At 48.5% G+C, this 118938-nt stretch overlaps 6 protein-coding genes, 1 non-coding gene and 1 pseudogene across 12 annotated transcripts; 4 read left to right on the forward strand and 4 right to left on the reverse strand.

The window, feature by feature from the left end:
* The first annotated feature begins 1769 nt into the window (after positions 1–1769).
* On the forward strand, positions 1770–1874 carry LOC118731466. Its single transcript, XR_004991879.1, has one exon. It is a non-coding gene; the product is annotated as a U6 spliceosomal RNA (small nuclear RNA).
* A 2-nt stretch (positions 1875–1876) lies between these two features.
* On the reverse strand, positions 1877–14221 carry SLC25A23 (solute carrier family 25 member 23). Its single transcript, XM_036460066.2, has 10 exons — positions 12469–14221; positions 11289–11415; positions 10647–10734; positions 10244–10355; positions 9111–9269; positions 8873–9025; positions 8568–8675; positions 7422–7589; positions 5315–5465; positions 1877–4115 (listed from the first exon to the last, which is right to left on the reverse strand). Exons 1-10 carry the CDS (start codon positions 12622–12624, stop codon positions 3931–3933), a joined length of 1407 nt encoding a protein of 468 aa, XP_036315959.1. The 5' UTR covers positions 12625–14221; the 3' UTR covers positions 1877–3930.
* A 970-nt stretch (positions 14222–15191) lies between these two features.
* On the forward strand, positions 15192–19687 carry CRB3 (crumbs cell polarity complex component 3). Of its 3 annotated transcripts, none has more exons than XM_045589166.1 (5): positions 15192–15213; positions 15598–15884; positions 16506–16570; positions 17153–17296; positions 17626–19687. In XM_045589166.1, the coding sequence occupies exons 2-5, from the start codon at positions 15692–15694 to the stop codon at positions 17695–17697; spliced, it is 474 nt and encodes a 157-aa protein (XP_045445122.1). In that variant the 5' UTR covers positions 15192–15213; positions 15598–15691; the 3' UTR covers positions 17698–19687. The 3 variants fall into 3 exon arrangements, with proteins under 3 accessions (XP_045445122.1, XP_036315963.1, XP_045445123.1); XM_036460070.2 differs by having other exon boundaries at positions 15209–15359; XM_045589167.1 differs by lacking the exon at positions 15192–15213 and adding an exon at positions 15222–15344 and having other exon boundaries at positions 15595–15773.
* On the reverse strand, positions 18119–27431 carry DENND1C (DENN domain containing 1C). 3 transcript variants are annotated; one of them, XM_036460065.2, is made up of 23 exons: positions 27192–27431; positions 25968–26032; positions 25844–25887; positions 25688–25737; positions 25389–25508; positions 25242–25311; positions 24379–24450; positions 24221–24286; positions 24069–24122; positions 23857–23967; positions 22923–23023; positions 22781–22826; positions 22552–22653; positions 22338–22463; positions 21472–21576; positions 20674–20764; positions 20545–20585; positions 20259–20330; positions 19629–19673; positions 19450–19557; positions 19186–19253; positions 18827–19034; positions 18119–18721 (listed from the first exon to the last, which is right to left on the reverse strand). In XM_036460065.2, the coding sequence occupies exons 1-23, from the start codon at positions 27206–27208 to the stop codon at positions 18173–18175; spliced, it is 2331 nt and encodes a 776-aa protein (XP_036315958.1). In that variant the 5' UTR covers positions 27209–27431; the 3' UTR covers positions 18119–18172. The 3 variants fall into 3 exon arrangements, with proteins under 3 accessions (XP_036315958.1, XP_045445120.1, XP_045445121.1); XM_045589164.1 differs by having other exon boundaries at positions 18827–19253; positions 19450–19673; positions 27192–27398; XM_045589165.1 differs by lacking the exon at positions 22338–22463 and having other exon boundaries at positions 18827–19253; positions 19450–19673; positions 27192–27395.
* Positions 27432–35359: 7928 nt separating this feature from the next.
* TUBB4A (tubulin beta 4A class IVa) lies at positions 35360–39210 on the reverse strand. Of its 2 annotated transcripts, none has more exons than XM_036460067.2 (4): positions 38987–39210; positions 38343–38451; positions 38107–38217; positions 35360–37091 (listed from the first exon to the last, which is right to left on the reverse strand). In XM_036460067.2, exons 1-4 carry the CDS (start codon positions 39041–39043, stop codon positions 35965–35967), a joined length of 1404 nt encoding a protein of 467 aa, XP_036315960.1. In that variant the 5' UTR covers positions 39044–39210; the 3' UTR covers positions 35360–35964. The 2 variants fall into 2 exon arrangements, with proteins under 2 accessions (XP_036315960.1, XP_036315961.1); XM_036460068.2 differs by having other exon boundaries at positions 35360–37022; positions 38987–39207.
* A 21838-nt stretch (positions 39211–61048) lies between these two features.
* Positions 61049–64472, forward strand: TNFSF9 (TNF superfamily member 9). The gene is made up of 3 exons (XM_036460089.2): positions 61049–61450; positions 62003–62039; positions 62783–64472. The coding sequence occupies exons 1-3, from the start codon at positions 61223–61225 to the stop codon at positions 63232–63234; spliced, it is 717 nt and encodes a 238-aa protein (XP_036315982.1). The 5' UTR covers positions 61049–61222; the 3' UTR covers positions 63235–64472.
* Positions 64473–79917: 15445 nt separating this feature from the next.
* LOC118731301 lies at positions 79918–81275 on the forward strand (annotated as a pseudogene).
* Positions 81276–85857: 4582 nt separating this feature from the next.
* CD70 (CD70 molecule) lies at positions 85858–89880 on the reverse strand. The gene is made up of 4 exons (XM_045589312.1): positions 89719–89880; positions 89559–89619; positions 89051–89140; positions 85858–86309 (listed from the first exon to the last, which is right to left on the reverse strand). Exons 1-4 carry the CDS (start codon positions 89878–89880, stop codon positions 85921–85923), a joined length of 702 nt encoding a protein of 233 aa, XP_045445268.1. The 3' UTR covers positions 85858–85920.
* Between the last annotated feature and the right edge of the window lie 29058 nt (positions 89881–118938).

The raw sequence follows: 118938 nt of genomic DNA on the forward strand, positions 1-118938 counted from the left end.
GTGCTGTTGTAAGCCACCAGTTTGGCGTCACTTGTTACAGCAGCCATAGGAAACGAATACAGCATTTCATTGTCATGGCAACAGGAGATAAAAGTGGGAGAGAATGGGACAGCTCTGGAGCTTGGGGGAGAGGGACACAGTTGATCTCCCAAAAAAGACAGGAATAGGCTTGGAGTCAGGAAGACCAGAGTTTGGATCTCACATCATACACTTCTTGCTGTGTGACTTTGGAGGACACCCACCTTATGTCTCTGAGCTTTAGTTTCTCCACCTGGAAATGGAAGTAATGAAAAACTCTACCAGATAGTGTTGTCGGTAGGATCCAACAAGAGTCTTCATAGAGGGCATCTCCATTCTCCTCCCTCCCAAGAAAAACCTTTTATTTTGTAGGCGGGGAAACTGAGACTTAGAAAGAGAAAAGAAGCCTGTCTGGTGCCACACTGCAAGTCAGTTGCATAGCCTCCTAAACCCCAGCCATAGCATCATGGGATATAAGAATGCAGACACAAAAATGGACGTTAACTGGTCCAATTAAGTAAACTTAAAATGCTGCCACTCTACGCAAGCATGGTGGTAGGAACACTGGTAGTGCTAATTCCTTGTTGAAATCGGTGTATATTACATAACGATTTTTCTGGTGGCATGACTCCGAGATAGCAATATCCTTTGACCCACTCCCGGGAATTGATGCTAAGGACATAGTTCAAAGGAAGTAAAAATACAGGAGTTAGCAAGACTTGATGCCTTATTTGGGTATGTGGAAAATCGTATCTGTGGATGTGCCTATGTATCAGTGAGCTACTGCTACATAATCAATTACCCGCTTACCCCCCAACACACACACCCCGCAGCAGCTTAAAATGCAAACAAGATAGATAGTAGCTGCAGTTCACTTACGATCTAATCCTGGAAGTGATATACTGTACCGTCAATTCTGCTGTATTCTCTGGCCCAAACAAACTCACCTTGGTACAGTGGGAGAGGGGATTACACAAGAATGTGAATACTAGGGGCAGAAATCATTGGGGGACATCTTGGAGGGTGACTATCACGGTCCACACAGGAGTTGGGACATGGGAAGATAGGGAGAAAGTGGAATGCTGGGCCTACAAGCCAGGGAACACCAAGGATTGCTGGCAGCCACCTGAAGCTGGAAGAGGCAAAGGAGGGTCTCCTCTGGAGTCTTCAGAGAGAGTATGAGCATGCCAACCCCTTGATTTCGGACATCTACCCTCCAGAACTGTGAGAGAATACATTTCTGTTTTTGTGTTTTTAAGAATTTCTTTATTGTTGAAAGTATTACAGATGTCCTCCTTTCCCCATCCCCCATTTACCCCCCCCCCCTCCATAAGTTTCTGTTGTTTTTATTCATGATAGCCAGAAGGTGGGAAACATCCAAGTGTCTACTAATGGATGAATGGAGCATCCAGACAATGGAATATTACGCAGCCGTCAAAAGGAAGTAAATTCTGACACATAGTGCAACATAGATAAATTCTGAGGACATTATGCTCAGTGAAATGACCCGGACAAAAAGGACACACTGAGTGATTCCTCTCACAGCAGGTTGCTAGAGTCAGATTCAGAGACAGAAAGTATTAGATGGTGGGAGACAGGGGCTTGGGGGAAGGGAGTGAATGTGTAATTCGGATAGAGTGTCAATTTGGGAAGGTAAGAAAGTTCTGGAGATGGATGGTGGGGACGGTTGCACAACAATGTGAATGCATTTAATACCACCGAACTGTACACTTAAACCTGATTAAAATGGTGTGCTCGCTTTAGCAGCACAGGTACTAAAACTGGAATGATACAGAGATTAGCATGGCCCCATGCACAAGGATGACACACAGACTCATGAAGCAGTCTATGTTTAAAAAAAAAAATGATTGAAGTGGTAAATTTTATGTTATGTGTATCTTACCACAATACAAAATATCAATCTAAAATGTGTTGTTTTAAACCCCATTGGTGGTAACTTGTTATGACAGCCCCAGGAAACACTTGTGTAAATAGGAACAATACAAAAACGATTAGAAGGGCTCCTGCATATGCACTTCTTGCCCCACTTTACAGATGTGGAAGCTGAGGCTCAAGGAGTCATTTCTTGGTCTCCTCCAGCTGTGAGTGATGGAAGATGGTCCATGTCTTTTTCCTGTGGGTAGTTTGAGGGTATCCCACCTCCACCCGCCCCTTTCAGTAAAAACCACAATGAAAAGAGCTTAGAAATGTATTCTTTTTGTTCTTTTGCTTTGAAATAACACATACAGGCAGGGATGTGGGGCACGGTATAGGTGGGGAGAGGTGGAAGCATTGGGGAGGTCCTTTACCCACCACAGTGGTTCCTCTTCTGTAGTCCTTTAATGGGTTCTCCAAGGACTTGGGAAGAGTGGCGGAAGGGGTCCCCCAATTAAGAATTCAACTATAAAGTGCAGAATGTATATGGGGTGTTGGGGCTTGGGTTAGTTGGGGGTTGGGGGGGGGGGAGGGAATGTCTGCTCTTCTCCATAGGAAAGTAGACCTGGAGTGAGTTCTGGGGGGTTGATTGGTTTTGCATGATTGGAAGGTTGCTCTGTGTAGACAAACTTGCTCTTGGCTTCCACCTCTGAAGCCTGAGAGGCTGGTAGTGCTGAGCTGGGGGGAGGTCCCCTTAATGTGTCCCCCACCTCACATTGCCTCACTGCCAGCCCCCAAGAGCGAGCAGCAGGACCCTCCAGAGCACCTAGGCTCTGGGAGTTATCAGCTCATAAGGTGGGGAATGGAAGACGCTGCAGAGGGTTGTGGGAGCAAGGTCCCCATAGGGCCCAGAGGCATGGCCATGCTGGGGAAGTAGGGGGATCCAGTGTCTGTGCAAGGCATGAGAGGGGCAGCTAGCCATATCAGGACATTGAACTAGTCCCATGGGTTTTCTGGAGCCAGAGGACGTGAAGTTCCTACAGGCTCCCAGGTCTGTGTTGTGGTGGGGAAGGTCTCTGGGCTCTCATGCGTGTCTGGGTTAGGGGACATATGGGGCCATTTTGCTGTGATTAGCCCACTGGGATCTAGATATGGGATCTGAGCCAGTGTCTGGGAGGATTCAGGTCAGAATCCAGGGGCTAAGGAGGTGGGAGCCAGTGCCTGGGAATGTCAGGGTCTGTTTCTTGAGGGTGGAGTTTCAATATCCAGGGCCTGTGTGAAGGGATTAGAGAGCCAACTGCTGCAGTTGCCAGGACCCAGTCGCTCTGCACTGGGCTCTCGTGATTGTGGTTTTAGGAGCCGGTGTCTCAGGGCTTGTGGATCTGGAATCCCGTGGGCTAGGGGCTGAGGGTACAGTGGTTTAAATATAGGGATCTGGCAGTCAAAGCAGAGGGATCTGGGACCCAGTGAGGTAAAGGGAGTCAGGAATCCACTGGCTGGAATGAGGGGATATAGGATCCAGTAGTGGGGGCCCCAGGATCTGGGCATTACATGGCCAGGAACTGGTGGCTGAGGTTTCTTAATATTCAGGATCCAGTGGCCAAATTTGGGAATCCAGGGATTGGAGCATGGAGGTCTGGAATCTGCTAGTGGGGCTGGGGATCTGGGATCTAGTGCTGTAGGAGGAAACTGGATCTGGTGCCTGAGGGAGCTGGGGTCTGGGTGCTTAAAGGGATATGTGCTCCTGTGGTTAGGGTTTCAGGATTCATCAGATGAGTTGTGGGGGATCCAGTGGTTAAGACATGGAGGCCTAGGACCCAGTGTGTGTGTGTGGGTAGTGGGGAGAAAAGAGAGGAAGGGAGACAGGGAAACATGGATCCAGTAGGTGGGATGTGGGATGCAGAACCCAGAGGATGAAGTATAGGGATCCTGTGGTTTGAGTGGGATCCACTGGCTGGGCCATCAGTCTCCAGTGGTTGAGGTGTAGGGTCATCATGACTGAGGTGAGGAATCTTAGTGAGGGCGGCTCTGGATCCCTCACCTGGACGTGACCCCCAGAGCCTGCTTCATGTTCTCGTAGACCACATAGGAGATGCTCACAGCTGGGATAACCTTCATGAAGTTGGGGGCGATGCCCCTGTAGAGGCCTGGCATGCCCTCCTGGGACAGGATGTGACGGAGCAGACCCAGCATGGAGAACTGGGGGGCGCCCTCAATGGAGGCTGGGAGGGGTAGCGGTCAGTCAGGTCAGGTCAAAGGTCCCCCTGTCCCTATCCCTTCCCACCCCTCAGGGCTGGGCCAGGTGGCAGTTACAGTAGGATAAAGGAAGGTGAGACTAACAGCAGGACCTACCACTCAAGAGTCAGGACTTCTACTGGCCTGAAAATGGACTGTTCACCTTTTTACTTCAATCTGGAGTGCCCAAAACAGAGCAGGCATGAGTGCGTGTAGTGGGAGAGGGCACAGTAGTGTCCTCTTCCTGGAGTGATCCGCACCTGCTTCTCCCAGCTAACTCTTACTCATCCTTGCAACCTCCATTCTAAAGCTCTTCATGGAAGCCCTCTTGGGCCCCCAGTCTAAGCCAGGCTCCTTTCTGCCTTTATTCAACCCTAAATCCATACTCAATTGTGGAATGGCTTATTCGGTATCTTTCTTCCTCTCCAGCCTGTGAACTACATCTGCCTTATGCCTTGATAATCCTTCAGTGAAAATCATGGGCTGAAACCGGTTTGGCTCAGTGGATAGAGCGTCGGCCTGCGGACTGAAAGGTCCTAGGTTCAATTCCCGTCAAGGGCATGTACCTTGGTTGCGGGCACATCCCCAGTAGGGGGTGTGCAAGAGGCAGCTGGTCGATGATTCTCTCTCATCGATGTTTCTAACTCTCTATCCCTCTCTCTTCCTCTCTGTAAAAAATCAATAAAATATATTTTAAAAAAATCAAATCAAATCATGGAACACAAACGCTAAAATTTCCTGGGAAATTCTCAAAATAGAGTCAGGGATAATAGGGGAAATCAAAGAAAGAACTCGTGAAAGAAAAATACAGAGAAACATAAAAGGATAACCAGGCTGGCCCTGCCCCTCCTTAGCCCGTTCCTCACCTTTCCTCATTAACCCAGCCTTGCAAATTAGATCTCGAATTACCAGCCCAAATACGCTGAAGTCTACCAAGTGACCTCCCAACTAAGATTGCTAGGGCCCTTCCAGTACTCATTGCATCCGCTCTCCTAGTTCGGGCAAAGAACTCTCATTCCAATGTGGGTACACGGAGGCCCAGAGAAAGGTTGGGGATTGGTTGAGCCATCTGAATCCAGTAGTATTCCAGCCTGGAATTCTACCCACTCAGGAGGAAAAGCTGGGGAAGTGGAGATGGGACCCAAATTGTGAGACTTTTCCACCCATCCTCCCACCCAGGCCTCACCTTGGGCCTGCATACGGGTCCTGATCAGGGCCAGGGGGTAACTGGCTATCTGGCCACAAGTGCTGGAGATAGTGCCACAGGCCAGGAGCACGAGGATGCCCGGGTCAGCCGAGTCGTGGCTATATTGCTGGAGCCACCGGTTCTTCAGGGTCTGGGGTGAAGAGGGGAATAGGGTGGGTTGAAGGTGGGCCTTGGCTTCAGAGACCTCGCTATATCGCATGACAGCTAGTTCAGCACTTGGTACCCCTAAATGCGACACAATCATTTTACCTGCACCCCTTCACTCAGTCCCCACCTCTACCCTTTGGGATGATGCCCCTCTAGTCCCTGGATCCTGTGAATATGGAACCTTACATGGCAAAAGGGACTTTGCAATGGGATTAAGTTAAGGACTTTGAGATGGGAGATGATCCCCGAGTATTCAGGTTGGTTCAATGTCATCACAAGGGTCCTTATAAGAGTCAGAGAAGCCCTGGTCAGTGTGACTCAGTTGGTTGATGTTGACCTGTGCACTGAAAGTTTGCCAGTTTGACTCCCAGTCAGGGCAAATGCCCAGGCTGTGGACTTGATCCCCAGTAGGGGGCATGCAGGAGGCAGCCAATTGATGTTCTGCTCTCACATCAAAGTTTCTCTCCCTCTCCTTAGACCACATGTGTCAAACACAAGGCCCGCGGGCCAAATCCGTCCCGCCAGGCCTTGCAATGTGGCCCGCACCGCGCTGTCATCACTGCACTCCACTGCGTTTCCATCACAGTGACAGTTTATGACTGTTCAGTAAACCATTCGGCCCGCGATTTAGGCTGGAGTTTAGATTTTGGCCCCTTCTCTGATTGAGTTCGACACCCCTACCTTAGACATTCCCAGACGTGCCCTTCTGTCCACTGCTACTTTTGATTACAAAGCCAGCTTTATTGTCTTATGAGAGTCCATCAGGATCTAAAATTACTTGTTTACTGATTGGCTGGCTTCCTAGTTGAATTGCTTTCTATGAGGGCAAGGGCTGTGTTTTTATCCTTTGATAGAGCAGCCTGCCCAGTGCCCAGCAAATATGGCTGCTTAAGCAAATGCAAGCATGCATGAATGAATGAAAATATGAGTAAGTAATGGCCATGTCTTATTTAACTCCATAGATGCTAGGTGCTGGGAGGGCAGGTATGAATGGCAGATATAAGAGGATCTTAGATCAGGACCAGCTCCATAATTTGCAGGGCCCAGGGAAAAACAAAAATATGTGAGCCAAGTGAGGAGCGCTTCTGAGTCGGGGTGCATGGTTGTGTACCCATGAAGTTGACCCATTCCCTGGATACAAAGACTTTGTGGGATGTCTGGGAACATCTGGGGCGGTGCTAACCAGGGACAACCTGGTGATCCCACCAGGAGAAGGTAAAAGCAATGGGCGAGGCTTGTGGAAGAGAAACAGCAAACTCCCTATTCTTTCCCAGCCGGATGTGGCTCAGCGGTTGAGAGTTGATCCAGGAAACAAGAGGTCACTGGTTCAATTCCTGGTCAGGGCATATGCCCAGGTTGCGGGCTCCATCCCCAGTGGGGGGGTATGTGCAGGAAGCAGCTGATTGATGATTCTCTCTCATCACTGATGTTTCGATCTCTCTCTCCCTCCCCCTTTCTCTCTGAAATCAATAAAAATATATTTAAAAAAATAAACAAAGTCCGTTCTTGCCTTTCCTGATAAAGGTACTAAGATGCTGGTCACAGGGCGTGGATTTTATGGTGACACAGATGTTGAAATGGCAGGCTCTGGGGAAGACATTGGCCTGGAGATATAGGCTGGGTTTAAGATAAGCTTTGGGGCAAAACGGGCACCTTTGAAGCTCATCTTGCCTGCTCTCATAATTCTATGAGCCAGAATAAGTCCCGAATATCATGTGTCCTGAGACCCCGGAAGGCCGAACTGCCATGGTAAGTGAATGAGTGAGGATATCTAACGCCTGAACGGGTTCCCCAGGATCCCAGGTCCATGGTGCTTCTCTACCCCAGGATTGTCTCCCCTGGTTCTGGAGGTCAACTGAGTCAGCCCCTCAGGAATGGGTGGCCCATGGGCAGATCCCAGAGGGAAGAAGAAAGGAGAGGAGGGCAGGCTGCCACATACCTCGTAGACGGCCAGGTCGATGCCTGCGTAGGGAATGATGCCCAGCACGTTGGGCAGGTAGCCGTGGTAGAAGGCACGGGGCCCTTCTCGCTCCATGATCCGCCATGCACAGTCGAAGAGCCCCTTGTACTGGCCCGTCCGGCGAAGGGTCAGCCGTGTCTTTAGTACCTGGGGAGAACCCGGTTATCCCTGGAAAGCTGCCTCTGGAATCACTACATCCAGGAATGAAGGTATCTATAAATAGCTACTCCTAGAAGGAGATACCCTGAGAATAAGTGAATTTAAAAAACCGCTTTCTCTAGAATCTTCTGCTATCTCTAATCTCTATACTTAAAAATGATTACATGTGGCAGCCGCTGCTAACAATCTTTCAATATCATGGTCCCTTCTCCCTTAATAAAAGAAACCATCATTTTCAGGAAATTATGGTCCATAGCCTTTAGAAATAAAGACTACATTTCTCAGTTCCCCTAGACATAGGACCATGTGATTCAGCCCTGGCCAGTGAAACAGAAGCAGGAGAAGAGGTATGTGTAACTTTCGAAAAGCATCCTTAAAGGCAGGGAGATGTTCTGCTCTTTGTCTCTTCTCCTTTCTTGGCTGGAATGTGGATGTGATGAGCAAGAAGTCATTTCTGTCCACAAGGTGGATGCGACTGTGTGGAGGTGGTGGAACCACAAGATAGTGGGAAGGAGCCTGGGTCTCTAACACTTTGAAGCCACACGCCAGCACCTTTAGACTTCACTTATGTGATTTGAGTTTTCCTTCACTCAGAATCCTACCTGACGCACTCTACAACCTAAAACTTAAAATGATTTCTTTGAAAACAGGTTTACCTAGAAACCATACCCTTAGGAACAAGCATTTTGGAAATTAACATCCTTAGAAGAGGTATATGCATAAATGGCTTCTCCCGCAATGGCTGTCTAAACAGTTACAACCAACACCACCATCCCCAGAAGTCACATCTCAAATTGCAGTTCCCAGAGAGACTAGCCATGAAACAGCATTGCTGTAATGAGCTACAGTCTGAGTTGGGGAGGGGCAGAGTTATAATCCCAACACTTATCACACCAAAAAAGAGAAATGATCACTGCAGGCCTCCCCACCCGCAACGGGGCCTCCGTCAGGGTCCCCCCTTCTCACCTCCATGGGGTAAATGATGGTTTGAGCTGTGGCACCAGCCAAGGATCCAGCCACAAAGCGCTCCTGCACATGCAGTGTCTCCTGCTGTCCCCGAATGGCCCGCTTGAACTGAGGGTGGGAGACACAGCGGGGGGCAGGACCTCAGGGGGTGAGCTTTCCATGCGCGTGGACCGCCCCTTTACTGTCCTCCTGTTATGGGCATCATGCAGGGGAACAGATGCACATTCCTGGGGACCTGCAGACATCCCCCACCCCCAAGCCAATTCTGTGAATCCTAGCTCATGCCTCCCCACAATTGCCCCCACCTGCTCATAGGCCATGAACTTGATAGCTGACTCAGGTGCAATCTTGAGCACATTGATCCCGTTGCCACGCCAGAGAGAGAGCACGCCCCCCTCTTGGACCATGTTCCGTAGGCCCCCCAGGATGTTCAGCTGGTTGGTCTTGGAGGAATGGACCTATGCAGGGAGACAAGGTGACTTTGCAGTCCCTTCCAGGAGCCCAGGTCTCAGGAAGAGGGTGCGTCTCTCCGGGGCCCCTTACCTGCATGAAGACCTTGAGGCGGTCCAGAGGGGCTGTGCCTGTCCGTGACACGGCGCCCGCCACTGCACCGGCCACCAGCTGCTTCCACCACATGCCCGTCAGCTTCTCCTGCTCTGAAAACTCATCAGGGATAGTCAGGCACTCGCCGATGTCCAGGACCTGAGGATGTAGGGGTGGAGAGATGTAACTCAGCTCTAAATAGAGGTGTCTCCAAGAATCCTCAGATACCCAAACAGTCCACCAATGAATCTTGGAGAGCCCAGGTGAACCCTACCAGATCCCACCAAAACATCCAAGTCAGTCATCTGTTTCCCATGTAAGATCTTACTATCCCTCCTTGGGGACTTTGACTAAATCCCATTGAAGCTTTTGCCACATCAAGATCTCTCCAGAGCCAGTCGGGTCCCTCTGAAGGAACCCACCCAAGGTTCTCCCACATAAGGATTCCAGAAGATCCTTCCAGGGTCACACAAGATCCTTCAGGGGACCTCTCATATAAGGCGCCCAGTAGATCCCTCTCTAGCTCTCACCAAATCCCATAGCGATTTCTTCCGCAGAGATAACCCCTCCTCTGGAGTTCTCCTATAAACTTCCCAACCAAGCCCCTCCAGGAATCCCCTCGTGAGCTTCTGGACCTCCCAAGATCTCACCATATCCCATAAACAAATTCTTTCCAAATGCCATCAGTTCCTACCAAAAACATTGTTCAGGAATCCCCCCATTCCCAACCCCTAGGAAATGGCAAACTAGAGCACCCCTCCCCAATTCCTGTGGATCCCATTGGAACTTCTGGAGGCAGTTGCTTCTTGTCTTTTCAGCAGCAGAATCCTTAATTGAGTCATTTAAAAACCAGAAGGGGGAGCTGCGTGGGTTGAGGGTAGGAGGCCAGGTGCCCTATTTGGTGAGCTCTTTCCTCCCTGCACTCCTATACGCCTGCTCCCAGAGGCCTCTCAGGAAGTCTCAAGGGCTCCAGTCAGATTGCAGAGACCTCCCCAAACGGGTCCGCAGCCCCCCAGTTCTGAGTGGAGGGAAAGAGGAGCAGAGTCTCTTTCCTTGGCTAACCCAGACCCTCCGTGCCCTGGGGAGACCTGAGCTAGGCCCCCGGGGGAGGAGGAAAGCCACCCCCACCTCACCGTGGAATGTTTCCAGAAGTAGAGCACGTCTTCCATATTCTCCAATGAATGCAACAGGAAGTGGTCTCGCCATTCCTGCCAGTCGATAGTCATAGTGCCATCACGGTCCATGCTGGGGGGGGATGGGACAGAATCAGTGCCTGATGCTGGGGGCTGGGTTGGAGTGAGATTCTGGTTGGATTTGGGGATAAACCAAGTTCGACTGCACTGAGAGCCGGCCATTTTACAGTGGGGGAAACTGAGGTTCAGAGAGGCGAAGCAACGGGCTCAAGGTGGACTTGACTCCAAAGCTCAGCTTCTCAGCTCGACCACCCTGGTACTTGGTCTGGGGCCCAGAGGCTCGAGATAATCAAGGGATCCCAGGGGCCAGAGTTACCTGGGATTCTGGACCCCAAGTACTCACCTGTGCAGAATTTTCTGGGCCTGCTCCAGAGAGATAGAAATGCCCAGAGCTCGGAAACTCTGCTGGATCTCAGAGACATCGATGTGACCTGGGAACCAAGGTGGGGAAGGGTGTGTGTGTTTGTGTGTGTGTGTGGGGGGGGGGGGGAAGGCCCTGGGACCGAGGAGCAGGGTAGTTTGAAATGAGAGTGGTTTAGCAAGACCAGGGGATCCAGAAACCCATTGGGATCAGAGAAGTGGGACTGGGCAATGTTGGGGAGGTCTTCTGACTCACGAATAAATGAAGATGTGAATGTAGGGGTAATTAGGGGGCTCCCTACACCAAAAGGGATCACGAAGTGATACTGGAGACCTAGAAGATACTATGGGGAGGAGGGTCTCTGTTCCATAGGGAACCCAGGAGCAATAGGCAGGATCTTTGTCCCTTTAAAAATTTTAAGCGTAAATTATAGGGGTCGCACTCTAGGAAGAGAAGGTTTGATGGGCTGGCTGGGCCCCAAACCACCTAGGTGGGGGTGAGGAGGGTTCCCAAAATAGCCTGTGAGTCATCAGGGAGAAGCGGGCCTTACCCCTCCTCCTGGCATCACCAGTTCTATGCCCATTGTTGTCTCCCGGGCTCCCACAGCCGCATCCCTGGGCTTACCATCCTGATTCCGATCCAGACTGTGGAAAAGGAGCAGCAGGCGCTGTTCCCGCTCCTGCAGGTATTGGGTAAACTCTTCAAGGTCCAGCCCGCCATCTGGGTCAGCACCACCCTCTGGGGAGAGGCCCTGGCAGCGGGGAAGGGACAAAGGGAGCTCCAGGAGGCTGCTCCCCGTCTGGAGAGGGCATAGCCAGCGTATGTCCATCCCAGGAACCCAGGGCCCCTGGTGCCTGGAGGACAGGGACAGGGGCATTCACCCCTGCCTCTGTCAGCAAGCTGTAAGGCCACGGTAGGGCTCCGAGGTGGACAGCGGTTGTCCAGTTTTCCCGGATAGCAAACTGAGGTTTTCCAAGGTCAAGTAACTCCTTCAAGGTTACTGAGTTGGGAAGTGGGAGGTAGCACTGGGCTCCTGTCTCTGACTGCCTGTCCTCCCAGCTGTCTTACAAAAACCTGGCCCTAAGGCAGTTTCAGCAGCTCCCCTTAGAGACAGCTCTGGGCCATGTGGAGCAAAGACAGGTCCAAGCGGAGCGGCAAAGGGGCCTGTGCTTTCCCCCTGGAAAGTGGAAGGTTGGACTGGAGATGTCAGGAAGCTCCAGAGCCACCCCAGTAGCATCTGGGGCTACAGGTGTGGGGGACACCTGCCTTTGGCCCAGGGGCAAGTTCATGCTTTGATAGGTGCATCCACAGGGGAGGTGTCCTCGGACAGGATTGGGTCCCTGGCTGGGACAGCCTGGGGCCCTGAGCCAGGTCTGGGAAAGGGCAGGAATGTAAACAAAGAGGCTGGGGCAACCGGTGGGGAGGGCAGTGGTGGCCCAGAGGAGGGGGGAGGGGAGAGCGTGTCTCCGTGGGTGAGAGCAGGGTACATCTTGGGCTGGGCAGTTGACCCGAGAGTGTGTGTGTTCGGGGCAGTGGGCAGGGAAGCAGACCAGACTCTCCTTTCGGGAAGACATGCCCTGCCTCTGGGGGGAGAGGGTGGGGACCCCAGCCCCGCTTAGAGCGGACTTGTTAGGCCCAGACAGACACGGTGGGCAAGGGGAAAGGAACAGAGCCGCCAGGTTGGGCGCAGGTGCTGGCGTCCAGCCACCGGCAGCTCCCGGCGGCTCCCGGCAGGCGTTCCATTCAGGGTCTCGGGTTACCCAGCGCCCGCGGGGCGCCAGCGCGGCTCGCCTGGCAGGGGTACCTGTTGGGCGCCTCGGTCCGGGTCGCCCCCGCCCAGCCGGGCCAGCCCCTGGCGCAACTCCTGCACGTCCACGCGGCCGTCCTTGTTGCGGTCCAGCTCCTCGAAGAGGCGACCCCAGCGCTGCCGCCGCTCCGCTTCGCCCGGGCCCCCCCGCATGGCGCCCTCCGGGGGGGAGGGAGGCCCGGCGGCGGCGGCCTCAGCCGGGGCTTCGCTGCACCCCCTCCCCCCCGGGGCCCCACAGGGCCGGCACCGCGGCCACCGCTACCGCAGCCTCCCTCCGCGCTGCCGCCGGGCTCGGGCTCGAGGCGGTGAGTGCTGGCCGTCGCCGCCCGCGTCAGAACCCGCGTCGCCTGCCCGACCCTCCGGGGGAGGAGCTGGGGCGGAGCTGGGGGCGTGGGGAGGGCTGTCAGGGATGGATGTTCGGGGCTGGCACAGCCCAGGGAGCACGGGGGTTCGTGCTGGGGAGAGGGGAGAAGGGCTGGCTAGATCAGGGGTCTCCGTTCCCCGTTCAGCGTCTCGCCTCTGCGTGCCTCGGTTTACCTTCCGCCCACGGTGGCAAGGCAGGGGGAGCTACCAGGGATTGGGCTTCGCCCTGTCTTTCCCACTGACACCCCATTTCCCCCCACTCCTAAGAAGCTCTCGTTTTCGCCAGACACGGTCCAGAACCAGCCCGGCGCCACCTGGCCCTCCGCCTGCTCGCCGCTCCCCGCACATCCCCCCGCGGCCACGGAAACCCGGGGACCCGGCGCCTCGCTGCCTCCCGGCCCGGCACCCGTCCGCTCGCCTCCTTTCTCGGCCCCTTGCGGCCCGGGAAACGGAAGACCAACGCGCGGCGCAGCGGCAAAGCCGCTTCCCATTCGCCAGAACCCCGGGAGCCTTGCCCGCCGGGCCCGCCGGGCCCACCCACCCCGGGCAGCCGCGGGCTCCGCCTCCCCGGGCTCGCCCCGTAGGCAGGCAGTCTTCCGGGGCCGCCGCCCCACCCAGGCGCCGGGCGGAGTGCTCTCTCCTGCCCAGCCTTGGGTGGGGGCGCGGGGAGAGGGGGGGGAGTCTCAGTGTCCCGGGCGCGGCTGGGCACCTGCACCGGGTGGGTAGCGGAGCGCAGCAGGAGGGGCCCCAGCTGGTGGTGCGTGCCCACGGCAGCTGCCGAGTATCCCTCCCTCCCACTGGTTTCGGGCGCAGTTTCTCTATGTATCATTAGGGGGAGGGGCGCCCAGGTCACCAGACAGCGACTAAGAACAACAGCTAACACGGCCACAGAGCGTTGCTCATGCCAGGCCTTTTACTCACCTCTCGGGTCGCCCTCCCTCGCCAAGCCCTGTGAGGTAGGTGGGACTCCGGCTTGCCCACTTCCCGGAGGAGGAAACGGGAGCCGATGGTGCTCTCCCCAGTCCACGTGCCCAGTAAGGGCGCACAGCAAGAATCTATCCAGACCTGGGATGCTTACCCATCACTCTATACCCTAAAAGGGATTACTTTGCCTGCAACCATCCCTCTTCACCCTGCAGTCCCCAAGAGGAGGGTCGTCTTATTAACGTCGTTCTTTATCCAAAGATACAGCCATTAAGGACTGGTTTCCACTCAGCTTTTGCCCAAACAGGTGCGTCTCAGACACACAAGCCTCTTCTAGATGCTTTTATTTAAAGGTGGTCCTTGCAGGCGCCCCTTCATCCCGGACGTTTACCGATGTTTCCCCACGGAGATACCCCCAAACAGGTGTTTTCTCAGATACATCCCTGACAGGTGGGCCTCAGGACACATAAACTGAGGTGACTAGACGTCCCGATTTTTAACAATTTGGGACGCGGGACAAATTGTTAAAAATTGTTAAAAACCAGGACGGTCCAGCCAAAAGCGGGACATCTGGTCACCTTAACATAAACCTATGTCCTGCTGTTACCCCCCCCCCCCCCCGTGCTTCATTGTGGCTGTGCCTCCTACACAGATCTTCTCAGGTCTTTCTCTCATGGGAGCTCCATTCGAGGCAGATGTTCCTCATACAAGACTCTTTCCTTCACCTCACTGGTGTGCTTCTCAGCAGAAATCCGGCCAGGAATGCTTTATACAGCGACCCCACCCACACATGTATGAAATGTATACCCGTATGGAGCCCCATACAGGTGTACTTAGGTGCAGGCGTGTCTCACGCCGGTATTGCCTATGCATCTCCACACAGAAATTAATTATCCAAGTGCTGTTCATCCCGTAGTTGAGCCATGCAGCCGCGTCTTCAAACCGTACACCAGGACGCCGCAGGCAGGTGCTTGTTAGAAGGCAGCTGTTCTGTACAGCTGTTTCCCACACAGGTGTGCTTCTTTGCAGCTATCCTCCGAGTGGATGTGATTCAAGGCAGGTGTCTCCCACAGGTGTGCTTCTCTCTCACATGTCCTTGCCGATGTCTTTTCCACAGATTTGCTCACCTGCAGGTGTGTACCATGCAGGTCAGTACCGCGCAGGTGTTTGTGTTCCTTAGGGACTTCCCATCCGGGTCGGTCCCAAACGGGAGTGCCTCCTACCGCTGCGTCTCCACGCCTCGTGTGTCTCCACACCTGTGCGATCTTACAGACGTGCCCACAATACACGCGGGAGTTTCCTCTGGCACTTTTTTTTTTTTTTTTTTTGCTTTTCCGCGTTTATACGATTGGGCTCCCGTTACAGGTGCGCGCGAGGTGCGGCCCCGCCTCCCGCCTGGCCCCGCCCCCTCCTCTCTGCTCAGGTGCACCAGCCGGAAGTGCGCTCCCCTCCCAGGTGAGTGACTAAACTTTCCGGGTCACGTGAGCGGGAGGAGCCGGTGTAGTCCGGCCGAGCGACCGAGGGACGCCCGGAGGAGGGTTCGAGCGAGGGAATCGGACCGGGAACCTGCGCGAGATCCCAGACGCCACCGGCGGGGCCAGGTAGGGAGGCGGGTCGCGCTGGTGGACCCGCCGCCTCCTTTCGCCGCCCGCTCCTCTTCCCGGAGCCTAGGAATGCACTTCCCCGAGTTAATTTTTAATCTCTGACCTCTGGCGGCGGGGCGGGGCGGGGCTGGACTCCCGGGTGCCCGGGCGCGGGTCGCCCCTCCCCGGGGCCTGCGCCTGCCTGGGTCAAGCCTCCTCCCCCACGCCCCGGCCTTTCTCCGTCTCCCGCCCGCAGGTGCCAAGTCCTGAGCACCTCCGGCCCGAGATGCGGTAGGAGCGGCGCGCCAGAAACCCTGTCCCTGGTGCCACCAGCCTCTCTCCCCAGGCCCATGGCGAGCCCCAGCCTGGGGCTGCTCCTGGCGCTCGGCCTGCCGCTGCTGCCGGCCCGCTGGGGCCGGGTCTGGGGGCAAAGTAGGTACCGGCAGGGGCGTTGGGGGACGTGGGACACCGAGAGGTTAAGAACTGGGGTGTGGGTGGGGGTGGGTGGGCATGGAGTGCCTTGGGGGCAGCAGTCTCTACAAGGTCAGGGCTGGGGATTTTGAATTCCTAATCCTTCCTTGGACGGTCGCAGTTGGTGTGGAATTCCTGAGTTCCTGATTGGGGTGGAATTATGAGCCGGAGGGAGAGGACGCCTGCATATCTGAGTCTCTGTGGTTGAGGTGTTTTGGGTTGCCTGGGAGCCTGGAGGAGGCCTGCCTGCCTGCCTGGGGCTCTGAGTTCAGGATGACGACCAGGCTGGCCATATGGGTGGACCCAGCCATTCAGTTCTTCCAGTTTGAAGAGCCTGGGGTGGGGATGGGGGTGGGAGTGGAATTAAATAGATACTCCAGGGAAAAGCAGGATCTCTCCAGACCTTTCAGAGCCAAGAAAAGGCCAGGTAGGTGGGGGAGGGGAGAGGAGGGGAAAGTTGGGCTTCGACACCATCCACTGTCATAGCCCCCAAGTCAGCGCAAACTACAAACTACTGTGGGCCGATTCCTCACTGCTGGGCTCCACGGGGCTGGGGGTAGCCTGGGTATCAGTACAGCTGGGCAGTCAGAAGGGCAGAGTTCTAACGGGGGTGAGGGCAGGGGAAATCCCCAAGGAAGGGGGCAGATGTGCCAGGATGGAGCTTCATTTATTCTCTCTACCACTTCCCCACAGCATTGAACTACTCTGCACATGAGAATAACACCACCACCCCATACCCCAGCTACAATGGGGCCCTGGTGAGTTGGGGGGGGGGTATATATGGCATGAAGGGAGCAGGGATTCTATTCAGAATGCTATTCACAAGTAGCAGGTGGAGGGGCCTGGATCTTCAGAAGTGGCAGGCCAGGATGGGGGTTGGCACTGGAGAACCCCAAGTGTGAGAGACCAGAATATCAACATGACAATTAGGGAGAGGCAGGGGCCCAGACTGGGGAGACCCAGAACCTCAGGAAGGGAGTGGATGGTGGCCAGTGTAGTGGGTCAGGAGCCCTATAGGCCTCTCAGGAGGAGGTGGGGGGGACAGGGGAGGAATAGCTAGGAACTCAGATGTGGCAGGTGCTTGGATTCCAGACTTGGTAGGTGTGGGGGACTGGGAGCCCCAAATGTGATAGGTGGGGGTCAGGGTGGAGGAACCAGATCACCAAAAGGAGCAGGTGTGTGTTGGGGGAAGAGCAGGTATGTGTGTGGGGAAGAGCAGATGTGTGTGGGGGGAGGAGCAGGTGTGTGTGTGGGGGGATTAGGAACCCTGGATGCTTCTAAGGTGGGGGTAGACAGGATCCCCAGATTCAGGGAAGTCACACCTGTCCCCTGTCTCGTAGTCTACGGAGGCCACCACTGCCATCATCGTGGTCTTCTCCCTCTTGGCTGCCCTGCTTCTGGCTGTGGGGCTGGTGCTGCTGGTGCGGAAACTGCGGGAGAAGCGGCAGACGGAAGGCACCTACAGGCCCAGCAGTGAGGAGCAGGTGGGTGCCCGAGCGCCACCACCCCCCAACCTCAAGCTGCCTCCTGAGGAGCGGCTCATCTGAGCGCTGGGGCCCGCCACCACCGCCACCACCACTACCCAGGACTGCCTAGCACCTGCTCCCACACAGCACCCACCACCGAGACACGAGCCCACGATGGCTCAGTTGGACTTTGGGGCCACGGGGCACCTGCCGGGCGGGCTCTGCGAAGCATGTCGCCTCTGCATGACTCTGCCTGCCATTGGGGGTGCCGGTGCTAGGGACCCGCCTTTCTGCTTGCTGCACCAGCTCCACGCAGGCCCGACAACGCCCCTCTCCTTTCCTTTCAGTTCTCCCACGCAACCGAGGCCCAGGCTCCCCAGGACTCCAAGGAGAAAGTGCAGGGGTGCCTGCCCATCTAGGTCCCCTTCCTCTCTCCATCTCCCTCCCTTGCTGTGTGACCTTGGGGGAAGGCGGATCCCACTCTGAGCCTTCAAACCCTGGGCTTAACAGAAGGGAAAAAGGTGCTTCAAAACTCTGCCCCTGAGGGCAAGAGAGGCGGGGATGCTCATATTTTATATATATATATATAATGTGTAAAATTAGTAGTGAGATATAATAAATCCTTTTTTTAAACTGGTGGAGGCAGAAATTAGCCTAGATGGAGGAGGTAAATGCAGGGCTGGCTCATAGGCCGCGGAGGATGAATTGCAAGGTTTCGAGGGTCTTAGGGGCTGGGAGGGTTTCCTGGAAGGGAGGCTCTTCACGCCCCTGAGGAGCCAGTGGGGAAGGTGTTGGGTGGGATGGGTTTATGCGCAGAGAGAGGGCCGGAAAGAAACAGCGTTGGGCTCTTGAGACTTTATTGAGAGAATGGCTTCTCCTCCCGGTGCCTGGTCCTTAACCTTCAAAACACTTTTTAAGCTCAGCAACTCTGGGCCGGTTCCTGGCCTGGGGCTCCTGCCAGTTGCTGGCGGGCACAGCAGGGGCTCTGGGGCTCTCTGGGAAACCGGCATCTGAGGTAGCACCACGGGTTTGCCATGTCCAGGTGGTATCTGGGTGGGGCTTGGTGGGCAGCGGAGGTTGGGGGCTCTCTGCACGGCTGGGCTGGGTGGGCGCTGTGGAGAGCTGGGAGCAGGACCTCTCCTCCCCTCTGGGCTCTCCGGCGGCCTCGTGGAGAGGGGAGAGATGAGGAGTTTGTCGATGGGGCTCTGTGAGAGAGGATTGGAGGTCCCCTCGGCTGCTTGGCTCTGCAGAAGCTATTAAGGATTGGGTTAAAGAAGTGACTTCTTGGCTGGCCTCGGAGGGAGTGAGGTTCCTGGAGGACCCTGTGGTATCCGGAGGCTGGGGGCTTTGTAGAGATGGCAGGCCGGCAGGCAGGGACTGGGAATAGGGTTCTGGGAGGTCCTCCTCATCTGGCTGCCACCTTTGTCTTCCTGGTAAGTTAGGCTGGACAGGGGTGGGGGGATGGGAAGATTAGCAAGTTGCTGAACTTCAAAGGGGGAGGGGAGTGGCTAGTTGGGTGGGCAAGTGGGAGAGGACTGGAGGGCTCACCAGGCTGAGGCAGCTGTCCGAGTCCTCTCTGTGGCAGCAGTCTAAGCTCTGGCTGGACCGCAGGCTGCCTGTCCGTGTGGCTCCCGTGCTCAGACTGTCTAGTATCTCACTCAGCAAATCCAGTTCTTCCCCAGACCCCAGGAAGCTGCTGTCCAGAGCCTCCTCTGCCCAGGAGTCCTGGGTATCCTCAGGGCTCAGAGACGGTGTCCTGTGTGAGGTTAGGTAGCCTCCGATATCTGCCCCAAACCCCCAGCTCTGGTCTGGTGGCTCTGGCTGGTTTGAAATTTGGGGACCATCTTCCCCATTAGTTCTGGCCTCCCGCTTACAATATTGCCCCCTCTTCTGCCTTTGAGCCTTACCTCTCCCCCAGGGACTCAGAAGGTCTCTCTTCCTGCCGGTGTCTCCTGCTGGGGCGAAGGGGCCGGTTCTGCAAAGGACAGGTTTGGAGGGGTGGGGCCCCAGAAGCTAGAGTCAGGGGAGCTGTGTGAAGGAGGGTGAGTGGGAAGCGGGCAGCAGATACTGGGGTACAGGAGGAGGGAGGCAGGTTGTCTCGATGGAGATTGAGGATGGGCGGAGGACTTGGGGATAATTCCGGGCGTGTGCGTGGAGGCGGGGCATCTTACCTGTCCAAAGTGCTGGGTGATAGGCAGACGCTGCTGCAGGTGATCTGAGCGACTGGTGAGGGAGAAAGCCCTGAGGGAGCCCCCCCTCTGCAGGCCAGAATCCCTGTCCTAGGAAGAGGTTGGGTGAGCCAGGAGCCCACTTCCCCATCCCCCCCCCCCCCGCTGGCCACTAGCTTTACCTTGTACATCAGGAGACTCTGCACTCCCTTCAAGCCGCTCTTGGCCTGTGGAGGAGCCACAGGGATTAGATGTGAAGTGATTTGACACTGGACATTTGAGAACTCAGCCCCCTGTTCCCGTGTTTATGTCTCACAAATATATTCACAATTCCCCATGCATCACCTAAGGAGTCAGTGCAAACTCTCGCCCCCTTGGCTAATACAAAAAGGAATATTCCTGGGGGAAAGAACCCCAGATGAAATGGGGAGTAGCAGAAACAGGACATCATAAAAATGCATCTGTGTTCAAAAGCCGAGTGAAGAATAAAATTGAATGGACAATTTGGAGCCGCAGAAGTTGGCCCCAGGAAACGGGCTTGGAAGTAAAACCCCCCAGCAGGATAGAAGCGGGGTTTGCAGTGTCTGAGAAGGACAAAACACACAAACAAAAAACCCCAATGAATCTTGGTTGTCATTTTTAAATAGGAAAGAAATCCTGCCAAACATGAGAATAGTGAATGGAAAATAAAAGTGGGAAAGATTGTTAATGGTTTAACTGCTGATTCAGTTGATAAAAATATGTGCACTTTAAACGTGGGGTTAAAATGTCCTCTGTCACCCCGGTAAATGGCCTGTGTAGCCCAGCCTCACCGAGCGATACATGTTTCTGACGGTCGGTTGGGTCTTGGCCTTGACAGAATGCAGGAGGGCACCGCCACCTTTCTGGAGAGAGAATGCCAAGGGAGAGAGGCTTAGGCATCTGGTGTTACCCCAGGACCCTCTTCACTCCAGGATGGTGTGACCCCAGACAAGCCCTCCTCCCTTTCTGAGCCTCAATTTCTTCACCTCTATAAATGAGCAAAACAATGACGCTACTTGGGGACTGTTGTGTGATTAAATTAATTCAATAATAATAAACAAGACAGGTGTTCAATACCTTCAGGTTGTCTGCCCAGAGCTGGTAGGAGCGAAGTGTTCCTGGGGTGAGGAGAGAGTGTGGTCATGCCAGGCATGCTCAGGCAGGGGGCTGTTGGGGTAGGGACTCCGGGCTAGATTCAGGGCTCACCTGAGGAGGCCCCGCTGCAGGTGATCTCCTGCTCAAACAGATCTGAGAACCCCTCTCCTGTGTTAAGTTTCTCTAGCCGGCCATCAATGAACTGGGGATGGGAGAAAGGATCAGGGTCACATCTGAATGCAAGGACTAGGAGAAGAAGTCATTCCTGACCAGGCTAGAGGCCCACCCCCAGGACCCAGGAGGTCTGGAACCCACCTCTGGAAGCCAGAGGTCCAACCGGCTCCTCTGGCACCAGGTCAGGATCTGTTATCAGGGATCAGACCCCGCCCCTCACAAGGGCCCGGAAGTCAGATTCTGCCACTTCGGACCTACCCACCTCTCAGGGACCCTGGAAGAGGTTGACCCCACCTTCAGGGACCCTAAAACCCACCCCCGTGATGAAGGATCCTGGAGTCCAACCCACCTTCCTCCAGGAACCCAGGAGTCCGATCGCGCTCCAGCCCCCTCCCAGGTACCCCGAGTCCCCGCCCGCCTCCTCCTCCCTCCCAAGGGATGTACGCACTCTGGACACGCCCAGAACTCCCGAAGACTGGCACAGACTCCACCCTGATCCTGGGACTTGGTCCCGCCCTTATTTCCCCAGCGACCAAGAAGTAGATTTTTGTCCCTTAGGAAATCAGGACGGGAGCTCTCATCTTTAAGAAACCTAGTTCAGTTCTGCCTCCCCAATCTGAAGAGGGAGATCCCGCCAGACCGACTCCACTCTAGTAGCCCCGCCCACAGGACCCAGGCGTGGCGTCTCTAACCCCATCCCCCAGGTCCCAATCCCGCCCTTGGGCTCCGGCGCACCTGTTTGAACAGTTGCAGGTGCACAGCCCGCCGGTGGAAGGCCTGCAAGGGAGCCCCGGGCTTCTGGGCCAAGAAGGCTTCTTCGCTGAAGGTCACAGGCTGGCCCTGGAAGGAGGATTCTCGTCCTGAGCTCCCGGAGGCTCTCCAGGACACCAGCTGCCTCCCTTACTCTACCATCTATCTATGCAGCAAATGCTGATTGAGCGCCTGCCGTAGGACTGCTCTTGTGCAGGGCCTGGTGAGCCAAGGGGAGGATTTGGGCTTTTACCCAGAGGGAGGTGACTTTTACCCAGAGGAGGGAGGAGACCTGACTTGGGTGCTCACGGGTGACTTCTGGCCGCTTCAGGGAGGACAGACTATGAGGTGAGCAATAATGGGGACCAGGCCAGGGTGGAGACAGATGATGGGGAGAAATGGGCAGATTCCAGATGTGTTGCGAAGGCACAGCCAACGGGAACATCAGACACTTAAATAATAGAATTTCCCCCTCAAGTTTTTATAGAATAGTGGAAAACTGAGGGAGGGGGTTGAAAGTCAGCAAATCAGAGTCTTGGGTTTAACACTCACCTACCCTAAGGCTTCTCCAAGCCTCAATTTCTTTACATGTAAAATGGGGCCATAGTGGCACCCATCACATACTACTGTCATGACCATTAAATGAGGTAGTAATAGTAGGACCTAGCATTTGAATACTCATGAAGTGCCAGGCACTATCCAAGCATTTTACTCACGCCAGCCGTTTGGCTGGGTACTACCTGGATCCCATTTTACAGATGAGCAAATGGAGGCATAGAGTAAATACCCTAAATGATATCATCTTCCAGGGTCCACTAGGCCTCCTCCTCAGCATCCCCCGCCCTGCTCACCGGGCTGCAGACCAGCGCATCGCGGTACCCTCCAAAGAGCAGCGCCTGGGCTTTGAGGAAAAGACGGGACACCCCTTCTCCTGGGGCCAGCGCGACCTTCCTTAGCCTCAGCCTCAGCAGGGACACCTGGAGGACAAGGGAGCGGTGCTGAGCGGGTGGGCTTGGGGCCTCCCTCTCCCAGAGGCGCTGGGAGGGTGGGCGGGGTGACACTGACCACGTCGGGAGGCAGCGCCTGCACGTCGTCAAAAGGTGTCTCTAAGATATTGGAGTCCACGTTCATCATCACGACATCTTCCAGGCCTTTCTCCAGCACTCTCTGTGTTGGAGGGTGGTACGGGGACCACAGCTCAGAGTCTGGGGATCCCTGGCGAGGGAGGGGATCTGGGGATGCAGAGGGAGGAAAACTCCGCCCGTCCCTGCCGTCCATGGCCGCGCCCACTGACCTCTGCGAGACTGGCGTGGACTCCGATGAGGTAGGGCATGGGAGCGCTGAGGACGAGCGGAGGGAGCAGGGTCATGTAGGAGCTATGCCCTGGCCCCCAGGCCCCCAGGCCCTGCCCCTCCCCAGGCCCGCCCCTCCCTCACCAGCAGTAGTCCAGTAGGTGCGGCGGCAGGGTGGGGATCAGCACGTGCTCCCATTGCATGGGGTACAGGAGGGCACAGGACGCGTGGACACACGAGGTCAGCTGGGGACGGGTGGGTACTGTGGATGCAGGGCCTGGGCCCGCAGCTTCAAGAACTCCCTCTGGGACGGTTCGAGAGCCCTCTCCCAGCTCCGTTTCCCATCCACCTCACCTTACCCACCCGCTGCTGGGGAAGAGGTGAAGAAAATTCACACCCCTTTAGGAATCAGGTGGAGACCTAGAATTTGGCAAATCACAGGGCTTGGAGCAGGTGGAGCTAGGATAGACAGGTCGGGTAAGAGGCGCTCACTCAGGGGGAGGGGCTGCGAGTGGCCTGCGATTCAGGGCAAATCCTAGGGTTGGGGCTAATATGCAATCCTCCAGGATCCCTCTTCATAAGGGCAGAGCTAACACGGAGCCGCCCTAGCCCCGCCTCTATGGGTGGAGCCACGACTCAGCTCCACGGAGCTAAAATTTATCTTCCTTGGTCCTGCCCTAGGGGCGGAGCCAGCACTCAGCCTCCACGGCCACCCACCCACCCTCCCAGTCCTTCGACCACTTCGGGTCGAGCTGGAATTTAGCGCTCCCGACCTCGCCCTCCCGAGGGGCGGAGCGGGCTTGTTCCTGCCCCAGAGGGTGGGGTCTGGCTCTGCATTCCCCAAGAGGAGCTTCCAATGGCAGCTACGGCGCTGCCCACGCTGCTGCCCCCGCAAAGGTGGAGCCAGCGTTCAGCGCAACCCTGACCTTGCAAGGGTCTGCAGAGCCAGGACTCTGCCCTCGGGGGTCGCCGGGCAGGCGAGGTGAGAGGAGGAGTCCGCCCCCCCCCCCCGTCGCCCCGCCCCGGGGCACGAAGCCAGGTCGGGGCCCCGCCCGCCCGGCCCGGCGGCCCCCCTCACGGTGCTCAGCTTGCTGGCGGTGAGCAGCACCCTCCGCTCGGCCAGGAGCGCCGCGAACAGCCCCACGATGTTCTCGTCGGTCACGGCCACCACCAGCTCCGTGAGGTTCCTCTGGGGGACAGAGGGCAGCGCTGGGCGCTAGGGACCTCAGGGCCGGGCGGTCCCTGCGGGCCTCTTGACCTCCTCCCGCCCCCTCTGAGCAGTCCACTCACGTTCTCCGGAATGGATGGCAGGCGGCCGGCGTCGGGGGCCACGAAGCAGGAAAGCTGGTGGAGATGTGGGGGAGGGGTTGGCGAGGGACCGATCAGTCAGGGGCTGGCTTCACCTGGGAGCCCACCCTTCCAGGCTCCCCAGCCCTGCTCACCGGCCTGATGTTCCCGGGGGCTGGGGGCATCCTCCCGGGCCCACTGGAGACCATCACTCCGCTGCCCTGAGGGAGACGTGTGTCTGTGTGGTCCTTAGGGCTGCGCGGGGGGTGGGGGGAAATGCCTCCCCATCTAACTGGGGTTCGGAGCTACTCACCAGCTCCACAGAGGCCTGGGTCTCTGGCAGGGTCCGCTGCAGCAGGCTTAGAAGTTCCTCGACCTCTGAGACCTGGGTGGGGGTGAGGGGGACTGAGTCAAAGCGTAGGTTGGAGCCCTAGCCGGTTTGGCTCAGCGGATAGAGCGTCGGCCTGCGGACTAAAGGGGTCCCGGTTCCGGGGTTCGAGTCCGGTCAAGGGCACATGTCCCGGTTGCAGGCTCAATCCCTAGTTGGGGGGTGGGGAGGCCTGCAGGAGGCAGCCATCAATGATTCTCTCTCATCATTAATGTTTCTCTTTCCCTTCCTCTCTGAAATCAATAAAAATATGTTTTTAGCTAAAACCGGTTTGCCTCAATGGATAGAGCCTCAGCCTGTGGACTGAAAGGTTCCAGGTTCAATTCCTGTCAAGGGCAAGTATCTTGGTTGCGGGCGGGCACATCCCCAGTAGGGGGTGTGCAAGAGGCAGCTGATCACTGATTCTCTCTCATCGATATTTCTAACTATCCCTCTCTCTTCCTCTCTGTAAAAAAATCAATAAAATATATTTTAAAAATATGTTTTTAAAAAAGCAAAGAAGATCAACCGAAGGACTTGTATGCATGCATATAAGCATAACCAATGGACGAAAAACTCCGGGGAGGGAGGGCATGTATGGGAGTGGGGGTGGGTGGGGATTGGTAAGGTATGTACACATATAATACCTTAATAAAAAAAATGAGAAGAAAAAAAAAAAGCAAAGAAAAGTTAAGTTGGGGATTCTGAAGGTCTTGGCTCAAGCTGGGCGTTCTGAGAAGAGCCCAGGGCTGGGGGCTTTGGGGTGGGGGGCTAGGATTCCTGCGGGATGAGAGGGGGGCTGGTCTCACTTGGTCCTGAGCCAGGAGGTCTCCCACTGTGTTCAGCAGCTTGTAGAACACCTCAAACCAAGGGTGGTGGCTGTAGAGAGAGGACACAGGTTCCGTGAAGTGCGCCTAGGTCCAGGCTCCCCCCAGCCCCTGCCCCATATTCCACACCTGAGGATGCAGAGACAGCTGTGGGCACCGGCCCTTAGGCGGCAGAAACCAAATCTACGGGTGCCGGTCAGGTCTGTGAGGGCGAAGGTGAAATGCTGTACCGCAGGGCTGGGAGGCTCCCTGGAGGTGGAAGATGCTCAGAGACTGGGTTCCAGCTCCTTCACCCGCCCCTGTCCCTCCCCCCCAATTGCTCCTAGTACTGTGTCCATCAGTCTGGGGCCTAGTTGTTAGGGCCCTGATTCCCTGGGTGTCTGAGTCCTTGGGTCTCCAGGTCACTGGATGTCTGCTTTCGTCCTTACCTTTCCACGTCGAAAGGGAAGCAGAATTTAGGCACCATCTGCATAGCTTCCTGGGGGTGGAGAAGAGCACACACTGCGTGGCCACTCGTTTTGGGCCCCACAATCTCCCCAGGGGACTGACCCTAGTCCCACGGGAGCAAGGAAACAGCTGCATACCTGGTCCCTGAAGTCTGGGGGGAACTGCCGCAGAATGGGAGGATCTGCAGGGAGAACAGGCCTCTACATTCAGGGCCCCACCTTCCATCTCCCGTTCCCTCCCCCAGAGTCCTCCCCCACTCACCCTCCTGTAGGGAGGCAGGGCAGGCTGCTTCGAAGAACCAATCAAACACAGCAGGGGGACCCCCTCTGTGGGACAGGAAAGGGCTTGGTGGGTCCATGGACTTGCTTCTTTCTGTGTGTGTGGTTGAATCTGCACGTGTGTGACTCTCTGATTTGTGTGGCTGTGTGTGCATGACTCCCAAGGATTTTGGCAGTGATTGTGTAGATTGAAAGACTAGGTGTGCATGGAATGGTGTAGATTGTGTGTGTGTGTGTGTGTGTGTGTGTGTGTGTGTGTGTGACTGGGAGTATGAAGCAGAGTGAGGGAGCGTGACTGTGTGTGTATGTGCATAACTTGCTTGAGCAGGTGTGTGTGTATGTGTGTGTGTGTGTGTGTGCATGACTTGTGTGAGAAGGTGTGTGAGTGTGTATGTATGGCTTGTGTGAGCCTACAGATGTGTGTGTGTTTGTGATTCTATCTCCTGTTGTCTTGAAAGAATGAGGCTGTCCAGTGTATGTCCTAGGACTGTGACAGTGTGATCAAGCCAAGCCAGTGTGAGGGTGAATAAGTCCATGTTTTCTTGTGTGGCTGTGAGTGTGGGTAGATGTGTGAGCATCTCTCTGGTTTTGAGAGCAAGAGGCCTGGCCTGTGCATCTCTGTAGGTGAAACTTCATGAGGCCTCAGGGGCTGACCTCAAATTTCACACCAGAGAGAGGGCAGCATGTTGAGCCCTGCAGTCTACACCTAGCTCCCTTGTCCCCTGCTTCTGTCCACTACACAAAGGATGCAGTCTTTTGCTTAGGGAGAGAGAAAGCAAACCTGGAGGCAGCAGAAGAAGGTGATGGGACTGATTGCAGACATCCCATCCCTCACCCAGAGACCCCCAACACTTCACCCCATGTTGATACAAGTCCTGCACAAGCATTTGCACACAGGGGCACACACAGTCCTCCCTCACTCTGCTGACTGAGAAACTATGATATGCCAAGAGGTGAGGTACTCACTCAGCATTACAAACTTAGTCATATAGAGGCATAGGGGTGGGTGGGGAGGAGAAAGTACAGAAAGGGGGTGAGGGACTGCAAGTGGCCTGAGTATGGAGTCCGTATTCTAAGCCAGCCGAGTCCAGCCTTGATTTGGGCCACCTGCCCCCGTGGCTCTGGCCTCCTCCCCTGCCTGCCCCAGACCCCCTCCCCTTGGCCTCACCCCATTGATGAGAGAGAAACATGAGAGGGATGTTCTTACTCAGCTCTGGATTCCATGGTCCCTGTTGGGCAGGCCCGGTGGGGCCCTTTCCCCCAAGGGTTCTGGGGGCCCGTGCTTGCTCGGGCCTGGGCCCTGAGCCGGCTCAGCTTCCTGTGTGGCTGAGAGAGGAAGTTTAATGGGTGACGTCCCCGGAGGTAGGCTCCTGCCCCCACCCACTTTGAGAAAACCAGGCCTCCTGTCTCCTAGCCCTTCCTCGGAATGGGTGGGCAATGGGTGACTCAGAGGCCGGACCCCCAGCCCCATCCTGCAGGCCAGGCCAGGCCAGGCCAAGTGTGGTCCCTGCTATCTCACCCAAGCCTTCCCCTCTCTGTGCAGCCCCTGATTCAATTTGCCTGAAGTACTTCCTCTTCCCTCAACTCTTTCATTTGGTCCATCTGCTCCAGCTATTCTTTATCGGACCACCAGAGGGAGCTGGGCCGCAGAATGGACACAGGACACCCCGGAATCAGACAACCAACTGTAATCAGAACACAGGCACAAACACTTGACAGATAACACACATGCAGCCAGGAAGTGACCGACACAGACAAACAGACCAGAACAGTCACAGACAGTAGACAAACACAAAGTTACCAAGGCATGCAGGCAGGCCACAGGCATAGACACAAACAGACAAACTCAGAGGGGCAACACACACAAGGTGCAGTCCTCACCCAGAGAGGTGATAAATGCAGAGAGATAGAACAAAGCCAAAACCGGTTTGGCTCAGTGGATAGAGCGTTGGCCTGTGTACTGAAAGGTCCCAGGTTCGATTCCAGTTAAGGGCATGTACCTTGGTGGAGGGCACGTCCCCAGTAGGGGGTGTGCAAGAGGCAGCTGATCGATGTTTCTCTCTCATCGATGTTTCTAACTCTCTATCCCTCTCTGTAAAAAATCAATAAAATATATTTAAAAAAAGAGAGAGAGAGATATAGCACAAGTTTGCAGCCATAAACAGTCCCAGACAGGGCAACAGGCAGATGGGCACACATGCAGAGATCACAGCTGTCAATGCAAGCAAGATGATAGAGAAACAGACCCGGAAGACAGACAGAAACACGTAGAGCACAGGCATAGCTAGAGCAGTAGAAAAGGGACAGACAAGGTCAGGGCTCAGCCACAAGTCAGATTCATAGCCAGACATCGTTACATGCGTGGGGAGAGACACAGTGGGGCACACCCAATCAGAGCTGCAGACTTAGAGACAGACACATAGGCATACAGATATCATGTTGAAACACAAGGATTCCTAGACAAACTTTCTAACTGGAATCAAGCTTTTGATGTGTTCTGTTATTATGAAAGACAGGTAGGCAAGTGATCAAGAGAATGATTTTGGAGACAGAGAGACATGGGTTCAACATCTGATTCAGTTCTTTAGTGACTATGTGACCTTAGGCAAGTCATTTGATCCCTATGTATTAGATACTATTACTGTGTATTAAATGTTCCTAAGTTAGTGGTTTGAAAGAATACACATTTATGATTTGACAGATTCTGTGGGGACCAGGACTTTACAACAGGGTGTCTCAGTTATAATAAAGGGTATCTGTTGAGCTATGGCTAGCCATTCACACATTTTGGGGGGAGGGGGGAAATAGTAGAAACAGAATGTGCAGAGGCCCTGAGGTTGAATCAAGCTTGATATGATTGAGCACATGAAGAAGGTCACTGTGACTTGAGTGGAGAAGGAGCTCTTTTATTTATTTTTTAATTTTTAAAAATATATTTCATTGATTTTTTACAGAGAGGAAGGGAAGGGGATAGAGAGTTAGAAACATTGATGAGAGAGAAACATTGATCAGCTGCCTCCTGCACACCTCCTTCTGGGGATGTGCCTGCAACCAAGGTACATGTTCTCGACCAGAATTGAATCTGGGACCTTTCAGTCCACAGGCTGACGACTGAGCCAAACCGGTTAGGGCTAGAAAAGGAGCTCTTTTAAAACTCCCTACGTGACTGCTGGCAGGATTTAGTTCATTGTGGATTGTTGGACTGAGGGCCTCAGTTCCTTGCTGGCTATTGGCAAAGGCTGCCCGCAGTTCGTTGCCATGTAAACCTTCCCAACATATTGCTTGCTTTATCAACCTGAGCAAGCTGAGAAGGCAATGGAGTTCATCAAGACAGAAGACACAGCTTTTTGTAATCCAATATCAGAAGGGACTTTTCATCACCTTTGCCATAACTTGTTGGTTAGAAGCCATTGCCAGGTCCAGCCCACACTCAAGGGGAGGAGATCACACAAGGGCATGAATGGAGGAAATGAGATTTTTGGGGCCATCTTAGAAGCCATCTACACTCTATGCCTTTGTTTTCTCACTTTGACATGAGGAGGACAGAACTCTTACTTGCCTACCAGTGTGGCATAAAGTCATTCATTTGCTTGCTCACCCATTCAACAAATAATTACTGAGGGCCTGTGTTGGCATGTGTTGACCAAGGTGGATTCCTGTACTCATGAATCTTACATTTCAGTTGGGAGGTAAGGGGACAGACAAAAGAAACAAGTATATAAACAGGTAAGTGATAGAAAGCTACTGGGTGCTAATTTAGAGTTGCCAAGGAGGCTGCTCAAAGGAGATATTTGAACTGAAATCTGTGGGTGAAAAAGGGCTAGCCATTCACACATTCAAGAAAAATAAATAGTAGTGCAAAGGCCCTGAGGTTGAATCAAGCTTGATATGATTGAGCACATGAAGAAGGTCACAGCTTATTGAGTGTGTGTGTGTGTGGGGAGGGTGATGGGATATGTAGTCAAAAGATGCGCAGATGAAGGTGAGAGTTTGGGTTTCAGTCTGAGTGAGACTGAAGTCATGGGGCGGTTTGGATAAGGTCTTATTTGCATGTGAAAGCTTATCTGGCTGTGGGGGAAGGAGGATACACTACAGGGGCAGGGGTGGCAGGAGGGAACTCAGGGAAATGATTGGGGTTATCTGTATGAACAGTTATGGTGGCTTAGATCAGAGTATAGACAGGTGGATAGAAGAGGTCAAGACACAGTTTGGAGACAGAAACAACTAGACTCAGCAAAAGATAGGAAGAGTGTGCTGGGTGTGGGAAACAAGGAATCAAAGCTGACTCATAGATTTGGGGTTTGAGTGAGAGGACAGCACTACTTAATTGGGAAAAGGTGTTGTGGGGTCGAACCCTGGGTTAAGACCACCGCAGGCTGGTTAATTAATTAAAAAAAAGCAAGCAAGGATTTATTGACTGGCCAGGATAGCCACAAGAGCACCACACGCACGTGGACTCCAAATGACTGCACCATTTCAGGGGTAGGCAGTCCCTTTTAAAGGTTCAAACCACAGGAATTTTCCTTTGTTCTAAATTCTAAATCCTAAAGACTAAATTCTAAAGACTGGGGACAGCCCGCAGGGTAGGTTCCAAGTCACATCCTGCTGGACATTGGAATGTGGCCCTATCTTGCAATAGCGATAACACAGAAGCAGAGCTCAGCGGTTAGACTCTAAACGTTATCTACAGTTTCTATCCCTGAAGCTACTGAGTCAGTGGGAATCATTCTCCTGTGGTCCTGGTCCCAGGCAAGGGAAAATTGCCTTAGCCTCCAGGTCTTCACCTGAAAGCTGAGGTAAGTACCCTGTGTTTTAATCAGATGCAAGGGCCAAACTAGAAGGGTTAAAATTCAAATAGCAGCTTTTACCAAAGTATGGTTGCCACTGTATTTCAAAAGGGAGGTTGTAGGGGTAGAATAGGGAGTTCTTTTGTGGCCACATTAGGTTTGAGATGCCAAAGACAGCCAAGTTCATTGCCTAGTCCACTGCCTGCTCCACCACCGAATTCTGTGCTGGGCCTGCTCAGATGAGGGTTGCTGTGGGCTGGATATCCAGGCTGCCTTTCTCACACTTCTCCTGCCTCCTGCCTGCCTGTGGTGGACCCAGTGATGAGGGTGGTGGGGGATGGGGGGCGGCTGGGTCCCAGCATAGAGTGTGAAGAGAATAGTTAATTGGCTCTCAGTCTCCCTCCATTCTTCTTTCTCTTCCTCCTGGTTTGCCTCCCTGTATACTGCAGAAGCTTTGAAGAGCTACATTTCCTAGACTTTTTTGCTGCTCTGGTTTTGGATGAAGAAGTGATTCTACCAACTAGAAATTTGGAAGATAGAATTGAGGTAGACCTCCCCTCCTCTGTGTGTGTGTGTGTGTGTGTGTGTGTGTGTGTGTGTGGTGTGTGTGTGTGAATCCTGCTGGATATTAATATTTAATTAACTTTATATTCATTTTAGTTGATTTTTGCAGAGCACTCCAGTGGACCTATCTTCAGCTCTGCGGGTCTTTGGAGGTGCTCTTGAACTAAGTTAATAGCTCTAATGGCAGCCTGCCGGCTCTTCACCTTTCTCACTAAGCAGAGGAAGCAGCTCCCTAGTGGCAGCTTTGTGCTGTGCCGGCCTATTCCCGGGCTACTCAAAATGTGGTCTCATAGGCAGCCTCACCTGGGAACTTGTTAAAAATGCAAGGTCTTGGCCCCCTCACCCCCCAGCCCTGCTGAATCAGAAACTCTAGGGTAGGACCCAGGAAGCTGTGTTCTAGCCAAGTGTTGCTGGTGATGCTTGCACACTGAAATTTAAGAAGCACTTGCTTACACCCCACTCTCTCAATCCCTCCAACGGTGTTGTAATCCTTCTATTAAATTCCTTTCTGCTTAATGTGCCCAGAATGGTCCCTACACTGAACGCTAGGCAATAAAGTGGAGTAAGAGTTCTAGACTTAAACTGTCAGGCTTTGAACCCCAGCTCACTGCTTCATAGTCATGGGACCAAACTGGAATTTCCAAAGATGGCTACTGCCTTATATCTCCCACCCCACCTGCTCTTAGGGGATCTTGCGTCTCTGCACTCCAGAGGTGTGTGTAGAGTCTATATCCCACTCCCTTGAACATGGACACGATTTTGAGGAGTCCAGAGGACACTGAGTGACTCCTGAAGGCAGGTAAAAAAAAAAAAATGCATTGCATTCTGCTTGCTCTCCTGGAATGCTTGCTTTTGGGGACTACTGTGAGAAAGCCTGAGCAGACTATGGAGAGATACTGATGCCCTCATTCTATCTGCCCCCTGTTGCACCCCCAGATGACAGTTGGCATTAACTTGGCAGCCATAGGAGTGAGCCACCTTGAAGTAACCCCCTCAGTGGAGATTCTCTAGCTGATGCCACAGGGAGCAGAGACAAGCTACCTTGCCAAGCCCTGTCCCAATGACAGATTTGGGAACTAAATAAATAACTGTTGTTGTTTTAAGCCCCTAAATTTTTAGAGGACAGCTACACAAGAAAAGCTAATGGAGATCCAAGATGGCTGCACAGGTAAACACCTAACCGCAGCTGCACACAACAATTTCAATAAAATACAACTAAAATATAAAATGGACATTGCCCAGAACTACAGGAAAGTCGACTGACTGGAAATTCTACAACGAGAAGCAAGGAGAAAACCAGAAGGAAGAGCAGAGGAGCTGTAAAAGCCTAAGGTACAGAGACACGTGGCACACGGAGAGGATGGAGCCGGAGAGGAGGGGGAGGCTGAGTGCCTGGCTGGTGTTCCCTAGCGGGAAGGAGATAAAAGCTCCTTTTGTGCTGAACCCCAGACCCGACAGTGCTGAACCCCAGTTCTAGGCCAGACCTTAGGGACCCAGGCTCAAACAAAGGGAGCCTGGACTGTGAGGTGGAATCCCAGGGGAGCGGCAAAAGGCAGAGCCCCCAGAGTCGAGCACATTGTGCACAGAGAAGGGACGGTTGGCTGTGCTGCGGGATTGCCCTGGCGGGAAGGAGACAGGGGCTCCAGACTGCTCTGAACACCAATCCCACTTCCAACTGAACTGAACCCCAGTTCCAGGCCCATTGGGGGAGAGACTAGAATGTTTGGTAGCAGGTGAAACTCGAGGGCACCTCACTCTCAGAGGTGCTTGCAGCGAGTACTGAGGGACCCTGAGGAATACTGAGACTCAGGAGCCACATAGGGCATGGCTGAGCATAGGGCATGGCTGAGCATAGGGCATGGCTGACAGAAGCCAAGCCTGTAGGCTCCACCCTGAAACTCCGCCCCATCAGGGAAGCTGCGAAAATGCCGAGACAAGGAAATAGATCACAAACGAAAGAAATGGAGGACAAAAAGCGACTGGATATAGAGTTCAAAACCACACTTATAAGGTTGTTCAAGAATCTCTAGAAAAGGCCGATAAAATAAATGAGGCCTATGAAGATATGAAAAGGGATCAACTAGAAATAATAAGGGATCAACAAGAAATAATAAGGGATCAACAAGAAATAAAGAATACATTGTCTGAAATAAAAAATATTATACAGAGTCCTAAAAACAGAATGGAAGATCGCAAGAATCAAGTCAAAGATTTGGAACATAAAGAGCCAGAAGACACTCCTCCGCAGAAGCAAGAAGGCAAGAGAATCCAGAAAGTTGAAGATAATGTAAGAAAACTCTGGGACAACTTCAAGCGAACCAACATCAGAATTATGGGGGTCCCAGAAGATGAGAGAGAGCAAGATATCAAAAACATACTGAAAGAAGACCGACGCAGAGACAAAGCCCAAGTCCACCTAGCCGTCTGGCCCTGGCTTCCCTCCTGCGGAAGCTGCTTTCCTCCCGGCGCACTGGTGTGGCCCCTCGAGGGGAGTGCAGGGCTCTGTCCGCCGCCTGCCAGCCATCGGCCCGGGCGGGAGGCCTGTCCCAGCCCCTCTCCCCACAGCCCCGGCGCCTTTTCTGAGCAGCTTGAGCTCCTTTTGTAAAATAACCTGTTGTGTCGCTGTCCAATAGTCCAATAAAGCCGAGAGGCAGACCCTCCCGCCTCGGATGGTTGTAAAAAAAAAAAAAAAAAAAAAAAAAAAAAAAAAAAAAAAAACATACTGAAAGAAATAGTGACAGAAAACTTCCCCCACCTGGTGAAAGAATTAGACTTACAAGTCCAGGAAGCGCACAGAACTCCAAACAAAAGGAATTCAAAGAAGACCACACCAAGACAAATCATAATTAAAATTCCAAGAGCAAAAGACAAAAAGAGAATATTAAAAGGAGCACCTATACGATTGTCAGCTGATTTCTCAATAGAAACCATGCAGGCCAGACGGGAATGGCAAGAAATATTCAAAGTGATGAATAGTAAGAACCTACAGCCAAAAATAATCTACCCAGCAAAGCTATCACTCAGAATCGAAGGCCAGATAAAGAGCTTCACCAATAAAAAAAAAAAAAGCTAAAGGAGTTCACCACCAAACCAGAATTATATGAATTGCTGAAGGGGATTCTTTTGGAAGAGAAAGTAAATAAAGATTACTTTATTTAAACTATGAACAACAAATAAGTAACTATCAACAAGTGAATCTAAAAACCAAAAAAATAAAAAAAAATCTGATGAACAATATTAACTGGTGAATATAATAGAATCAGAGGTATGGAAGGGGAGTGAACTGACAATTCTCAGGGAAAAGGGAAGATGGGGATGTGGGAAGAGTCTGAACATAAACTGTGCACCTATGGATGAGGACAATGATGGGTGGGGAAAGGGTGGGAACCTGGTGGAGGGGGACAACAGAGGGGGGAAAAATGAGGAACATCTGTAATAATATGAACAATAAAGATTAAAAAAAAAGCTAATGGATATGCTTTGTAGGCTCAGATCTTACAGAGTTCATGTGAGAGTTACATGAGATAAGTGAGGCATGTCAGGAACCTCCAAGTGCTCCATCTGTGTTAGTGACTGTTGTTCTGATAGGACTGTCCCTTGGATGCTAGCTCCAGGATGCCACCGCCCCAGTGCCCTTCCCTAAAGACCCCTTCTGCTTTCCATACTTGCTAGATGCCCCACAGGACATGGCAACAGCTCCATTGCCAAGCACTCCTTGTGCCAGGCCCTTTGCCCATAAGAGCTCTCGAATCCTCACTAACATTCCTGGGGTGTGTGTGTGTGTGGGGATCATGGGGGAAATATACAATCCCATTTTACAGGTGAGCAAATCGAGGACCAGAGAGCACACGTGCTTACTCCACACCACACAGCGGGTGGTCCAGCCCCTCTGTCTGACTCTACAATTTTTGCCTCCTTCCTTCCTCCCCACCTTAGATGTCTCTTGAGCACCCACCTTCATCCTTTAGGGGGAGCCCTTGCTCGTTGGCCTTCCCACAGGGAGATGGAAAATGCACTCGGCAGAAACATGGCAAAACAACAATTTATTTATTGAGGGTGAGTCAGAGGGAAGGAGGTGGGGAGGGATGGGGGCACAGCCTCTCTCGTCCCAGGTTCCAGGGCTGCTTCTCCCCACACAGCTGCCCTCCACCAGCCCTGGAAAGCCAAGGTCAGTGGGAGTTGAGGGGAGTGAGTTCAGGGATAAAACAGGGGAATTACAGAAGTCAGAAAGAACGTGGGGTCAGAAGGTGGGTGGGCTTGTGGGGCCAAAGGTGAGGCATGGTTGGAGGTGAAGGGAGGCTCAGAGGGAAAGGGGTGTTGTAAGTAGACTGGGGTTTATTTGTCTGGGGGTGCATTTGGATGGTGTGGGTAAGGTCATATAGGTGAAGGAGAGGTCACGGCAAAACAGGGTTCATGGAGTTAAATGTGGGCCAACATGGGGCTTGGAGCTCGAAGGTCAGCTGAGATCAGGGGAGGAGTCAAGGTTATAGGGTCAGAGCTGAGTCAGGCTCGGTGATAATATAGGGCTCTCATGAGGGCCCAAGAAGGGCTCTAAGGGGTCAAAGGTAAACAGCCCAGCAGGGGTGGGGGCAGACCCGGGTGAATGAATGAATGAACGAATGAGATGGTCTAGGCCACCTCCTCCTCGGCCTCTTCCTCAAACTCGCCCTCCTCGGCCGTGGCGTCCTGGTACTGCTGGTACTCGGACACCAGGTCGTTCATGTTGCTCTCGGCCTCGGTGAACTCCATCTCGTCCATGCCCTCGCCCGTGTACCAGTGCAGGAAGGCCTTGCGCCGGAACATGGCGGTGAACTGCTCCGAGATGCGCTTGAACAGCTCCTGGATGGCCGTGCTGTTGCCGATGAAGGTGGCGGCCATCTTCAGGCCCCGGGGCGGGATGTCGCACACGGCAGTCTTCACGTTGTTGGGGATCCACTCCACGAAGTAGCTGCTGTTCTTGCTCTGCACGCTCAGCATCTGCTCGTCCACCTCCTTCATGGACATGCGGCCCCGGAACACGGCGGCCACGGTCAGGTAGCGGCCGTGGCGCGGGTCGCACGCGGCCATCATGTTCTTGGCGTCGAACATCTGCTGCGTGAGCTCGGGCACGGTCAGGGCGCGGTACTGCTGGCTGCCGCGGCTGGTGAGCGGCGCGAAGCCCGGCATGAAGAAGTGCAGGCGCGGGAAGGGCACCATGTTCACGGCCAGCTTGCGCAGGTCGGCGTTCAGCTGGCCCGGGAAGCGCAGGCAGGTGGTGACCCCGCTCATGGTGGCCGACACCAGGTGGTTGAGGTCCCCGTAGGTGGGCGTGGTCAGCTTCAGGGTGCGGAAGCAGATGTCGTAGAGGGCCTCGTTGTCGATGCAGTAGGTCTCGTCCGTGTTCTCCACCAGCTGGTGCACGGACAGCGTGGCGTTGTAGGGCTCCACCACCGTGTCCGACACCTTGGGCGAGGGCACCACGCTGAAGGTGTTCATGATGCGGTCGGGAAACTCCTCCCGGATCTTGCTGATGAGCAGCGTGCCCATCCCGGACCCCGTGCCCCCGCCCAGCGAGTGGGTCAGCTGAAAGCCCTGCAGGCAGTCGCAGCTCTCAGCCTCCTTTCGGACCACGTCCAGGACGGCATCTACCAGCTCTGCGCCCTCCGTGTAGTGGCCCTTGGCCCAGTTGTTGCCGGCTCCAGACTGGCCTGAGAGGGAAGGGAATGGGACACAGGGGCGGTTATAGGAAAAACCTCCCTCGCCTCTCCCCCGCCATCCTAGTGGTTGAATAATAAATTAAAAAATTATTATTAGAGATGACATACATTATTGTAATTTTGTTGTTACGATTATTCATTGTTCTCTCTGCTTCCATCCTTTCCCCTCCTTTCAGCTGTTCCTTGCACATCTTCCCTGCCTGTCAATGCCCTAATCATCTTTAGGCCGCAGACATTAATAACAATAATGATCATGAAAACAACAGCAAGTGCTTATTTACCTCTTTCTCTAGGCATTGTTCTAAATCCTTTACACATGCTAATGGCTTTGAGCCACACAAGCCTGTGAGGTAGATTTTTAAAAATATATATATTTTATTGATTTTTTGCAGAGAGGAAGAGAGAGGGAGAGTTAGAAACATCAGTGAGAGAGAAACACCAATCAGATGCCTCCTGCACACTTCCTACTGGGGATGTGCCCGCAACCAAGGTACATGCCCTTGACCGGAATCGAACCTGGGACCCTTGAGTCTGAAGGCCAATGCTCTATCCACTGAGCCAAACCGGTTAGGACAAGGTAGATTTTTTTTTTAAAAAAATCTCTATTTTAAAGACGAGGAGTTAAGCACAAAAAGACTGCCCAGAGTCACCCAACTGACTGGATCTGTGCCTGGGCGTTACTTGCTTGTATTGCCATCCTACCTCCGTCCCTCAGGATGCCAGCTCCAGAGGAGAAGAGAGCTTTGTCTGTTTTGTTCTCATGTGTATCTCCCTGGGGCTACAGTAGGACCTGCATGCAGTAGGTGCTCAATAAATGTGTGTAGAATGCATGAAGTGGCAGGGCCGGGGCTTTTGTGCAGGAAGGCTTCCTTACCCACCCCCACCACCCCAGCCACCATATCAGATGCCTCCCCTGGGCTCCCACAGTCGCCAGGCTGTCGCCAACACAGCCCCGGCTGCCCTGTCCGCCTCCCCCACTGGGCTGCGGGGCCTGAGGTGGGGAGTGTTCACTAAGCCTTTGGACGTGAAAGGAGCGAGGGGGCTTCCCTGCCTGCGCGCCATGCCTGGCACTCACCAAACACGAAGTTGTCAGGCCGGAAGATCTGGCCAAAGGGGCCCGAGCGGACCGAGTCCATGGTGCCTGGCTCCAGGTCCACCAGCACGGCCCTGGGCACGTAATTTCCTCCTGCAGGGAAGCAGATGGAGGTCAGCTGGGGTGAGCGCCAGGAACCAGCATGCAGTCCTCCCCTCCACATCCCCCCTCCCTGCATCCTTCCCACCCCCACGCCAGAAGGTGCTCCTGCATCCTACCTGTGGCCTCATTGTAGTACACGTTGATCCTCTCCAGCTGCAGGTCACTGTCCCCATGATAGGTGCCCGTGGGGTCGATGCCATGCTCATCACTGATCACCTCCCAGAACTACAGGGGTGGTGGTGGTGGTGGTGGTAAGAACCGATAGAGAGGGAGAGGGGATCCAGGCCTGCCCCGGCCTCCCATCTTCTGGGCTCAGGACCCCCAACCACCTCCCTGGCTGCCACCTGTCCCCCAGCAAGGTGAAGGGTGGGGGCTAAAGGCATGGTGGGGAGGCAGGGATGAAACAGCAAGAAGGGAGAGGTGGGGGCAGGGTGAAGCAGAGCCGCCAGCCACGACTGCCAGTGTCCGTGCACCCTGGCTGCAGCCAGCGGGAGAGGCTGGGACTGGGACCCTTTGTGCGTGTGCAGGGGACAGTGGGCCAGCTGTGAGGCCAGCTGTGGTCAGCAGACAGAAGGCTGGGCCCCACCCCCATTGGCCTCTTTGTTCCCCGCCTGGTCCAGCCCCGGCGCCCCCCTCCCACACCGTCCCTGGGGTGCTGGCCTCCTGGACACCCCGACCGCCCAAAGGCCCAAGGTGGGGGAGTTCAAGGGCCCCGCTCCACTCTTCCCAGCCACCTCCCGGGGCCGGTTCCCCAGCGCACCTTGGCCCCAATCTGGTTGCCGCACTGGCCGGCCTGCAGGTGCACGATCTCGCGCATGGCGGTGGCGCTGCTGGCGGACGCGGTGGCGGTGGCGGTGGCGCTGGTGCTGGGTGCTGTGGTGGCGGGGCAGGCGGTGGACGCGGTGGATGCAGTGGTGGCGGCGGCGGCGGCGGTGACGACGACGAAACACGGTCCCGAGTCCCCCGCGTGCCTCTATAAGAAAGGGTGGGGCCCGCGTCACCGCCTGTCACCGGCCCGCTCCGCCCCCTGGTCCCGCCCCGGGACGGAGCAGACTGGGGTGAAGGGAGCGGGCCACCTGGGGACCTCTCGGGGCTCGCGCTGGGGCTCTCCAGGACCCTGTGCGCCCCCACCCCAGGCCTTGACGGGGAGACCCGTTAGGGGCTATCAGCACCTTCTACTCCCACCGCTCCCCGCCCCCAGCCTGGTCTGGCGACTCGCGTTTTGCAGAGATTGGGCGGGGGAAGGGATCAACAAGCATGGGGACATCCTGTGCTCCACCCCACACCCCACACTCCACCCTGGCCCAGGAGGCCCTGCCTCAGTTTCTCTGTCCGAACCGTTCCATGTTACATACCTTCCCTAGAACTCTTTCATTACTGGGAGGGCTCCTTGTGGGCTCAAGCTGGCGGGAGTTGTGATTTGTCTTGGAGAGGGGGAGGGCGGTAGGCTCTTGGAGGACTGGAAGCTGCATAGTCAGTAAAACCAGATTTTCCTTCCATGTTTCCGGGGAGTGTTTGTGGAAGCTGATGGAGGCTTGTGGGGTCCCTGAACACTTCTGCTGGGCCTTGGGTTTGCAGCAGGCGGGGTCACCCTAGCTTTGCCTGGGTTGGAACTTCAGGGAGTTAAGACAGAGCTGGATTTCCAGGGGGGAGGAGGAATGGCGAGCTGTGGGGACTGCTTTGCTTTCTTCAGATCTGCACCTCTCTGCTCCGGTGTTATAATTTATTACAAGCTAGTATCCTACCTTTCACAGCTCCTGTTGGCCCTATGACCTTGCCTGGGCAGCTTTGCCTCTCTGGCTGAATTTTCTCATCTGCAAGACAGGCAGTCAGGAATGCCCTCCCCCCAGTCCCGCAGGGAAAGTCAGATGAGATGGCCCAGTGAGCAAGATGGCCCCAGTTTCTCCTCGCACAGAGTAAACAATAAATTGTAGCTATTAGTATTACAATTATTATCAGGGGCAGTACAACACTTCCTGTGATGTCCCTTAAGTGAAGGCCAGATCCCTTTTCTTTTGTTAATCTCACCGAGGATATGATTTTTATAGAGAGTGGAAGGGAGGGGAAGAGACACACAGAGAGAAACATTGATATGAGAGATACATCCCTTGGTGCCTCCCGCATGTGTCCTGCCGGTGTAGGGATCAAGCCTGCAACTGAGGTACATGACCTTGACTGGAACTGAACCTGCCACCATTCAGTAAATGGGCCAACACTCTAACCAGTGAGCCAAAACCGCTAGGGCCAGACCCCTTTTAAAAATTATTATTGTTATTATTTTAAAATATTTATTGAAAGTATTACATATGTCCCCCTATGCCCTATTCACCTCTTCTAGCTCACCACTACCCCTGCTTTCACCACCATATTATCTGTCTTCACGAGTTATGCATATATGCATACAAGTTCTTTGGTTGATCTCTTCCCATCCATCCCTTTCTTCCCTCTGAGATTTGATAATCTGTTCCATGCTTCTATGTCTCTGGATCTATTTTGTCCATCAGTTTATTTTGTTCATTAGATTCCACATATGAGTGAGATCATGTGATACTTGTCTTTCTCTGACTGGTTTGTTTCGCTTAGCATAATACTCTCCAGGTCCCTCCATGCTGTCTCAAATGGTGAGAGATTCTTCTTTTTTTACTATTGCATGGTATTCCCTGGTGTAAATGTACCACAGCTTCCCCCCCTCCTCCCCCACTCATCTACTGATGGGCACTTGGGCTGTTTCCAGATCTTAGCTGTTGTAAATTGCACTAGTATGAACATAGGGGTGCATACATTCTTTCTGATTGGTGTTTCTAAATTTCTTGAGATATATTTTTAGAAGTGGGATCACTGGGTCAAATGGCAGTTCCATATTTAAATTTTTGAGGAAACTCCATACTGTTTTCCATAATGGTTGCACCAGTCTGCATTCTCACTGGCAGTGCACTAGGGTTCCCTTTTTTCCATATCCTCACCAGCACTTGTCATTTGTTGATTTATTGATGGTAGCCATTCTGACAGGTATGAGGTGATGCCTTGTTGTTGTTTTAATTTGCATCTCTCTGATGATCGGTGCCTTTGAGCATTTTTTCAGTGTCTCTTGGCCATCTGTATGTTCCCTTTGGAGAAGTATCCATCTAGGTCCTTTGCCCATTTTTTTATTGGATTGTCTTCCTTTTGTTAAGTTGTATGGGTTCATTATGTATTTTGGATATGAACCTTTCATCAGATGTATCATTTTTTTTGATGGTTTCTTTTGATGATTTGCATCTCTCTGATGATTCTCTGTGGAGAAGCTTTTTTTTTTTTTTTTTAAATATATATATATATATATATATATATATATATATATATATATATATATATATATTTTATTGATTTTTTACAGAGAGAAAGAGAAAGGGATAGAGAGTTAGAAACATTGGTGAGAGAGAATCATCAATCAGCTGCCTCTTGCACACCCACACTGGGGATGTACTCGCAACCAAGGTACATGCCCTCAACTGGAATTGAACCCGGGACCCTTCAGTCCACAGGCCGACGCTCCATCCACTGAGCCAAACTGGTTTCGGTGAGAAGCTTTTTTTTTTTTTTTTTTTTTTTTTTTTTTTTTTTAATATTTTTATTGATTTCAGAGAGGAAGGGGAGAGAGAGAGAGAAACATCAATGATGAGAGAGAATCATTGATTGGCTGCCTCTTGCACACCCCCTACTGGGGATTGAGCCTGAAACCTGGACATGTGCCCTGATCAGGAATCAAACGGTGACCTGCTGGTTCATAGGTTGAGGCTCAACTACTGAGTCACACTGGTGGGGTCAAACTCCCTTTAAAAAAATATATATATTTTATTGATTTTTTATAGAGAGGAAGAGAGAGGGATAGAGTTAGAAACATCGACGAGAGAGAAACATCGATGAGCTGCCTCCTGGAATCGAACCTGGGACCTTTCAGTCCACAAGCTGACGCTCTATCCACTGAGCCAAACCAGTTTCGGCCAGACTCTCTTTTGATGGCAGCTCCAGCTCTGCCATCCAGGAGCTCCCTCCTTGCCTCCTAGGGCTTCCAGCCATTGAGTCAGCCACTTCAGCCATATGGCTGGTCCTTCACATTCACCAATGGCCTCTAGTAGTTCTCAACTGGGGACAATCTGCCTTCCAGCTGGCAATATCTGGAGACACTTGTGGTTGTCATGTGTGGGTGGCAGTTGTGTGTGTGCTCCTGGCATCTAGTGGGGACAGGGTGAGGTGCTAGATATATACAGTGCACAGGACTGTCTCTCTCCTTCCTTCACCAGACTCATCTGGGCCCAAATGTCAATAGTGCTGACAATTACTGAGTTAATTAACTGGGAAAAATTAAGTTAGCCCTCCAGCTAACTGAATAAATCCCTGATGGATGAGATGGTATAAACCAGGTTGACCCCTTGCCTCTGTCCATCACCTCCTCTCTCCATTCCATCTAAATGTGTACAGCATCCTAGTGAGACAGATAAGTAAACAATGACAAGCGGAAAAGGGAAACTGAGACAGATAGTTAAACGACCAAGAAGTTTACAGCCATCTAGTAAATCGCAAAATCTTATCTTCCCTAACCAACAACACTCAAGAGTAAATGGGCCCTGAATGGAGCATTGTCCCATACACCAAAAGGTTGTGACTTCAAATCCTCGTCAGGGCACACAATTAGGTTTCAGGTTATCCCCAGTCGGAGTGCATGGAGGAGGCACCTGATTAATGTTTCTTTCTCTTTCTCCCTCTCTCTGAACTCAATGAAAACATATAAAATTTTAAAAAATAAAACAAAAACATATTCTTGGGTGAGGGGTAAAAAACCCCACAACCTCATGGACACAGATAGTAGTGTCTGTGATCAGAGGGAAAAGGGGATGGGGGAGATAGAAGTAGGTATAGGGGGATAAATTGTGATGGAAGGAGACTTGACTTAGGCAGTGAACCCGTAATCCTATATAATAAAAGGCTAACATGCAAATAGGCTGAATGGCAGAGCAACCGGAACAACCAAACAACTGGTTGCCTGACAACAACCAAACAACGACGTGTGCTGACCACCAGGGTGTTACTAGCACCTGGTGGGTGGAACATGGTGGGCGTTGGCTGTGGCGAGATGGTAGAGCAGGTGAGCAGGGGTGCAGGTTGCTGTCATAGGGGTGAGCCTCTGGTGGTTACTGAAAATTCTTTGCTCCTGCACACTGAGGTTCCACTTGGCACTCGCACCCACAGCCAGCACTGGAGTCACCGTTTGCATCTGCTGCCAGTGCTTGGAGCTGGTCCCAATCACTCGGCACAATCAGCAGTGGCTGCCAGCCCTGATCACCCCTGAGGGCTTCTCCACCTCCCCCTGCTCCTGAGAAGTGACTGGGGCAGCAGCTGCTGCTCACACCCACTGCTGGCGCCAGTCCCAGTCACTCCACATCATCAACAGGTGTGAGCGGAGCCAGTGCTGTCAGCACGTGGGAGCAGCAGAGATGGAAGTGGGGCTGCTGGCAAACGGGGGATAGGGGAGTGGGCCTGTGGCAGGAGGGGCTGGGTGAGGGTGCAGAGGATGGGCCGAGACCTGCCCCTGTGCCTACTGCAGCCTTGTAGCCCACAGTTCCTTTCAAGTTGCATGAATTTGTGCACTGAGCCAATAGTACAATATACAGATGATGTATTATAGAATACACCTGAAGCCTATATCATTTTATTAAACAACTAGAGCCCCAGTGCATGAAAATCGTGTGCAGGAGAGGGTCCTTCAGCCCGGCCTACACCCTCTCCAATCTGGGGCCCCTTGGGGAATGTCCGACTTCTGATTGTGGGGTAGGGCCTAAACTGGCAGTCGGACATCCCTCTCACAATCCGGGACCGCTAGCTTCTAAATGCTAACCTACCTACCTGCCTGATCACCCCTAACCACTCTGCCTGCCTGCCTGGTAGCCCCTAACCACCTCTGCCTCAGTCCCACCACCATGGCTTTATCCGGAAGGACATCAGGAAGACATCTGGTCTATCTGGTCTAATCAGCATATTACCCTTTTATTAGTATAGATGTCACCCCAATAAATTCAATAAAGGGGGGTGAGAGTAAAGGGTTTGCAATTCTCTCCAACCAGAGGATAAACAACTTAAATTATTCTACTCAGGGAGATAGATAACAGAATTCCAACTAATGCCATTTGTGCTAACCACACCCTAGGAAGAATGAGGTCAGGGGAATAAATCTCATGTTGGTGAATCAGCATAATGCTTATAAATATTCTATTGACATCTTCCTCTAAGACCTCCTTTAGAAAACAGAAAAGAACTCTCAAGAAAAAGACCCAGGAGGGGCCCTCTCTGGAGCAGTCCACACTTTTCTTCCTTCTCAAGTGTGCATCTTACTCCCCCTCCCCCCTGAGACTGGTAACCAGGGGATCAACTGGCAGTGGCAGGTTGTCCTGAGCTAACCCTCTGATCCTGTCTCTAAGCCCCCCTTTTCTCTGACTTCAGTGAGCTGATAGCAGCCCCCATGGCTCGCTTCTCTGCTATAACATTTCTAGAGAGCCAAAGCAGAGCACCACCTAGGCTTTCTCTCACCCATTGCTTCTTCTGTCCTAAGCTCTTCCTTTTTTCCTCCTGTCCCCAGCTTTAATAATGCACTCCCAAAATAACCTGGACTTGTGTTGTGAAATCTTTCCTACATGAAGTCAAGAAACCACGCACTGACGGCTGGCCCGAGGCATATCTACACAGAGCCCAGTCCCATTCAGGTGACTCTAGGGCGCCAGTAGTCAGATGGTTATGGAACGCAGTTTCCTGGGAAAGGGGTGTCAGTGAAACCCCCTAAGGCAGGAATTCTCAGCTGGGATTGTTTTGCCCCGTAGGGGATAGTTGGTGGTGTCTGGAGAAGTTTTTGGTCTGTTACAACTTGGAGCTGTTACTGGCACCTGGTGGGTGGAGGCCAGGAATACTGCTCAACATCCTACAAATTGCAGGACGGCTCCTGCAGCCAAGAATTATCCCACAGTGATGAGATGGAGAACCCTGATTTAGACTTTCTAAAAATCCTCACTGGAGGCTATTTTTTCCGCTGATCGAGAGAGAAAGGAGAGAGAGAGAGAGAGAAACTTAATGACTTGACATGAGAGAGACATGGACTGGTTGCCTCCTGCTCATGGAAATCAAACCCGTGACTCTTTGGTCTGCAAGCCAACACTTTAACCACTGAACCAAACTGGCCAGAGCTGATTTAAACTTTTTAGGTTCTCACCTAATGCAGATGTTGTTAGCATTGGTCCCCAAGACATGGTGCCCAGACTGAAATAGGAGGTCTACCAATCCATGCTAATAGACATAAAAAATTCATACATGCTGTGTTGGTATTTCTTAATTTCTAATGTATTAGAAATGGAAATGGAAACAGAGGGGGTCCTGCTGGAAAGGGCTGACTTGGGTCTCAGCCCTAGAAAAAACAGGTTTCTGGTCTCACTCCCCATCCCCCCTAGAACTGGCCTGATTTGGGGTGTGATCTGTCCTCCAGAGAGACAGAACTTTCTGGATTAGCCCACCAGGCAAGGGATAGTTACCTGGAGAGTACAGGCCTTGGCAGTGGGCGCCTTCTACCTTTCTCCGCATCAGGGCATTCATTGGGTTCCCTGATGGCCCTCAGGGTGGAGTTGGGGGTGGGAGAAGAGAATGGAGAGCAGGGGGCAGGTGGCCTCTAGCACCTGGAGCTGCTGGGATCTGGCATCGCTGGAGATGTAAAAAGACCAGAGATATAGAATACCTGCAAGGATGATGTGGGGGGTTTGAGGTGGGTTTATGTCATCTGCACCCCATGGCTGCTGCCTCCCCAGATGGCCTCCCTTGGGAGGTGATGAATGCCAGGTATACTCATGGCTCCCTGGCAAGCAGACCCTCCCTGGGAGCCAGGTGTCCATGGCATTACCTACCACTCAGAAAGCCATCAAGGCTCCTTGAAGGAATCCCAAGACCCTGTCACAGGGGTGGTGCCAAAAGTCCAAAATCGGGATGTAGCCACTGAACAGAGCCAGGGAGAAGAAAAGGAGCTGGGTGGTGAGCCATAGGAGCTGGGTCTCCATCCCTAGAGGCCAGCCTGCACATAGAGCTGGGGGGAGGGCAGGCACTGAGAAGCCCCAACAGTAGCGACCCATCCACCAAAGGCTGTTTTTTTTTTCTTAAAAAAAAATAATATATATATATATATTTCCTTAACAGAGAGAAAGGGAGAGGAATAGAAAGTTAGAAACATCGATCAACTGCCTCCTGGCACACATCCTACTGGGGATGTGCCCACAACCAAAGTACATGCCCTTGACCGGAATTGAACCTGGGACCTTCCAGTCCACAGGCCACAGGCCGACGCTCTATCCACTGAGCCAAACCGGTTAGGGCCAGGCTGGGTTTCTGGGCCCACCCACCTGCCTGATCCTGGGTGGCCACGGTGTGAGGCAGGACATTCATCCTGCCATTTTGGAAGGAAAATGATTTCAGCATCTAGAGAGGGTACGGGCTGTGGCCCTGACACCATCATTGTAAGAGAGCTTTATGCTATTAATTACACACTGGTGTTGGGAGAATTGTTAGATGTGGGACGATTTCCCAAGCAGTCAGGTGAGAACCCGTGGGTAGGCTCCTGTGCTGGCCCGGAACTCCCACCTTCTGCCAGCCTCAGATCTCCAAGCTGGCTAGGTGGTGCTCAGCAGAGACCTTCAAAGAGCAGGGGTTGAGTTCCTGATTTTGAAATGGAAAACAGAAAAAGAAAACAAAACAAAACACCCATTTTTATTTTTTATTCTATTTATTGGGGTTACATTGGTTAATAAAATTATATAGGTTTCAAGTGTATAATCCTATACTATAGCATCTGTAAGAAAAACTCAATTTTTAAATAATAGGTTAAATTTACTTCCTTGAAATTAGCAGGCTGAATGAGAAAGTTGCTGTTGTGTGTTTCTTTCTTTCTTTCTTTCTTTTAAAGTATATATTTTTTATTGATTTTTTTACAGAGAGGAAGGGAGAGGGTTAAAGAGCTAGAAACATCCTTCAGCTGCCTCCTGCACTCCCCCTCCCCCCCAACTGGGGATGTGCCCACAACAAAGATACATGCCCTTGACCGGAATCGAACTTCAGACCTTTCAGTCCGCAGGCTGACACTCTATCCACTGAGCCAAACCGGTTTCAGCACTATTGTGTGTTTCTGGGAGCAACCAAGTATGGGAACTTGGGGAATACTTGGGGAAGGGAATTCAGGGAGACCCAGAACATCTTGCTCATGAAATGGACTGCCCCTTCTTTACCAGGTCTGCAAAACCAGGGAAATGCCTGCTTCCTACTTGTGAGTGATCTGTCCACCATGTGGGGGGCCACGCTGCTACCCCACCTGTGTACCTCGAGGCATTGCTGACAGACACCCCCAGCCCAGATCCACTCTGGGGTTTGTTTTGCCTATTATTAAAGGTAATAGTCACATTTAGGCCAGACCCAGTTTAAGTGCTTTGAGTGTACCAGCTTGTTTATGTTTCAGTGTGAAACCACACCCCTAGGAGGCAGTTGCTGTTGGCATGCCCGTTTTACAGGTGCAAAACGGGAGGCCCGAGAAGGAAGTTGAGTATCTCACCCATAGTTGAGGCTGTGACAGATCCAGCTTCAAAGACCCTGCTGTCTTATCAAACAGAAGCTGCAGTTACTTTGTTACGCCGTCTTTTTCGTTTTTAAAGGCTGGCAGCAGAAGGGGTTGTCTTTCAGGAGGAAGTGCCGCTGGGTTGCTGGTGTGAAAACATCCGTGTGACTGTCACATGCCCCGTGGCCTGGGCCTCTGCCTGTGTCATTGTGTCTGCCCACCATGTGCCCAGGCGCTCTGGGCTGGCTCCTATGTTTGTAATCCAATTCCACCACCAGGATCTATGCTCTCTTTGTCCACTGGGCCTGTGGGTCATCGCCTGTTTCCCAGTGGGTTCCCTTCTCCGCAGCTCCTCCTGTCACCCCACTACCAAAACTTTGGACCTATCTCTCGGCTGGACCTGATTTCCCTTCCACCCGCTCCTGGTGGAACCTAGCCCTGGGCATGGACCTAGCCTGGCACAGGCCATCGTCAGCTGCGGGGAGGAGGAGTCAGGGTTCTGGAAGTTGCCATTCTGGGACAGAGACACTGAATGAGCCTTAAGAGGAGAGGGGCCCTCCCCATTCTGGCCCTCCCAACTCCAGGGGCACACACACACACAAGCTCCATGGAAGCTGTGCCTGGCACTGCCGGCACCAAGCATGGGGTGGGAGTGGGGGTGGGGGCGGGGGACAATGGAGCATTCTCTGACCTTACCGGGTGTGTGGCCTGTCTCCCGCCAGCACTCACCATCAGATGCACCATGGCATACATCCCGTAAAAGGCGTTCCTGGGGGATGGGCAGGGGAGGGCTGGCATCAGCTGCAGCTGGGATGAGGGGACGTTTCCTGGGTTCTCCTCCCCAGCTGCCCCCTCGCCTGGCACAGAGGACGTCTTCAGCTTGTCTGGTTTGTGATGTAGCCAATTTTTACAGTCCAAGGAGGCCCGGTTGGGCAGGCTCACAGCCAGGAAGTGGGGCCTCGGGTGGCCGGTGGTCATCTTGGCAATGCCAGTCTGGGACCAGCTGGCCATGCCACCAAATACGAAGGTACCCCGTTGCTTGTAGATCATGGCCATGTAGGTGCTGCTCATGAAGGCTGGTGAGGTCAGCTGCAAGCCCTGGACACAGATCATCTCTCCCAGGCTGATCTGCAGGGTGGGAGTGGAGGGGGGAGAAGGGAGGGGTGGGGGGCGGCGGGGGGAGCAGTGAGTAGAAAATCTCCAACCCTTGTTTTTCAGAGAGGTTGCATATGCCACTTCATATGGAAAGGAGGATATGGTTTCCCACTAAACCAGGCAAAAGGGGAGGCTTCTCATTTCATAGCACGCACACACAGCACACTGGGGCCTTCTCCCGCCCCTGCGCCTGAATTGGGCGGGGTTTCCTATTTTACTAAGGCAAGGGGCATGGCTTCCCATTTCACCAAGAAAAGGGGTGGAACATCCTCCTATTTTACCTCAGACAGGGGCGGGGGTTCCAAATCTGAAAGAGATAGGGCTTCCTGTTACCCGGGAAAAGGGTTGGATGGCGCCTAGTTTATGTCAGACATAGGCAGGGTTTCTTGTCACGTATCCGAAAGGGGCAGGACTTCCTGTGGTACCGGAAGAAAAGGATGGATCTTCTGAATGCCTGAAAATGGTAGGACTTCCCTTTTTACCAGAAGAAAGAGGCAGGATGTTCCCTCTGAAAAGGGGATGTTTCCCAACTCCCCCCCAAGCGGGCAGGATTGCTTCCTGCTTTATGAATGTAAGAGATGGACTTCTTTGTTCACTGGAGCAAAGGAGATGCGCTCTTGCTGCATGCCTAAGGCGGAGAGGCTGGCATTTCCCCTATTCTATGTCAGCAAGGTGTGAGTCTTACCTTTTCCTCAGGGAAGAAATATCTATGCCACCGAGCAGCAAGATTCCCCATTTCATTAGGAAAAGAGGCAGTTAGGGGTGACCAGGGCTGCAGAAGAGGGAAGTTGAGGGTGACCAGACCTGCAGGGGAGGGCAGTTAGGGGCAATCAGGCTGGCAGGGGAGCAGTTAGGCATTAATCAGGGTGGCAGGGGAGTGGTTAGGGGGTGATCAGGCTGGTAGGCAGAAGCAGTCAGGGTCAATTAGGCAGGCAGCCAGATGAGTGGTTGGGAGCCAGCAGTCCTGGGTTGTGAGAGGGATCCCAGATTGGAGAGGGTGCAGGCTGGGCTGAGGGACACCCCCCCTTGCCCCATGCACAAATTTTATGAACTGAGCCTCTGGTTATGTATGAGGATATTGTAAAAATTAAGTTACAAAAATTTTATTTAAACATTTCTTACATACCATTATATTGGCTGGGATACAAAAATATTCATTGTGGGCTGCATGTGGCCCATGGGCCGCGAGTTTGACATGCTTGATCTAGGAGATATTGGTGTGAATGTGTGTGAGCAGGGTCCAGGGCCCCTGATACCACCACCCTGAAGTCAGGAAGGGCAGGGGGCCCTGTCTCCAGCAGGTGCCAGGCTCTCTGTTAGGCCCATTCACCCTATGAGCCTACCTCCAGGCCTGCCACCCTTCTTTTGACCCTGTCATTCTCTCGTCCACTGTAGTTTGGTGGAGCTAGGCAGTTGGAACCCAGCCTCTCACAGCTCCCAACTCCCTTCCTGGGCTGGGATCTCAGTGGCCCAGCCTGGACTCTCCTCCTTAGCAAGGGGCTTCAGTCACTAGCTTTGCCCACTGGGATACACACACATAGACACAAAATGTAACAATATACTCACAGTATACATAGGTCCATATAGACCCAGACACACCTAGCTACACAAACACCATTGGATCCACCCCCAACCCAGATGCATGAAAAGGCTCCCATAGACCAAGTGTATGAATGGGACACAATAACCATACCTCGCCCAAGTCAATACACCACAACACACAACACACAACACAGACACAGACACAGACACAGACACAGACACACATATAGACACACACACACACACACACACACACACACACACGGCGTCACAGATACATTCTACACCCTATACAGACACAGCGAGACCTAGTTGTATGCACACACACAAATACACAAGCATGAGCACAAACATGGAATTGTGCATTCACATGGATATACATATAAACACAGACAACCTGCAGACATATATAGATGGTCCCAGATATGCAACTCAAAAAGTCACTGCAGATGTGTTATAGAATTATATACCTGAAGCCTATATAATTTTATTAACCAGTGTCACCCCAATACATACCATATAAAAAGACATACAGTAAATAAAACAGCATGGAAAACAAAAAGAAAATGGTTGAAGGGAGAAGATAAAATCATGAAAGACTGAGAAAAAGAAAACAAAACCACACGGCCAGCTGCTGACCCCAGCATCCAGACCCAGGAAATCACTTTTGCGTAGAATCTCTTTCTCTCCCATTCACACAAACATTGATCCAGACATCCCAGAAATAGGCTGATGAATGCGCAGATGTGAAGACACACCACCGTCTCCAGTCTAGCGGCCCTTGGATAAAGACAGAAAGACAGGCAGACAGACCTCCTCCACAGCCTCATGGGTGTCTCAAAGCTGGGGGGAAGAGGGGGGGTGGTGGTGGCAGAAGGAGGCTCACCCAGCAGCAGACATAGCATGTCCAAAGCCACCAACATCTTGGCGATGGAGTGTGGCAGCGAATGGGACAGGACTGATCTGCGAGGGTTCCTCAGCCACAGGCACTCGTAACCAGATCACCATGTCGGGCAAGGCCCGTTAATCCCTGTGTGGTAAGTTTATCGACTGTGGGTGGGTGGGTGGGTGGGGGCGCTCCCACCGGGACTGGTATTAGAGCTCTGGGCTACCGCGGGCAGAGGCGGGCTGGGCTGTGAAGACCGCGTCGGCAGGGGCAGGGCCCCTCTGGGGGCGGTAGTTAGACGGCTAAGAGGAAGGGGCTTTCCCTTGGAAGGGCAGGGTTGGGGAAACGGTGGCCTCTCTTTCTCCGTTAGCGAGGAGGCTCCATCCCACACCGGGAACTTGACAAAAACAGGTCTTGATAGTGTGGGTGGGGCCTGGAAGAAGACAGGGTGGCACACAAGGGGCGGAGCCTAAAGGAATGAGGCAAAGTGGTCAGACCCGCAGGCCCCAGGGAAGTCAGATTAGGGTTGGGGGATGGACTGCAGACTGGGAAGAAGGCATTGGGCTCTGGAAAGGTGGAACCCAAGAACGGAGGGAAGCCTTAACTGGTTTGGCTCAGTAGACAGAGCATCGGCCTGCGGAGTAAAGGGTCCCAGGTTCGATTCCGGTCAGGGCCATGTACCTTGGTTGCAGGCACATTCCCAGTGGGATGTGCAGGAGGCGGCTGATCAATGTTTCTCTCTCATCTATGTTTCTGGCTCTCTGTCCCTCTCCCTTCCTCTCTGTAAAAAAATCAATAAAATATATTTTTAAAAAAAAGAAAGAAGGGAAGACTTTAGATAGGAGTCAATGTAAGGGTGGAGCCAGGGAAGAGGGGATGCTGGACTAAGAAAAACAGAAAAGTGGGCGAGTGAGCAAGGGACACCTGACTGGGGAGGTGGTCAGGGCCCAGGGAGAATGACAGGAAAGTGGGCGGTACTGGGGAGGTTGGCAATGGGGCGTGGCTTACAGATAATAACGGGAAATGGGCGGGGCTGGGGAGTGGGCAGGGCTTGGAGGGGAGCCTGGGTCAACCCTGGAAGGGGTTGGCCCACCTTTCTCAGGGTTCTGCGAGTCAAAGTTACGTCGGAGATGGCGATAACTCTGTGCTGGACAGGCCGCATCTTGGGCGATTGCTTGGCGGTCATTTTCTGGCTGAGATCCATTCTGGGGCGGGACGGAATCCTTCCCTTTGAGTCAGCGATCGCTCCGCCCGTCATGGTGCCCTCGCTGAGCCTCATTGGTCGGGCGCGGACCAATGGGAACTCGCCTCTGGTCTCACTTCTGTCTTCTCGGCACCCGGCGGCCCGGCGAGGAGCTTTCGGGGGCAGGGGCGGGTGAGGGTCTTCTGTCCCACTCCTGCTAACCTCAGCTCTATTCCGGCTCCGGGCGAACGTCCCATTATCCCCTCACCCCACTCCCCTCTGCAGGCCTTGCATTTGAGGCGGACGACCTAGAAGCATCTTTTCCTCCTTTCAGTCTAGACGCCCTCTCCTCGCCAACTCGGTGCAGCTCTGGACTGAGGTTCGCCAGGGGGCGCCCGCGGCTTCACTGAGTGCTGCTGACCAGAAAAGGGACCCGGAACCGGCTCTCTCTGGAGCACACCCAGGCTCGTCTTCCCTCTCAAGCATGCATCTTTATTTTTTTTCTTCTAAACTCTAAGGCACCCCACAAAATTTTCAACCAGGGGAGCAACAGGCAGCAGCAGCTCATCCGGGACTTACCCCCTGAACCTGTCTCCAAGGCCCTCTTTTCTCTGACTTTGCTGTGAGCTGACAGCAGCCCACCATGGCTCATTTTCCCCCCCTCCCCTATTACGTTTCCTGAGAGCCAAAGCGGAGACTTGCCTAGGCTCTCTCCTGTTGCTTCTTCTACACTAAGCCCCTTCCTTTGTAAGGGACCCTGAGGTTCCTTGAGGAAGGGATGGGCACCCAGAAGGAGAGCCTGGATTCCTTTTAGGAGGTGGTGGATCTTGGGCGGTTTGAAGGATGGAGCCTGTGTCTCTACTGTGGGAAAGGCCTGGCTTCCTTTGGTTGTGTTCCCTTGCATTTTGTGCCTTTATTCCAAGTGTCTTGCTGGTCTCTCCAGATTTGCCTGCAGTGTCTCTGATTGCCCACCCCTAGAGAGTTTGAGTCTCTCTGAGGCTATACTTTTAGTGGGTATATGTGACCATGGCCATGAGTGTGTCCTTGTGTCTGCTGGTGGCTAGCTTGTGTGTCAGCTCTTGTGTATCTGTTATTGTCTCTGGGCATCTGTCTCATTGTGTGCCTGTGTTGTATATCTCCATGTCTGTTTTGGTATGTGTGTGATAGTGTGCACAACTGTTCTGTTCTCCATGTGCTTGATGAGATATGTCCTTGTGTATGCTTGTTGGCTAGCTTTGGTGGCTGCTCCTGTGTCTCTATAATTATAGATATGTGTCCAGATGTGTGTGTGTGTGTGTGTGTGTGTGTGTGTGTGAAAGAGAGAGAGAGAGGGAGAGAGAAAGACAGGGAGAGAGAGAGAGAGAGAGAGAGAGAGAGAGAGAGAGAGAGAGAGAGAGAGAGAGTGTTGGCATAGGTCTCTGTGTGCCTGTTTCATTTGTATAACTGCAATAGGGGTGTCTTGTACCTGTCTTAGTGGCAGTTGCCTTAGGGCAAGTTGGAGAGTCCCTTCCAGGTGGTAGCCCAGCTGACACTTCCTTCCTAGGGCAGGCTGGCTTGCTTCCCAGCAGAATGAGCTGGCTTCTCACAAGGAGCCTCTCTGAGGGGTCCCCAGGGCCCTGCTCTGGTCTGCCTGGGTGTTCCCCATCTCTGTTTTTATCAGGGAAACACGATTTCCTGTCTTTGATGTCACTGGTGCTAAATTTTCCCTTCCAAAGAGTTTAGACCACTGGTTTCTTTCTTCGTGTATGTGTGTGTACTTGACCACAATTCCGTGCTTAATATAAAAACCCCAAAACAAACAGTAGCACATGGAAAATGCAGTGGCTGAAAGCACACACAGCAAAAAGGTCCAAATTCTCTCAGCCCAAATCCCACATCTTTTATACCTTCCAGAAATGCACTATGCAAATGTACCTCTGCTCTGAAACAAACCCCACATTTGGTATGTGGCACTTTATTTTTTAACCCTTAGAGATTTCTGTTAGCCCAAAAGAGATGACTCAACCTTCACACCTGTGATTACCAAACTGATTTTCAGGCAATAACAGACAATTTCACTTTTGATGATTTGTTTTGGCTATTTTCATCAGGACATCTTTGCAATAGATGTCCAAACAAATTTTTGGATCCTGATTGTTCATTCACAAGATCAACCCCTGCATACAATCATACAGAGCTACCAGGCTGTCAGCCCCATTGGCAATCATGATGCTTACTGTATGCCTAATGCTATTCTGATTCCCTATTTCTTGTATTCCCTATTTTTTTTTGTTTTTCTTTTGTTTGTTCTAATCTTTATTGTTCAGATTATTACAGATGTCCCTCGTTTTCCCCCCATGGCTTCCCTCTACCCGGCTCCCACCCCAACCCAGGCCCTTGCCACCCCACTGTTGGAGTCCCATAGGTACTGCATACGTGCTTATAAGATCTTTGTCCAATCTCTTCCCACACCCCACCACACCCCCTTCCCCCGAGAATTGTTAGTCCGCTCCATTTCCATGCCCCTGATTCTATTACATTCACCAGTTTATTCTGTTCATCAGATTTAAAAATATATATATATTTTATTGATTTTTGTACAGAGAGGAAGGGAGAGAGATAGAGAGTTAGAAACATCGATGAGAGAGAGTCATGGATCAGCTGCCTCTTGCACACCCCCTACTGGGGATATGCCTGCAACCAAGGTACATGCCCTTGACCGGAATCGAACCCGGGGTCCTTCAGTCCCCAAGCTGATGCTCTATCCATTGAGCCAAACCGGTCCCGGCTGTTCATCAGATTTTTTATTCATTTGACTTTAGATTCACTTGTTGATAGATATATATTTGTTGTCCACTTGGTTGAGCTGATTCCCTATTCTTTAAAAAAAAATATATTTTATTGGCTTTTTACAGAGAGGGATAGAGATAGAGAGTTAGAAACACCGATGATAAAGAAACATCAATCAGCTGCCTCCTGCAAACCTCCTACTGGATATGTGCCTGCAACCAAGATACATGCCCTTGACCTGAATTAAACCTGAGACCTTTCAGTCTGAAGGCCAACACTCTATCCACTGAGCCAAACCGGTTAGGGCTGATTCCCTATTCTTGACACTAATCCTACCAGGTGGTCACTGGTGTCAGCCACACTTCCCAGATAGGAAAAGCAAGGAACAGAGAGGTGAAAGAATTTTCTCAAAATCATACAACTACCAAGAGGCAGAGCTGGGATTTGAAGCCCCACAGTTTGGATCTTGTGCTACTTGTTGTTTCTCAATTAAAAACACATCTGTGAACACATGGAACCCCCTTTCCTCATCTCTGAACACAAAACATCACATTGGAAACACACAAGTCCAGAGTAGCCTGGGGTACACCCCAACCCCACAAAGCTTCAGTTTTTTTTTTTTTTTTAAATACAATATATTTTTATTGATTTCAGAGAGGAAGGGAGAGGGAAGAGAGAGATAGAAACATCAACAATGAGAGAGAATCATTGATTGGCTGCCTCCTGCACACCCCCTACTGGGGATCAAGCCCGCAACCCTGGCATGTGCCCTTGACCAGAATCGAGCACAGGACCCTTCAGCCCACAGGCCAACACTCTGCCCACTGAGCCAGACCAGCTGGGGCAAAGCTCCAGAGTTTTGCATCACCATGCCTTGCAACATTTACACAGCACGAGAAGTGTGCACATGTGCTGGCCCTGTTTTCCTGGCCTATCTGGGACCCAGCTTTTTGAGAGACTTGATTCACGTAGGCAATGCAATTCCCCTCTCGGTGCCTCTTTCCTCCTTCAATACATGTTACCACTCTTAATTCTTTCCTCCCCCCTTTTCTCTTTTTCTCAACTCACATCCCCTGCCCCCAATTTGGTCCTTTGCTCACTGGCTTGTACACTCACTCAGCAAACATCACTAACGTCCTCTGTTAGGCTTTGCCTCTGCCCTGGGGAGGTGGGGGGGAGGAGGGACACAGAGAATCCGGGACAGAAAAGCTGACACTGGGGGAGGCCGCATCTAGGGGATGGGGACAATGGGGAACCCAGAGAAAAGGAAACGAGGTTTTCTAGAAAAAATTAAGGCACCCCTCTTGGAGCAGGTGCCTGTTTGCTGGGCCTCAGAAGTAGAAGATAGGGACTCCCCCACTTCAACTGCTTCCTGCCCCATCCCTCCCTTGAGCCCTATGATGTTGAGATGAGGATTCAGGCCCTACCCCTAGAGATGGGGAGAATGGGCCCACGTTCACCTCAGGGAGACAGCTGAGCACAGAAGTACTAACTAGGAAGGTAATGCCCACAGCTCCACGGTGGGTGGGGCTGTCTGGCTCAGATGTCCCAACCACAGCCACACGTCACGGTGCTCCCCGGCTGCGGCCTGAGCCTTCCCCAGGCTGCCAGACTCTGTTTCCCCTCCCTGGAGGGCGTGAACACAACTCTACCAAGCCCCTCCGTGTGGAAGAGGCTTTCCGAACACTCACTGGGCCTCCTTGGTTAAGCGACTTCAACTCGTGGAGTCCGTTTCTGCAGCCCCATCTTGGGATGCTGTTGTTTCCACTTGCTTTAAGCTCGAGTTAGCAAAAAGATGCCCCGAGCATGACAGCTCCTCGCCTTCTCTGAGCCACTCGTAAGGTGCCTGCCCCTGCCGACAGCACGCTCTCCACTGTCCTTTTTGATCTACTACTGTTCTCATTTGGCAGATATGAAAAATAAGGCTCGGAGAGGGCAAGCTGCTTGCCCTCAGCAAGAAACTTGAGAGCTGAGGTGGCAAATTTTTTTTTTTTTCTAAAATGGCCCAGGGAGAGTCAATATTGGCTTTGTGGGCCGATCTCCGTCACGGCGACAGCTCTGCTATGGTATTGCAAAAGCGGCCGTAAGACAATAGGCAGATGAAGGAGCATGGCTGTGTGCCAGTGAAGTTTCTTGGTGGACACTGACCTCAGAATTTCGTATCAATTGTATGTCAGGAAATAGGCTTATTCTTTAGACTTTTACCAGCCACTTAAAAGCAAAAACGATTAAACAAAAAAATTCATAGCTTTCAGACTGTAGTTTTTTTTTAATCTCTAGAGCCGATGCTGTTATTTGCTTTAGTTCATTAATGTAGTCACTCATTCCATAAATATTACCGAGGCCTGTCATTCTCTAGGCCCAAGAAGTAGACTGGAAACAAGCCATTGAATTGAAGGTGCTCCTCTTCAGGAGATAACACTTTTGTGGGGAAAGTAATTGTAAGCAAGCAAGAATATTCTAGATGGCAGAAAGGGCTAGTAAGGAAATTTGTCGGGTGATGTAACAGGGCCGAGGGAGGGGCACTTCCATTTGGGTTGTCTGAAATGGTGACATTTGGAGCCCTCTGAATTCCTCTTTTTGTTCTTTTTGTCAGCTTAGGCAAGCGTTGGCTGTCGCCCTGGCTGTGGGCTAGGGCTTAATAATAAACAGATTGGCTTCTTGGCAGAGCAGTGATGTCCAGGGGAGGGCCCTGTGGCCTCAGTATGTTTAAAAATTTCTTCCTGGTCGGTCAGATTCCTCAGAGATGGGTCTGTCGTCATCCCATCTTCTGGGGCCCGATGCTGAGCGGGCGAGGGTTGAGGTGTGGAAGTTTTAGTGCCTGCTTTTAGGTTCACAGGTTTGCTCAATCGTCCTGTGTTCAGAGAGATCCTTCTGTCGATAACTGCTGCTCCTCTGACCAGAAACACTGCTATTTCCGCTCTTTGGAGGACAAAAGAAAACAGATATTATCCTACCCTGATGGGAAGTGTCAAAACAAACATACAAACAAACAAACAAACAAACAAATGAATCCACTTCAAAATGGAGCTGGGGCTGCCATGCTAGAGAGACTTCCGTGCATATCTTATGCCTCAAACCTTTGGAATGTAAAAAAAAAACGGCCAAATAACCCTGGGGCAGGGCTTAAGAAGACTTGTTCCCCCCCAAAAAAATGTAAACAAGGCAGGTATAGCCTGGCTTGTGTGGGTCAGTGGTTAAGGATTGACCTATGAACCAGGAGGTCACGGTTCTTTGAATCCCAGTCAGGGCACATGCCTGGGTTTCAGGCTCCATCCTCAGTGTGGGGGGGGGGGGCAGGGAGGGGCACGCAGGAGGCAGCTGATCAATGATTCTCTCCTATTATTTGCTGTTTCTCTCTTTCTCTCTCCTTTCTGCTCTGAAAATCAATTAAAAAATATATTTTAAAAAGAAAGCAGGTAGAATGACTTCCTGGACTAAAAATTAAAAACCCTGTTTGGCATTAACATCACTATGTACCGATACAAATGCCTTCCGCCTATTGATGTCATTGGCCCCTTTCCCTTCTCATAAGCACCCCTTGCCTTTGCATCCTAAGTGGGAGGAAGACTATTTGGTTTTCTGCCTGAATTGGCGCATCCCAAATAGCTATCCTTTTTTATTTCAAACACATGCTTGTTTCCACTGGCTTTAAAAGGCCTTTTCTGCTTTGGTTAGCTGGAGAAAAACGGATGTCTCTTTTGGGAATTGACTTTCAGTAAACTCTTCTGTTTTAGTGGCCACGCATCACCCCCTCCTTCAGCGTTGGCAAGAGTCACCAATGACTGAACTTTGGCGGATGGTGCTGGTGAAATTCCAAGAGGCAAATAATAGTTGGCTTTCCACCCTGCTGGCTAGCTGTTTTGTTTCGGGTCAGGCCAGTGGGGCTTCAGAAGAGTGAAAGTAAAGGCTGATGCCCCGTTCGTCATGTTTACCCAGAAGGATGGTGGGAGCCCAGGCTGGCTGCCAATGTGCAGAAAGAACATTCCAGTCAGAGGGACTGCAAGGGTGAAGGAACAACCTTGGTCCAATGCAGTGGGTTCTCCAACTCGGGCAAATCCTGGAATCTTCCGGTTGGCTCATTCAAACACTGATTGCTGGGCTGAGGGCTGGGCTGAGGGCTGGGCTTTTTCCGTTCCCAGAGTGTCGATTGACAGAGGTGCTAGAATTTGTATAGGTGATGTTGTCGCTGTTGGTTTGGACATCACACTTTATAAACCGATTACATAACGGAAGCATTTAGCACCTGCGCATTAACCTGAGCCAGCATCATTATGGTTTTTCTCTCTGTAATTCCCCAGCAAGGCCCAATGCTAGAACATTGAGCACAGCGTGGCATCCTATACCAAAACCCCCCTGCATTTCCTGGCCTGCTGGCCGAGGCCTCAGACCACTGGGACAGTGAGTCCCGGAGCAGCTCAGGGGCTGGCCAGTGTCCACCCGGCTGGTCTGGGCAGAGCAGGGCTTTCTTCCCATCTCTCAGTCCAGGGTTGCTTCCTCTTTTGGGTTTTGAGTTATGGCAGCTTCTCTGCTCCTCCTCCCACCCCCGCCTGAGTGAAGGGAAATTTGAATTTCCTCTGTTTCACTCGTGTCCTCTTCCTACAAGGGGAATTTCTCTACCTGGACTCTCCAGCCTTCCGCTTGTGGGGTCCAGAGGAGGCTCCTGACAGGAAGCGGTCTAGGTGGGTAGGTGGGGGCAGGCCGAGGAAGGGCTAGGGTCCCAGAGAAGTTGGGGGGGGGGGCAGAGTATGGCACTCAGGGTTTCACTGGGGGTTTTGCTCCACAGGAGAAGGCAGCTGAGGCTCGGCTGTCCTCTGGCCGTTCTGCAGAAATACTGGATTTAGGGGATCCCTGGGGGACCTGGGTGGGAGTGACAAGGAGGGGAAAGAGACAATGAGGTTCAGAAAGTGAGAGCAAGAAACAGGGGGAGAGAAGAGGGTGGACAGGGAGAGACACTGAGACAGAGACAGGGAGGGGCACTGAGAGACAGGGAGAGTCAGAGACATAGAGCCAGAGAGACAGAGATGTAATAAGGGATAGAACCATAGCTGAGACCCAGCCCAATGTAGACAATCAGGGACAAACGCAGACACAGGGACAAATGGTGAGAGTCACACAGATAAAAGGAGAGACACAGAATTACAAAGAGGCATCCAGAGAGGCAGAGAGAGGGAGGGAGGGAAAGAGGGAGAGAGAGAGAAAGAGAGAGAGAGAGAGAAAGAGAGAGAGAGATATATATAAAGAGAGAGACACAGAGAGAGAGACAGAGAGAGAAGGGGAGAGAGAGAGAGAGAGAGAGAGAGAGAGAGAGAGGCAGAGAGAGGGGGGAGAGAGGGAGAGAGAGGAGAGAGGCATAGAGACAGAAAAAGACACACACACAGAGACAGAGAGACAGAGAGAGGCATAGAGAGACACACACAGACAAAGAGAGAGAGGCACAGAGAGACAGAAAGAGACACAGAGAGACAGTGACAGGCAGCGAGAAAGAGAGATAGATAGATAAATAGATAGAGAGGCAGAGAGAAAGAGAGAGACAGGAGCACAGAGAGAAGGTGGAGGAAAGAAGAAGCAGCGGGGCAGAGATTGGAGGGAGAGAGAGAGAGAGAGAGAGAGAGAGAGAGAGAGAGAGAGAGAGAGAGAGAGAGAGAGAGAGAGAGAGAGAGAGAGAGAGAGAGAGAGAGAGAGAGGAAGGAGACAGAGATGAGATCCAGGGAAGAGAAAGTCAGGGAAAGTCTGGCTGGAGGGGGCGGGCGCTGGGATCCCCGCCGTCTCCGCCCCGGAAAGCGGGGCTTCCGGGTTCACTATAAAGCGGGGAGCCGGGGACCCCGGTTTTAGCCGCCTGCCACTGGCCATGAGCTCCAGCTCGGACGCCGCCCCGGACCCCGAGGCCCCGCGGCCGCCCGCGCCCCCCGGCCCCGCCTGCCGCCGGCTGCCCTGGGCGCTGAGCGCCGCGCTGCTGCTGCTGCTCGCCGCCGCCTGCGCCGCCTGCGCCGCCCGCGCCTGGCCCGGCCCCGCGCCCGCCGGGGGGCTCCCGGAGCGCCCCCCCGACGCCCGGGCCCGCCTCCCCGACTCCCCGCAGGTGAGACGCGCCCCTCCCTTCTCTACCCTGCACCCCGGGCCGACCCCCTTCTGCACCCCGAGCCCCTAGAAGCACCCCTTCGTTATCCAGGACATTCGGGGGGCGTACCTCTTCTCGCCTTGTTACCCCCGTGAGACCCCATCTGCATCCGGCACCCTAGGGTGGGGCCTTTTCTCCATCGCGGACCCCGAGGGGCACTTCGAACCTTTGAGGGGACCCCCCCCCCCCACTTTTCCCCTAACTCCCGGAGGACCTAGACTTTCTCCCGGACCCCTGGGGTGTTCCCCCTTTCCTTCCAAGACCTCCCTGTTCCAAGGGCACCCGGAGGGATCACCCTTATTTTCGGTCCTTGCAGACCCCCCCTCACCCCCCCGCGGGTTGGGGCCGGTAGAGCCCCCAGGTTGAGGTGTGCTTGAGCGTGGGTGTTGGGGTGCTCTTTTGGAGCAGGGGGACAGGAGAGCGTGTGGTCTGCGCAGACGCGGTGGGGCCCTTGGCACGGGGCTGCGGAGCGGCTGGGGGACCCTCCATTCACTTTCTGCCTTTCCTCCTCAGGATGTGGGCGTGTTCGCGCAGCTGGTGGCCCGAGATGGTGAGTGTCCTGCGCCATCCCTCTCCCCTTCCTTCCTCCTCTTTCCTCCCCCCCCCCCCCCCCCCCCGCCCCCCCGCAGGGGAACACTAAGTGGGAGGGTCCCGGGAGCTGGAGGCCCCCTTCTGACTAAATGGGACCCTCGACTCCTTCTCTCTCTGAAAGCTGTCCTCTCCCCTCTTTGCACCTGTCTCTCTGTGCTCCCGCTGCTTCTCAGCTGACTTCCATCTCTCTCAGGCCTGGGGCGGGATCCCCAAACCCCACCCTGGTCAGGTCTCTCACCCTGGGTTCTGGGAAGTTCACCCTCTCCTTCCCACTGGCTTCCCTCCTTCGTCCAGAGACCGCCCTCCTTCCTGAGACCCCGCCCACTTTCCCTCCCCCTCCTTCTCCTGAGTGCCCACCTTCAAGCTGTCCCATCGGCCCCCCCCCCCCACCTCCTTCTCTAAATCCCTTCCTTCACTCCCCTGTCCCTGGTCTTACTCCCCCCTCCCCATCCCCTTTTGCATCGCTTGTCCTCCTGCAAGTGTCTGTTCCTAGAAGTGTCTCACTTTCCACCCCAGCCCTCTCCAAGTTCCCCCTCCCTCTTCCTGACAGCCTCCCCATTCCGGTCCCTTCCTGCCTCCATCCCCTAGCCCTCCCTCCCTCTGAGAACCCTTCTGTCCTCAGGGCCCCTCCTCCCCCTCCCCAAGCTGTGCCCCTGCCACATCTTTGCCCAGGATAACCCCTCCCCCTTCCTCCTCTTGCAGTTCTGCTGAGGGAAGGGCTCCTGGATTGGCACAGTGACCCTGGCTTGAAAGGTGTGTTCCTGGCACCAGGCCTGAGCTACGATGAGCACACGCAGGAGCTGGTCGTGTCTGAGGCCGGCATCTACTACGTCTTCTTGCACCTGGAGCTGCGACGTGTGGTGTCCGGATCTGCCTCTGGCTCTGTCTCCATTGCCTTGCACCTGCAGCCACTGGGCACAGGGGCTGCGGCTCTGGCCCTGACCTTGGACCTGCCATCTGAAGCCCGGGACTCAGCAGCTGGCTTCCGGAGTGGCCTGCTGCACCTGCGTGCTGGCCAGCGCCTGGGTGTCCATCTCAGTGCTGTGGCTGGGGTGCACCTCACCTGGCAGCTTGCACAAGGTGCCACGGTCTTGGGCCTCTACCGAGTGGCCACCAAGGTCCCTGCTGGACTGCCCTCAGGACATCCTTCATGAGGCAGGCAGGGTTGCCACCCCCCTGCAGGGAGACTAAATCCTGCCTTTCTTCCGCGGGGCCCTCGGGTGACGGGCCCTGGCTTCTCTACCTCACCAGGCAGGGCAGGAGTTCTGGCTGCTGACCCCCTCCTCAGGGACTTGCCTGGTCCCTCTAGCACCCCTGTCCCAAGTCAAACCTTTGGTATTTATTATAAGCCTGAGCTCAGACAGTGAGCTTTGTATTTATCTGTTTAACTTATATTTATTGAGCGCCCAGGCCAGGCACTGTGCAGCAGAGCTAGAGAAACAGACCAGAACAAACAAACAAACAACAGCAGCAAGCAAAACAGACTTCAAAAAATCCTTATGTTAATATGTGAGAAATAAAGACTCATTCCTAGCCTCCCCCTTTGGGATTTGTGGGGTAGCTTAGGGGGTCTGCAGAATTCTTTGTTGTGTGAGTTTCATTCATGCAACTTGTTTCACTATCTACGATGTGTCAGGCACTGTTTTAGGTGTTGAGGATACAGCAACGAACAAAATAGACCAAAACTCCAGCTTTTGCCAAGCTGACGTCTCATGGGCTGGTTTGCCACTGTGACTGTGATTGTCTGTGACCTGCTGTGCCTGGGCCAGGGGGCAGTGTGAGTTGGTGGATGGTACTGGGAAATAAACTATTTATAAATTTAATGATGACGTTACTGAGCTTTTTACTGTACACCAGATGGTGTTATCGGAGACTCATAGCTACTGTATGTGTTAAGGATTTTTTTTTTCCATTTTACTATTTGTATGCTCTTGAGGTTATTTTCCTCTATGGTAAGTGGGTGGTGGAAATACTGTAGAATACAGTTCTGCAGGAAATCACTTGCCAGCTCTGTTCAGTGCTGTCACACCAGTAACTTAAAATCAGCCACGGGAATCAGCAAATGCAACAAGCCAGGGCTTGCTTTATTGTCTGTGGTCATCTAGACTGAAAGTGATGGAGGAATTGATGTTAAACAAGTAGATTAGACTTAAAACGGCATCTTGTCTCTATCTGTTATGTTGTAAACACCAAGGAAGTCTTCATCTAGTGTTTTCAAACCATTATAAGATTTTGTAAAGAAGTTGCTCATGCTTTCACAAGCAAGTGAAGTGTGGACATACATCTTTGGCCCGTTTTATCTTAGTATTATTATTATTTTTTAGTTGATTTCAGAGAGGAAGGGAGAAGAAAGAGAGAGAGAAACATCAATGATGACAGACTCATTGATTGGCTGCCTCCTGCACAACTTGGGCATTGAATCTGGGACCCTTTAATCCACAAGCCGATGTTCTATCCACTGAGCCAATCTGGCTAGGGCTTATCTTAGTCTTTAAAAGAAAATACAATCTTCATCACTTGTTTGTCCCTCAGATGCAGGGTTGAGTATGGGTACAAGAGTGGGAAAAATTAAGGCATTCTGTAGAGAATCAATGAATTACATAGAATCTACAAAGAAGAGTATGCTCTATTTTATTCACAAATGGTGTCTACTCAATTATTTATGCCTACAAAATTTATAATAGACACACAATTTCACCCTCCGCCCCCCCATAGTCAATCCTGCGTGCAAGTGACAAAGTAGTGATGTAGATTGAATTTTCCTACATGACTTTATCTTTTAAAAACTAAGATAAGCCTTAGCCTGTTTGGCTCAGTGGATAGAGTGTCAGCCTGTAGACTGAAGGGTCCTGGGTTCGATTCTGGTCAAGGGCACATGCCTGGGTTAGGGCTTGATCCTAGGTAGGGGGAGTGCAGGGGGCAGCCAATCAATGATTCTCATCATTGATGTTTCTATCTCTCTTTCCTCTCCCTTCCTCTCTGAAATCAATAATAATAAAAAAAAGACTAAGATAAAACAGGCCAAAGATATATGTCCACACTTCACTTGCTTGTGAAAACATGAGCAACTTATTTACAAAATCAGATAACGGGTTGAAAACACAGCACCAGCATGCTGTCCCTTTCTCCAGACCTAGCCAGTTCTCCCTGCCCCATAATTTTGTCACCATGCAGAACATCTGCCCTGGTCCATATAAACTGGCTGGACCAAGGCTTTCCTTCAGATCTAGGACAAAAGGGGCTGGGTGGACGGAGAAGTCTCCACAGAGCCTACTTTGATTGGTCTTAAGAAGAAGGAAGGGGTGAGTGAGATGCAGTGGTCAGACAGGAGGGCGTGGGATGGACAGCAAAAATGTGGAAGTGAAAATGAATGGCATTTGCCTCTTCCATTTCTACTCCAGGGGTTTGTCTCTCCTGAGTGGGCAGAATGACATTGAGCTTACACCCATGAGCATGGCCATACTAGGCATTAAATTATTAAATTAGTTCTGTGCTGGTTGGCAAATATCCCTTAATCGTAGTCCCCATTCCTGGATACTTCCTTTGGACCCCTAGGATGGCCCCTGTGACCAACCATCCAAAGCCTTAACCCTTGGTGCATCCCTAAAATTCGTGGGGAAGGTAGTCCCCAGAATTCTTGGTCCAGGGACCACAGTCTAATCTGATTGGTCAGCGTCTGGCTACACTGGTTGTTGTCCATTGAATAATACCCTTGCCACCAGGTGATGCCTTCCCTTGGCACAGCTGATTGGGTGGATTCATAACGCAAGCTGAGCCAATCTCCACAAAGTGGGCGGGCTTGACCTCACAGGCAGTGTTAGTCAGGAAATCGCACCTCTACAGGAGAGAGAAGCATGAAATGGCCCATATGGAGAGAGAGAGAGAGAGAGAGAGAGAGAGAGAGAGAGAGAGAGAGAGAGAGAGGAGGAAGATGCACAGGAATTCACAGGTGAGACCACAGAACCCTGGAGAGATAGAAGAGGGACCTAGGTTTTCTACTTGCCCCTTCCTGGTGACATGGGAAGCCCTATGCCTTTTGGAAAACCCTATGACAGGGTGGGACGAAAGTAGGTTTACGGTTGTGAGTACACAAAACACAGACTTTATTCTTTTAGTATTATTTATTAATTATTGTATTATTTTCCATACAAATGACTGTCATCCTACTTTTGCCCCACCCTGCAGATTCCGAGGGCCACAAACTGGGTGGCTTAAAACAACAGACAAGTATTGTCCCCCAGGTCTGGAGGCCAGAAGTCCAAAATCAAGGTGCCAGCAGGGCCATGGTTCCTCTAAAGCAGTGGTTCTCACCCTTTCTTTCTCCCTTTCTTTCTTTCTCTCTCTCTCTCTCTCTCTCTCTCTCTCTCTCTCTCTCTCTCTCTTTCTTTCTTTCTTTCTTTCAATATATTTTATTGATTTTACACAGAGAGGAATTGAGAGGGATAGAGAACTAGAAACGTCGATGAGAGAGAATCATCGACCATCTGCCTCTTGCACCCCCTAACTGGGGATGTGCCTGCAACCAAGGTACGTGCCCTTGACCGGAATCGAACCCAGGACCTTTCAGTCTGCAGGCTGGTGCTCTATCCACTGAGCCAAACCAGTTTCGGCAGTACTCTCCCTTTCTAATGCCTTGACCGTTTAATACAGTTCCTCATATTGTGGTGACCCCCAACCATAAAATTATTTTCGTTGCTATTTCATAACTGTAACTTTGCTACTGTTATGAATCATAATGCAAGCATCTGTGTTTTCCAATGCTCTTAGGCGGCCCTGCTAGGGGTCACCTAAGAGCATCAGAAAACAGATACTTATATTATGATTCATAATATAAGTATCAAAATTACAGTTATGAGGTAGCAAAATTACAGTTATGAGGTAGCAACAAAAATAATTTTATGGTTAGGGTCACCACAACATGAGAAACTGTATTAAAGGGTTGCGGCATTAGAAAGGCTGAGAACCACTGCTCTAGAGGCTCTAAGGAAGCATATCTAAGGAAGAATTCTTACCTGCCTCTTCCAGTTCCCAGTAGTTGCCCACAATCCTCAGTATTCCTTGCTTCATAGGTGCAATACTCCTATCTCTGCCTCTCTCTTCAACGGCCTTCTTCGCTCTGTGTGTCTCTGTTTTCATTTCTCTTCTCTTCCTGAAAGGACAAGTCATATTGAATGTAGGGCCTACACTCATCTAGTATGACCTCTCCTTAATTTAATTACAGCTCAGTGGTTGAGTGTCAACCTATGAACCAGGAAGTCAGGGTTCGATTCCAGGTCGGGGCACATGCCCACGTTGTGGACTTGATCCTCAGTGGGGTGTGTGCAAGGAAGCAGCTGATCAGTGGTTCTCTCTCATCATTGATGTTTCTATCTCTTAATATGTGACATATATCACATTACCATTGCAAATTCTGGATTTCAAAACATTTCTGGCTTCCAGGGCTTGGGATTAGAAATTATGGAATTTATTAAGGGATTGGAATGTGGATCAAGACACAGATTCTCACTGCAGTATGTGTGTGCTGGCAGCCATCCAGTAAGGAAGAAGTGGAGATATGCTTGCAGAGTGTACTTTTTTAAAAAAAGTGTGCATGGGTGGACCTGGAGAGTATTATGCTAAGCGAAATAAGCCAGTCAGAAAAAACAAGTATCACGTGATTTCTCTCAAATGTGGACTGTAATGAACCAAATAAACTGATGAACAAAAATAGACCCAGAGACATGGAAGCATGAACAAACTGTTGAACCTCAGAGGGAAGGCAGGGGAGGGTGGGTGGGAAGAGATCAATCAATGAACTTGTATGCATATATGCATAATCTGTGGACACAGACAATGGGGTGGTGAGGGCCTGGGGCGGAGGGAAGATGGGAGTGGTCTGGAAGAGGTTAATGGGGGACTTAAGGGAGGCCTATGTAATACTTTCTACAATAAAGATTTAAAATAAATAAATTGTGTTGCCCTGCTCGGTGTGGGTCAATAGTTAGAGTGTCAGCCTAAGCACTGAAGGTCTTGGGTTCGATTCCCAGTCAAGGGCATGCGTTGCAGGTTCGATCCCTATTCCAGTCAGGGTGTGTTTGGGAGGCAACCAATCGATGTGTCTCTCTCACATCCAAATTCCACCCCCCTCTCTTCTCTCTCTCTCTCTCTCTCTCTCTCTCTCTCTCTCTCTCTCTCTCTCTCTCCTCATATCCCCCTCTCTTCCACTCTCTCTAAAAATCAATAGAAAAAATATCCTCAGAAGATTAACAACAAAAAATTGTGATAAGGATACTTAATGTGAGATCTGCCTTAACAAAATGTTCAGTGCCCAGTACAGTATTGCTAACTATAGGCACAATGTTGTGCAGCAGGTCTCTAGAACTTCATCTTTCCTAAATATCTGGCTTATTTCACCGAGCATAATGTCCTCAAGGTTCATCCATGTTATTGCATATGGCAGGGTTTTCTTCTTCTTCTTCTTCTTTTTTTTTTTTTTTTTTTTTTTTTTTTTTTTTTTTTAAGGCTGAATTACATCCCATTATGTGGATGTATCACATTTCCTTGATTTCTTTATCTACTCACCTGTTCATGAACATTTAGTTGTTTCCAGATCTTGGCTATTGTGAATAAATGCTTCAATGAACATGGGAGTGTAGATATCTTTTTAGGACCCAGATTTTAATTCTTTTGGGTATACTGCCAGAACTGGGATTGCTGGCTCATACAAAACAGGCATTTTAGGGTCCCACAGAGCTAAGTTCCAGCCCTGATCCTGCCATTGCTAGCGAAGCTGTGCATCCTTGGGCAAATGCCTTCATGTCTCTATGCTTAGTGTCTTCAATTGTAAAATGGAAACAAACTTTGCAGCTCATGGGCTTTTGGGAGTATTAAGTCAGCTAATAGCACAGTGTGTGTGTGTGTGTGTGTGTGTGTGTGTGTGTTCACGCGCGTACGTGCGTGCCAGACATTTGATCCAATATGTGGAAGATGAAGTTCATCAAGAGAGGATTTGGAAAGTGAGCTCCAGGTGGGGAAGACAGCATGTACAGAAGGTAGGAGAGTAGCTAGAGTAATGGAGATGGGAATGAGAGGGTCAGACCATGCAAGCTTGTGGATGCCAGCCCAAAGCTTTATCCTGAGGCTGATAGAGTATGAAGAAGACAAGCAGTCAGATTAGCTAATTAGAACCAGATCTCTGTCAGGGGTGTGGAGTTTGCACAGGTGGCAAAGAATGGAGGCAAGGAGCCCATGGAGTTATCCCAAAGAGAGATAGTGGGAGGTCTGAAATGGAGTGTGGCTTTGAAGATGGAGAGGCAACGAATGCAAACAAAAGATACACCATAAAAGGAATAGGACTTGGCAAGGCTTTGAATGTGGTTGAGATGGAGAAGCCAAAAATTTTGGCTGATGCAACTGGATAGAGAGTGGACGCATTTATGAATTTGGGGGGGGGGGACTCTAAAGATCATAGGTCACTTTGGGATATGTGAAAATTTTCAAGTGCGTTTGAAGGGACAGTTTGGAAATATTGAGTTAATTCAGTGGCTATGCAAACTCTTTGGGAAAGGAAATTTGAGAGTTGTTGATGTATTTACATTATAGATGTTTGGGGTAAGAAAGAGGTCTCTTAGAAGAACAATTGCAGACATACAGATGAGAGGGTCTAAGATCAAGCATCAAGGATCTCCAATAAGTAATGGTAAGATAAGGGGCCAGGCTGCACAGAAGCCTGACCTATAGCAGCTGAACAGGAAGGTGAAAAACAGCACCCCAAGGAATCTGTTTCAAGAAGGAAGTAATGGCCGATGGTGTTCGACACTGTTGAGAGTTAGTTAAGATAAGAAGTGAAAATATTTGCTGGTTTGAATCATCAGATTCAGGGGTGGTTTTATAAAGACCATACTCAGTTGAGTGGACAGTGAATTAGTGTGGCCTGAGAAATTAGTGACAAGTGAATACCTTGGCATCACCTCAATAGCTTCTTAAAAACAAGTTCATATTAGCAAATAATTTCAAATTTAAAGAAATGTTACATGAATAAGAAGAGTACAAAGAACACTGTAAAATCTCTACCCAAATTCACTGATTGTTCATTTTTACCTATTTGCTTCCTTACTGCTCTCTTCCCTTCCCTCCCCCACCGTGTTGTGAATAGAAATTAGAAGTATTAATTTGAGTCAGACAGGATCAGGATTAGTGAGAAGTAAAACAAGAGAAAACCACGAGCTCGAAGCTGGGGCAGTTCTAGGAAATTCCAAAGGTAGTGTCGTGATTTCAGAAAAAGGGGAGGAAGTTCTGGGGGATTTATCAAGGTGATTACTTAGGAAGAAACACTGGAGCCAGCTGGCTTAGGTTTACTCTCTGTTCTGGAGCATATTCTAAGCTGATCCAATGGTTTAGTTTGCCCTGAAGCTAAGTCAGTGGATATAAAATATCAAGTTGCAGCATTCCTTTCCCGAGTCAAATTATAGCAAATAGAATGGGCAGGAGAGCTGGGATTTTCAAATATAAAGATGAGCAGGCAACTAAGAGTCACCAGGCAAGTGACCAAAATCTACACTAGGAAAGAGAGCATGCACTCCACAACAGCAGAAAAGAACTCTGAAGAAACAGAATTACCAGAACAAAAGATTTCTGAGCAAGTTTAAGTCTTCTTCCTAGAAAGATTTTATTTTAGAATAAAATGATATTTAAATACACCAATAATAAAACCTATGAGGACACTCAGGTTGAGTGAAACCCTATGTTATCAAACTTTCAGAGAGATAATGAAAGTTTAAAGATGAAATACCATTGCTCATTAACATTCCAAGACATGAAGATGCAAAAGAATTGACTTATCAGGGTGGGATTAGAGAATACGTTTTAAAATTCACTTATTTATTTATTCAACAAATGTTTGTTGAAGGATTTTCTTAAAATAAAATTTTATTGATTTCAGAGCAGAAGGGAGAGGGAGCGAGAGAGAGAAACATCTGATGATGAGAGAGAATCATGGATCAGCTGCGTCCTGCATGTCCCACACTGGGGATTGAGCCTGAAACCCAGGCATGTGCCCTGACCTCCAGGTTCATAGGTCAATGCTCAACCATTGAGCCATGCCAGCCGGGCTGTTGAAAGTTTTTAATGTATCAGTACTTCCTCCCCCAGGTCCCTAGCCCATACAGCAGAAGGAGGAATTGCTTGCTGGTGATCAGAGAAAATTTGTTCTGGTCAGTATTGTCTATCTAGGTAAGTATTTTTATTCCTAATGTAATGAATGCTTTCTTCTTTTTTGCTTTATTATCACTTTTTATTTTTCAATTATAGTTGAAAGTCAATATTATTTTATATTACTTTTAGCATAGTGATTATACTTTTATATAACTTATGAAGTGATCACCTCAATAATTCTAGTAACCACCTGGCACCAAACTTAATTATTACAATGCTAGAGGCCTGATGCACGAAATTCATGCAAGGGCCTTGGCCCCAGCCCTTGCTGCCCTCTCTGCCATGGCCCCTGCCCATTGCAGCTTTGTCCGGTCTAATTAGCATATTACCCTTTTATTATTATAGATTATTGACTATCTTCCCTGTGCTGTACTTTACATCTCTGTGACTATTTTCCAATTACCAATTTGTGTTTATTTTTCTTTCTTTAAAAAAAAATATTTTATTGATTTTTTACAGAGAGGAAGGGAGAGAGATAGAGAGCTAGAAACGTCGATGAGAGAGAAACATCGACCAGCTGCCTCTTGCATACCCCCTACCGGGGATGTGCCTGCAACCAATGTACATGCCCTTGACCGGAATCAAACCTGGGACCTTTCAGTCCACAGATCGATGCTCTACCGCTGAGCCAAACCGGTTTCAGCTGTATTTCTGTTTGGCTCATTGAGTGTTCAGATATTCTTTTTAGATAAACTGTCCACCCTTCTCCTTCTCCTGAGAGGAAGACCTTCATTGATGGCCTAAAGATCCCTTCCTATCCCTGACTCCCAGTTGGGTTTAGCTTGTGGCACTGAAAGGGGATGTACTAGTAGAGTAGGTGATGATTGAGGGCTGGGTTTTTATCTCCCTAGCTCCCTCTCTGTTGGTCACCTGATGTTAAGAAAAAATTGTCTCCAACTTGGGAAGCAGCAGGAAATGGCCTCATGACCTTTCAGCATCATTGCTTAATACTTGTGTCACGTGGGTTGTCTAGGAAGCGGATGCTAAGAAGTATAAAAAAATTATTGAGAGAGAATGACTCACAACTGGAAATGGGAAGGAAACAGGTTTGGGCAGAAAGAACCTCAGACTACAATGCAGCCAAGCCATTGTGGGAATCAATAGTGAAGCTGACTCACAAAGGAATCCCACATTGGTCAGAAGCCCTAGTGCCCTTGCTGTGGTCATTATGGCTGGGCTGCTGGGGAAGAGCCTGAAGGCAGTGACAGCTGGAAGTGCTCAGGAGCTGCCTTGCTGCAGAATAACAGGTTCTTTCTTAGAGAGATTTGAGTGGTGCATCTCGCTAGGCTTATTCACAGTTTATGGTATTTAATCATCTTGAAGAATGTATCTTTTTAAAAAGTCACAAATTGAGCTTTAATTTTCATGCAATACAATTCAGGGGTATTAGGTGTACAATTAAAAAACAACAACTTCTTTTTGCGTTGGCTGGTGGGATTCAGTGGTTAGAGCATCAGCCCACACATTGAAGGGTCACGGGTTCCATTCTCAGTCAAGGCATGTACCTGGGTTGCAGGTTTGATCCCCATCCCTGGTTGGGCGCTTTTGGAAGGCAACCAATTGATGTGTCTCTCTCACATTGATCCTTATCTCTTTCTCTGCCCCTCTCCTCCCCTTCCTCCTACCCTCTCTGAAAATCAATGGAAAAAGTATCTTCAGGTGAGCATAAACAAAAAGCATAAAAGTGGACTATTTTTTAGAGCAATTTTAGGTTCATGGTAAAATTGAGCAGAAAGCCTAGAGTTCCCAGGTACGCCCTGCCCCTCTCACACACAGCCTCCCCACTATCCACATCCCTCAGAATAGATGCACGTGCACTGACCATCATTATCACCCAGAGTCCATGTTGTCACTAGGCTTCCTTCTTGGTGTTGGCCAAAAGTATAATGCCACATAGTCACTGGCATGGAATCACACAGAATAGTTTCTTTCTTTCTTTCTTTTTTTTTTTTTTTAACTCAATCTTTATTGTTCATATTATTACAAAGGTTCTTCATTTCTTCCCCCCTCCACCAGGTTCCCACCCCCACCCTCCACCCCCTCCCCACCCCCCATTGTCCTCATCCATAGGTGCACAGTTTATGTTCAGTCTCTTCCCGCATCCACCACTCCCCCTTTCCCCGAGAACAGTCAGTTCACACAAGGCACTCACAGATCAACAGCCCAGCGCTATACTAACTCAACACATCCAGATCTAAGCCTTCATCACTTGATTCAGCAGACCCTCAAGTTCCCCCAAAAGTTTCCAGCCATGTCTGAGAGGCAGCCTTGGGGCGGGGGCAGGCGAGGAGTGAGCTGTTCTGGGCCTGGCTGCTCCGGGCCTGGCCTCTGTTGCTCTGGTCCGCTCCACAACCAGCTGCTCTGGGTCTGGCCACTGCCGCTCCTGGCCTGGCTGCTGCTGCTCAGTGCCTGGCTGCTCCCGACCTGGCTGCTCTGGGCCCGGCTGCTCCTGGCCTGGCTGCTCCCGACCCAGCTGCTCCGGGCCTGGCAGCTGCTGCTCCGGGCCTGGCTGCCCCCGACCCGGCTGCTATGGGACCGGCTGATCCGAGCCTGGCTGCTCCTGACCCGGATGCTCTGGGCCCGGTTGCTCCGGGCCCGGCCACTCCGGGCCTGGCCGCTCCCGGCCTGGAAGCTGCTGCTCCAGGCCTGGCTGCTCCCGACCCGGCTGCTCTGGGCCTCACACAGAATAGTTTCACACTCCCAAATCCCCCATGTTCTGCCTAAGCATTCTTACCTTGCCCACAATGTCTTTTTATTTTTATTTATTTTTTATTTAGTACTTGCACCTAAACTTACTATATATATTGAAAATGTACAAAGAATAACACCGCACTTTTTTTTTTGGTTAAATCTAAGTCAAAGACATTCATTAATAAGGAATCATTTAATGTGAATATTACAGGAATTTTTCTAAGCCATCTGATCAGAACTGTCTCTTAATATAATACATACTTTGGAAGGTATTGGCATATATTTGAAAGAAATTTAGAAATTTTCAAAATAAGCCCCAATTAAAAAACAACAACTACTCTATAGTCAAATTAAAATCATTTACGTAGAATTTTCCTTTCCAGAAACAATAATACACAAATCATGGCAGTTTGAAAAGTAAGGTTCCAAACAAGGGATAGTAAAAAATAAGTGTATACAGCCCTAGGCGGTTTGGCTCAGTGGATAGAGTGTCAGCCTGTGGACTGAAGGGTCCCAGGTTTGATTCTGGTCAAGGGCACATGCCCGGGTGTGGGCTTGATCCCCAATAAGGGGCATGCATGAGGCAGCCGGTTAATAATTCTCTCTCATTACTGATGTTTTTATCTCCCTTCCTCTCTGGAAAGAAAAAAAATATATAAACAAAATCCTACAAAAAAAAGGTGTATACTTAACTTCCACCTCCTCAAAGCAGAGTCTACTCTCCATTCCTCAGCCTTGGAAAGAAGGTGAAGAATAGTCTGGGAGCAACTTTGGGCAGGGGGTTGATAAACAAATCTCAAGCAGTTGAACATGGAGATCTCACAAAAGAATTTCAGGGAACCTGACCAAGTGATCAAAATCTGTCTTTAATACAAAGATGAAGAGGCTCCTGGGCCAGCCCCAAGCTCACCTGCCCTATGTTCCCAAGCAAAGCCTAGGGATCCTGTTCCATGGGAGACTTTTAGTGCCTGGGAGCTCTTTGTGTGAATGAGGTGAGCATAGACTCCATGTAGGCATTTTATTTATTTTATTATTTATTTTAAAACTAGAGGCCCGGTGCACAAAATTCATGTGGGGGGATTGTTTTATGATATATCTATGTAATAAAAGCCTAAGCGACCATTAGGCAGAACAAGCAGAATTACTGGTTGCTATGATGCACACTAACCACCAGGGGGCAAACGCTCAACACAGGAGCTGTCCCCTGGTGGTCAGTGAGCTCCTACAGGGGGAGCACCACTCAGCCAGAAGCCATGCTCACAGCTGGCGAGTGCAGCAGCAGTGGTGGGAGCCTCTCCTGCCTCTGCCACTATGCTAAGGAGTAGCAAGCTGAGTAGTAAGGAGCGGTGAGCAGGCAGGTGGTAAGGAGCAAGGGGTTCCGGACAGTGAGAGGGATGTGTGACTGCCCAACAGTCAGTCATCCCCTGAGGGGTACTTAGTGCTGCTGGGGAGGCCAGAGAAGGGGGCTTCTGGCTGGGTGATTCTTCCCTTGTGGGAGCGCACTGACCATCGGGGGCAACTCCTGCATTGAGCCTCTATCCTCTGGTGGTCAGTGTGCATTATAGTGACCGTTGATTTGCATATTAGGGTTTTATTATATAGGACTAGAGGCCCGGTGCATGAAATTTGTGCACTGGTAGGGTTCCTAGTAGCCACCAGCTACCAGCTGGGGCCTCCTTCCCTTCTCCTGGCTGGCCCGGCCACCTTATTGAACTCCTGGAAGAACACCCAATGGAGGGGACAATTTGCATACTATGCTTTTATTATATAGGAATGTTGAAAGTGATACATATGTACCCCTTTTCTACCACTGACCACTTCTAAACCATGCTCCCCCCACCCCCTGCCCCAGGCCTTCTCCACCATATTGTCTGTGTCCATGGGCTAGGCATATATGCATGCAAGTTCTTTGGTTTATCTCTTCCCACCCACCTCCCCTCCCACCCTCCCCTCTGAGATTCTATAGTCTGTTCCATGCTTCTATGTCTCTGGATCTATTTTGTCCATCAGTTTATTTTGTTCATTAGATTCCACATATGAGTGAGATCATGTGATACTTGTCTTTCTCTGACTGGTTTGTTTCGCTTAGCATAATACTCTCCAGGTCCCTCCATGTTGTCTCAAAGGGTAAGAGATCTTTCTATTTTACTGCTGGAGGTACATTATAAAGGAAAAAGAAAGTGAGCTCTAAAGCAAGTTATTCCTAAAAGTTGTAAAAAGGTTTGTAAGAGTTTTAGAAAGGTTTGTGAAGGGAAAGGAAGACAGGGAAGTTAAAACAAGACCATGGTATGAATGTACCACAGCTTTTTTATTCACTCCTCTACTGATGGGCACTTGGGCTGTTTTCAGATCTTTGCTATTGTAAATTGTGCTGCTATGAACATAGGGATACATTCTTTCTGATTGGTGTTTTGGATTTCTTAAGATATATTCCTAGAAATGGGATCACTGGGTCAAATGGCAGTTCCATAATTAATTTTTTTGAGGAAAGACCATACTGTTTTCCATAGTGGCTGCACCAGTCTGAATTCCCGCCAGCAGTGTACTAGGGTTCCCTTTTCTCCACATCCTCACCAGCACTTGTCATTTGTTGATTTGTTGATGGTAGCCATTCTGACAGGTGTGAGGTGATGCCTCGTTGTTTTAATTTGCATCTCTCTGATGATCAGTGCCTTTGAGAATTTTTTCATGTTTCTCTTGACCATCTGTATGTTCCCTTTGGAGAAGTCTCTATTTAGGTCCTTTGTCCATTTTTTTAATTGGAGTGTTTGTCTTCCTTTTGTTCAGTTGTATGAGTTCATTATGTATTTTGTATATGAACCCTTTATCAGATGTATCATTGCGAAATATGTTCTTCCATACTGTGGGCTTTCTTTTCATTTTCTTTTAAAAAATATATATTTTTATTGATTTCAGAGAGAAAGGGAAAGGGAGAGAGAGATAGAAACATCAATAATGAGAGAGAATCATTGATTGGCTCCTGCACACCCCTGACTGGGGATTGATTGAGCCTTCAACCTGGGCATGTGCCCTAACCGGGAATCGAACCATGACCTTCTGGTTCATAGGTTGACGTACAACTATTGAGCCATGTCAGCTGGACCTTCCAGAAACTTTTCATTTTGATATAGCCCCATTTGTTTATTTTTTCCTTGGTTTCCTTTGCCTTAGGACCATTGTGGGCAAACTGTGGATTGTGAACCACTTTTAGCTCTTTAGCAAAGGCCAGTTTAGGCATACCCTAATTAAGTTAATAACAATGTACCTATCTATATAGTTTAAGTTTAAAAAAATTGACTCTCACCCTAGCTGGTTTGGCTCAGTGAATAGAGCATTGGCCTGCGGACTAAAGGGTCCCAGGTTTGATTTCGGTCAGGGGCACATACCTGGGGCTTAGACCCCAGAGTTATCAGTGGAAATCCCCCCTTAAAACTCCCCCCCCTCCCCAGCTGAGCTATCTCTCCAGACCTGTCTGTGGACACCTGGCCAGTTATTTCTATACTTCCTACCAGTCTTTGTGGTCTCTACTTTCCATCCTTGGTTATAACAGTTTCTCCAGCTAGTCTTCAGTTGATTTTCCAGGGTGTATTAGTTGCATTAGTTGTATTTCCAGTTTATTCCTGGGAGAGTGTCAGTATCTTTCATTTACTCCCCTGCCATATTTAATCCCCCTGGAGGTACATTTTGAAGGAAAAAGAAAGTGGGTTCTAAAGCTAGTTATTCCTAAAAGTTGTAACAAGGTTTGTAAGAGTTATAGAAAGGTTCGTGAAGGGAAAGGAAGACAGGGAAGTTAAAACAAGGCCAAACAATGTAGGCAATTTACAGCCATTATCTTTCCCAATCAAGGACATCAGAGCAAATAGTTTAAAAATCTTCCTAGCAAAAAAACACTGAAAGGGAAGGTTCAAGGGAGAAATGAAAAAAGGGCAGTTTCACTTCCTAGCAGAGAAGTCAGCCGTCTCAAGACCTGGCAGGGTAAAGTTGCCAGTGGCTCTTCATTACTTCTGGAAAAGCCATGTTAACGTAAAAAGGCCATTGAAACCTGTAAAGAATTTTTGTGAGTTTATTTGAGCCAAACTGTTGACATATGCCGGGAAGCAGAACCTCAACGAATTGAGATAATGCTTTCAAGAATGACCGGTTACATTTGTATTTATACATTGCCATCAAAGGAGAGACATAGGTGGGTTACATGAAATTCATTGGTGATGGATTAAGGAGGTGGGATAAAGCAAAGCTGATAATACCCCTGGGATTGGATAAAAAGTGAAATGATGGACACATACTTAGGTGGGTGCAGGAACAATTAACATGTAATGAAGAAATCTGTCCTGGCACCCAGCACATTTGGTTGTGCCCCAGGGGCTCCAGAAAAAGGGAAGTTACAAGTTACCCAGACATTTCAGGGGTATGTTATCATAGATGCAAAAAGACAGAAAGGCTTAATTAAGGTAAAGGTTGACCTTGTCAGGGAAGATACCGGCCTAGGATGTAACTGCATTTAGTTAAAGTTTAATTTCAGGCCATCTTTTGTGGTGACTTTAGGTCTCTGAGTTTGCAAGAATGCCATTGAGGCCCTCCCTGAGCTTGTCAGGTTAGCATGTGGCCCCTTTTGTTCACAGCCACAATAAAACAAAAGGGGACCTTAAGAATTAATCTGGCCTTGCCAAAATGGCTCAGTGGTTAAGTGTTGACCTATGAACTGGGAGGTCATGGTTCGATTCTTGGTTGTGGCACCTGCAGGGGTTTCTGGCTTGATCATCCGTGTGGCAGCAGGAGGCAGCCAATCAATGATTCTTGAAAGATGAGACAGAGGGCTGGAGACCAGGACTATAGGCTTTATTAGAGGAGAAGACCCCTGCTAAGCTACCTTCCAAAGGAAGAAAGAGCACATGTGCAGGGGCGCCTTTTGAGGGGAGGAAAGGGAAGGGATGGGGCTTAGGGTATTTGGCACACGCTGATTGGTGGTTTCATATAAGGCACATTATTAGGGACTTAGGAATCGGGGTGCTTAGGGTATTTGGCAGGTGCTGATTGGTGTTTCAGTGTACAGCCCATATAAGGTGCCTGGTTAGGTGCTCAGGAATGTCCAGGCCGCAGGTGCACTTTACATCATTCTCTGTCCATCAGTTGGGGGAAGGGAGGATCTATCAATTCTCTCTCACTGATGTTTCTCTCCCTTTCTCTCTCCCTCTCTCTCTCTCTCTCTCTCTCTCTCTCTCTCTCTCTCTCATCAATAAAAATATATATTAAAAAGAAGAATTAATCTGTACCAAAATAGCCAGCAGAGGAATTTTAGGACCTATGAACAGGAGGGTGTATGACATCACAGAGCCCACTCAGCCTACTCTTCATATTAGCTGAGAGCCTGTCTGTACTTCGTGAGCTGGATGTATAGGTTAATTTGCTTTACTTTTTAAATTGGCTTTTCAAAATACAGTCAAGGTCTCTCATACAAATTCATTTATGTGAGAAGACAAGGATCGAGATTGGGAACAGCCCTCTCCTACTGACTCAGGGGGCTGTTTGATAACACCTCTCTGGTACCGGTGAGAAGTGCCTATAACAGCGGTCGCCAACCTTTCAGACCTCATGGACCACCAGTGGTCTGAGGATCACCAGTTGGCGACCTTTGGCCTATAACATTTAGCGGTCTGCAGCCAACTAGAAAATCCTATCTTCCCTAAACCAAGGACGTAGAGTAAATGATTTGCATTATTCCTCTCCAGCCAGAAGGTAAATAGCTAAAATTATCCTACTCAGGGAGACAGACAGCAGAAATCCAACTAGTGGCATTTATTGACCACACCCAAGGACAATTGAAGGTAAGCCCCTGAATAATACATTTAATTAGATAAATGAATCTAAAGTAAGCTAATACTGAATTTGTTTAATCCTTTTCCAGTGTATTAAAAAGGAAAAAGTCAAAAGCAGCTAGGCCAGGGAGAGGGTGGGGGTGGGGGAAGGGCTTGGTTGAAGGCTGAGCATGTGCCCCCGTAGGGTTTGAGCCAGAGAAGGGAAAGATGAATTTTACTGAAAGGAAACAGGAAGAATGGACAAGAGCGAGGAAGGCGTTCTTCAGGAGCCTGGTAGCAGAGCAGGGTCTGGAACAAAGCCCTGAGGGCACCCTATAGCCAGGAGTCAGCGACATCTGACGTGGGCTACGGGAAGCCAGACGATATGCCTGGGATGGTGGAGACCAAGGACCTGGTGCAGCTGCGGCAGCTCAACCTGGAGCTTCTGAGGCAGCTGTGGGTTGGGCAGGATGTCATGCAGTGGTGGGTAGCCAAGGCAGCCTCAGAGACGCCTTTAATGGCCCAGTGAACCTCTTCCCCATGGGATGCCAACCAAAGTGACTCCTGCGACATGTCCTCTCCTGGCAGTGCCAGCTCAGGAGTGATCTCACTCCTACCTGTTAAGGAGCCCCTGTGCCCCCTGAGGCCCTGCCTGGCACTGTTGCTGGCCACCTCAGACTCGAATGACTCAGAGCAATCAGCAGAGCTGGAGGCACAGGCCCCGAGGTCCATCGGGGGATCAACAAAGAAAGCTGCCCAAGCTAAGAGTGACCTTCAACAAGGGAGTCCCCAGTGTCTGAGAGGAGCTGGTGCCTCAGACCCTACCTGGGCTATGATTGGATCGCAGGGTCTCTGGACAACAGCTCGCCCATCAGCTAGCCCGAGGCCTTCTTCTGGAAGCTGCAGGAGTTCTGGAAACCTACAAGGAGGTGTGTATTCACAGTTAGCCTGAACCCCAGATCCCAGGCAGGCGGGAGAGCGACAGTGCCCGGGAAGACCACGAATGTGTGTACTGTTACCATGTCAACCGGCATCTGTTCCTGGTGTCTTAGGGCTCTGGCACCCCATGATGCCTATGCAGTTCACCCCGAGACCAGCGGGGCCCCAAGACACTGGCAGACCCAGCATAGGTCCAGGCGAGCATTCCCACCGCTCCTGCATCCACAGGCAGAAGAGCTTCAAGGCCTCTGACACACTGGCCCTGCCCGGCACTGTCTGCTGGGCTAAGATATTCTCCCTCCAAAATCAAAGGAAAGCTCCGGTCCTCAGAGCCTGGACCTCTGATTCTATGTCACCTCTGAGGCCCAGCACCAGAAGTTGTTGGCTGCCCTTCCCACCTAGCCCAGTCAGTGTGGGTCCTGTACCCTGCCCCTATCTGGTCAGAACCCCAGGTGCCCAAGCCCCACCAGTGTATCCTGGTAGAAGACCTGAGACTGGCCACTTGGAGGACAGTGCTCCTGCCATTGCCTCTAGCCTCTTCCCTCTGGCAGGGGTGCCCATGAGAGGGGAGCCTTGCCCTAGGTGGGGCTGGTGGGTAAGCTCAAGCCTGTCTCCTTCCTGGACTCAGAAGGGCTGACGGGTGGGAGGTAAGGGCATTCTGTTTGGTGTGCTTGGAAATAAAGCCCAGTGCTGTCTGAACCTTCAGAAAAAAAGGGGAAAAAAAGGAAAAAGAAAAGAAAAGAAAAAGTCTTTTCTATATGCTGTTTTGGTCAAATAAACTTGACAACCTTCCCAGGTTTTGAATTTTTTTAAAAAGTATTTTAAATATATATTTTATTGATTTTTTACAGAGAGGAAGGGAGAGAGATAGAGAGCTAGAAACGTCGATGAGAGAGAAACATTGACCAGCTGCCTCTTGCACACCCCCTACCAGGGATGTGCCCACAGCCAACGTACATGCCCCTGACCGGAATCGAACCTGGGACCCTTCAGTCCGCAGACCGACACTCTACCACTGAGCCAAACCGGTTTTGGCCCAGGTTTTGAATTTTAAGAAACTTTTCTTGACAGAGAATTGGCTTTAAGTCATTCTAATAGGCCCAGTTTGCCCTACGGAAACATTGCAATCACTGGGATCACTCTCTGCATCAGACCAGTGTTTGTTCCTCTTCTGTGGAGGGAAATTTACACAGCAGTGCAGAAGATCTCCTCAGTAAGTGTGATCATCCAGCAGACACATGTGGTCACGCACATGTGAACACAAACAATACAGGAGGCCTCTTTGGTAAGTATGATTAGTCTCACAGGCACTTACATATGGTCACGCTTATGGGCACACAGCAGTAGAGTCTTAAATCAGACAGGATCATCCTGGTAAGCACATGTAGCAGGCAATCTTCATCTTGTCCTACACAGCAGACATCTTAGGAGGGCCCAGACAAGATGGCACTGGCTGCTTCCTGTTCGCTTTGCCTTTTCAGATGGGGTACTCCTCATCTACCACCAAGATCAGCATCCCCCTCTCCCTCCCTAGATTGTATCCTGAGGAACTGGGGTTCATTGGATCCACAAACCCTGAAGAGAAAGTGCATGATCTTCTTTTGTACTCAAGCTTTGCCGCAATATAAGCTTGCAGAAACAGAGACATGGTCCCTAATCTTGCCAGTAGATCTTTTCTGTATGAAGGAAGGGAAGTGGTCTGAGGTTTCAGACCTTCTTTGCCTTAAGAGACAATCAGAAATTGTGTCAGCAGCACAAAATCAATCCCTGTTTTCCAGGCAGCATTGACCAGAGAGTCAGAAATCCCTTAGGAGTTGACAGGGCTTAGTGGCCCACCAAATGCATTTGAGCTATCTTGTCCTCCTTATCCAGGACCACTGGCAGGACCAGTCCCACCTAGGCCCAGGGGGACTTGGTCATCCAGGTCCCCGGCTATCCTTTGCTCTCTCCAGGCAGTGTCAGGGGGGGAATTCGGATCTACCTTGGTCCAGGTATTGTTTTCCCTACAGGACTTATGACAAACTAAGATAGATTTAGGAAAGTTTTTCAGGTGACCTTGACAAGTGCATAGATGTTTTTCAGGGACTGAAATAAACCTTTGATAGATCAATGAAAGATGTAATGCTTCTTTTGAGTCGACACTCTCGGAATCAGAGAAGTGGGCAATCCTAGCAGATACAACTCAGCAGTTTGGGGATGAATATATCTTAGCAAATGCCAGTGGGGTCCCCTATGATCAGATTGATCACTACCCTATTGTCCAGAAAGACCTTAAATGGCTTGCTGATGAGCGAGCAGATTAGAATAGAAAACATTTCCAGGTTTGAGAGATTCAAGACTTAACGAGGTGCCCCTCCAAGATCTTGAACGACTCTAAATTGTCAACTACAGACTAAGGGGAGGATGATAATCCCTTGGTCTTCATGGACAGACTCAAGGAGGCTCTGACAAAATGCACTTCTATGTACCAGACTCTTTTAAGAGTCAACTTATTTTATTATTATTTTTTTTCATTAAAAAATATATATATATTTTGTTGATTTTTTTTACAGAGGAAGGGAGAGGGATAGAAAGTTAGAAACATCGATGAAAGAGAAACATCAATCAGCTGCTGGGGATGTGCCTGCAACCAAGGTACATGCCCTTAACTGGAATCGAACCTGGGACCTTTCAGTCCACAGGCCAATGCTCTATCCACTGAGTCAAACCAGTTAGGGCAGTATTTTGCTTTTCTTAAATACAATTGCTTTTTACTCAGTTTAAGGTTAATATTACTTGATTATTAGAACTGGAATCTAAAGAAGACCCCCAAATCATTCTGAGGCTGCTGAGCAAACAGGTGCTGGTACATACAGAGAGAATCGAGCCTACCCAAAACATCCGTCAGTCCATGACAATAATGACCCCTTAATTTGCCTTGTAAGTAATTTTGCCAGAATCCCAAATGCCAATGCATGCCTAAACTTTACTGTAGGTTCCTCTTATAAGTTTAGAGAACTAAATCCACATATCCCCATCTTTTGCTTCAATTTAACCCAACATTGGAATGAGAAACCAAGACCCATCTCAAATATATATATAGTGAGCAGCCAACATAAATCAGACCATTTGGACCATTTGCTGACTTGCTGTCAGACCCACATTTCTGGGTAATCTTTTGATATGAAGTAATACAGTGTTTGAGCCTTGGCTGAATATTAATACTTAGGAGGGAGCCCTATATTCATTGCCTGGCTACTCTTTTAATCCTTTTTTTTTTTTTTTTTTGACTTTAGAGAGAGAGGTTAGAAACATTGATGAAAGAGAGAGAACTCCCTGGAAAAACATGATTCTATCTCCGATCCCCTGGGAAGGGCATTTCCCCTTCCTGTGCTAATGAACATATGCACAGAAATCTCTCTTTGACATTAGGAGACATTGCTGATTCCAGTGCACAAGCAATGGCTGCCCAATAAAGATCACTTGACTTTTTAGCCAAAATGTGTCTAGACAGCAGAATAGCTTTTATTTGCTTGCTGAACAAGGAGGTGTATGCAAACACTACTTGTTGCATTAAAAAAAAATATTTTTTTTATTGATTTCAGATAGTAATGAAGAGGGAGAGAGAGATAGAAACATCAATGATGAGCGAGAATCATGGATAGGCTGTCTCCTGCATGGCCTCCACTGAGGACTGAGCCTGCCACACGGGCATGTGCCACAACATGGAATTGAACCATGACTTTCTGGTTCATAGGTCGACACTCATCCACTGAGCCACATCAGATGGGCATATTGCTTTTCATTTTATTTTGCATAATCATTTTTAAAACTTTACTTATTGCATTTGAGTCTCTGTAGACATGATACAAAAATAGGGTGGCTTTAGCCAGTTTGGCTCTGTGGATAGAGTGTCGGCCTGCGAGCCAGGTTTGATTCCAGTCAAGGGCACATACCTCACTTGCAGGTTCCTCCCCAGCCCAGGCCATGGTTGGGGCGTGTGCAGGAGGCAACCAATCGATGTGTTTCTCTTGCTTCGGTGTTTCTGTGTTTCCCTCTTTTTTTACCTCTCTCTCTAAAAACAAACAAACAAACAAACAAACAAACAATAAATTAATTAAAAAAAGGTAAAAAAATTTAAATGGAAAAAGTATTCTCTGGTGAGGATTAAAAACAATTTAAAAAAATAGAGTGATGATAGCCCAGTGCTTCAAGATGACTTTCGATGTTTACACTTAGACAAAATACAAACGTAAACTAGAAAATGCCTGTGAGCCCCTTTTTCTACCTTCCTTGTTGCTCAAATGTGGCCTCTATGATTGCCAATCACCCCCTGCCCTCTCCTTGTGGGGCATGATTCTTGGGAAAGGTCCTTCCTGGCTCCGAGGCACATGGAAAAAAAGAAAAGCAGGTGACAAGTAGATAAATAAATAACCAGACACTGACCAGAGATGTTTTCAAAGAAAGCTCTTGATGTGAAGGGGGAAATGTGACAAAACCATCTATCTCAATTTGCAGAGCAGGAAGAAAGAAATTCATTCATAGTTTATACAAAACAAAACAAAACAAAACAAAAACAAAAACCCCAACTGCCACCTGCCAGTCAATGAAAAGCGGCTGCTCTTATTCTGAACCATGCTCCCCCCCCCCCACCACCCCGCCCTCCAAATAACCGTTAGAACATAAACCAATAGAATAACACTGATGTTGGGCAAGCACCAAAAACGATAGGATGCTTCCTGTGTTAGTTTCAGCCTATATTTGAGCCAGAGAGTCCAGATAATGTCTTTCGAAAAAAGCCGAAACGTGTCTGGGCTTGCCCCGAGGAGGGTGGGGCACCATGTGTTTGTGTAATGAAGAGGCCTTCCGGTATAGAGTGAGTGCTAAGGAGAGAAAGAACCATGCAGCCACATATATAGTTTTATTATAAATCATATTTAATAGTGTATTAAACAATAAACGGAAAAAAAACCCCAAAACCCCAGAGTGTTAGGTACCCGAAGGTGAAGTGCAAGAAGCCAGGCTGGTGAGGGACTATGGATTGACTCAGGTGTCCCCACACCAGGGGGCTGAGCCCGAATGGCTCCAGCACCCCGTGATGGGAGTCTGATGATTTTAAAGGGCTTCTTCCAGCCTACCCGGAGGGGAGAAAAAAAATGTAGTCACCACAAGTGAAACGTAGTGAAGTGACTAAAAAGCCCGCTCCTCATCTCCCAAAAATCTGAGTGAGGAGGTATATAGCAGTCAGGGGTGCACCCACTGAACCCCAAAAAAGGTCTCATCCAAATTTTGGGATGGCAGCAGCGGCAGAGTGAGGTTGGTGCAGAGAGTGTCCCCGTGGGCCAGGTAGGTCAGGCGCTGGGAGGAGACAGTGCAGTGGAGATGGAAGTTGAGGCGAAGCAGGCTAATGCTGTGCCCCGCTGGAGAGCAGATGCCCACCACCAGGGTGGCCCTGCGGGGCACAGTGTTCTTCACGGAGGAGGAGCAGTTGGTTAGTGTCACCTGGATGTGCAGCCTGTAGATGCCATCACGCTGGACACGCAGCTGCCCGTTGTCCAGCTGTGGCCCATGCAGGAAGGAGCGGCCCAGGGCTGGGGCCCCCTGCCAGTACAGCCGGGGGTCCTGCCGCAGACCTGGAGGCAGAGGGTTGGGGTGGAAGGATGGCAGTTTAGGGAAAATGAGGGCTGTGGACAGGATGTCCAAAATTTTTATGTTGACACCTAATTCTCAAGGTTATGGTTTTAGGAGGTGGGGCCTTTGGGAGTGATTAGGTCATGAGGGTACAGCCTTCCTGAATGGGCCCTTATTGATGGATGAGTGGATTAAACATCACACACACACACACACACACACACACACACACACACAGAGAAATATTATTATGCTGTAAAAGAGAAGGATATCCTGTCATTTGAGGCAACATGGATGGACCTTGAAGGCATTATGCTAATTAAAACGAGCTAGACAGAGAAAGACAAATATCATACAACCTCACTTATACATGGAATCTAAAAATAAACAAACAAACAAAAACACAATGAACTCATAAATTGGTGGTTGCCAGAGGTGGGAGTGCAAAATGAGGGAAGGTAGTTAAAAGGTACAAGCTTCCACTTATAAAAATGTCCTGGGGATCTTATTACAGCATGGCAACTATGTACATATACTATATAATAAAAGCTTAATATGGTAAGTGTCTGGTCATCAGTTCAACCAATCAAATTGTAATATGCTAAGGCCACTCAACTGCATGCTATGATGTGCACTGACCACTAGGAGGCAGACACTCCAACTGGTAGGTTAGCTTGCTGCTGGGGTCCAGCTGATTGGGACTGAACAAGACTGGCCAGACATGCCCTGGAGCTCTCCCTCGGCCCTCCCTGGCTGGTCAACCTCCCAAGTCCCTCCCTGGCCCCAATCATACACCAGTGGCATTCCTTAGCCTGGCCTGCACCCTCTCACAATCCAGGACCCCTCAGGTGATATCAAAGAGCTGGTTTTGGCCTGATCCCACAGACCAGGCTGAGGGATCCCACTGGTGCATGAATTTGTGCACCGGGCCTCTAGTTTTTATATAGTAATACTGTATTGTATATTTAAAAATTGCTAAATTTGGCTCAGTGGATAGAGTATTGGCCTGCGGACTGAAGGGTCCCAGGTTTGATCCCCGTCAAGGGCATGTAGCTTGGTTGAGGGCACATTCCCAATTGGGGGAGGGGTGTGTGGGAGGCAGCTGATTGATGTTTCTCTCTCATCCATGTTTCTAGCTTTCCATCCCTCTCCCTTCCTCTCTGTAAAAAAAAAAAAAATCATTAAAATATATTTAAAAAATAAATGCTAAGAGAGTAGATCTTAAAAGTTCTCATCACAAGAAAAACAATTGGTAACTATGTGAAGTGATGGATATTAACTAGACTTAGTGTGGTGATCATATCACAACATATACAAATACTAATGGCCTGGTGCACAAAATTTGTGCATGAGGGGATGGTGTCCCTCAGCTCAGCTTGCACTCTCTCTAATCTGGGACCCCTCTCACAAGCTGGGACTGCTGGCTCCCAATTACTCAACTGCCTGCCTGCCTGATTGCTCCTAACCACTCTGTCTACTGGCCTGCGGGCTCCCAACTTCACCTCTGCCGGCCTGCTAACCCCTCCCCCATCCCACCTCCACTGGTCTGATAACCCACAACTGCCATCCCATCCTAATCTGATCACCCACAACTTCCCTCCCCTCTTGATCCCTAACTGCTTCTACCTTGGTCCCCTCCCCCCCCCCCCACCATGGCTTTGTCCAGAAGAATGTCTGGAATGTCTCTCAGTCTAATTAGCATATTACCCTTTTATTAGTCTAGATGGTGTACACCCGGAACTAATATGTTACATGTCAATGATATCCGATTTAGATGGAGAAGAGACCCGAGTCCCCCAGGTGAGGGAGGGCACGGCTAATGAAACGTAAATGTGTGGTGTGCTCTTATTATAGCCTGGACAGCAAATGGCCTGACCGAAAAGGAAGAGGGGTCCCTGCACCACAGAATGGAATGAATCCCCTCAAGACACTGGGGACGGCAGGAGGGGGATTAGAGAGAGGGTGTGAAGAAACCACCCCGCAACTCCCTCGCTCACGTCCTGATCCCCCCACTTGATTTTTCTTTGAAACATCCTCCCTGTGCTTTCTTTGGCACGCACTATCCTTTTCCAGAGTAGAATGAAAAACAGGGTTTTTTTTTTTTTTTTTTTTTTTTTTTTTTTAATCTCTTTTCTCTTTTCTTCTTTATGGTGGCACCCAGAACAGCGCCTGGCCCACAGCAGGCGCTCAGCCGTTTGTGGACCGAAGGAAGGAATGTCAGCAACGGCTGTTAGTGGGTTTTAGTTGTTTTGGGTTCTCTCACGGCAGAAGGTAAAATGTGGAGAAAGCATACACCCAGGATCACACTGCCCTGTCTCTCTCTTTCTCTTTTATTCTTTCTTTCTCGTTCTCATTCTTTTTCCTCCTCTCCCTTTCTACTTCTTATTTCTCTCTCCTCTATTTTCTTTCTTTCCCTTTCTCTTGGTCTGGTTCTTTCTTTTCTTTCTTTCCTTCTTTTTTTCCTTCCTTCTTTCCTCCTTTCCTCCTTTCTTTCTTTCTTTCTTTCTTTCTTTCTTTCTTTCTTTCTTTCTTTCTTTCTTTCTTTCTTTCTTTCTTTCTTTCTTTCTCCATTCTTTCCTTTGTTTTCTCCCCCCTCTCTCTCCCTCCTTCCTTCTTCTCTCTCTCCCTTTCTCATATTCTCTTTCTCTCTCTTACACACACACACACACACACACACACACACACACACACACACACACATGCACTCACACAGACACACTCACACTTTATTTACCCTGTTCACTTGTGTGATTCAGCTGGAGCTCAGCTACGTCCCACTGGAAGAAAAGAGAAAACGGGGCAATCAGAGCCCCTCTTTGCACTGCTCTTTCCCCTTTACCTTAAGGGGCTGACTTGTGAATTTTATAAAAGCACGCACACAACCCCATAAAGAGGAAGTATGTGAGAATCATCCTGGAGCATAAGAAACAAACCTTTAAGAACTTGAGTTTCCTGGACATGATGCGAGAGGGGGGATGCGTAGCTGCCCCTCTCCACTGCAGAGCCCCCTGCCCACCCCCGAGGCCATCCCTATAATGGGCATGCTGGGCTCTTAGGTGAACAGGTGGGGTTCTTCCTGTCCTTGCCTGCCCCCCACCCTAACCATCCCTTCCAGCTTTGTGAAGCCCCCAGCAGCCTCTGAGTCAGCCTGCTGGGGGAACACCAAAGCCAGTCATTCACTGTCTGCAACAGGTCCCATGTACCTTTCCCAGATGCAGTCAACCACCGTGGGATTCCCACATGGGATTCACCTTCTTGTAGGCAGGAGCCCAGGCCCGTGAGCAGCCTCTGATTCTCTTCCGGGTTGCCCATCTGCCCTCCATACCCTGCCAAGCCATGCCGGGGACCACCCGGATGTCCCCAAGCGGTCCAGCAAATTCACTGGTGTGAATCTTTTTCGTTCTCGATTACCTCAGATGGCTGGAGCAGGTGCTGCTGCGGCGGGTGCTGGTAGTAGAGCATGTAGAGCACCAGACCAAGGATAGTCAGCAGCAAAAACAGCTGCAAAACCTCCCGCAGACCAGGCGCCATGAGCAGGTGGCACAGCCGGCGGGCATAACCTTCCTCCGCCATCTCCGTGGTGGGCTTCTGCTTGAGTGGTGCCTCGCTCTAGGGGAAATGAATTTTAGCACTGGAAGCTCAGAGGGCCGGACCTGCCACTACTTACCAAGGCCTCTCGCCACGCCCCTCTGGGGGAATCCCCAGCCAAGGGGCAGGACTTAAGTTCTCCCAGTGCAGGAACTCCCCGCTTCTGAAGCTACCTTGGACCAGGGAGTTGCCTGTTTTCCATCTTCCCTTGCTCACTCTCCATGCTTACCTTCCATTCACTCACTCACTCACTCACTCACTCACTCACTCACTCACTCAGCACACCTCCTCTGGAGTATCTACTATAGACCAGATTCTGTGCTGGGCACTGGGGCACAGCAAGCACCCAGATAGTGGGGGGTTGAGCCATGTGTTCCTCTCCATCTTCCCGGCCTTTCTGGCACATAGTGGGGCCACACCTGATGGGACCATATGGCTCACCTGTCCAATAGGAAGAGAGTAGAAGGAGATGAATTGTCCCTTCCTGTCTTGATCTTACAAACACCCCACATGGCCCTTCAGTTCTCTCTTCCCCTTGGTCCTTGGAGTCCACCTGTTCTTGTTAATCTTCACCAGAGGTATATATTGAAAAAAAATATTTTTTATTGATTTCAGAGAGGAAGGGAGAGTGGGAGAGAGAGATAGAAACATCAATGATGAGAGAGAATCATTGATTGGCTGCCTCCTGCACACCCCCTACTAGGGATATGCCCTGACCGGGAATCAAACTTCCTGGTTTATAGGTTGATGCTCAAACCCTGAGCCACGCTGGCTGGGCATTAAGGATATTTTTTTCTATTAATTTTTATAGAGAGTGGAAAGGAGGAAGGGAAAGAGGGAGGGAGAGAGAGGGAATGTGTGTGTGTGTGTGTGTGTGTGTGTGTGTGTGTGTGTGTGAGAGAGAGAGAGAGAGAGAGAGAGAGAGAGAGAGAGAGAGAGAGAAGTATTGATGTGAGAGAGACACATTATTGCCTCCCAAATGCGCTGCAAATGGAACCTGCAACCCAGCCACATGCCTGTGACTAGGAATTGAACCTTTGGTGCATGGGCCAACATTCTAACCATGGAGCAACACTGGCCAGGGCAAGTCAACCTGTTTTTGATGGCTGTAGTGTGTTGAATAGTGCCTGCCTCTTCTACAATAATTTGTATCTCTCCAGAACCTTGGTGTGTGATTTCATTTGGCAATGGGGTCTTTGCAGGTGTAATTAGGCCAAAATGAGGTCATAATGTGTTGGAAGCTGCCCATTGCCTTCACTAGCAGAAAGAGGTGGACAAGGAACCCGGAAGGCTGGTCAACCTTGAGGCTCTTGGCAAGGGTCCGAGCCATAAACCCACTGTCTAGTTGAGACAAAGGTAGCTGAAGTAACTTTCACCTTTTAGTCTTATGTAAATCCTTGCTGATGGGCTATCATCAAGTTATTGTTGGAATTGCTTGTCTAAGGGCTATAGTGGATCCCAAACGTGAATAAAAGGGATCACAAGGCCAAAGCAAAGCGGAGTCCTTTCCTGGGCTTCTGCCTGGCCCCCAATTCCCAAATTAATATTTTCTTGTCTAGTCTCTTTCATTTGTGTGTGGCCTCCTCCAGAGCCTGAACCCTGAACCATGTGTGGGGCATTCACAATAATGCATTAAGGTGGGTCCTAAATCCAATGACTGATGTCTTTATAGGAAAAGAAGAGGATACACTGAGACAGAGGCAGATGGCCATGTGACATCAGGCAGAGATTGGAGAGATGCATCTATAAGTTGAGGAATGCCAAGGATTGCCTCTGCCAACAGAAGCTAAAAATAGAGCCATGATCAGACAAGACTGACTTCCTTAAGATTTACTAATACATAACTTAAAAAGTAAGCCACGAAGAGGTGACTAGTATCCCTTAGGTACACAAAACAAATGTGGGCAGCCAGGTTATAAAAAGCAATGCAAATGCATTGGAACACAGTCTCATTCTTATTCAGAGAGTTGGAAAGAGCGTTGGAGGCTGGGATTTGAAATGGATACATTTGGAGGTACAGTTTGGGGAAATGAATTGATACCAAAATATGCATCTCCTTCCACCCAGCAATTTTACCTCAAGTTTATTTTGTCAGTGCACTTGCATGTTGTCACAAACACAGATGTCACAACATAAAAATTCAGTGTGGTGTAATCTATAATAATGAAGACGGACCCCCCCCCACCTACTCCCCCTCAATCATTTGTTAGTAAAGATGAAAGCTCTGGCCAAACACCTAGCAGGTGTCTCCTTTTATGACACATTTGATAATAACCACAGCCTGGGTTTTCCCCCCGGTCTTGTATGATAGGGTCAATGACCCTGGGTGGCTCCATCCGTCAATAGTTCCCTACACTGTGTAGTTCTGTGAAGGGCGGGGGTTCTGAAACCAGCGCTGCAGAGAAGGATGACGTGACCTTTTCTCTCCCTGGTCAACAACATCCCTTCACTGTCCCTTCACCACTTCTGAGGAGTCAGGGATGCCTGGCGACAGTACAGGGGAGGGAACCGAGAGGAGAAGCCCTGGGGAGCTATCTGAACACAGGAGGTAAGATCACTTTCCTCTTGAAGAGTTTATTTTTAACTCCCCTTTGCTCTGCCCAAGGGCCACTCAGAACCATTCACACCCACTCATGATCCTGAGAAGTGAGAATAGCTCGAAGGTGCCAACCTGGTGCTCCTTCACTTCTCCTTTGTTGTGGATATTCCCACTGGCCAGAGAGCTATGCCCCTTGGTGTTCTTTTTTGCAGGGTTCTGACCCGGAAGGAGACAAAGGCCCCTTCTCGATAGCCCCTCTCCCTTAACTAATGTCATGCTTCCCACTTCTTGAATTTAAGCCAAAAGAGGGGGCATCTGGACACCCCATTTTAGCACCATTTTCCCCTAACCCATCTCTATCTCCTCTCTAGGACTGGAAGAATTTGGATTTTCCCCATTTTTTCAGGGTAAGGGCTTATATGACTTAAAGGCTGAAAGATTAGATTCTAAAGCCAGCCAACCTAGCAGGGCGAGGTGAGTGACACTCAGGTGCAAAAGCAAGGGGGCACCCCAAAAACAGTGATCAAGTAAAATAATATTCTAGGGCACATGTGTCAAACACAAGGCCCGCGGGCCAAATCCGTCCCTCCAGGCCTTGCAATGTGGCCCGCACCGCGCTGTCATCACTGCACTCCGCTGCGTTTCCATCACAATGACAGTTTATGACTGTTCAGTAAACCATTCGGCCCGCGATTTAGGCTGGATTTTAGATTTTGGTCCCTTCTCTGATTGAGTTCGACACCCCTATTCTAGGGTAATATATTTATTTATTTATTTATTTATTTATTCTCACCCAAGGATATTTTTTTTCCCATTGATTTTTAGGGAGAGTAGTAGAGAGAGGGAAAGACAGAGAGAAACATCGATGTGAGAGAAATATTGATTGGTTGCCACCTGCAGGAGCCCTGACCAGAGACCGGGCCAGGGAGGAGCCTGAAACCAAGGTAAGTGCTCCTAAATAGAATCGAACCCAGGACCATTTGGTCCACAGGCCAACGTTCTATCCACTGAGCCAAACCAGCCAAGGCTAGTGTAATATTTAAAAAAGCTGATAAATTATTGCCCAAAAATGTGCAGGATGAACAAAATATCAAAATGTTTTTTTATGGGGGTTTCTCTCTCTCTCTCTCTCTCTCTCTCTCTCTCTCTCTCTCTCTCTCTTTTTAACTATTTTTTTTCTTGTGATAAGAATATTAAAGATCTACTGTCTTAGAAACTTTCAAATATACAATACAGTTGTGAGATTCTCCCTCCCCCCAACTGGTGGGCGGAGTTATGATATTTATGATATTACTGGCATCTGCCACAGAGACATCCCTAAGACATTGAACCACCAATCAGCACATGCCAAAGTGCCCTGGAGCCCACCCCTTCCTGTTCCACTCTGGGTCCAACCCTCTCCTGTTCCTCTCCTTAAAAAGACCCCCAGACCAGCCACATGTTGCTTCTCTCATTGCCATCTATGGCGGCAGCCTGGCTGGGTCCTTTCTCCCCTCCCCACTCCTTCAATTCTGATTTCTCTACCTCCGTAATGAGTCCTGCTCATTACTGGGGAATAAACTTTACTTTAACATGTCTTGGTGGTCTCTGACTTCAGTTTCCTGCGCCTCAAACCTTACAACAGTGTTATCAACTACTGTCACCATGCTGTGCATTATCTCCCATGATTTATTTATTTTATAGCTGGAAGTTTGTACCTTTTGACCACCTTGACCCAAAATGTTTAAAGAATTGATATGACCTGCACTTGCATTGGTCACATCACTTTCTTTAACCTAATCCTGAACCTGGAGCCTAAATTTGAATTCTGGCTCCATCACTTACTAGATGTATGACCTTAGGCAAGTTACTTAACCTCAGTTCCCTGGAGGTAATAATGTTAATTATCTCAGAATTGCTATACAAATTAAGAGTTAATATTCAGCCCTGTCCAGTGTGGTTCAGTAGTTAGAGCACCAGCTTGTGCATCAAAGGATTTTGGGTTTGATTCCTGGTTAAGGGCATATATGTGGATTGCCCATATATTGTTCAATTCCCAGTCCCAGTGGGTCTCTCTCTCTCTCTCTGTCTCTGTCTCTCTCTCTCTTCTCCTTCCTCTCTAAAAATCAGTGGAAAAGGCCTACTTCAAAAAACAAGAAAAACTAGTAATAAATTACTTAGCCCTACAACTTAAAGAATTATAAAGAGAGCAATAAGAAAGCCCAGAGAAAGCAGACGGAAGGAAATAATAAAGATCAGAGTGGAAATAAACAAATACAAAAACAAATAAGCAAAACAACAAAACATAACAAAATAAAAACAATACAAAAGATCAATAGAACCAAGAGTTGGTTCTTTGAAAGGATAAACAAGATTGATGAACCTTTAGCCAGGCTCACCAATAAACAAAGAGAGAGGACCCAAATAAACAAAATCAGAAATGAAAGAGGTGAAGTAACAACCAACCCCAAGATGTACAAAGGACTGAAGAAAAAAAAATACGAACAACTGTACTCCAACAAACTGGACAACCTAGACAAAATGTACATATTTCTAGAAAGCTACAATCTTCCAAAACTCAATCAGGAAGAATAAAAAAACCTGAATAGGCTGAAAACTACCAAGGAAATTAAAGCAGTGATCAAAAAACTTCCAGCAAACAAAAGCCCTGGTCTAAACGACTTTCAGGGGAGTTTTACCAAGTACTCAAAGCAGAACTAAAACCTGTCTTCCTCAGACTATTCCAAAAAATACAAGAGGAAGGCAAACTTCCAAGCTCTTTCTTTAAAGCCAGCATCACCCTAATCTCAAAACCAGATAAAGACACATTAAATATTATATTAGTTCCAGGTGTACAGCATAGTGGTTAGACATTTATATAACTTACAAAGTGATCACCCCAATAAGTGTAGTATCCATCCGACACCACACACAGTTATTATAATATTATTGACTATATTTCTTATGCCAAACTTTATATCCCTGTGGCTATTTTGTAGTTGTCAGTTGTGCTTTTTAATCCACTCATTTTCCCATTCCCTGGCTTCCAACCCCCTTCCCTTTGGTTACTCTCAGTTTGTTCTCTGTACCTATGAGTTTGTTTGTTTATTTTCTTCTTTAGATTCCACATGTAACTAAAATCATATGATATTTCTCTCTCTGATTTATTTCACTTAGTGTAATACCCTATAGCTAGATCCATGTTGTAAATGGTAAGAATTCCATTTTTTTAATGGGTGAATAATAATGGGTGTATTGCATACACATCTTAACAGCTGATATTGCAATTTTGAAAATGAAATTTTAGTAAGCACGCTGCCTTTATAATTATTCAAAGCGTGTGTATATATTTTTTGGGAAATATATATATCACTTCTTCTTTATCCAGTCACCTATTGATGGAATTTTAGGTTGCTTCCATATCTTGGCTATTGTTCATGAAATGTCCTTCTTTGTTTCTCTTTTAAAAAAATAATTTATTTATTGAATGGAAAACTCACAGGAGAGAACCTTGATACCCAAGGACCAAAGGTGGAGACTGCATAGAGACTGGTAGGAGGGGTGGAGGCACAAAAGAGCTGGCCAGGCACCCACAGACAGCAACTGAAATCCTGGAGAGATATCTCAGCTGTGTGTGTGTGTGGGTTTGACAATGGGAATTCTGGAATCTAATCTTTTTTTTTTTTTTAAATATATTTTATTGATTTTGAACAGAGAGGAAGGGAGAGAGATAGAGAGCTAGAAACATCGATGAGAGAGGGTCATCGATCAGCTGCCTCTTGCACACCCCCTACTGGGGAAATGTCCGCAACCAAGGCACATGCCCTTGACCGGAATCGAACCCGGGTCCCTTCAGTCCCAAAGCCGACACTCTATCCATTGAGCCAAACTGGTTTCGGCAGGAATCTAATCTTGAAGTTGGGTTCTCCAGAGAAAGCACCAACCTAATGAAAGTACCTACATAACATCTAGCTGTGAAAAGCAGTGGGGTGCTGTCTGCCAGGAAGTGGTAGCTGAAAGAATCCCGGAGAGATTTCTCAGCTGTGTGTGTGTGTGTGTGTGTGTGTGTGTGTGTGTGTGTGTATGTGTGTGTGTGTGGTTTCACAATGGGAATTCTGGGATCTAATCTTGAAGGTGGGCTCTCCAGAAGAAAGCACCAAACTCCAGAGGAAAGTACCTACATAACATCTAGCTGTAAAAAGCAGTGGGGTACTGTCTGTCAGGAAGTGGCAGCTGAAAGTTTGGGCACTCTCTTAAAAGGCCAACACACAAAAATTCCCTGTGGAGTCACCAACCTTGTGCTCCAGCAGAGGGAGGGCAAAATGGACTGGAGCTATGAGAGCAGAACCCAGGATTGGGGATTCAGTGGGGTGGAGATCAGAAGAAAGACACCTCAAGTTTCCTGGGTTGAGTCATGCCCACACACACGGACATCTTTCCTACATAGACATCTATCTGCCTTGCCTGGGGGGAAAGACAGTTGACTCATCCTATTGGAAAACACCCTGCCCTGAGACCACTTAAGAGATTAAAAGTAACAGTTAGCCTCCAGGCAGAAGCAATAGCCCCATCCTATTGAAAAAACTCAAAACACCTGAGGATAATTGCCTAGGGGCAATTCAAGCCAAAATCCTATTAGTCTGTAGGCAGAGGCAGTCTCTGGAGTCTTTGAGTCTTTGCCTGATTCAATTAGTCAGAAACAGCCTTTAACGCTGTCCTGCACTACAGATTGAGAGGTGTAAACTACTTAAAACATAGTCACAAACCCAAACAGAAAACCAAAATGAGGAAACAAAGAAACAACCCCCAAGTGAAAGAACTAGCAAATTCTCCAGAAGAAGAGATAAATGAAGCAGAGATAAGAAATGTACCGGAAACAGAGTTCAGAGTAATGATGTTAAAAATGCTCAAAGCATGAAAAAAGATATAACTATGAAAAAAGAACAGTGTGAGATAAAGAATGACATAACACAAATGAAGAACACATTGAAAGGCATACACAGCAGATTATGGGAAGCGGAGGATAGAATCAGTGAATTAGAAGACAAGTTGAAAATATCACTCTATTGGAGAACTACCCCCCCCCCCCCCCCAAAAAAAACACACACACACAAAAAAAAACCCAATTAAAACCCAGGAGGATAGCTTAAGGGATCTGTGGAATAATGTGAAACATAACAATATTAGAATAGTAGGTGTGCCAGAGGAGGCAGAAAGAGAGAAAGGAATAGAGAAGGTGTTTGAAGAAATAATGGTAGAAAACTTCCCTAACCTGGTAAAGGAAAAAGTCACACAAGTTAAGGAGGCACAGAGAACCCTAAACAGGAAGAACCCTAATAGACTCACGTCCAGACACATCATATTGATAATTAAAATGCCAAAAATTAAAGACAAAGAGATAATTTTAAAGGCAGCAAGAGAAAAGAAAATTGTTACCAACAAAGGAGTTCCAATAACACTGACACCTGATTTCTCATAAAAAATTTATAGACCAGAAGTGAATGGCATAAAGTACTCAAGGTAATGGAAAGCAAGGATCTGAGACCAAGATTACTATATAGAGCAAGGCTATCATTCAAAATAGATGGGCAAAAACAGAGCTTCCCAGACCAAAAAAAAAAAAAAAAAAAAAAAAAAAAAAATGGCTAGAGGAGTTAAGTCATCACCAAGCCAGCATTATAAGAAACTAGAAGACCGATGGAAGAAGATTTGTGCTAGAATGGGCTTTCCTTTCCCTGGCTGCCAGCACCATCTTTCCACAGAACCCATACCCTTTCTGCTCAGGCCCTGGAGCTGCCTCTTTCTGTTCTGGCCCCATCTTCCCACACTGTCCAGAGGTCCTGAGAGACCAGAGGTGGGGCAGAACACCTGGGTTGTCACCATGATGATGACACAAGTGTCCTGCTCCCATCGCTAGGTGCCTGTGTATGCAAATTAACCACCATTCTTTGTTGGGTTAATTTGCATATAACTACTGATTGGCTAGTGGCATAGCTGAGGTACAGTAAATTTATATGTTTGTCTATTATTAGTTAAGATGCTAAAGGGATTGCTGAGAAGAAGAAACACAGAGAAAAATCTAACCATATAGAATTAAAATGGCTATAAATAAGTACCTCTCAATAATAACCCTAAATGTAAATGGATTAAATGCTCCAATCAAAAGGTGTAGGGAAGCTGAATGGATAAAAAAATATGACCAACTATATGCTGTCTACAAGAAATCCACCTCAAAACAAATGACACACACAGGATGAAAGTGAAGGGATGGAAAAAAGTTTTCCATGAAAATGGAAAAGAAAAAAAAAAAAGCTGGAATAGCAATACTCATCTCTGACAAAATAGACTTTAAAAGCATCATGCTAAAAAAAATAAGCCAGTTGGAGAGAGATAAATATCAACTGATCTCACTCATTTGTGGAATATAATTAACAACATAAACTGATAAACAAAAATAGAGCCAGAGCGGAAAAACAATATTCTAGAATATAATACAAGTAATCCTGTTATTTGCATATTTTAATATTTCCTACAACTTTTGTGATATCATACTGTGTTAGTACAGTTTTGGTAATATTATCATACTGAAAATCCTCTTATTCTTGAAATATTAATGTTTATTGCATATAATATTATATATAATATAATTTTTCTTGAACAATTGGTGTTTATTGCATGTAACATCATATTTAAAATAGTTTTTCTTGAAATAAAAAACTGAAAAATGAAAGAAAAGAAAATAGAAAAAAATTACTGATTTAGAGATAAATTTCTACCAATGACTAATTAAGGTCAAAGACATTAAAAATTTAAATAAGATTTGCTAAAGCATACTTCAGAAGTATAACCTGAATAATCTGGATTATCACTGAAGACTGATAATAATGAATAAATAAAAAGATAGTTTCTTCCAGCTAAAAATTTTATTTATTAAATTGATTGGGGTGACATTGGTCAACATAAACATATAAGTTTCAGGTGTGGGTTTCTATGTTATAAGATCTGTATAGTGCACCATGTGCCCACCACCCAAAGTCAAATTTTCTCCTGCCATCTTACATTAGAACCACCTCCTCCCACCACCCCCTTCCTTCTGGCAACCACCATTTCTTTGTCTCTTACTATAGGCTTTATTTTAAAGTCTATTTTGTCTAATATAAATATTGCTAATCCAGACTTTTTCATTTCCATTCATGAGATACCCTTTTTCATCCTTTTATTTTTGGTCTGTGTCATTCGATATGAAGTAGATTCTTATGGGCAGCATATATATGGTCTTATTTTCTCCAGTCATCCTATGTCTTTTGATTTGAGCATTTATCCATTTACATTTGAGGTAAATATTAATAATTAATATTTTATTATTATTCATAATTTGGATTTCCCCCCTTCTTCTTATAATTTCTTTTAAAAATAAATCTTTATTGTTCAGGTTATTACAAATGTTCCTCTTTCCCCCCCCTCTCCATTGCTCCCCTCCACCAGGTTCCCATCCCATCCTCTGCCCTTTCCCCACCCCTCATTGTCCTCATCCATAGGTGCACAGTTTTTGTTCAGTCTCTTCCTGCACCGCCAATACCCCTTTTCCCCGAGAATCGTCAGTCCACTCCCCTTCCATACCTCTGATTCTATTATATTCACCAGTTAATATTGTTCATCAGGTTTTTTAATTCCCTTGGTTTTTAGATTCACTTGTTAATAGTTATGTATTTGTTGATCATAATTTTTATCTTTATTTTCTTCTTCTTCCTAAATAACCCCCTTCAGCAATTCATATAATTCTGGTTTGGCAGTGATGTACTCCTTTAGCTTTTTTTATTTATTTGTGAAGCTCTTTATCTGGCCTTTGGTTCTGAGTGATAGCTTTGCTGGGTAGAGTAATCTTGGTTGTAGGTTCTTGCTATTCATCACCTTGAATATTTCTTGCCATTCCCGTCTGGCCTGCATGGTTTCTGTTGAGAAATCAGCTAACAATCGTATGGGTGCTCCTTCATAGGTAACTACTTGCTTTTCTCTTGCTGCTTTTAATATTCTCTCTTTGTTTTTTGCTCTTGGCATTTTAATTATGATGTGTCTTGGTGTGGTCCTCTTTGGATTTCTCTTGTTTGAGGTTCTGTGGGCTTCCTGGACTTGTAAGTCTATTTCTTTCCCCAGGTGGGGGAAGTTTTCTGTAATTATTTCGTCCAATAGGCTTTTGGTATCTCGCTCTTTCTCTTCTTCTGGGACCCCATAATTCTGATGTTTGTTCTCTTGAAGTTGTCCCAGAGGTTTCTTACACTATCTTCAACTTTCTGGATTCTCTTATCTTCTTGCTTCTGTGGAGGAGTGTCTTCTGGCTCTTTGTGTTCCAAATATTTGACTTGATTCTTGCGATCTTCCATTCTGTTTTTAGGACTCTGTATACATTATCTGTATAATTTTTTTAAATTTCAGATAATGTATTCTTTATTTCTAGTTTATCTCTTTTCATATCCTCAAAGGTCTCATTTATTTTATTGGACTTTTCTAGGAAATTCTTGAAAAGCCTTATAAGTGTGGTTTTGAACTCTATATCCAGTCTTTTGTCCTCCATCTCTTTCATTTGAGATCTGTTTCCCTGTCTCGGCATTTTTGCTGCTTCCCAGAGTTGGTAGGATGGCTTGGTGTGTTTGGTGTCCCATATGGCTCAGTGGGTCAGCCTCTCCAGTTACCTGAGGTAGACACTCTTGGTGCACCCCTTTGTGGAATGCGTGTACAGCATTGTTGTAGTTAAGTCTTGATTTTTGTTGGTATCCCTGGGAGGAATTGACCTCCAGGCCAATTGAATGTGGGTATCAGCTGTGTCTACTTTGGGATACCTTCTGTATTGGAGACAGTCTTATAGGATCATATTTGCAAAACTTCAAAAGCCTCTGTGCTTAGCTTGGATGGGGCAGAGTCTCAGGGCTGAGCTGACAGTCTTGGCTTCTCGTCAGCCCTGTCCTTGTGCTTGCCTGAGTTTTAGCCTGACCCCTGACTTCCATGGCTCCCCTGAGTTTCCACCTGACCATCCCAGATTCCCTGTGTAAGAGTGTGGGTGCCCCAGGGGCTCACCCAGAATTGGGTTGGGTCTCTGTAGTCTGGTGCTTCTGACTCCTTCCACTATGGAGAGGTCGCGACAACCTCACGGTCAGATCTCTCTGTGCACACTCACTTGCACATGACTGTAGACCCTGCCCACTGTGGCTCTGAGTTCCCCAATCTCCCAGTCTCCAGGTGCCTTTCTCTACAATCTGAACTCCACCCATATGAGCCTGGGTCCACAGGGTTTCCGTCAGGGTTGGGGTTCAGTGCAATAGGAAAGAGTTCAGTGCAATTGGGACTTCCTTTCCCCTCCTGCCAGCCAGGCATTAGGCCAAACTTCCTCTCTGTGCACACGTCACCTTACCTAAGTGCTTTGCAGGTCCCAATCCGATCCGTGAGCCTCTCTCCTTCTTTCTAGTTGTAGATTTCCCATTCCGCCAGCTTTCCTGTGTTTTTGGATGATGTCGTCTGAAATTGTTGTGCTAGGCAGCAGCTTAGGTGCTTACCTAGGCCGCCATCTTGGCCCCCCCCTCCCCCTTCTTCTTAAAGAAGTTCCCTTTAACATTTCTTGTAATACTTGTTTGGTGGTGATGAACTCTAGCTTTGTCTTGTGTGGGATGACCCATAGTGGCTATAGAAGTCTTTCAGATCTCTTTTTTCGTTCCTGTTGCCAAACTTAGCTTTCAAGACTTTTTCTGTGTGTAAGTCTAATGGGTTTTTATTTATTTTTCTTGTTTATTCATTAGTTACCTTCGGTTTTATATCACACATATGAGTGCAATCATATAGTTAACTTATTCTGCCTGACTTATTTTGTATAACATGATATTTTCAAGGCTCATTCATGTTGTTACCAGCTTGGTTAGTCAGTAATGTGTATTCAAGACCTAGCTTCTTACATAGGCAATAAAATCTCTGATATTTCTCATAGCAATTTTCTCCTGATATATCTTCTCAGGCAAAGGAAACAAAACAACAACATCAACAAAATGGGACCACATCAAACTAAAAAGCATCTGCACAGCAAAGGAAACCATCAATAAAATGAAAAGACAAAACATACTAAATGGATTAAGTCATTCGCCAATGATACACCTGACAAGGGCTAATATGCAAAATCTGTAAAGAACTCATACATCTCAATGCCCCAATATACAATCCAATTAAAAAATGGGCAGAGGACCTGGATAGACGCTTCTCCAAAGAGGACACACGGACAGTCAATAGACACATGAAAATATGTTCAACGTCACCAACCATCAGAGAAATGCAAATCAAAACCACAAAGAGATATCACCCGACACCCATCAGAATGGCTTTCATCAATAAATCCACAAACAACAAGCGTTGGCTAATATGGAAAGAAAGGGAGCCTCCATGCACTGCTAGTGGGAACGCAGATTGGTGCAGCCACTTTGTAAAACAGCATGATGGCTCCTCAGAAAGTTAAAAATGGAACTTCCCCATGACCCAGCAATTCCACCTCTGGGCATATAGCCGAAGAAACCCCAAACACTAACTTGAAAGCATAAATGTACCTCCATGTTCACCGCAGCACCACTTATAACAGCCAAGTAACCCAAGTGCCCATCAATGGACAAGAGGATAAAAAAGTGGTGGTGCACTTTTGCAATTGAATATTACTTGGCCACAACCAAATGAAATCCTACCATTTGTGATAGCATGGATAGGCCTAGAAGGCATCATGTTAAGTGAAATAAATCAGTCAGAGAAAGAAAAATACCACATGATTTCACTTATATGTGGGATCTAGAGAACAATATGAATGAACAAACAAAATAGAAACAAATTCATAGATACAGAGAATAGACTGATGGTTGCCAGAGGGAGGGTGGTTGGGTGACTGGGTGAAAGAGGGGAAGGGATTGAGAAGTACAAATTAGTGGTTATGTGGAGATGTAAAGTACAGCATAGGAATCCTATATAATAAGAGTCTAATGTACAAATGGACTGATCGACAGAACGATAGGTGGAACAACTGATAGCTATGATGTGCACTGACCACCAGGGGGCAGACTCTCAATGCAGGAGCTGCCTCCAGTCCACAGGCCCCAGGCCAGTCAAGGCAGGTGCCAGCAGCCTCCTTCCCCCCACTTACCCTGCTGGTTGCCCCACAGAGGGAGGCAACTGGCGGTGGTGATGGGGGTTGGGGGGATGCAGGGCTGGCACCAGGCTGGCCAAGGCAGGTGCCAGTGGGGGCCCCTCAATTGCTCCACCAGTGACCCCACAGCTCAGCCCTGATCCCCGGTCAGGCCTAGGAACCCTACCTGTGTACAAATTTCATGCACCAGGCCTCTAGTATAGTCAATAATATTATAATAACTACGTATGGTGCCAGGTGGGTACTGGGAATATCGGGGGTGGGGGAGCACTTTTAAAGTATATGATTGTCTAACCACCATGTTATATTCCTGAAATTAATATAAAACAATACTTAATGTAAATTTTAATTGAAGATAAAAAAGACTTGATTTCTTTCTGGAACGAACTGGATTGATTTCAGGGTTTCAGTACCTTAAGGGAATAACTCAGAGAACTTGTTTGATCTGTGATCTCTTTGATCACTCCCCAACCCAATTTAGGGTATACATACATGAATTTGAGAGATGTAGTATTTCGTGGTGGAGCATGGCTGGCGGTGTCAGGGAATATGCTTCTAAAATGTCTTAGGGATGAAAAAGTCTCCTCAGATCATGCACTGAACATCAACTTCTGAGGCCTGCTCGGGCTACCAGGACCTTATTTGCAGGAGCCATCATGCTCTGAGCTGCATGGGGTGTACCTTTGGAAAGTGAGTGCTTACTGGGACAACTACCAGTAAGCATGGTGCTTGTGTCCCAGCCCTGAGCCAGCAGTTAATGTGAGCCTAGGAGACAGCTTTTACAGGGTTGCCATGTGAAAGCTCTCAGGAAGCATGAGGCAAAGCTTTTCCAGATAATTTATAGGTAAAAATACAAGTGAGCAGTCACAGCAGGGGTCTAAATAGGAGGCTGCCCGTCTACTGGAGAAGGAAAGATGGTGGAGGAATGTGTTAGTTCAGGTTCCCTGAGAAGCAGACTACAAGCCCGGATGCAAAGTGACAGGGTTATATTAAAGAACCACCTGTGAGATAAAAGGGGAGAGAGCTGGGAAAGGCAAGGTTACTGATGGACTGTGGGAAGGAAAGTTTGATGAAAGCTCCCTCTACAGTTACATGATCTAAGGATTGCTTTACACGACATTTGGGGGAGGCCTGGAACCAAAATTGCTGGGTAAAGTCCTTTGCCTTCTAGGATTGGGTTTTCCTTAGAATCCCTGTTGCCTTGGTCATCCACTGGGAGCAGCCCAAGAAGGATGGCTTTGCTGTAGACATGGTGATGGATTTTGGAGCATAGCAGTTGTGGCTCGAGGCCAGTACTGTTCCCTGTGGGTACAGGTCTGAGAAGCAGCATTCTCGTGGCTGCTACAATAAAGGACTCTGTGGATTAGCATGCAACTGCCTGCACATAAGTAGAACTATCTCTACCAAAGTTGGGGGAGAGAGATGCTAGGTTTCTGGCACAATGGAAAGGGGGCTTATTCCTGCCAAATGAAAGAGAAGTCTCATCTTCCAGAACTTTCTGCATGGGGACAAAAAAATAGCATTGGATGCTGAGCTCCAGGAAATGGAAAAGGGGTAAGGAACTCACTGAGTAAGGGAAGCTTTCTCCCAGCACCCAGCACAGAGCCAGCAGAGCAGGCATATCAAACTCAAAGGCTAATATGGGCCAAATAAACCAGGTTTAAGTTTATGTGGGACACACACACACAAAAAAGCTTCAATTTCCATAGAAACGTAGGTTTATTTCAGTAGAGACATGCTGAATACAAAGGACTGGAAGAAATGAACAATCTAATAAAAGAGAAAGATGCAAATTGACCATACCTTCGTGATGTGGGCATCACAGCCAATCATGAGTGAGTATGCAAATCAGCTCAACAATATGGCAGGTTAATTTGCATACCCAGGCACCAGGCCACGATGACTACACAGCAAGTATTCTGACCTGCCCCCAGTTGCTCAGGGGTTCTGGGCAGCATGGAAAGGTGGGGCTGGAGTGGAAAGAGGTGGCTTCAGGCTAGAGGGAAAGATGTGGTGCTGGCAGCTAGGGAAAGGAAGACCCATTCTAGAACGAATCTTCTTGCATCAGGCTTTTAGTTGTTAACATAAAATAATAGAACATTTTAATAAAAATTAATATTTTTTCTTGAACATGAACTTACCAGATACTTAATAAGTGCACAAATTAATAAGCGTCACATAAATAAACCTATTTTTCTTGTTCTCCAAAAGTGAAATATTTCCTGTTGCACACACCAAACAAGTCAGTTAAAAACTAATGATATGGCAATTGGCTGCTAAAATATTCACTGCTAGTATTAGTGTAGAGAAATAGTGAACCTGCGTGTAAGATGCATAAGGGAAATTCATGTAACACGATTGTAGTAATTAGTTATTAGCAAATGTTGTAGTTTGTTATTAATAATGATGTATACAGGATATTGTAAAAATTAAGTTACAAAGTGTTTATTAAAACATTTCCCACATACCGTTATATTGTCTGGGCCACAAAATTATTCATTGTGGTCTGTTCTCTCTTCCCATCTTCAGGTTCTTATATATTGAGTATATATATATATATATATATATATATATATATATATATATATATGGAGAGAGAGAGAGAGAGAGAGAGAGAGAGAGAGAGAGAGAGAGAGAGAGAGACTACTGCCTTGATAGGAGCTAAAAAAATCTTGAATTTCACTGTCAAAGCTGATATTTCCTCCTTCTTCTGAAGCTTGTGTGCTGGTCAGGGTGGGCTAGGATCGGTTATGCTGTAATAACAACCATCCCTGAAATGTACTCATGCAATACACATTGATTACTTGCTCTGGCTATGTGCGGATCAGAGAGGGGCTCAGATCTGCTTATGGCAGCTGAAATGTCAGTATCATTCACTTTCCACTGGCCTAGGCATGTTGTGCTGCCTGCCCAGCTTCGGAGAATGCAGGGACGTGGCACACTTCTATAACCTAGAAGAAGAAAAGCTGAAAATATTAGGTGGGAAACACCAACCTTTATCAAAATTCACCCATCAAATCACCAAAAACTTAGCTCACTCTTCCTGCATGCAAAATGCAGTCACCACTCCCCGAGAGAGATGGCCCCAAAGCCCTGCATGTTACAGCAGCAAGCTGTAAAGTCAAGATACCTGAGTGAGGTGGAATAGTCTCTGCATCCGGGTAATGTGTGGATCTCAGTAGCAAGCCCGGAGAACCAAAGCCTGGAATGATCTGCCTCCTCCCACGTCTAACCTAGTGTGGCTTCTCAGAGACCTCCTCTGGGAAGGGGAAGACTAGCAATTTTGAAATCTGATTTGGGAGTGAGGGTGGACTCTAATACCAGTGTTTATAACAGTGCTTGGAACACAGTAGGTGCTTAATAAATAGTTATTGACTGAATGCCCATGAAGACAAGATTTTTCAGCCACGCTCTGACTTTCAGGGACTCTTACTTGCAGGCCCTGTGCTTACCACCAGTTGTACCCCTTTATTCAGATACAAGCTTCTCTGCTCTATCTTAATTATATCTGCACAGACCATAGTTACAAAGAAGGTTATGTTCACAAGTTCTAGGGCTCAGAACTCTGTTCTGTTTTCTCTTCCCCTCTTCAGGTTTCTAGTCTCTGGTCTACAGGATATGAGGCCGCCCGCTGTGATATTGTGATATAATAAGAAATCTATATTTGGTCTTCATCTCTGGTTCTTAGCACAAGAGCTAAAACCGTTGGAATTTCTTGATGATGGGGGTGAGAAGAGTATCTTTTATTTTATTTTTTTAAATAAATCTTTATTGCTCAGGTTACTACAATTGTTCCCCCCCGCCCCTCTTAGCTCCTTTCCACACAGTTCCCGCCCCACCCTCTACCCTTACCTTCCCCTCACCCCCACCATTGTCCTCATCCATAGGTGTACGATTTTAATCCAGTCTCTTTCTGCACCCCCCACACCCTTTTCCCCCTGATAATTATCAATCCACTCCCTTTCTTTGCCCCTGATTCTATTATATTCACCAGCTTATTCTGTTCCTCAGATTTTTAATTCACTTGATCTTCCTCTTCTTAAATAATACCTTTCAGCATTTCATATAATACTGGTTTGGTCATGATGAACTCCTTTAACTTTTTCTTATCTGTGAAGCTCTTTATCTGCCCTTCAATTCTGAATGATAACTTTGCTAGATACAGTAATCTTGGTTGTAGGTTCTCGCTATTCATCACTTTGAATATTTCTTACCACTCCCTTCTGGCCTGCATAGTTTCTGTTGAAAATCAGCTGATAGTCGTATGGGTGCTCCCTTATAGGTAACCAACTGCTTTTCTCTTGATGCTTGTAAGATCCTCTTTTTGTCTTTTGCCCTTGGCATTTTAATTATGATGTGTCTTGGTGTGTTCCTCTTTGGATCCCTCTTGTTTGGGGTTATGTATGCTTCCTGTATTTGTAAGTCTATTTCTTTCACCAGGTGGGGGAAGTTTTCTATTATTTCTTCAAATAGGTTTTCAGCATCTTGCACTCTCTCTTCTTCTGGCACCCCCAGAAGAAGATGTTGGTACACTTGAAGTTGTCCCAGAGGCTGTTTATACTATCTTCAACTTTCTGGATTCTCTTTTCTTCTTGCTTCTCCAGAGGAGTGTCCTTTGGCTCTTTGTATTCCAAATCTTTGACTTGATTCATGTGATCTTCTAGTCTGGTGTTGGATCTCTGTATAATATTTTTTATTTCAGTAAGTTTATGTTTAATTTCTAGTTGGGCCTCAATAAATTTATCGGCCTTTTCTAGGAAATTCTTGAAAAACCTTATAACCGCGGTTTTGAATTCTATATCCAGTCTTTTGTTCTCCTCGATCTCTTTCGTTTGAGATCTATTTCCTTGTCTCTGCATTTTCGCTGCTTCCCAGAGTTGATAGGATGGCTTTGTGTGTTTGGTGTCCTATATGGCCCAGTGGGTCAGCCTCCTCAGTTACCTGAGGTAGATACTCTTGGTGCTCCCCTTTGTGGACTGCATGTACAGCCTTGTTGTAACTAAGTCTTTATTGTTGTTGGTATCCCTGGGAGGAATTGACTTTTAGGCCAATTGGATGTGGGTATCAGTTGTGTCTACTCTGGGATACCTTCTGTATCGGAGACAGTCTTATAGGATCAGAGTTGCAAAATTGCAAAAGCCTTGTAGGAGTATCTTTTGTTATTCAGAACAATTCTCTTTCAAACAAACATTGAAGTGACTCTTGGTGGGCCCCTGGATAGCTTCAGGATAGGGGCTATCCCAGAAAACACAACATGTGATTACAGGGTTGGAACGTTCAGCCCTCCCGCCCCCCTCTCCCCTCCCCTTTAATTTCAACTGTGGGGAGAAAAGACTGAGTTCATCACCAATGGCCAAGAATTTGAATCAGTTATATTGATGTCAGCCTAAAAATAAAATCTCTTTCAATGTGAGAGGCAAACAAGCGTTCATTCGGAGAGAATAAGATTAGCTATTTGATGAGCAGTGATTCAGGCAGAAGCTCAAATTGTATTCCAAATAGGAGACAAAGGCAAAGGTTATTTGTGAGGAAGGGAAGGGGAACAATTCTTACCAATAAAAGGAAGGCATTTCTATTGATTCAGATAACATATCGATGCTAATTCTAAAGAATGTTTTTAACTTTCAATCTGGTCATCATCATTGCAAACAGTTGTTTGGGACACAGGTTGCTTTAGTCCCAGTCCAATGGTTATTTTGCCCTGCTAAATGTTCCAAAGGTCTGAAGCATAAGATGTGCAAGGCAGTTGCTCTGGGATGGCAGCTCCAGCTCCATTTAAATATTTATTATTATTATTACTGATTTTTAGAGACAGAGGAAAGGAGAGGGAGAAAGATGGATGTGAGAGCAAAATATTGATTAGCTGCTTTTTGCACACCCCCTACTGGGGATCAAGCTCAAAACCCTGGCATGTGCCCTTCCCAGAATTGAACCTGAAACCTTTTTAAAATTTTTGTTCATCCTCACCTGAGGATATTTTTCCCATTGATTTTGAGAGAGAGAGAGAGTGTGAGAGATAGAAGGAGAGAGAGAGAGAGAGAGAGAGAGAGAGAGAGAGAGAGAGAGAGAGAGAGAGAGAGAGAGAGAGAGAGAGAGAGAGAGAGAGAGAGAGAGAGATAGTATTATACTAGTTTCAGGTGTATACTTCAGTGATTAGACATTAAATAACTTGCTAAGTGATCATCCTGATAAATCATATATCCATTTGACATCATACATAGTTATTAGAATATTATGGACTAGATTCTCTATACTGTACTTTACATTTCCATGACTATTCCGTAACTACCAATTTTTACTTCTTTTTAAAAATACATATTTTTATTGATTTCAGAGAGGGAGGAAGGAAGAGGGAGAGATAGAAATCAATGATTGGCTGCCTCCTGCATGATTCCCAGTGGAGACTGAGCCCACAGCCCTGGCATGTGCCCTGACTGGGAATCAAACCATGACCTCCTGGTCAATGCTCAACTATTGAACCACACTGGTCAGGCTAATTTATACTCTTGATCCCTTCACCTTTGACATTCGTACCTAATCTCCTTTCCATCTGGCAACCATCAAAATGTTTTCTGTATCTATGAATCTGTTTCTGTTCTGCTTGTTTGTTTATCTTAATTTTTAAATTCAATTGTTGACATATATGTATTTATTGTTCATATTTTTTCTTTTCTTTTTCTTAAACAAGACCCTTTAACATTTCATGTAATTCCAGTTTGGGGGTGATGAAGGTTAGCTTTTTATTGTCTGGGAAGCTCTTTACCTGTCCCTTAAGTCTAAATGATAGTTTTCCTTGGTAGAGTAATCTTTGTTGTAGGCCCTTGTTTTTCATCACTTTGAATATTTCTTGCCACTCCTTCTGGCCTGCAAAGTTTCTGTTGAGAAATGAGCTGACAGTTTTATGGGAACTCCCTTATAGGTAGCTAACTGCTTTTCCCTTGCTGCTTTTAAGATTCTCACCCTGTTTTTAACCTTTGTCATTTTAATTATGATGTATCTTGGTGTAGGCCTCTTTGGGACTCATCTTGTTTGGGACTCTCTGTGCTTCCTGAACTTGTATGTCTATTTTCTTCCCCAAAATAAGGGACGTTTTCTGTCATTATTTTTCCAAAAAGGTTTCCAATTTCTCTCTCTCTCTCTCTCTCTCTCTCTCTCTCTCTCTCTCTCTCTCTCTCTCTCTCTCTCTTCTTCTAGCAACATTATGATGAGAGTGTTGGTATGATTGAAGCTGTCACAGAGGTTCCTTACTTACACTGTATTCATATGTTTTAGATTCTTTTTTATTTTTGCTGTTTTGTTTGGGCATTTTTTGCTTCCTTATATTCCAAATCATCGATTTGATTCTCAGTGTCATCTACTCTATCGTTGATTCCTTTTTTTAAAAAAAATACATTTTTATTGATTTCAGAGAGGAAAGGAGAGGGAGAGAGAGAGAGAGAAACATCAATGATGAGAGAATATCATTGATCGGCTGCCTCCTGTACACCCTCTATTGGGGATCAAGCCTGCAACCCAGGCATGTGTCCTTGACTGGAATCGAATCTGGGACCCTTCAGTCACAGGCCTATGCTCTATCCACTGAGCCAAACCAACTAGGGCTCTTGATTCCTTTTTGATGCTGTTGAAATTCTTACTAAATTCCTTGAACATCCTTATAAGCATTGTGTTGAACTCTGTATCTGGTAGTTTGCTTGCCTCCAGTTCATTTAGTTCTTTTTTTTTTTTTGGATATTACTCCTGTTCTTTCATTTGGAACCTGGATTTTTGTCTTTGCATTTTGGCTGCTTCCCTATGTTTGTATACATTAATTAGAGCTGCTACATCTCCCAGTGGTACAGTGGCCTTGTGTAATAGGTGTCTTGTAGGGCCCAGTGGCACAGCCTCCCCAGTCATCTAAGCTGTGTGCTCTAGGTGTGTCCCTGTGTGGACTGTGTACACTGTCCTTTTGTAGTTGAGCCTTGGTTTTTGTTGGCACCACTGGGAGGGATTGACCCCCAGGCCAATTGATTGTGAGGATTAACTGCGACTACAGCAAAGGAGAGGCTGTGCAGGAGTCCACCGTACAAAGCAGGACTTGTTTCAGTGGGCCTTTGGTGCTTACTGAGTTTTCCCCTTGAATATATTGCTCATAGAGGTGGTGGTTGTAATCTGGAATCGTTTGAAGCTGTCCACTGGGTGGACTGGCTCTGGAGCCTCCCAGGAGGTGCAAAGTCAGCCCCTGCCTAAGCGCTGCCTGGGGTCAACTGGCACAAGCTACAGAGCAATCTGCAGATAGCTGCTACTTATGCTGGGCTTGGAGGTGCCCAGGAGAGGCCAAGATGTGAACCAAGGTGGGCTGCTGCTAAATGCTAGCCCTGGGGCCACTTAGCAAGAGGTAGGAGGTACACAGTGTCCAGATGCTGCTTGTTTGAGAGATTTTAGGAAAGTATGAAGCATGAGGCTAGAGAGGGCAGTTGAGTAAAGCCATTGGAAAAAGGTTGGATGAGCCCAGAAGTTGGGTGAGGTGGGGTCTTAGGGAATTACCAGGCTGTGTCAAATTGTGTAAGCCAGGTTGATGGAGACTTAGATATGGTGCCTGCTTGTCAACTGTGTGTGTGTGTGTGTGTGTGTGTGTGTGTGTGTGTCTGAAAAGGAACAATGACCTCTGCCAACACTTCTGTCTGGCTATAAACTGCTCCCCTAGCTCTCACCTTTTCGCCAGACAAATCAGTTTCTCCCTGTATGTTCTTGGTTCCTTCCAAACTGCTGCCTCAGCGCTGGAACTCAGAGGGAGTGAGTCCAAGTAAGTCCATGCATGGGCCCTTTAAGAGGAACTACCTGAGACTCCAGCGCCCTCTGTCTCACTTCACCACAATCCACACTGTGTTTTTTTTTTATAGCCAGAAGTTATGTGGATTTCTCTTCCTAGCACTGGAACCCTGGGCTGGGAGGTCTGGTGTGGGGCTGATACCCCTCACTCTGGGGGAAACTCTGCAGCCAAGAGATCCCTTCTGATTTTAAACTGCCACATATGGTTGTGGGATTAGCCCATTTCTCCTCTCTGCTCCTCCTACCAGTCAGGATGTGGCTTCTTTAAACCCAGAGCTGTAGGATTGCCATTCAGCTAGATTTCAGGTGGTTCTGAATGATGGTTGTTCTGTAGTTTCATTGTCTTTTTTGATGTGGTTGTGAGAGGATTTGAGTCCTGCATTTATCACCGCCATCTTGACTGGAAGTCAATGTGGTGTATTATATTAACTGACTTTTGTATATTGAACCATCCTTGCATTCTATCTCAAGCAGTCATGATATATGATCCTTTTCACATATTGCTGGACTGGGCTTCCTAGTATTTTGTTGGCAGATTTCTGCATCTATATTCATAAGTGATATTTACCTGTAGTTTTCTTGTGATGCCATTGTTTTGCTTTGGTAACAAGGTAACACTGTCCTCTGAATAAGTTAGAAATGTTCCTTCCTCTTTGGTGTCTTTCTTCCTTCCTTTCTTTCTTCCTTCCTTTTCTTTCTTCCTTTCTTCCTTTCTTCCTTTCTTCCTTCCTTCCTTCCTTCCTTCCTTCCTTCCTTCCTTTCTTCTTTCTTTCTTTCTTTCTTTCTTTCTTTCTTTCTTTCTTTCTTTCTTTCTTTCTTTCTTTCTTTCTTTCTTTCTTTCTTTTGGAGGGAAGAGTTTGAGAGAGATTGGTGTTAATTCTTCATTAAATCTTTGGGAAAAATCACCATAGAAGCCATCTATCCTGGGCTTTTATTTCTTGGGAGGTTTTTTAATTAGTGATCTACTCTTTTTCCTTATAATAAGCCTATTCAAATTTTTTATTTCATCTTGAATCATTTTTGGTAGATTTTGTATTTTTTAAGAATTTGTCCTTTTATCTAGATTATCTAATTTGTTGGCATAGAATTTTAAGAAAAACCTTTATTGTTCAGATTATTACAGATCCTCTTTTTCCCTCCCATAGCTCCCCTCCACCCAGTTTCCTCCCCAACCCCACCTCATGCCCTTACCCCTCACCACTGTCCTAATCCATAGGTGTAAGATTTTTGTTCAATCTCTTCCCGAACCCTTCATGTCCCCTTCCCCCTGAGAATTGTCAGTCCATTCCCTTTCTATGCCCCTGATTCTATTATATTCACCAGTTTATTATGTTCATCAGATTTTTTATTGACTTTATATTTAGATTCACTTGTTGATAGATATGTATTTGTTGTCACTTTGTTGTTCATAATTTTTATCTTTACCTTTTTCTTCCTCTTCCTCTTCTTAAAGAATACCTTTCAGCATTTCATATAATACTGGTTTGGCAGTGATGAACTCCTTTAGCTTTTTCTTATCTGTGAAACTTTTTATCTGACCTTCAAATTCTGAATGATAGCTTAGCTGGATAGAGTAATCTTGGTTGTAGGTTCTTGCTATTCATCACTTTGAATATTTCTTGCCACTCCCATCTGGCCTGCATAGTTTCTGTTGAGAAATCAGCTGACAATCATATGGGGGCTCCTTGTAGGTAACTGTTTTTCTCTTGCTGCTTTTAATATCCTCTCTTTGTCTTTTGCTCTTGGCATTTTAATTATGATATGTCTTGGTATGGTCCTCTTTGGATTCCTTTTGTTTGGGGTTCTGTGCACTTCCTGGACTTGTAATTCTATTTCTTTCCCCAGGTGGGGGAAGTTTTCAGTCATTATTTCTTCAAATAGGTTTTCAGTGTCTTACTCTCTCTCTTCTTTTGGAATCCCCATAATTTGGATGTTGGTACACTTGAAGTTGTCCCAGAGGCTCCTTACACTATCTTTATATTTTTGGATTCTTTTTTCTTTTGGCTTTTCCAGTTGGGTGTTTTTTACTTCTTTGTATTTCAAATCTTTGACTTGATTCTTGTAATGTTCTAGTCTGCTGTTGGATCTCTGTATATTATTTTTTATTTCAGTTAGTGTATGCTTAATTTCTAGTTGGTCCTTTTTCATATCCTTGAGGGTCTCACTAAATTTATTGTTTTTTCTAGAAAATTCTTGAAAAACTTTATAACCATGATTTTGAGCTCAATATGCAGTTATTTGCTTTCTTCCATTTGTGGTCATTATGATGACTAAAACATCTATTGCATTGAATATACTAGCAACAGATATTAGAAAATATAATTTTAAAAAGATGCCATTTATAACAACACTGGTAAATGTAAAACACTTAGAAATAAATCTAAAAATGGTTCAAATTATTTGTGAAGAAAGGTATGAAACATTATTGAGATGCATTAAAAGGAGAATCATACCATATTCATTGACTGGAAGATTCAATGTTATAAAGATATCAATATCCTCCAATTTGACCTACAGATTCAATGCTCCTGTAACAAGTTACTGAAAATTCAGAAGCTTAAAACAACACAAATCAGTTATCTTCCAGTCTTAGAGGTCAGAGTCCAAATCAGTTTTGTTGGGCTAAAATCAAGGTGTCAGCAGGGCTATATTCTCTCTCTCTTTTTAAAAAATATTTTATTGATTTTACACAGAGAGGAATTGAGAGGGATAGAGAGTTAGAAACATCGATGAGAGAGAAACAATCACCAGCTGCCTCTTGCACACCCCTTACTGGGGATGTGCCCGCAACCAAGGCACGTGCCCTTGACCGGAATAGAACCTGGGACCTTTCAGTCCGCAGGCAGACGCTCTATCCACTGAGCCATTCTTTCCGGAAGTTCTAGGGATGAGTCTATTTCCTTGCCTTTTCCAACTTCCAGAGGCTACCTGCATTCCTGGCCCGTGGATCCCCCTCCCCCGGCAATTGCACCCATCACTCCAACCTCTGATTTCACTGCACAACTTCTCTGCCTCTGCATCTCTCTTTCGCTTATAAAGATCCCAATTCTAATGCTTCTTCCTATCCTCTCAGTCAAGAACAAGATGGCCTGGGACTTGTGGAAAAAGGAGAAGTCTTTTATTAGTTTGCTAGGGTTGCCATAGTAAAGTACCACAAACTAGAGGGCGTACACAACAGAAATTAGCCTCTCACAGTTCTGGAGGCTGGAAGTCTGAGAACAAAGTGTGGGCAGGGTGGCTTCCTTCTGCAGTCTTGGCTTGTGGGCCTTCCCTCTGTGTGTGAGTGACCTGATCTCTTTTTATAAGGACACCAGTCATATTGGATTAGGGCCAACTCTAATGACCTCATTTTATCTTAATTTTCCCTTTAAAGGCACTATTTCCAACTATAGTCACATTTGGAGATATTGGGGCTTAGAGTTTCAATATATAAATTTTAAGGGGGTACAGTCCAGCACCCATAATAGGGAGGAAGTTCTTGTGCCCTGCTTTTTGGGGAAAACCAAAAAAGAGCACTGGAAACATGGAAAGTTCCCCAGAGAAGTGCTAGGATGGACCCCAATGCAGGGCCCAGAGGTGCTGCAGGTCCCCAAAAAGGAAATGACTCAATGGTGTCTCTGGGCAGTTGAAACCACAGGCTGCTTCAGAGTTTCCTGGCCCCAGATCAGCCTTATCACCAACTATAGCAGCAGTTCTTAACCTGTGAGTCGCGACCCCTTTGGGGGATAGAATAACACTTTCACAGGGGTCGCCTAAGACCATCGGAAAACACAGATATGTACATAATGATTCATAACAGAAGTAAAATTACAGTTATGGAGTAGCAACAAAAATAATTTTATGGTAGGGGGTCACCACAACATGAGGAACTGCATTAAAGGGTCACGGCATTAGGAAGGTTTGAGAACCACTGAACTATAGGGAGGAGCAGAAATTGCACCCTTCTTGACAGGTCACAAGTTCCAAGTGGAAGGCTGATGGATTAGAAGCAGATTGAGCCCTAGCTAATTTGGTTCAGTGGATAGAGAGTCGGCCATGTAGACTGAAGGATCCCGGCTCAAGGACACATGCCTAAGTTGTAGGCTCCATCCCAGTAGGGGTGAGCAGGAGGCAGCTGATCAATGCTGCTTTTTCATCATTGATGTTTCTATTTCTCCCTCTCCCTTCCTCTCTGAAATCAATAATATATATACATTAAAAAAAGCAGCAGCAGCAGATTGATGCTGGGCACATGTGTGGATGTGTAGGCCAGCGATCAGATTGACCCCTTCTTCACCCTGAATGCCTTGGCATATCCTGAGTTCACTGGAGTTTTGACAGTCTTGGGAAAGGAACATGTGGGAAGGATTGGTTCCCAGTCGACTGCTATCAACTTCCCAGCGCCCTGGTGCAAAGGGATCTTTGCATAAATTAAATTGTATTCAGAACAAAAAGAAAGTTACATTATTTAAATTCTGGTGTGTTGAGATTCATGTGTTCCATACATGTGTCCATTGGGCTCCCACAGAATCAGACCCAGGAAAAGGATTTGGGGGTAAATTTTTCCTGCCAACATCTCAATTTTAATCCTATATACTCACATCTGACTTCTGACCTCCAAGAACTGAGATAATACATTCGTATTGCTTTAAGTTACCAAGTTGGTGGGGATTTGTTACAGCAGCAATAGTCAACTAATACAACTATACACTCACATTTTCTTGAAACCCATGGTCATTTTAGATTGTCATCTATCTTCTCACTCTAAGTCTCATCTTTTCTAACCTCTTTGTGTCTGGACTTTGCCATCCATAAAATGGTCATCATAACAGGGTGACTGTGAGAATGAAATGAGTTACTGTGAATTAATGCACTTAGCACAGTGTCTGGCACCCAGTGAATACGTTAGAAGCATACTATAATAATGATGATTATTAATTTAAGAAAAACAATGCCAGCACCTGGCTGGTGTTGCTCAGTTGGTTGGGCATTATTCACTGCACAGAAAGATTGCCAACTAGATTCCCAGTCACGGCATGTTCCCAGGTTGTAGGCTTGATCCCCAGCAACAGGCATGCAGGAAGCAGTCAGTCCATGTATTGCTCTCACATTGATGTTTCTCTCTCTCTCTCTCTCTCTCAAAAAAAAATCAATAAATAATTTTTAAGAAGAATAAAAAAACCCAACAACCTCACACTCTACTGAAGAAAGGCAACTGACATTCAGCCTCTGTGTGAGAGACAACTGGGAGGGATGGAGACTGCGGTGAGCTGTTGAGCTCATGCCTTCTCCAAAGGGGACAGCCTCTACCCACCCCAACCTAGGTCATTGTCATAATTTCCAACTTTCCAAGTAAATCCAGAAATCTGTATTGGTCCATTTGACAAGTTTCATAATGTTTAAATATTGGCTACCAATTCCCATTTTAAAAACGCACTCAATGACTACATGAAGCCTGTGGATGAAAGATAACCTTAGACATAACAGCTGGAAAGAATTCAAAATGTAAATGTGTGTGTATGTGTGATTACAAGCATGCTTACAAAATCCTCAATCTACCAAGAACTATCGAGTTCCCTGTGGGTCCAGCTCTGTAAAAATGCTTAAAGACTCAAGTCATTTCATCTTACAACAATCAGAGGAACGTAGAGGCCACTCTGCCTCCTGCTTTACAAATGAGGAAACTGAGGCCCAGAGAAGCCAACAATAGCTGCATTTCAAGATCAATGCAGCCCTGAAGTGTCAGAGTAGGGCTTTGAACACAGGCTTTGGCCTAAGAACCATTCTGTCTCTCAAAGAGGAGGCATTTCCGTATTTGACTGCAGTTATACGTAGCAGGAGGGGCACAGCTTCATAATAGAAAATTAATAAGTGACTTTATCATCATTATTTTCACTTTTACCACCTCTAAAATCTTGATAAGAGATGAAAAGAAGGGGGGCAGGGGAGGGTTTCCTGCCTCGGGGCTGAGAGGGCTTGAGGAAGGGTTTATTGGGGGCGGAAGAGAGGTTGAAATTGGTAAAGACCGGAGCCCAGGAGGTAAAAGCAGAAATCAAGTAGGTTTAACTTCTACTAAAAAGTAGGTTAGTGGCTTGAGCTGGGACTTCCTGCCCCCACACATTATCTGAAACTGGTCTAGGTGTCCTGCTGCAGCAGCCTGCACAGCCACAGAGCTCTCTCAGATTTTCCCTTCTCCTTCCCCTCCTCTTCCCCTCCATCCTTCCTTTTCCACATCCCTCCTACCCTTACTCATCCTCCTTACCTACACTTTCTCTTCCTCTCCTTCACCTCAAGGCTGGATGGAATGATCTTTAAAGATTAAATTTAGTGAGAGTTCCATCCCCAAGCGGAAGTTGGTGGCTGAGATAAATACATTGGCCCCACACCTTGGTCTCTGCACAAAGCCACGGAAACAGAAAGACCATGATGAGAGTAAAGGAAACTCCAGCGGGGGCTGGGGCTCTGCATCTGGGGCTGTCCCACCTCCCACCTGCCCAGTAAGGGCACAGAGGCATGAAGCCCTGCGTCCTTAATAGGAGTGGAGGTGGAGGTGGGGGTAGCATCCCCGCCTCTG

The sequence above is a fragment of the Pipistrellus kuhlii genome, unplaced genomic scaffold (assembly GCF_014108245.1).
Source record: "Pipistrellus kuhlii isolate mPipKuh1 unplaced genomic scaffold, mPipKuh1.p scaffold_m20_p_30, whole genome shotgun sequence".
In the NCBI taxonomy this organism is placed as follows: Eukaryota; Metazoa; Chordata; class Mammalia; order Chiroptera; family Vespertilionidae; genus Pipistrellus; species Pipistrellus kuhlii.

Excerpts from the sequence above, each read along its gene's own strand:
- SLC25A23 (XM_036460066.2), bottom strand. The coding sequence starts at position 12,624 with ATGCGGGGGGGCCCGGGCGAAGCGGAGCGGCGGCAGCGCTGGGGTCGC. Across the intron at positions 10,356-10,646 it reads GCCCAGAAAATTCTGCACAG|CATGGACCGTGATGGCACTA; the intron begins GTGAGTACTTGG and ends ATCCCCCCCCAG. Across the intron at positions 9,270-10,243 it reads ACTTCTGGAAACATTCCACG|GTCCTGGACATCGGCGAGTG; the intron begins GTGAGGTGGGGG and ends CTACATCCTCAG.
- CRB3 (XM_045589166.1), top strand. The coding sequence starts at position 15,692 with ATGGCGAGCCCCAGCCTGGGGCTGCTCCTGGCGCTCGGCCTGCCGCTG. Across the intron at positions 15,885-16,505 it reads GGGGCAGCAGTCTCTACAAG|CATTGAACTACTCTGCACAT; the intron begins GTCAGGGCTGGG and ends ACTTCCCCACAG. Across the intron at positions 16,571-17,152 it reads CCAGCTACAATGGGGCCCTG|TCTACGGAGGCCACCACTGC; the intron begins GTGAGTTGGGGG and ends CCTGTCTCGTAG.
- CD70 (XM_045589312.1), bottom strand. The coding sequence starts at position 89,880 with ATGGCGGAGGAAGGTTATGCCCGCCGGCTGTGCCACCTGCTCATGGCG. Across the intron at positions 89,620-89,718 it reads ACCTGCTCCAGCCATCTGAG|ATGGGCAACCCGGAAGAGAA; the intron begins GTAATCGAGAAC and ends TATGGAGGGCAG. Across the intron at positions 89,141-89,558 it reads GGGCTCCTGCCTACAAGAAG|GGGAAAGAGCAGTGCAAAGA; the intron begins GTGAATCCCATG and ends CTTAAGGTAAAG.
- TNFSF9 (XM_036460089.2), top strand. The coding sequence starts at position 61,223 with ATGAGCTCCAGCTCGGACGCCGCCCCGGACCCCGAGGCCCCGCGGCCG. Across the intron at positions 61,451-62,002 it reads GCCTCCCCGACTCCCCGCAG|GATGTGGGCGTGTTCGCGCA; the intron begins GTGAGACGCGCC and ends TTTCCTCCTCAG. Across the intron at positions 62,040-62,782 it reads GCAGCTGGTGGCCCGAGATG|TTCTGCTGAGGGAAGGGCTC; the intron begins GTGAGTGTCCTG and ends CTCCTCTTGCAG.
- TUBB4A (XM_036460067.2), bottom strand. The coding sequence starts at position 39,043 with ATGCGCGAGATCGTGCACCTGCAGGCCGGCCAGTGCGGCAACCAGATT. Across the intron at positions 38,218-38,342 it reads GTACTACAATGAGGCCACAG|GAGGAAATTACGTGCCCAGG; the intron begins GTAGGATGCAGG and ends GCTTCCCTGCAG. Across the intron at positions 37,092-38,106 it reads GCCTGACAACTTCGTGTTTG|GATGGCGGGGGAGAGGCGAG; the intron begins GTGAGTGCCAGG and ends TTCAACCACTAG.
- DENND1C (XM_045589164.1), bottom strand. Across the intron at positions 24,123-24,220 it reads CCCCCGGGAACATCAGGCCG|CTTTCCTGCTTCGTGGCCCC; the intron begins GTGAGCAGGGCT and ends CATCTCCACCAG. Across the intron at positions 19,674-20,258 it reads TCAGAAACATGTATCGCTCG|GCCAAGAGCGGCTTGAAGGG; the intron begins GTGAGGCTGGGC and ends GCTCCTCCACAG.